A 144,179-nucleotide genomic window follows, 5' to 3' on the forward strand; every position below is an offset into this window, starting at 1 on the left:
CAGATCCTAAAGCAAAATGATTTCCAACCAAGACTGATATATCCTGCAAAACTATCATTCAAAATAGATGGTGCAATACGATACTTCCATGACAAAGAACAGCTGAAGAACTTCATGAACACCAAACCGACCCTGCAAAAAATATTGAAAGACAGTTTAGATACACAAAGGAAAAAACCACTAAGCAAAGCAAATAATTAAACAGAACAGAAAGATAAAGATGCAACAGCAGAGAGATAACATTCCTACAATTAACCAGCATTTAACAGTAATAACCATTAATGAAATGGTCTCAATGCACCAATCAAAAGAAACAGACTAGCAGAATGGATCAAGAAACAAAATCCAACCATATGCTGTTTACAGGAAACCCATCTAACCCAGAAGGATACTCACAGACTGAAAGTCAAAGGATGGAAAACAATTCTTCATGCAGCAGGAATCCAGAAAAAGGCAGGAGTAGCCATTCTGTTTGCAGACAACGTGAACTTTAAACCAACAATGACCATAAAGGACAAAGAAGGTCACTACATACTTGTAAGGGGAAAACTCCAAGAGGAAGAGATAACTATCTTAAATATATACGCACCAAACTCCAGAGCACCAAGTTATATAAAACAATTATTAACAGAAATGAAAACTCAAATTATCAGTAACACAATTGTAACAGGAGACCTTAATATGCCATTGACACCAAGGGACAGATCAACCAGACAGAAAATGAGCAAAGAAATAACAGAACTGAATCATACCTGTGAACAAATGGGTTTGATAGACATATACAGGATGTTCCACCCAACAACATCAGAATACACATTCTTCTCAGCAGTACATGGATCATTTTCTAAAATAGACCATATATTAGCTCACAGAACATATTTAAACAAGTGCAAAAGAGCTGAAATCATCCCTTGCATGTTATCGGATCATAGCGCTCTGAAATTAGAAATTAATGATAAAAGATACTGCAAAAATCCCACAAACACATGGAAACTGAATAACACACTCTTGAGTAATCAGTGGGTCACAGAGGAAATTAAAGAAGAAATCAAACAATACCTAAAAGAAAATGAAAATACAGATACAACTTACCGGAACCTGTGGGATGCAATGAAAGCCGTCCTGAGAGGAAAATTTATTGCACTGAGTTCCCACATCAGGAAAACAGAACGAATACAAATAAATAACTTGATGCTACACCTCAAACAGCTAGAAAAAGAAGAGCAAGTCAAGCCCAAAGCCAAAAGAAGAGAGGAAATTATAAAAATCAGAGCAGAAATCAATGCAATAGAGACTAAGAAAACAATCCAAAGAATCAACAAATCAAAGAGTTGGTTCTTTGAAAGAATAAATAAAATCGATAAGCCCCTAGCCAACCTTATTTAAAAAAGGGAACAAAAAGCTGAAATTCATGCAATAAGAAATGAAAAAGGAGAAATCACTACAGACCCAATAGAAATACAGAAGATCATCAACACCTACTTCGAAAACCTCTACTCTCAAAAGTTTGATAACACAGAAGAAATAGACAGATTCTTAGAAGCATATGAAGTGCCAAAGCTAGATCAAGAGGATGTAAAACTGTTGAATAACCCAATCTCTGTTACTGAAATTGAAAATGTAATTAAGTCCTTACCCACCAAGAAGAGCCCAGGCCCAGATGGATTCACTGCAGAATTCTACAAGAAATACAAAGAAGACCTAATGCCGACACTCCTCAAACTGTTCAATGAAATTGAAAGGGAAGCAATCCTTCCTAAGTCGTTCCTGGAAGCAAATATTACTCTAGTACCAAAACCTGAGAAAGACCCAACTAAAAAAGAGAACTATAGACCGATCTCCCTAATGAACACAGATGCAAAAATCCTCAATAAAATATTGGCAAATAGGATCCAGCAAATCATCAAGAAGATTATACACCATGACCAAGTGGGATTCATCCCAGGAATGCAAGGATGGTTCAACATACGCAAATCAATAAATGTAATCCACCATATCAATAAAGCCAAAAATAAGAATCACATGATCATTTCTATAGATGCAGAAAAAGCCTTCGATAAGGTCCAACATTTATTCATGATAAAAACTCTACAGAAAATTGGAATAGATGGTCTTTACCTCAATATAATAAAGGCCATTTATGACAAACCAACAGCCAGCATCATTCTAAATGGCCAAAAATTGAAAGCCTTTACTTTAAAATCAGGCACAAGACAAGGATGTCCTTTATCACCACTCCTATTTAATATAGTACTGGAAGTACTAGCCAGAGCAATTAGGCAAGAAAGAGAAATAAAAGGGGTAAAGATAGGAAAAGAAGAAGTTAAGATGTCGTTGTTTGCAGACGACATGATACTCTACATAGAAGACCCCCTAAGCTCCATTGAAAGACTCTTAGATACAATAAATAAATTCAGTAATGTGGCTGGATACAAAATCAATACTCAGAAATCAATAGCATTCCTATACTCAAACAACAAAATCACAGAGAGGGAAATAAGAGAAACTGGACTATTCACATTAGCAAGCAAAAAAATGAAATATTTAGGAATTACTCTTACGAAAGAAGTGAAAGACTTATACAGTGAAAACTATAATACACTGAAAAAGGAAATTGAAGATGATCTCAGAAAATGGAAAGACATCCCTTGCTCATGGATAGGAAGAACAAACATTGTGAAGATGGCCATTCTCCCAAAACTCTTATACAGATTCAATGCAATCCCAATAGAAATACCATCAACATACCTTATAGATCTAGAGAAATCACTCCTAAATTTCATCTGGAACCAGAAGAGACCTAGAATCGCAAAGGCAATTCTAAGCAGCAAAGGCAAAGCAGGAGGCATCACAATCCCTGACTTGAAATTATACTACAAAGCAACAGTAGTAAAATCAACATGGTATTGGAATCAAAACAGAGCTGAAGATCAATGGAATAGATTAGAAGATACAACCACAACTACAAACACACTCAACCACCTTATCTTTGATAAAGGAGCCAAGCAGGTTCACTGGAAGAACGACAGTCTCTTTAATAAATGGTGCTGGAAAAACTGGCTCTCCATTTGCCGAAAACTAAAGCTAGACCCATGTCTATCACCATGTACTAAATTAAAATCTAAATGGGTCAAAGATCTGAATATTAAAACAGAAACACTAAATATATTGGAAGACAAAGTGGGTAGAAACCTTGGAGACATAGGAGTAGGTAGAGAATTCATGAACAGGACTCAAACCGCACGGGAAACACTTCCCAGAATCAATAACTGGGACCACATCTTATTAAAAAGTTTCTGCATGTCAAAAGAAATCTCCAGCATAGTGAAAAGAAAACCCACAAACTGGGAAAAGATTTTAGTGAACTCTCTCTCAGACAAGGGACTCTTGTCTAAAACATATAAAGAATTAAAAAAACTCAGACCTCCAAAATTCAAAGATCCAATCCAAAAATGGGCATCTGAGATGAATACGCAATTCTCAGATGAAGAAATGCAAATGGCAAATAAATATATGAAAACATGCTCATCATCATTGGTCATCAGAGAAATGCAAATTAAAACCACACTGAGATTCCATCTCACTCCTGAAAGAATGGCCAGGATCAAGAAAACCAACAACAACAAATGCTGGAGAGGATGTGGGGAAAAAGGAACTCTCCTGCACTGTTGGTGGGAGTGTAGACTGGTACAGCCTTTGTGGAGGTCTGTCTGGAGGTTTCTCAAAAAGTTGGGATTGGAAATCCCATTTATTCCAGCTATTCCACTTCTAGGCATATTCCCAGAAGAACTGAAAGTATCATACCACAGTGATTTATGTGCACCTATGTTTATAGCAGCACAATTTGTAATCGCCAGATCTTGGAAACAACCCAAGTGTCCATCAACTGAGGAATGGATAAAAAAGTTGTGGTATTTCTATACAATGGAATATTATTCAGCTATAAAGAAGGATCACATTGAGATATTTATCAATAAATGGGCGCAGCTTGAGACCATACTCATAAGTGAAATAAATCAATCTCGCATGTATGAATACCGAATAGTTTCCCTAATGTAAGTAATGATTCAAATATATGAAAATATGTGGCAATCATGATTCCCCATTATGTGGCCTTGAAACCTTATAAAATTTTCACTTATTAATTAGAAAGGCTTTATTCCGGGCTTCTTGATATGGAAATATTTGAAGCTATAGTATATGAAGTTTTATCCAAATATCTCAAGGAAAAAGACAAACACTATGGTAACTATTATTCTTTAAAAAAATTATTTAGTTATTTCTTATGTTTATTTTAATTAAGGGAAAAATTTTAAAAATTAGGATATATAATAGTAACTCTTTGCGATTTCCTATTAACTTGTTTTGAAGTCCTGTAATGCTCCCACGATCTTGTTTTGACTGATTAGACTCTGTTCCATTCTGTGGGATAGTATCAGGTCTGAGGGTATAGGCAACTACTTTGAAGGCAGTAAGATTCACTGAGATGCCCATTCTGGTTTGACTATTGTCTCCTTTGGAAGTCCTGTAATGTTTACAATGTCTAAGTTTTATTGGTCTTGTTCTCTACTGTTTTGTCCAACTTTTTAATATCTAATGAGATAGACAAATCTTTTTAAGGAAACAGGAGACAACGTTGATAACTATTGTTAATAACCGTATACTCTGTTCTACATCATGTGCTAAGTCTATCCTTGGTTTTCACTGACAGCTTTGTTCTGCCATATTTGACTTTATTCTCCCCCCCCCCAAAAAGTAATAAGAACTAAGGAGTAATAAAATCTAAAATGTGTAAATTTTGTTGTAAAAAGAGAGGAACGGAAAAAAAAGAGCTCTAACGGATATAACAGCAAGTGTGTATAGGGATGTTGAATAGCTGACTATATTAATGTTTTTGGATCATTGAACACAGCTGTTTGTAGTCTCTCTGTTTGAATGTCTACTTTGTATTCTTTGATACTGTGATTTGAGCAACTATTTCCAAGATGATAATATGTAATCTATTAACAGGTGATTTCTTACTGTTATGCTTTTTTTTTGTAGTTCTGTATTATATGTAACCTTACACTGCTTTGTTTTGTTTTGTGTTTTTCTCTTTTTCCTCTTAAATAAAAAAAAAAAAAAGAGTTTTATGTCCTGTACCTGGTCAAATAGTGTTCAAAGTGTAACTTTTAGTTCTATTTAAAGTGGTTTTAAAGTAGTAGGAAATACTGCTTGAATTATAAGGACCAGTACAAATCATAAAACTTTACATTTAAAAATTTTATGTGGCATGGAAAGGAAAAGAGAACATAGTACCCATCTTCTCTTTAGCATTCCCTTTAGAAAACTTGATAGTGTAAATTATTTCTGTGTCTCACTAAGATCCACATAAATTCTTTCAAAAGCTAAATGAGCCTCTTGTTAGTTTCTCATGCCAGAAATGTGCAGCTGCCGGGCCTCAGCGTCACAGGAGCATCAGAGAGTTTGGAGCCCTGTCTCCCTCACTACGGTTTCATCCATTAGCTGGGCTCCAAGATGTCCTTCCTTCTTGTCATAAAGAATCCAGAAGCATGACTTTCACATTAGATACAACTGACCTGTGTGCAATGGATCTTGGCACCCTGAGCCAGGATTTCTATTTTGTGTCTGCAGTCTCTCTAGCATATTACCTGTGATGTCCACTGTAATCTGCTTTAGTAACTGTGTGATAGCAAAATGTTCTCTTTCTTCATGACACAGAAGATGTTCTAAGTTAGCAGAATTTTTAATGTATTTTTCTAAAAAATTCACATACATTTCTCTTTCAGTAATTTTCTTATAAACTTGGAGATAAAAAAGAAAAAGATAAGTCAAAACAAGACTGACTAAAACAAAATGAAATCTCAAACCAAGGCATTGAGAAGGTTTCACGTGTATTAAAAATGGAGTAGATTCCATGTATTTTTACTGGCCAGAACAAAACCACAGAACTACCGAACCACATAACCTGGATATTAGAGATCAGAAATTGGAGAGCTCAGGGGCTGGGGATTTAACTCAGCAGCATAAACACCTGGGGATCGTGAGTTCGATCCCCAGTACCGATTAAAAAAAGAAGAAGAAGAAATTGGAGAGCTCAGCTTCTACAGAGCTTTTTGGTTTGAGCCAAAGCAATCTGTGTAGGTTAATAGAAGGCAACTCAATCATTCTTACATCAAAGCAACCTATTTACTTCAATGATGATGAGACAGAAATTAAAATACATGTTAAAACATTCAACTGATGAAAATAGAAAAAAATTAGGCAAAGAAAATACTTTCATCGATGAATACATCAAAACCTCACTAAAAGAGTGATCTAAAAATTTCAGGACAAAAAAGCTCACAGAAATAAAGTGAACTCTATTATCTGTGTTGTCAAATGTAATTATCACTTGATTACATTTATTTTGCATCATTTAGTTTAACAGAAAAAGAAAATTCATTGAAGATCAAGATGTCACCCACATACTTCTCTAATACTATCACATAGCATGTATAATTACCAACTTCAGCTTTGTAAATAAAGAGTTCTAATGGGAAACACCAACCAACACTTCCCTACCATCCTCCTCAGTTTGCCTCCCCATTTAGACAGTCTTCTTCCTAACTAGAAACCCCGACCTTCCTTTTCTTAGAGAATTTTCTCTACACAACTTGTAATTGTGTTTTCTCTGTCCCCTTACGTTGTAAGTCTCACCCCTTCGGAGTGTGCTCATCATAGAAAACACTGCCTCATCTCCTGGTCCTAGTAAGGGAATAGGACAAAAACTTCTTCAATAAACATAAACATCCATTATCGGGGTCTTTGCCTAGCCCCAATTTCTTATACCAGCAAATGGTGAATGGCTTAAGTAAAAGACAGTAGTATGTTTTGGGGGCTCCAGGAAGGTTAGAACTCACTCTCTGGAGTAAAGACTCTCTGGTAGTAAAGACAAGGAACTTCTCCAAAGAGCCCATATTTGCTCCACAGATTTGGGGGGGTGTGCAGGAAGAGGAGGATAAAAGCCCAAAGCCTTTGAAATTAGAACAATGGCAGTGAATCTTGCCAATTAAGAGATCTGTTTGACAGCTAAAATTAGCAGCCTTACTGATAAGGAAAAAGGTGAGTGACCAGCTCCTGTCCTTGGCTGTGGTCTTTGTGTGTGTGTGTGTGCATGCGCGTGTGTGTGTGTGTGCATGTTGTGTTTGTGTGTGTGTGTGATTATCTTGACTTCAGAGCACTATGAAGATGAGCTTTTCCAACACAGCCTCAGTTCACTCTGTTCAGCAATTTGACTCCATATAGCCCAGTCTCCAACCATCTACTAGCAAACTCAGCCTAGTCCCAAGTAACTGTATTCCTGTACTCAAGAAATAACTCAGGACTTTTTTCCCTCATGGCTGGCTAGGGGAAATACTGCATGAGAGAGGCCTCAGAAATCATGGGAACAAGGAAACAGGGATGGCAAGGAAAGCCAGACATGGAAAGGCAAACTGAAAGAGAAAGCCACCAGATCTAACTCCAGAATCAGGGAGGTTTAGAAGGGAAATAGATCGTCCTTGGACCGTGGCATTCTTAGCAGGTCTGGTATTCACAGAGGGAGAAGATCTAAGGTCTGAGGAAGGGAATCTCACTTCAGCCGAGGCCAGCCACAAAAGACACTCAGAACTTTCTTACCCTCCCACCAAGTAAAGAACGTAAGAAACAAGAGAGTCACCGACCAGGGCACCAGAGAAACTGAAAGCCAGAGAGAAGAGCCAGCACCAGCAGGGCCTCGGGAAGGTTGAAAACAAGTTTGCAATCCTGGTTAAGGACCTAGATTAGCTGCAGAATTGAAGGTTAGAGTGACCAGCAACTACAAATGGTGGAAATCCTGGGGTAAAGAATCACAGACTGGTCCAGGACTGGGCACTTGCCTATCCTCCCCCAAAACACTGGAGAGATTTTTCCCAGGGCTATGCTGTTTATTCCCCACTGCCCACTATCAAGCACCCCCATGGAATGCTCTCCCACTGAGGGGTGCTGGGGGGCCACTTAAGTTTGCAGGCTGGAGAGTGACAATTTGCAGAAAGACAGAAAGAAACTACCATGGGCACAAAGCCTGAGAGTGACACCTTAGCCAGAGGGCAACCTGCACGTGTTGGTCAGAAGGAGGAAGACCACAGAAGCCCCTGCATGGTTTGGTGTAGAAGGAAAACAGCAGAGGTTCACAAAGCCCATGGGAAAATCAGCAGAAAACTGGGTGCTGTGTTTACCTCAGTGCACCTCTTCTCTGTGACTTACTTGAGGGGTCCAGTCGATCTCAGACAAAGACAAAGGCCTCCAGGTAGCCACACCGAGAGTATGGAGGGTCCTGGCAGAGTTGGCTCAGTGGTCCATTGGATCACCAGGCCTCCACACTCCCAGGCAGACAACCAAACAGATCAAAGCTTCTCCGCATTCACTGGAAAGCATTCCATGGTTGAAATCAGGCTGCAGTATAAACAGGACTGGGAGGATGCATTAATTTTGTGATTTTGCAACTACACGGGTCGGGGGAAGTTCCCAGTTTCTTTTTCTATTTCTTCTCCTTCCCCTTCCTTATCCTTCTGTCTTCCTTTATTCCTTTCTTTCATCTGCTGTACAGTGCATTCAGAAAGTCTCTGCATATGCGCATTAATTTAACTAGTACCTTACATGAATATGTTTACCTCGCAGAAGGTGCATATAAAAAATAAAACCCAAGCTGTCCACATATTATCAGGCTTCAGCCTAGTCACAGATTCCCAGAATCTCCTATTGCAATCGCCTTCTTCAAAATCGCTCCTCCTGCTCCCACAGATATTCAGGTCTCCTTTCCATTGCCCACCACTCAAGATAGTCTTTAAAATTTTTTGAGTTTCCTTCCTTCAATTACCATTTCTCTTTTCTCCTGCTCTTCTTTCTGAGCTACTCCCTTCCCTTTTCTCTTCCTTATTGCTTCTTGTACCAACCTTGTCTTAGCCCATCTGTGAGCAGTTGAAATTGTTAAAAAAAATTTTATTCTGGATGATTGATGTTGATAATGATGTATCATGTAGGTATTCTCTCTTTACATACAGTGATTGAGTCTGATCCTATTAAATTGAGTATTTTGAAGAGATATTATAAATGCCAGAAAGCAACTAAAGCCAAGTTTGCATCACTGGGAAGCAAGCACTAATCAGTGAGACCTGCATACTAACAACAGAGCTTCTATTCTAATAGAACTCCAACCCTCAAGATAAGACATACGAGAAAATGAGCCAATAAAATCCCTCCAAAAACTGCTCACTTCCCCAAAGTTGATCCAGTGGACACCGTGGGAGAAAACTGAGAACAAAATGACTGAAACATACCAGATGACAGAAGAAGAAATATAAAAGAATGATAAGGTGTTCAGAAAGCTCAAAAGTAATGGAACTAAACAGATAACAAACTTAACAAAATGATCAGTGAGCTTAAAAAAGACACGAAAAGCTAGCCAATCAAAATAATACAAAATTAATGACCAGTCTAGAAATGAAAGAGTCCTGAAAAGTACCAAGCAGAAATACAAGAAAAGAAAAATTACATTGAAAGTAAGAACACCCAAAAACACTGCTGTAAGAAGTGTCAAATCTAAAAAAAAAAAAAAAAAATAGGAATGATGCAAGTGACAGTATATTCAGAGATATCTTAAAAACAAACATCATGAAAAATTAATTCAACAAATGCCAGAGCATGGAAAGAAGACTGACCTAGGAATAAAAATATTAGGGAAAAAATAGAAAGGGTATAGAGCATTGAAAAAAAAAATAAGTCAGCCTACAAAAATCACAGCAGAGGGGCTGGGGATTTAGCTCAGCGTCATAAGCACCTGCCTTGCAAGCAGGCAGTCGTGAGTTTAATCCCCAGTACCGATAAAAAGGAAAACAGACCAAAATAAATAAATAAATAAAACAGTATTTTTAAAAAAATCACACCAGGAGGTTTTCCAAGTATGGGGACAGAACTCAGCATGCCAGATAAATGAGGCATTTACAACCCCAAGTACTCACAATCAGAAAAGAACTTCTCCATGACACATTAGAGTTAAAATCGCTAAGTTCCAGCACAAAGACAAAAGTTCAAAAGCTGTTAGAGAAAAACAAAAAATCACTTGTAAAATTAAACCTATTACAATTACTGCAGATTTCTTAGCAAAGACTGTAAGGCCAGGAGAGTTTGGAGGGAAATTCAAGCCTTAAAAGAAAACAACTTTCATTTGAGATTAATACACCCTGCAAAAGTATGCTTCAAGACTGATGGGCAAATTAGGACTTTCAGTCCCAAAGATCATCTTAATAAATACTTTACTGCCCAACCAGGACTACAAAAAATAGTCAAGGACAGAAAGAGAAAATGGAATTGAACAATTCCAAGAAGATTAATGAAATAAAAGCATCAAGCAAGGTGAGCAATTAAGCAAAAGAAAAAGTAAGGAATCAACAATCAAAAACCAATGCAATGATAGGAATTTGACAGTATCAACTCCCAATGTAAGTAGTTCCAGTTCTCCAATTGAGAGACGCAGATTAGCTGATTGGATCAAAAAACAAACTTGGTTATATACTACAAAAAGGAAACAGACTTAATCAAAGATGCCAATAGATTAAAACTCAAAAGATGAAAAATCAATTCTTAATGAAATAGGAACCTAGAAACAAGGAGTAGCTATCCTATTTAAAGTCAAAGTGGACATTGAGACAAAACTGATCAGAAGAAATAAAGAAGGTCAATACATACTGGAAAGATGGACCTTTCAGAAAGAGATAACAATTGTAAACATATATGCATTGAATAATATTGCACCCATCACCCACCAAAAATATTGGAGGAAACAAAATATTGCTTGAATATCAATGCAATCATAGTGAAGAAACTAAACACTCCACTTTCATAAATAGACTGATCAACTAGACAAAAGCAAACAGCAAAGAAATACTAGGGTTGAACCACACCTTCAAACAAATGGACTTAATAGATATCTATAGTTTCAAAACAACAGAATATATATTCTTTCAGCAGCAGATGCAACTTTCTCCAAAATAGAACCCATGCTGAGCCATACAGCTTGCTAAAATAGACACAAAATAATCACACGCATAAGGTAAGATCATAGTGCAGTGAAACTAGGAATCAGTGGCAAAAGAAACCACAAAATTATGTAAACACATGGAAACTAAACAATAAATTCTTGAATAATAATTAAATCTCAGAAGAAATTAAACAGTAACTATAGTCAAATAATACTAGTACAACTTATCAGAATCTCTGGGTCACAATGAAAGCCATCCTAAGAGGAAAGTTTACAGCTGTGAATTCTACATCCCCCCCCAAAAAAGAATCTACTCCAAGATATAACTTAATGATGCCCTTCAAAGTCCCAGAAAACAAAGGACAGTCCAAATCCAAAACTAGTACAACGAAGGCAATTAAAAAGGTCAAATCAAAATTAATGAAATTGAGGCTAAAAATATATCAGATTAATGAAGAGAAGTTCTGGTTCTTTGAAAGATTAAATAAAGTTTAAAAAAAAAAAAAACTTAGTCACGCTTACCCAAAGAGAAACAGAAAGACACATGTCAATGCAATTAGAAATGGGGTGGGGGGGGAAGCAAAATCTCAGTAGAAACTCATGAAATCCTAGGAACACAAGTAACTATTTTGAAAAACTTACATTCTAAAAACTTGGAGAACTTAGAAGAAATGGACAAATTTCCAAATACTTATGAATTACCAAAGCTTAGTCAAGACGATGAAAATAATGCTGTGCAGTTCGATAACAGGCAAAGAGACTGTGGCAGAAGTCTAAAAAATATACCAAATAAGAAAATCCCAGTGCCCGATATATTCACCTTTGAATTTTACAAGAACATCAGGTGCCCTAATGCCAATAATTCCCAAACTGTTCAATGACATTGAAAGGGAAAGAGTATTGCCAAACTCATTCAGGAAAGCTAGTATTACCCTTACACCAAAACCAGACAAGGACTTAGGGAAAACAAAAAGGAAGGAAGGAAGGAAGGAAGGAAGGAAGGAAGGAAGAAAGGAAGGAAGGAAGGGAGAGAGGGGGAGGGAGAAGGAGAGAGAGAGAAAAAGAGAGATAGAGAATACAGGCCAACCTGTTTAATGAACATAGATGCAAAACTTATCAGTAAGATGCTAATAAGTCAAGAACCAATGCTGTTCACAGTAACTTCAAAAAAATTGAACACCTAGCAATTGACCTAACCAAGAAGTGACAGACCTGTATAACAAAAACTAGAGTACCCTGAAAAGGAGATTGAAGAGGGCATAAGAAAATGGAAAGATGTTGTGAACCTGAATACACAGAACTGATTACCCACTACAACAATTAATGCAATCCCAAACAAAATATCAATAGCATTCTGCACAGCGCTAGAGAAAACAGTTCTAATCACAAGAGATCCAGAGTATCAAAATCAATCCTGGGCAACAGAAGCAAAGAAGCAGGCAGGAGGTTTGTTATAAATCTACAGTGATCGAAAAGGAAAACAAAAGCATGTTGTTGGCACAAAAATAGACAAATCCTTCAAGAGAACAGACTAGAGATGCCAGACATCTCCAGGCACATTTAGTTATCTGACCCTTGACAAAAGGGGCTAAAAGCATTACATAAGAGAAAACATAGTGTCTTTAACAAAAGGTGTTGGGAAAACCACTCTGGGTACTCTGGCTAAGTACACCCAGAAGATTGACTTTCTACCTAGATCTATAACTGGGCACCAAAATAAAACCAATCTGGATCAAAATCTTGATATGAAAACAGAAGCATACTGCTAGAAAACAATTTTGGAAACTCTCTTATAGGCACATGCAAAGACTTTTGGAACAGAACCTCTGTTATCCAAGAAACAATACCAATAATCAACAAATGGGATTCTATCAAATTAAAAGTCATCTGCATAGCAAAGCAACCAGCTAACAGAACAAAGAGCCTACAAAATAAGGGCAACAATTTCCAGCCACCCCTTTTACAAAAGACTAATATCTAGAATATATAGAGGACTCAAAGCTTGGGCCCCTCCACATAGAAGACCCAACCAAAATATATGGAGCTGAAATAAATAAATACTTCTGAGAAGAATAAAATGCAAATGGCCAATAAGCACATAAAATACATAAAACATTTCCAGCATCTATGCCCCCTAGAGAAACACAAATCAAAAAAATACTTAGATTTCATGCAGAAAGAGTGGCCATCGTAAAGAAATCAAATAATACTCAAGACTGGAAAGGCTGCAGGAAAAAGGAAACTCTTCTACATTGTTAGTGCTAAAACAAACTAGTATAGCCAGTGCAGAAATCAGCACAGAGATCCCTCAAAAAATGCAAACTACAAGTTCCTTTTCACCAGGGGATATTTCTTGTGAGTATGTTCTTGAAAGAGGTAAAGTCATCATACTACAGAGGTACATGCATACCCTTGCTGATAGCTGCAAATCCTAATGGCTACATCTTAGAAGTGGCCTATACGTACCCCAACAGATGAATGGACAAAGAAAGGTAGCATTTATACTGCTCTGCCATCTAAATGATAAAATTGAGTCAGTTGTAGGAAAATCCATGCACCTCGAGACTGTAATGCTAAGTAAAATAAATCAGACACGAAACATTAAACATAGCATGGTTTTTATTATATGAAAACTTCAAAGAATAAGTTGATTAAATAGAAAAAATTTAGATAACAGGAAATTAGAAGGTAGTCTTTTTGTGAATGGGAAAGGGATCTAGTGTTGGAGAGATGAGAAAGGACACAGAAAGGATTACAGTGGGCTGTGTACATGGACAGACTTCCCACTATGGATTATTCATGATTTATTGCAAATATGCATTAATAAACAAGAAACAAGTCAAAGATTATCGCATTCTCCTGGTCACTCTCCCTGATCTCCACACACCCGCCAGCGTAGACTCCCCAGATTCCTTCAGTAGCTCCTCCCAGCACTGCCCTTGCAGCAGTGGTCTTGAGTTCAAATTTAGTTCTTCTCTGTTCCCCATGGCAATTTTACTCAATGTATTTCTGCCTATGTGAAATCATCCAGTGCAATTTTTGCTTTGAGAAAAATCTATCCCAAAAATTATTCAAGTCTGTATCAAATAAGACTTGAAGAGAATGATAAATGTTCACTTTTTATTTTTAATAAATTTATTAATTCTACACAGATAGCATAGTCACATAGACTATAATACACATGTATGTGTGTATATGTAAATGCAGTATGTATCCATATACACACATTTGAGTATAATTGAAACATATTTCACAATTCTTCATAGCCAACATAGAATAAAAATACCTTGAAGATGATTTTTAAATAGCAGTTTATTTCATCTCTTCTGAAATAACATTTTTATGTTGAATTATTATTAACTCTACATAATAGACTTACTCTGTGATTTCTGTCATTACAATTAAGAAAACCTTACATAGGAAGACAATATGATGTTTATACAAGTAAGTGTGATTTATTTCACTTATTAATATGGCTTCTAGTTGCATCCATTTACCAATAAAAGTCTTGAGTTTTTCTTTCTTAATAGATGATTAGTACACCATTGTATAAAAATACTACAACTTTTTTAGCCACTCCTCAGTTGATGAGCACTTAGGTTGTTTCCAAGATCTGGCTATGACAAACTGTGCTGCTATAAACATGGAATCACATGTATTACTGTGGTATGACTTTTTATTTAAAAAAATTTTTTTAAAAAGATTAAGATAAAAGAAGACATAACAACATAATAACACAGGCCAAAACAGAACAATTTAAGCAATATAGTGTTTCACCACAAGATATCTGACATAAAAGTGTTACCATGGTGTCTCTTTCCTTGAAATATTTGAGTATAACTTCATATACTATAGCATCAAACATATTAAGACGGTGTAAAACCATTCAAGAGAATGAAAGTATTACAGTGTATTTAGAACCAACTAACAGAAAATGAACAATGGTTTCTATATTATCTCCTTGTCTATAAAAATTTTTGTTTATACTATCACATATAATAAAATCCAGTAAAATACAACATGATAAACGAATGGAGACAGGAGAACAAAAGCTTGGTGGGACTTCGAAACAAGATGATATTAAATCAGCACTAGGTATTATGATGTCTTGTTTTCTTAAAAAAAGAGCAATTCGTACTAACACAGACATTAAAATCAAACAACCCAGATTAAAACCATACCAATTAATAAGTGAAAACATTGTATGGCTTCAAACCAATATAATTGGGAATCATGATTACCACATACTTTTATGTATTCTTATCATTTCTTACATTAAGGAAACTATTCCATATTTATACATGTAAGTTTGCTTTATTTTGCTTACGAGTATGGTCTCAAACTGCACCCATTTATTTATAAATATCTCAATGTGATAATTTTTATACCTGAGTAGTACTCCATTGTATAAAAATACCACAACTTTTTTTATCGATTCCTCAGTTGATGAACACTTAGGTTGTTTCATAGATCTGGCTATTACAAATTGTGCTGCTATAAATGTGGGCACACATATATCACTGTGGTATGATGCTTTCATTTCTTCTGGGAATATGGCTAGAAGTGGAATAGCTGGGTCAAATGGGGCTTCCAATCCCAGCTTTCTGACAAATCTCCAGACTGACCTCCACAATGGTTGCACCAGTCTACACTCCCACCAACAGTACAAGAGAGTTCCTTTTTCTCCACAGCCTCTCCAGCATTTTTTGTTGGTAGTTTTCTTGATCCTGGACATTCTTTCAGGAGTGAGATGGAATCTCAGTGTGGTTTTGATTTGCATTTCTCTAATGAGTAAAGATGATAAACATTTTTTCATGTATTTATTTGCAATTTATATTTCTTCATCTGAGAATTGTGTATTCATCTTAGATGCCCATTTTTGGATTGAATGTTTGAATTTTGGGGGTCTAATTTTTTTTAATTCTTTATATGTTTTAGACAGAAGTCCTTTGTCTGAAGGACAGTTTACTAAGATTTTTTCCCAGTTTGTGGGTTTTCTTTTCACTGTGCTGCAGATTTCTTGTGATGTGCAGAAACTTTTTAATAAGACGTGGCCCCAGTTATTGATTCTGGGAAGTATTTCCCTTGCAGTTTGATTCCTGTACGTGAATTCTCTACCAACCCCTATGTCTTCAAGGTTTTTACCCAATTTGCTTCTAATAGATTTAGTGTTTCTGTTTTAATATTCAGATCCTTAGTCCATTTAGAGTTTAATTTAGTACATGGTGATAGGCATGGGTCTAGTTTTAGTTTTTGGCATATGGAGAGCCAGTTTTTCCAACACCATTTATTAAAGAGACTGTCATTCTTCCAGTGAACCTGCTTGGCTCCTTTATCAAAGATAAGGTGGTTGAGTGTGTTTGTAGTTGTGGTCATATCTTCTAATCTATTCCATTTGTCTTTGGTTCTGTTTTTATTCCAGTACCATGATGATTTTACTACATTTGCTTTGCAGTAGAACTTCAAGTCAGGGATTTGCCTTGCCTTTTCTGCTTAGAACTGTCTTTGCTATTCTAGGTCTCTTCTGGTTCCAGATGAATTTTAGGAGTGATTTCTCTAAATCTATGAAGTATGTTGATGGTATTTCTATTGGGATTGCATTGAATCTGTATAACAGTTTTGGGCAAATGGCCATTTTCACAATATTTATTCTTCCTATCCATGAGCAAGGGATGTCTTTCCATTTTCTGAGATCCACTTCAATTTTTTTCAGTGTATTATAATTTTACCTATATAGGTCTTCTTTCATGAGAATAATTCCTAAATATTTCATTTTTTTGGTTGCTAGTGTGAAGGGTGTAGCTTCTCTTATTTTTCTCTCTATGATTTTGTTATTAGTATACAGAAATGCTATTGATTTTTGAATATTGATTTTTTTTTATCCAACTACATTGCTGAATTTATTTATTATATCTAGGAGTCTTTCAATGGAGTTTTGGGGGTCTTCTATGTAGAGTATCACGTCATCCACAAATAATGATAATTTAAATTATGCTCTTCTTGTCTTTACCCATTTTATTTCTCTCTCTTGTCTAATTGCTCTGGCTAGTATTTCCAGTACTATATTAAATAGGAGCAGTGATAAGGGACATCCTTGTCTTGTGCCCGATTTTAAAATAAAGGCCTTCAATTTTTGGTCATTTAGTATGATACTGGCTGTTGGTTTGTCATAGATGGCCCTTATTATATTGAGGTAAAGACCATCTATTCCAATTCTCTGTAATGTTCCTATCATAAATGAATGTTGGACCATATCAAAAGCTTTTCTGCATCTATAGAGATGATCATGTGATTCTTACTTTTTATATGGTGGATTACATTTATTGATTTACATATGTTGAACCATCCCTGCATGCCTAGGATGAATCTCACTTGGTAATGGTGTATAATCTTCTTGATGATTTGCTGCATCCTATTTGCCAATATTTTGTTGAGGAGTTTTGTATCTGTGTTCATAAGGGAGATTGGCCTGTAGTTCCTTTTTTAGTTGGATCTTTCTCAGGTTTTGGTACTAGAGTAATATTTGCTTCCAGGAATGATTTAGGAAGGATTGATTGCCTTTCAAATTCATTGAAGAGTTTGAGGAGTGTTGGCAATAAGTCTTCTTTGTATTTCTTGTAGAATTCCACAGTGCATCCATCTGGGCCTGGGCTCTTCTTTGTAGGTAAGGACTTAATTACATTTTCAATTTCATTAATAGAAATTGGGTTATTCAACAGTTTTACATATTCTTGACCTAGCTTTGGTACTTCATATGTTTCTAGGAATCTGTCTATTTTTTCTGTGTTATTAAATCTATGAGAGTAGAGGATTTCAAAATAGGTGTTGATGCTCTTCTGTATTTCTACAGAGTCTGTAGTGATTTCACCTTCTTCATTTCTTATTGCATGAATTTGAGCTTTTTCTTCCCTTTTTATAATAAGGTTGGCTAGGGGCTTGTCATGGTTTATGTCTGTGGTCCCCAGGCCTCATGAGTTTGCATTGTGCATTTGTGATTGGTTCATTGTCTAGTGCTTGCACTGATGGTGTCAGTGCTACACCCACATAGGGGTGGAGCCAGAATGTAATGTAATGGCAGGAAGAAGGTGTGTCTTGCTTTTTTGCTGGTTCCTGCTTGCTGTTTGCAGCCACCGTGAACTGTGGCCCAGCCATGTCCACCTGCCTTGGAGCCAACTGAGTGTGGACTGAAACCTTCAAAAACTGTAAGAAATAAACCTATCCTTTCCCAACTTGGGCTTCAGGTGTTTTGTCTCACCAATGAGTAAAAAGTAACTAAGACAGAATTTGCTACCAGGAGTGGGGTCGTTTGCTGTGACTATACCTTACCATATTTTTTGAGAGGCTTTGGAAATGGCTTGTGGGCAGAGTTTGTAAGGGTTTGGATATGTCACATGGATGCATAGAGCTGGGGCAGCTGAGGCTGTTCTGTAGAGGAGATTCTGGTCAGAGCTCAGGAGACCAGAAGGCTGATAAAGAGCCTCATGGTAAAGACCAGACTTGGGAGGTTTCTGCTGGGAAGGACTGCACTGGTTGTTGGACTCCCCATGATGTGTGTTATGGCTTGGCAGAAAGTTTGTCTGCATTTTGCTCATGCCTAGAGACTTTGCCTGAGACTGAGACAAAGGGCAATGGACTGATTAATCTTGAAAAAGAAATTAAAATCGAACATTGAGGCTGTGGCATGGCTATTGTTGGGGGCTTTTAGCCAGCTTTATGTTGCAAATTGAGAGCAAAGAGCCCAGCAGGATAATTTGCAATACTGTGAGTTTGGCCAGAAGGAAAATTCCTGGAAGGCTGTGGATTGTAAATACAGAGTTTAAATTTTGATTGCTGAGGAGAAACAGAGAGATAAGAAAGATGGCCCCAGGGAATCCCACAAAGCAGGTCACCACTCTTTGCAACCTCACTGCAAAGGCAAAAGAATTTGCTCAGAAGAGAAAGCTGTAGAGCACCATGTTCCAGAAGGGTGACAGAGAACACATGAGGTACCAGAATGGCAACAACATAGACAAACTTTTCTTCACAATCAGGTAAACAGAGCCCTGCCATCCAAGCAACTAACCCCTAAGAGCCAAGAGAGAGAAAAGGCTGGCTAGTGCTTCCGCTAGCAGCAGACCTTGGCAGCATTCACAAGGTGCTGATTTTAGGTGCAAGGAAAATGCATGAATTCTGAGGGTAAGACAGCTTCCACCCCAATTGCAAAGGGCCTGGGAGGCCAAGCAGTGTGTCCCTGAGAGGGCAATTTGTGAAGATGTAAAGCTGAAGCCAAAGGTGCACTGGAGATCTCAGAAGTTTGGAAAAGCCAGGAACATGGATGATCCAAGGAAAGCTGCAAAAGCAAGCAGAGAGGATTTAAGAGAAAAGTTGTGGGAGCTGAAATCCCTGGAAGTGCCATGGGGTTGGAGTCACCCAAGCCTTTTGGAGCTTGCAACCAGATTGCTTCAGATGCCAAGCATGGAAATCTAGGACTTAATGTTTGTCCTGCTGGATGTTGGACTTGCTTTGTTTCCAATACTTTATATTCCCCTGTTTGTAACTTTTGGAATGGTAATGTTTATTTTGTGCATCTGCATTTGAGAAATGTTTAACCTTGTTTTATTTGTACAAGGGTTATAGTTAACAGTTTGCCATAGATGATGGAGCAGACATGGGACTTGGACTTTTTAGCAATGCTGAAACTATTAGGACTTTGGCAACTTTTGTAGTGGACTAAACGTCTTTTGTATAAAGGATGTACATAAGTCCTGGGGGCCAGGGGTGGAATGTCATGGTTTATGTGTGTGGCCCCCAGGCCTCATGAGTTTACATTGTGCATTTGTGATTGGTTCATTGTCTAGTGCTTGGATTGATGGTGTCTGTGCTACACAAACATAGGGGTGGAGCCAGGATGTGATGTAATGGCAGGAAGAAGGTGTGTCTTGCTTTTTTGCTGGTTCCTCCTTACTGTTTGCAGCCACCATGAACTGTGGCCCAGCCATGTCCACCTGCCTTGGAGTCAACTGAGTGTGGACTGAAACATCCAACCACTGTAAGAAATAAACCTTTCCTTTTCCAACTTGGGCTTCAAGTATTTTGTCTCAGCAATGAGTATAAAGTAACTAAGACAGGGCTTATAAATTTTATTTATTCTTTCAAAGAACCAACTCTTTGATTCATTGATTCTTTGGATTGTTTTCTTAGTCTCTATTGCATTAATTTCTTCGCTGATTTTTATAATTTCCTCCCTTCTTTTGGTTTCTTAGTCTCTATTGCATTAATTTCTTCACTGATTTTTATAATTTCCTCCCTTCTTTTGGTTTGGGCTTGACTTGCTCTTCTTTTTCTAGATGTTTGAGGTGTAACATCAGGCTATTGATTTGTATTCCTTCTGTTTTCCTGATGTGGGAACTCAGTGCAATAAATTTTCCTCTGAGGACAGCTTTCACTGAATCCCACAGATTCCAGTAAGTTGTATCTGTATTTTTGTTTGCTTGTAGATACTGTTTAATTTCTTCTTTAATTTGCCCTGTGACCCACTGATTACTCAAGAGTGTGTTATTCAGTTTCCATGTGTTTGTGGGATTTTTGCTGTCTCTTTTATCATTAATTTCTAGTTTCATGGTGCTATGATCCAATAACATACATGGGATAAATTTCACCTCTTTTGCATTTATTTAAATATATTCTGTGAGCTAATATATGGTCTATTTTAGAGAATGTCCCATGTACTGCTGAGAAGAATGTGTATTCTGATGTTCTTGGATGGAACACTCTGTATATATCTATCAAGTTCATTTGTTCACATGTGTGATTAAGTTCTGTTATTTCTTTGCTGATTTTTTGTCTGGTTGATCTGTCCATTGGTGTCAATGATATGTTAAGGTCTCCTGTTATAATTGTGTTAATGCTAGCTTGGTTCTTCATTTCTGTTAATACTTGCTTTATATAACTGGGTGCTCTGGAATTTGGTGCATATATATTTAAGATTGTTATCTCTTCCTCTTGAAGTTTTCCCCTAACCAGTATGTAATGACCTTCTTTATCTCTTCTGATCATTATTGGTTTGAATTTCACATTGTTTGCAAACAGAATGGCTGCCCCCACTCTTTTGGGGGCTCCTATTGCATCCTTTGACTTTCAGTCTGTGAGTATCCTTTTGAGTTACATGGGTTTCTTGTAGCCAGCATATGGTTGGATTTTGTTTCTTGACCCATTCTGCCAGTCTGTTTCTTTTAATTGGTGCATTAGGACCATTTACATTAATGGTTATAATTCTTATGTGTTGGTTTATTATTGACATGTTATCTTTCTGCTGTTGAATCTTTATCTTTCTGTTCTGTTAAATTGTCTGCTTTGCTTAGTGGTTTTTTTCTACGTCTATCTAAACTGTCTTTCAGTATACTTTGCAGGGTTGGCTTAGTGATCGTGAAGTTCTTCAGCTGTTCTTTGTCATAGAAGTATCTTATTTCTCCATTGAGTTTGAAGGATAGTTTTTCCGGGTACATCAGTTTAGGTTGGAAATCATTTTCCTTTAGGATCTGAAATACTTCACTATGTTCTTCTTGACTTTATTTTTTGTGCTGAGAAATCTTCTGTGATTCTGATAGGTTTTCCTTTATAGGTGATCTGTCTTTTCTCTCTGACAGTTTTCAATATTCTATTCTTATGTTCAATTTCTGGGTGATTATTATATGTCTGAGTGTAGTTTTGTTTTCTTTATGGCTATTTGGAGTTCTATATGCTTCACTGATCCTTATGTCAGTTTCCATTCTCATGTTTGGAAAATTTTCAGCTATTACTTTTCTAAATATCCTCTTGACATCTTTTATGTTGTCCTCTTCTTCTTCATTTATACCTATCAATCATATGTTGTTTTTCTTTGCATCGTCTTTCAGCTGTTGGATTTTTATTTCCTGATTCCTTGTTATTTTTAAAAGATCTTGCCTTTCCTGTTCTCTAGCTGCAATCTTGTCTTTGAGGTTTTTTGAAGGTTTTTCACTAAGGTGGTTTTTACAACTTTCAATGGAATTTTTGATATCCTGTATATCTCTTTGCATCTGCTTTATGTAATCTGTTTCTTATATTGTTCATCCAGGGATTCTACCTTTTTGTTTAGTTCCTCAAATTTTTTAACTGTGTCTTCTTTAGATGTGTTCAGCATATCTTTCATCTCTTTTATCATTTCTTTTTTTACCTGGGAGATTATTTCTAGTTTCAATTCCTTTAAAGCTTCCCAGAGTTGCTTCTTTATTTCAGTTGCTATTATTTCAGGTATTTCAGGGGTATGGCATATATTTTTTTCCATGTACATAGCTCCTAAGGTTTCTTGGGATGGGCTGGAGGTTTGAGACTGCATTTTGATCTTTTGTCATTTTCCTATATTTCTGTGCTTCAAGTGTTGTTCCAAGGCTTCCCCTGGATGTGTTGAAGATCATCTCCTGTGCCCTAGGCTCCTGGGACTGAATGGAGGTTGCTGAGCCTAGTCCAGTTAGGCCCTCAGGCCCTCCTGTGCCACCTTTAGTGTTCCAGGTAGCTGGGCAGGCACCTAACCACTGTGGATGATGGGTTAAAGCTCTCCTCAGGCAAAGACCCATGCCCTGGAACTCACTTCACCTGCTCTCAAATCCCATAATTGAATAAGGTCACTGAGCATAATATATTTGGTCCACAAAACCTCACAAGGCTAGTCTAGTGTGCCTGCCTTGGACAAATCCTTGAGCTCCAGAAGAGATTATCTTAAAGTCTCCTGGGGCTCAGGGTGGTGTGCACATTTACCCCAGCCACCAGCTGAGTTTCCTGGTTTGGGAGAAGGTCATTGGGCATGTCCTGGGCAGGCCTGAAACCTGCTAAGCGCAGCCCAGTATGGCTGGGCTCTGGATGGGTCCTTGAGCTCCAGACATATGATATTTTCAATTGTTCTAAAAAAATACCCAGAAATAGCTGGATTGAATGGCATATTTAATCCTAGGTTTTTGAAGACTCTCCACAGAAAATAAAACCTAAAAGAATTATACAGGAGCTAGTCTCAGAGAAGACTAGAGGCTCAGGGTTCCTGGTTAAAGAAAAAAAATAGCTTTAAAAATTTGTTGCTATTTCCAAAGCTAATATAATCTTCCAAAAGAAAAATCAAAGATTTTTTTCTTCCTACCAGACTTTCAAGTTGTCTTATAGAAAGCGAAGTATATTGCTCGATTTCTAAGAAAGGACACTGAAGGCTGCATTTTAAATATATTCAGTTTACCCAATTTTTTAAAACAATACAAATGTAGTCCCTTTTTTTAGAGTCACAGTAACCAGGAGGGCATTTACACCACTAGATAAATGTGCTATTGACACCGACCACAGATATGAATACTGCAGAGAATGGTGTGAAACATATCTCTGACTCCTCCTTCATTAAATACAGCTGCTGAGGATTTCACAGAGCTATCACACAGGTGTTCATTGCTGTTTTTGCATTTGAAACTTCTTGTTCTGTTTGCTGCTTTTCAGCTATCCCACAAGGATTCTTGTCCTATTTTGGGCAAGGGACAGATTCTAGGGACCTGGGGTCCAAACAGATAACTGATCAAATTTTTCTGATATAAATTAATAATATAAATTTAATATTGATATTATGCTCACTTTTTCATACTCTACTTTTTGATACTCTTACGATGACAAACTCTTGGTCTCTGGGCTTTGAATTGCTAAATATCTTCTCCTCATGAGGGAAATGGGGTAATGGATGGAAGTGAGTTGAAAACTAACTGTTCAAAATGCAGTTATTTTGAATATGTTTCTCTCTTTTATCACAATGCTTTCAGATGTGTTATTCCTCCTACCTGGGATGCTCTCATCTAATTATTTCCAACTGTATTAAACCTGTATATTGTTGAAATCTCACCTCATAAGTCATCTCTTCTGGGAAACTGCCCATGCATTCCAATTCTAAGCCAGGTTTCTTCATTGCTGAACTATCAAAAACTATAAACTTTGCCTTTATAACCCTTAATACATATAATAATCAATTAGTTGGTGAATAATTGATGAGTGTCAGTTGGTCCTAACTATGCTAAGCTTCTTGGGGCAGCAATTGTAGCAATTCTTCCTTGACATTATTTGCTCAGAAATTACTACCATGTTTAAGACAATGTATATGCTCAATAAGGGTTTGTGGAATTAATAAAATATGTAATAAGACACTAAATCATGGGCATAACAGCTCACTTCCTAGTGCCAACTACTTGGGAAGCTGAGACAGGAATATGGGAAGTTTGAGGCTGGCCTGGGCAACTTAGTAAGACCTTGTCTCAGAAAAACACTGGGATGTAACTCAGTGGTAAAGGAGTCCCTGGATTCAATCCATTGGGCCCCCTGCAAAAAAAAATCCTAAAGCTGATTTCAGTTCTTCTATTGTCTACAAGCTCTGGGATATGTTTATATAGTATCTATAGTATAGTATAGTATAGTATCTGGGATATGTTTATATAGTATCTATACAAAGTCTATATAAGCATCTGTAAGTAGGCATCATATTTACTTTACTATGAATTATATATTGCATCCTGGCCCAATGTTAATAAAAATAAAAAGTTACTACCAAAATAGAAAGAAAGAGAAAAAATTATGAAATCTTCATATTAATTAATTAATCCATTTAAACCTACATGTAGCTCTTCCATATTCTTCTAATTGAACACTCATCAATTTACTAAGAATTAAAATATCTGCTGTAAACTGCAGGACACAGTCTATTGGGCTTCAAGTGTTTTCTTCCTAATGTGTTTCCAATCTGCTGCCAGAGACAACTTAAACTCACTGAGTGAAGCTCCTGAAACATTACAAGAAACCTTGAAAAGCACCCATAAGATAAAATATGTCAGGGCACCAAGGTGCAGTCAGCTTTGTAGCATCTCTCAGGCCCGCAGCTGAGCAAGGAAAGTGACAGCCCTGCATTCACCTCTTCCTGTCTCCCAAGCTCTGGACATGGGGAGGCTTCCTGCCTCAGCCTCTCAGAATGCTTTCAAAATGCCTTGGAATCTCTGGTACAAGGAAGAGTCTAGCATCTCAGTGCCCACCTGAACTAGTAGAGAAGAAGATAGTACTAAAGATAAGACAGAAGGGAAATAGGGAACGAAGCTTAAATATCAGACACTTAATTTCCAGCATCATAGATACAATTTCCTCCTGAGGATACCAATCTAGTGCCCTGAACTGCCTGGTTTTTCTTACAGGTAGAATAATCCCTGATTTTCCATGATTACACGTTCCTCAATTCCAGTTACCCACAGGATCTGAAAATGTTACACATGAATATGGCAGAAATAAACAATTCATGAGTTTTACACTGTATATCATCCTGAGAGAAAACTTCACATGACTCTTGTCCACCCTGCCTGGAATGTAAATTGCCTCTTTTGACAGCACATTCTCCAAAACTCACTACCCACTGGTCACTTAATAGCCCTTTTGGTTACCAGATCCACTGTCCATGGTTCTCCAGTGCTTATTTTTAAGTATCTCTTACTTCACTTAATAATGACCACAAGATGAGCCAGTACATAGTTTGGCTAGCAATTAGAATATGCCAAAAAGAAACCATAAAGTTCTGTGAGAATCATCTGAGATCACTGAAGGAGAGAAAGTCTAGCACAGAAAATACTTTGAGAAATAGAGCACATTCTCATGACGTCTTTATAGTGTATTATCATAGTTGATCTATTGTATTATTCTGTTATTAATCTCTTACTGTGCCTACTCAATGGGTTAAACCTTAACAGACACACAGGAAAACACAGCAGGTGTGGTTTGGTACCATCTGGGGCTGTGGGCATTCCCTGGGGAGATGAAAGTGCCAGGCAAAAGATTTGACAGTAGCAGGCCTAGAGACACGAAATTGGGAGCTACTGAAAGGCAAAGCTTGTGTTTTCAAACTTTAGCCAGGAGAAAGTAACCTCTTCTGAGAGTGCTAATGAGGTTCAGGCCCTACAGAGTCCACGGGAGAGAAGTTGGCAAAATCTCAAAGATCTTAAAACAAACTAAGAGAAAATCATGCACTCTGGGAATGAACAGGGACCTGGGAGACCAGTACAGCCCATCTTCCTTATGAAACAATAATGACCTTGAGAAAGACAAGGATATTCCTTGAAAGGCCCAAGTAACTGTATAAATGCAAACCAACCAAGACCTCCTTCAGCACAACTGCCATCATGGTACTTGGCCACCTTCATGCTTATTCTCTCTCTCTCTCTCTCTCTCTCTCTCTCTCTCTCTCTCTCTCTCTGTCTCTCTCTGTCTGTCTGTCTCTCTCTCTCCCTCCTTCCCTCCTCCTTCCTTCCCTCTTTTTTCTGAAGGCCTATTGTTTTGTAATAAATTTTACCTGTGTTAGCCTACATGTCTTGTCTGGAATCTTTAATCGAAGACACAAAGAATCACGGTCCATCACTAAGTCTTCACTGTGTTAGGATCTCAAGATGTTAGAAACCAGGAAATGTATGTACTGCATATCTTCCCCCTTTTTACTTTTTAAAATGGAAAAATTCATAAGATAATTTTCCACTGAAAATATCTTTAACATACTTTGAAAGTCACAAGATAGTGAAATGCTTTGCATACCTTTAGTTACCCAAAAGAGGAAAACACAATGAAATACTGTTCAAAAGAAAAAAATGAGGTCTTAAAACTGAAAATGAGGTTTGAGAATTGAACAAAGGAAACTAATGAAATCTTCCAGTTGACAATAAAATCCTGTGGTAGAATTCCTAAGAGAATATTTTTTCTTTACATAGACTATTTCAGACAGCATAAATAAATTTAAGATACCTATTGCACAACATGGTAACTAAAATTAATAATAATACATCAAATATACATGTGAAAACTCTTAGGGAAGTTGATTTTAATTATTCTCACCACAAAAAAAAATAACTATATAAGATCATGGAAATGTTAACATGATTTGGCCATTCTACCATATGCATCTAAGAAGTATGCTTTTTAAAAGATGAGTCTGGGTGACTTCCGGGAGAACATGGCAGACAGATAACAGCAGCTACGGAGGCTCTCTGAGATTGCCAGCTTAGAATCCAGGAATGGTGTGGTGTGAGGAGTCCTAAGCAAGGGGAGATATACCCTGCCGACCCAAGAATGAACTAAGCTGAGAGAAACTAGCTGGAAACGCAATGCTAGTGCTCTAACAAGAAGAGATAAAATCTCAAATGTGGAAGCTGGAACCTGCACCACTGGAAGCCATGATTTGAATTTCCTGCCACTGCTGCCACATCTGAATCAGCACAGCAGGGAGAGAGAGGCGCAAAAGCTCTGAGAGTGGGAATTGGCCAACGGAACTGAGAGTGGGACTGGCAGTGAGCCCTGCATCGACTGCAGTGAGTGAGAGGGACGGGGACTCTTCCATAGAGTAGGAGGCTCCAACAGAGGACATTCTGGGAACAAGCAGACTAGCCGGAACAGGATGTTGCAGTGACTTTAGTCACATATTCCCCTCTCAAGCAGGATGGGTGGGGAGCACTTGGCATGGTTGAAGCCACAGACTAAGACCCAGTAGGCTATCCCAAACCAGGTCCCAATGCCTGGTGGTACACCCTAGCAGTGAAGCCTTGAGTAGGTTGACCTGGAAGGGTGGGCCCAGCAGAGGCTGCCCAGATCTGTGTCTCCCTAGTACACTGCAGTTGGCAGGAACACCTAGCCGGTGGATTCAAACAAACTGTAACAAACAAAGAGAAAAAAAAAAAAAACTGGGCCTCCTACGTACGCTTGTATGGAAGGAACAAAAAGTATGGGAAGAGGAAGCAACAAGAAAGGGTCCTCAGCCCTCAATCCTGAGAACACTGATACAGGAAAGGTAAATACAAAGGAGAATCAGGACAGAAAACATGCAATATCAGACACAGCACCAACAGACATAAAGCGATATATCCAGAGCCTCATAGACGAGTTCAAAAGTGAAGTATTTAATGAAATAAAGCAATAAATAAGTAGAATAGTTAGAGAAATGCTAAGCACTGCCCAAGAAAAAACAGATGGTGGCATGGAAGAACAGAAAAAAAGGGGAGAATTGATTGATGGAGAAAATAGACAAAACATAGGATACGTGAAGCAGGTTCAAAGAGATTACCAGGAAACTAAAAACTCTATTGAAAGCTGGCATAACAGCTTGAAAGAAACTAAGGATAGATTATCTGAACTGGAGTACAGATTTGTAAGTGGGAGCATGAAATGAAAAACTTCTTAAAAATAACAAAGAAACAAACAGCAATAATACAAAGGCTAGAAGATGATAAGAGGATCCATAACTTAAGAAATAAGAACATAAAAGAAGTAGGGATACAAATAAATGAACTACAAAAGCTATTCACAGAAATAATCCAGGAGAATTTCCCTAATTTAGCAGAAGGTAAAGATACTCAGATGTATGAGGCATACAGGACCCCAGCCACTTACAACCCAAACAGAGCTACACCCCAGGTATATAATAATCAAAATTCCAGAAATCCAATATAAGAACAGAATATTAAAAGCTGTCAGAGACAAGAAACAGATCACTTACAAGGTAACACCCATCAGAATTACAGCAGACTTCTCAGCACAAACCATCAAATCACGAACAGCGTGGGTGGAAATAATTCAAGCTTTGAAAAATAATAATCTCCAGCCAAGATTGATATATCCTGCACAACTGTCCCTAGAAATTGATGCAAAAACAAGGTGCTTCCAGGATAAAGAGGAACTAGGGGAATTTGCAACCACCAATTCAACTTTACAGAGAATACTGCAGGATATTGTAAAAAAAGAAAAATACCAAGATTGCAGAAACAGTGGCAGAGAGGCCACAATGAATGGAGCAGAAAGCGAAATGAAGAAGACAAACTGACAACTAATGACAGAAAAAGAGCTCAACAGAAATCAGGCAGAGAAGGTTAGATGGTAGGAACAGCTATTTTGGAGAAAACAAGATATCATAATAGCTAGTGCTGATTTAATATCATCTTGTTTTGAAGTCCCATCAAGCTTTTGTTCTTCTGTCTCCATCGGTCTTAACATGTTATATCTTACTGGATTTTATTATATGTGATAACAAAAACAAAAACTTTTATAGACAAGGAGATTATACAGAAATCATTGTTCATTATCTGTTAGTTGAATCTAAATACCCTGTAATACTGTCATTCCCTTTAAGAGTTTTACATTGTCTTGATATGTTTGATGCTACAGTATACGAAGTTATACTCAAAGATTTCAAGGAAAGAGACACTATGGTAACTACTTTTATGTCGAGATTATCTTGTGGTGAAACACAATATTGCTTAAATGGTTATGTTTTGACTTGCGCTGTTTTGTTGTTATGCCCTCTTTTATCTCAATCTCCTCTTTTTATTATTTACTTTTTTATTTTTATCCTTTTAATTAAGGGAAAAATAAATAAAAAATAGAATATATTATAGTAACCCACTTTGATTTCCTATTAACTATTTGAAACCCTGTATTGCTCTCACCATCTTGTTTTGACTGATTTTCCTCTATTCTGTTTTGCTTGATAGTACCAAATTCAAAAGTATAGGCAACAACTGTGAAGACAATAAGATTCATTATGATGCCCATTCTGGTTGACTATTATCTTCTTTTGAAGACCTGTAATGTCTCCAATGTTTTGGTTTTATTGGTTTTGTTCTTTACTGTTTGTTCAATTTTATTATAACTGATGATATAGGCAATTCTTTTTAAGATAGCAAGAGGAATTATGGTAACCATTGTTGATCACCTTGTATTTTGTTTTTACATTATCTATTATGTCCATCCTTTTGATTTGACTGACTCTGTTCTGTTATGTCACATTTGGTTTTACTCTCTTCAAAAAAAAGTAATAAGAACTGTGGGAGTAATAAAACCCAAAATGTGTAATTGTCATTGTACAAAAGAGAGGAAAAGAAAGTGCTCTAAAGGACATAACTGCATGTATATTTAAGTGTATAAGATAGATAACCATATTACTGAGTTTTGTTGGATCATTGGAAAGAACTGTTTGCAATCTCACTGTTTGAATGTCCACTTTATATGCTTTAATTTTGTAACTTGAACAACTTTTTCTAAGATGACAATATGTAATCTATTAACTAGTGATTTCCTACTGTTTATTTTTTCTGAAATTATGTATAACTTGTACCCTTTTTCTGCTTTTTTTATTTTTCTCCTTAAATAAAAGAAAAAAAATCTATTAAAAAAATGATGAGTCTGAGTTTTAAAACTTCATTATAGTGGGGGCTGGGGATTTGGCTCAGCGGCATAAGCACCTGCCTTGCAAGCAGGCAGTCGTGAGTTCGATCCCTGGTACCGATGAAAAGTTAAAAGTTAAAAAAAAGTTAAAAAAAAAGTAAAAAAAAAAACTACATTATAGTAAAAGACAAATTATTATAAATCTCTCTTGGAATAATCTCCAACTGTGTGGTGAACAATTAAAGTCTTGCTGTGGGCACTTTCTGAATCAGTTCTGCAAGTTCTTTTTCATGAGTATCTTTACTCACACTATTGTGGCTGCCTTTATGTCTGGAAAAGTTTTGCAACTTTTCCCTCTCGTGGTCATTTTGACTTTGGGGAAGAGCCAGCAGGCACCCAGTGCCAGATCTCATAAACAAAGCGGGTGAGGAGGCATCATATTATTTTTCATAAGCCTGACCTCCGGTGGGGTGGCACTCAGCAGCATGCACTGTAATTCTTATCACAACAGATAAAGACACGAAAGAAGACTTCAGAATGTATTCAGAACATGGCAGTAAAGATGGAATAATTATGTCAAACACGGAGAAGTGTTTTGAGGGGAATAATGACAAAGTGTCTTCTATGGCAATCAATTGCTTAAAACTTAAGCATTCACTGTATTTTTTATCACATCATGTATATAAAAACATACTATACTCACCTGGCAAGGGAGATACCATGATCATGAAGGTGGTTTTCCCAGAGCAAGGCTTATCTATTGCACTCAAGAGGTAATGACCTCGGTAATTTCCCCAAATGTGAGAAACTCGACTGCATAATTTGTGACTGTTCACACTCTCTCCTGAAAAAATGTGACTAAATAAATAAAAACATATTGTGCATCATCAATCTACACCACTTTTATTTGTCAATTAAAAATGAGTAGGGAAATGCGATTTACATATGATCCTTTTTCTCCACAAGCTTTATACACAGCAATATATCATAACAAATTGCAAACAATGATAAATACAGGGATGCCACTCTCAGCTTTCAAGCCAGACATTAGAAGAGTGTTCAACATAAAACAATGCCATTTCCTTACTAGGTATATTTTCTGGTTACATATGCATCTTTGTGGACTAATTTACTATATTATGGATTGTCTTGGGAATTTTATTAAACTTTTAAAAGTCAATTGAGACCATTTTTTTAAAGACTAAGGCAAGATCTGTGAATTTACACTCATTATGAGCAATTCTACCAAATCTGATATACAGAGTAAATGGAGCTATTGTATGATGCTCATTGCCATCTTAATGCCCTCCCCATCCCAAATGAATGGTTATCAATACAGTTAATGCTTCTTTTTCAGTAATTACATTCCTATAGCATTAAATGGATATTCTTCCTCAGAGAAAATGCAGTAAAAAGGCTCCACAAAATCATTTTCAATTGTTCTCTTAAGCGATTAATTTGCAAAAACTATAATATGAGTATCTATTTGGGAAAGCAAGCATTCAAAATATTGCATTATTTCAAAATCCAAAGTAAACAGCTAGCAAGTTAGAGAAAATTCAAGATACACTTACATGCCTAGAAAATAAAAGCAGACAAGACAAGGTCTTAGAAGGTGTTATTTTCAAGAAGGAAAAAAAACACAGAACTGAAGAGAAGGAGAGAAAGGAAAGAGGAAGAGGAAGGGATGAAGGGAGAACAGTAGAAATAAAATGTGCTTTAATATAGAACCTTAAATCTCTTGTAAAACAATTAGGAACACTACTTTCATTTTTCAAGTGAATACAAAAACAATTTAAGAACATTTTTATGTTGTTCAAATCATTTAGTTAATTAATGTTTAATAATTTTATTAAGAGCAAAGGGGTGCGAGCATATTTAGCCAGAGGGAATTTTGAGTTAGTGCTGTGATTTTATTATACTCACAGACAAAACTTGAAACAAGCAGATCATGCTACTAATGGAGCCATTCGGCTACGCTATTAACGTTCTCTAAGCAGAAACAAACCAACAAATTGATTTTAAAACCATTTAACCCAAGTCACAGAGAGGTGGGATTGCAGTTTCCTGTCCTCCAAAGGTTTCTGATGGGTAAACTTTGCTTGTTTTTCTGCTATTCACTAAGTACTACATAGGCACATTTGATAAGGAAAACTGAGAAATGCTGGAGTACATGACTTCATATTTTATGTAGATTTTAAAATTTAATCAAGCATTCACTGGAAACCCTTCTGGTCACCAACAATATTTGCATTTGTAATGACAGTTCTTACGCTCCTCAAGTCTGCTCTAAACAGTAGAACTGGTGACTCTTCAATGTATCTGAGATTCTTTACAGGCCCTGTTCTCCTATGGCCTTTGTACCTCAACTCTGAGCTATGTGGTCTCTGGCAAGAGACAGCATCTGCTCTTTTCTGAGAAAGATAGGAATGAGATTAGGAAATATTGTATCTATTTGGTCTTCCTGATGCACAGCTCATAAAATCCTGGGATTCTCCTGAGTGCTGTCTGTTTGGTGAGCTAATGACCAGTAGCCAGGGGGCTCCTCTGTAGCAGCAGAACAGGACTTGGTCACCCAAGGAACCTGTCTGGCCTGACCCAAGGAAGACATTCCCAGTGAAGTGCACTGCCCTGTGCAAACAACAAGAACCCACTGGAAGAGCCACGCCTCCCTCTGCACACAGAACAGATGGCTGAAAAGCAATGCAGGGTTGATCATACACTCTTCCAGAAGCCAGCGGGTTCAGCATTGTCTGCACATCTGTGCTGCTCGACCCTGGAAATGTGATCCCTTACATTCTGCCCAGAATCCTTGATATTACAAACCCTATCCCTAAGCCCTATATTAACTGATGCGCTGTCCCAAAACACCTCCTGTCATCACTCCAGTGTCAACCTGCCTGTACCTAAATGGAATTAAACCCAGCCTCTCCCCCACAGGAACCCATCTCAGGTACGGCCTTTAACAGAACCAACCCACATTTAAAGGTTAGGACTTCAGCCCCACCTCCAAACCTCTAGAAAGGAGAGAGGGGTCGAAGGTTAAACTGGTTACCCATGGCCGATAGTATCATCAATCATGCCTATAAAATGAAGCCTCTGTAAAACCCCAAAGGGTAGAATTTGGATGACTTTCCAGGGAGCTGAACACATGGGGGATCCTAGAAGGCAGCATGAGAAAGGGCATGGAAGTTTGACAGCCTTTGTATCCTTTGTGATATTCCATAACAGATGTGTTTTCCTCAATACTCTGATCCCCTCTGGAAAATTAATTGAGTTTGAGAAGGGGTTGGAAGAACCCTTGATGCATAGCCAATCACAAGGCTTGAGACAGACATCACATTGTGAGCAATCTTAGGGCCTAAGCCCCTAACCTGTGCTATCAGATGCAGTCTTTGGGTGAGCAGTGTCTGAACTGGGGAGAATTAGAAGGCATCTAACTTCTCGCTGCTGTGTAACAGGTAGTTTGGCTGCCGAAGGGGAAAGACTCCCACACATCTTGGTGATAAGATGTGACAAGCTCTGGATATTGAAGGCTGGAGCAGCAAACACTGGGGTATTTCCCATGTCACAGCAGGCATTGATCTACGAAACATTCCCACGACGTACTCTTCCGCACTTCCTATCATTTTTGTGTTTCATCATAATCTTGTCTTTCAGTTAAATTTTTAAAGTTTATTTTACACAGTATAAAACCAAACAAAGGATTTTGTGTGTCTCCAAAGTGAGACAGAATGAAGCCAATAAAAGAAAAAAAAAAAAAAAAAAAAAACAGTGAAAGTGTTACAGGACTCCAAAGCAGGATAATAAGAACAGTGGCTACCATAATGCAATCTTTTAGTTCTCATTTCTGTCACCCTGGCTGTTGTCCATTATTGTCTGCTGCAGAATTTCTTCAGCCTGTAGAATCTGACTTCTACAGAAGACGCATTCCAGTTTCCTATCCTATCACAAGGCTCCTGCACTGCTGTGTTAGACCTGTTCTTAAGGTGCTTCCTAAGACAGGCAGCTCCTGGAGTCTTTGCCTCCCTTTCCCTTTTCAGATGTTGTTTCTCCCAGGCTTTGGGTTTCCTGTCTACACTGATGATCCCCTATGCTTGAATATGCAGTAAATTTTCCTACATCTTTATTTCTTTATTACTGCATGCTTGTAACGCATGACATTGCTCATGTTTATGCTCCTTGTGTGGAGTAGGTACACACACATAGCTTCTTAGTTCCACTTTCTCAGCCCTTTTTCTTCCCATCTCTCCCCAGCTCTTGATGCCTTTCCCATCTGTGAAAGTTCTGTCTCCCTACCTTCTCTTACATATCTTTTATTTTGTTCTTCCTTTATAATCTGGGCTTCGCATACAAGGGAATCTATGCGATGTTTAAGCTTGGGTGTCTGACATATTTTTTACTAATATGGTCTTGAGGTACATCCATTTCTCTATAGACAGCTCATTTATCTTCCTTTATGATAGTAATATTCCACTGTGTATAAACACCACATTTTCTTTATCCATTCCTCTGTTGATTGACATATAGGCTGCTTCCAAGATTTAGCTATTCTGCATTATGCTGAAACATGAACATGCACCTGTCACTGTACTATCATATCTTTAACTCTTTTTGGAAGACATTTAGAAAGGGAATAATTGGGGCAAATGGGATTTCCAGTTTTAGTTGTTTTGAGGCATGTGTATTCTAATTTCCATAGGGTTTGTGTTAGTCTGCACTCCCACTGGCAGTGTGGAATACTTCATTTTACCCCACTGGCTCATCAGCAGTTATTAGTATTTGATTTCTTCATACTGGTCATTATTTCTGATGTAAAATGGAATCTAAATCCTGTATTTTGACCTGTTTTTTTTTAATCACCTACATATTGAAGCATCTCATTATTTTAATGAAGGATCTTTCCCCCCAAAGTGCTTTAATGAAAATATTACCTCCCATGATAAAGTTTTATTTGAAGTCTGTTATAGTTCCTGAGATCCACAAGCAAAGAATTTTTAAAATCGAGGCACCTTGGATATCCAGAAGTTAAGCCATACAAACTTTCATGCATTCATATCTTTTCAAGTCACCACAGCTACTCAAGCAGTGGATTACATCCCCAAACTCCAGTTTATCTCAAGCATCCAGTGTGAAAAGCAGAATAAATTAGATATGGTGCAATACAGAAATTAAAGAGACTGTTTCAAGTGTCCCAGCCACAGCTCTCTCCTTGATTCCAAGGACAAAGTAGAAAGACAACAGACAAAGGATATGTGGGATTTTGTGTGTCCCAAAACTTCCTGAGAAATGGTGAGCAGAGAAAAATTTGAAGCCAATATTCTGAAAGAGCATAAGAATAACAAGAGCACAATAATAACAAGAATAGCAATAATAATAAATAAAATGATATAAAAAGCAAGTGAATATAGGGGAAAATTCCATTACTACAAAAAGATCAGAGATGATAGGAAAGTAACCGAAAACAAGGCATCTGTAACAGAATTCTCCAAAACCTACAAATTCTACTAGCAAATGAAAATGGTTCCCTGAAAATATATAACATAGACTTCCAGGAGAACATGGCAGACAAATAACAGCAGCCACAGAGGTTCTCTGAGATTACCAGCTTAGAATCCAGGAGCGGTGCTGTGTGAGGAGTCCTAAGTGAGGGGAGATGTACCCTGCCGACCCAGGAATGAACTAAGCTGAGAGAAACCAACTGGAAATGCAATCCTGATGCTATAACAGGAACAGATAAAATCTCAGCACGGAAGCTGGAGCCCGCACCACTGGAAACCGCGATTTGAATTTCCTGCTGCCAATACTGCGTCCCAATCGGCATGGCAGGGAGAGAGATGCGCAAAAGCTCTGAGAATGGGAATTGGCGAACCAAACAGCATTGAGAGCAGGACTGGCAGGGAGCCCTGCATTGACCTGAAATGAGTGAGAGAAATGAGGACCCTTTCATAGACTAGGAGGGTACAACAGAGGACATTCTGGGAACGGGCTGACTAGCCGGAACAGGGCCCTGTAGTGACTTTAGTCACATATTCCCCTCTCAAGCGGGATTGGTGGGGAGCGCTTGACCTGGTGACGTCATGAACTAAGATCCAGTAGGCTAGCCCAAATCAGGTCCCTGCACCTGGTAGTGCACCCTAGCAGTGAAGCCTTCACTAGGTTGATCTGGAGGGACAGGCCCAGCAGAGGCTGCCCAGGTCTGTGTCTCACTAGTACACTGCAGTGGGCGGGAACACCTAGCTGCCAAATTCGAACAAACTGTAACAGACAAAGAGAAAAAAAACTGGGCCTCCTACATATGCTTGTATGGAAGGAACAAAAAGTATGGGAAAAGGGAGCAACAAGAAAGGGTCCTTAGTCCCCAATCCTAAGAACACTGATCCAGGAAATGTAAATGCAAAAGAGAATGAAGACAGAAAACATGCAATATCAGACACGGCACCTATAGACATAAAGCGATTATCACTGGAGCTTCACAGACGAGTTCAAAAATGAAGTATTTAATGAAATAAAGCAAGAAATAAGTAGAATAGTTAGAGAAATGCTAAACACTGCCCAAGAAAAAACAGATGGTGAAATGGAAGAACAGAAAAAAAGGGGAGAATTGTTTGATGGAGAAAATAGACAAAACATAGAATACATGAAGCAGGTTCAAAGAGATTACCAGGAAACTAAAAACTCTATTGAAAGCTGGCATAACAGCTTGAAAGAAACTAAGGATAGATTATTAGAACTGGAGTACAGATTTGTAAGGTGGGAACATGAAATAAAAAACTTCTTAAAAATAACAAGAAAACAAACAGCAATAATTCAAAGGCTAGAAGATGATAAGAGGATCTATAATGTAAGAATTAAGAACATAAAAGAAGTAGGGACACAAACAAATGAACTACAAAAGCTATTCACAGAAATAATCCAGGAGAATTTCCCTAATTTAGCAAAAGGTAAAGATACTCAGATGTATGAGGCATACAGGACCCCAGCCAACTACAGCCCAAACAGAGCTACACCCAGGCATATAATAATCAAAATTACAGAAATCCAATATAAGAACAGAGTATTAAAAGCCATCAGAGACAAGAAACAGATAACTTACAAGGGAACACCCATCAAAATTACAGCAGACTTCTCAGCACAAACCATCAAATCACGAAGAGTGTGGGGGGGGGGAATAATACAAGCTTTGAAAGATAATAACCTCCAGCCAAGATTGATATATCCTGCACAACTGTCCCTAGAAATTGATGGAAAAACAAGGTGCTTCCAGAATAAAGAGGAACTAGGGGAATTTGCAACCACCAATTCAACTCTACAGAGAATACTGCAGGATATTCTAAAAAAGAAAAATACCAAGATTGCAGAAACAGTGGCAGAGAGGCCACAATGAATGGAGCAGAAAGCGAAATGAAGAAGACAAACTGACAACTAATGACAGAAAAAGAGCTCAACAAAAATGAGGCAGAGAAGGTTGGATGGTAGGAACAGCCATTTTGGAGAAAACAAAACATCATAATAGGTAGTGCTGATTTAATATCATCTTGTTTTGAAGTCCCATCAAGCTTTTGTTCTTGTGTCTCCATTGGTTTTAACCTGTTGTATCTTATTGGATTTTATTATATGTGATAATATAAACAAAAACTTTTATAGACAAGGAGATTATACAGAAACCATTGTTCATTTTCTGTTAGTTGATTCTAAATACCCTGTAATACTGTCATTCTCTTGAATGGTTTTACATTGTCTTGATATGTTTGATGCTACAGTATATGAAGTTATACCCAAAAATTTTAAGGGAAGAGACACTATGGTAACTACTTTTATGTCGAGATTATCTTGTGGCGAAACACTATTTTGCTTAAATGGCTATATTTTGACCTGCACTGTTTTGTGGTTATGCCCTCTTTTTTATCTCAATCTCCTTTTTATTATCTACTTTTTCATTTTTATCCTTTTAATTAAGGGAAAAATAAATAAACAATAGCAGGATATATTATAGTAACCCACTTTGATTTCCTATTAACTTGATTTGAAACCCTGTACTGCTCTCACCATCTTGTTTTGACTGATTTTCCTCTATTCTGATATACTTGATAGTACCGAGTTCAAAAGTATAGGCAACAACTATGAAGACAATAAGATTCATTGTGACACCCATTCTGGTTGACTGTTAACTTCTTTTGAAGTCCTCTAATGTCTCCAATGTTTTGGTTTTATTGGTCTTATTCTTTACTGTTTTGTTTAATTTTATTATAACTTATGATATAGGCAATTCTTTTTAAGATAACAAGAGACATTATGGTAACCATTGTTGATCACCTTGTATTTTGTTTTTTATATTATGTATTATGTCCATCCTTTTGATTTGACTGACTCTGTCCTGTTATGTCACATTTGGTTTTACTTTCTTCAAAGAAAAAAAGTAATAAGAACTGTGGGAGTAATAAAACCCAAAATGTATAATTGTCATTGTACAAAAGAAAGGAAAAGAAAGTGCTCTAAAGGATATAACTGCATATACATTTAAGTGTATAAGATAGATAACCATATTACTGAGTTTTGTTGGATCATTGAACAAAACTGTTTCCAGTCTCACTGTTTGAAAGTCCCCTCTATATGCTTTAATTTTGTAACTTGAACAACTATTTCTAAGATGACAATATGTAATTAACTAGTGATTTCCTACTGTTTATTTTTTCTGAAATTTTATATAACTTGTACCCTTTTTGTTTTTTTTTCTTTTTTCTCCTTAAATAAAATTTTAAAAAAAGAAAATACATAACATAAACCTTGCAATCTCAATTTAAATTCATGAATCCATGCTGTATTTTTCTACTCTATAAATTTATTGCAAAATTGATCAAACTTATTTAATATTTAGACATTTTATTATTAAGACCAAATACATTTGTACATCATTGCCTAAAACTAAATCACTACAAAGTCTGTGCCCTAAGACTCTTATGCCTGTAAGAGATGGATTGATTACAAGTGATTAATGACTCTGTTAGCTGAGTATTATCATTTACCATAATTGAATTACTTTAACAATGTGGCCAAGTATTAACTATTTCTAAATATATAGAGAACAGTACAAATAAAACACGCCAAGGAAACAAGGTCTTTGACCTTTAAAAACTATACTTTAATTACTTACCAATCTAATTTATGATCAACAATGCAGAACAATCTTTCAGGGTAGGATTTAAGTATATGCCGTATATCCTGCATTTGGAAATCTTCCAAGACCATTTCTTCAGTTCATTGTATATCAAGACCTGGCAAACAACTTGCATTGCTATACATTTTAAATTTGGATACTTTTTATACTTATTACAGTTTTTCTGAAAATGACCAGCTTTCAGGATTTACAGATACTATATTGTAAGCATTGTTCCTTTGAAGAGAGGATGAGTTTTAATTTCATGTGGTTTCAAGTCTGAATAACTTTTTTAAATTAATAAATACATCCATACTACAAAAGCATAGTTATAATACAACTAAATTGAATTACAGTATTCTGTTAAATTATTTATGGAGTCATTTTGTGGTGTCTAATGGCACTACCTAGAGATGATTTTAAGAGTTTTTTTGCTTTCCTAACAAATCTGATAACTTTTATTACATGCTGAAACAAAGATTTCATCCTACATTCATTGTTTAAAAACTCTCTGGAGGTATGTGTTACATACAGTAAAATTCACCCATTTCAAATACAATTAAGTGATTTTTAGTAACTTTGCCAAGTGATTGCAGTGTCATCGTAAGTCGTTTTGAAACAATTTTTCTTCCACTAAGAACTCTTCTACCTTGGATTTCATCTCTCTTCCCATCCCGACCCCTATCAGTCCCTCACTCACTTTCTGTCTTACAAACTTACCTTCTCCAGACATTTAAAATGTTGGTGTAAACTAGATGTTAGACTTAAGCTACTAGGGAGGAAGACAGTAAAACTATTGAGTTGAAATTTATTTCCTTCTCCATTTGTTGGGAAATGGGGGTGACGTAGTCCAGGGCCTAACAAAAAAACACTGGTAATTGGATCTCACAGTAAATAAAATAATACTTGATAGAAAGATTGCCCTTATCTGTGGAATGCTTTTAGGGGGATGAGCAGGATTTAGGATTATTTATTGTAATCAAACTTAGGATCTATAAATGACTAAGGTAAAATGTCACACAAGTAAGTTCATATCATCTGGCTATAAAATGGATATATTTCATATCCTGAAGGTTACAATCTTCCCAGAACCCCATCACCAACAAAGACTGAGTGTGGCCGTGGTAACAGGGTCTGGCCGTTTCTTCCCCATGCAGAGTTCTAATATTGCTTCCCAGTGTTGCATAGACTTCACTAAGATCCACTCTATCTACCCATTTCTATGCCTCCCCTTCCCTTCATAGCTGTAGATTTGCATCAGAGGCTGCAAGTTTTCTTGATTAATTCATGCTTTCTTCCCTTTTTTATTCTACAAATGGTACTTTTCAATACATTTAGTTGGGGACTGAATTGTGTCTTCATATTTTCTGTGGGAAAGCTCTAGGGCCTTGTCTGAATGTATTTGAAACAGGACTTTTAAGCAAGTAATTAGCGTTGAATAAGGTCATTGGTTAGGGCTGCAGTCCAATATGACTGTGTTGATTATAAACAATAACATAGACCAAGAATGGGCACACGGTAAAAAGCCTATGCAAACCAAGCAAGATGTTGGCCATCTACACCCTAAGGAGAAACAGCTGAGGTGGAGCCATAATTCCTGGCACCCTGATTGGGGACATCTGGCCTCCAGACTCTGAAAAAATAAGTTTCTCTTATTTAAGTCACAAAATCTAGTACTTTGTTACGGCAGCCATAGCTGACTTGTATAAACCTCTCACAGTCCTATTACCAATGCTTCCCAGACAACCCAAAAGATACATTCTAAGAGTTGACCTTAGCAGAGTAATCTAATTAAGAATTTATCTCCCAGTTCATGAGATCAAGCCAAAGAAGATTTCTTTCCTGCACAATGGTTTAGCTTTTACAGAAATGCAAACACAGGTTCAGAGAGTGCCAGCAATACAAGTTAAATTTAATGCCTCCTTCCCCTTGAGAGCTTGTAGGGATAAAGTCCTGGCCAAAGAGAAGAGAACAGGCTACTATCCCTCAGTCCAACTCTATCAACAGGGAATAGTAAAGGAACTTCCATTCTGACTGCTAGAGGTCTTCAAGAGACCAGAGATTAAGTCACTTAGAATGCATTTCTGTGTTTCTGCCTCTGCAGGTGCCACAGAATCTCCTCGAAGTAATTTTCATATTTTTCCTGTTAACTCGGACTGTCCTCAAGAGGAATCGGTTGGGAATTCACTTTGGTATCAAAGCAAAGTCATGGCATTCAACAGCTGATTCATCTGGCTGCTAAAGCTGTCGATGAATGTGAGGACCAGGATGTTCGGGAACAAAAACATTCTTAAACTATAAAAATTCATTTCACAGATACACCATAATGGCAAAATTCACAAGACCTGTAACATAAAATTCTGACAGGCATATACAGCATCTAGGATACTCTTGAGCTGCTAGTAATATAAAGTGGTAAAAAATATCTAGTGGTTTCTTAAAAAACTAAACATATATCTATGCTATGATCTGGCAATTCTAGTGCACTGGAATCTATTCAGGGAAAATTAAGAGAAGTACTCACACCAGAGAACGTTCCATGTAGTATTATTAAGCTTAGCCAGACTGGAAATAGCCCAAGCATACACATAATGAAGAATGAATAGACAAAATTTCAGAGTGGTCACAGAATGGTAAACAGAAGTATACAGGAATAGCTCAGTGATAGCTGAGACAATATAGATGAAATTCAATGGAAGGAGCCTTATCCAAAAAGGGACAGAATAAGTGATTCCACTTACATGGAACTCTAGAAAAGGCCAAGTTAATTGATAATGAAACAATCAGTAGTGATTGCCTCCTGAATTGGCATGGAAGCTCAATTTTTATCATCATTCCAAAGATCATAGGGTTTGGTGTCACTTTGTTGGCATAGCCAACCCCATTATGCATCAGATTTTTCTTCTTTTATGGTTTCCTTATATTAAAGAGAAAACCTTGGAAAGTAAGCAGAGAATTCTTATACATTTCTGTTACTTATTTTATAGATTTCTCAACACCTAGTTGAACCAAAAACTGCCTGTGAAATGTACCTTTATAGAATCTTCTCAAAGCATTCATTTAAAAATTCACTTTTCTTTCTCATACTGTTTTATATGTACCATTTATTAAACTATATTTTTTTTTGGTCTTTTTCATTTTTTTATCGGTTCCAGGGATCAAACTCACAACTGCCTGCTTGCAAGGCAGGAGCTGAGCTAAATCCCCAGCCCCTATTAAACTATATTATAAGTTAATACTACTTACAATAGCAAATCAACTTGGTGTAGAGAAATTAGGTTACAAACACAATTACATTTATGTAAACAAAATTCCATTGTGGCACATAAAATTTCAACCTTACTTTAAAGTTTCTTTTTTGCTGTTTTGTTTTGTTTTGTTTTGTTTTGTATCGGGGATCAAACTCATGACCTTGTGCATGCCAGGCAGGAACTGTGTTGCTGAGTATTTCGCTAAAAGAAAAACCAAAATAATTCTTTCCTGTCAATCATTCAGTGCTGTTGTTTGCTTATGGTGTAGTTTGAAGTCTTCTATGACACAGCCTCATTTGATTCCTTTTTCAAAATTTTCTCATAAATTCTTTAAAATCATGATTGTCTATTCTCTTATTATCTCTTCATTTGTGTACCATTTTCTGATTCTCTTTCTCTCTCTTTCTCTCTTTCTTCCTATTCTCCCTCATTATCAGCGTGTTAGATGAACTATTTTGGCTCCTTTGACATCTACTCAAAATAAAGACATTTCAAGGCTACCTTGCCCCTAGGTGTGGCCACATGGCATGGCCCTGGATAGTGAGGTATAAAGCAGAAGTCCTAAGGGAGAGTTTCCCCACCAAAAAAAAAACAAACTAGGATCTTAAAGCACTTTGCATTTTCAATTAGGCAAAAATACTCAATTTCATACAACCAAAATCAAGAAAGCATTTCAAAAGAAATTTTAGCAAGTCTTTAAAAGGAATTTTCTGTTTAAGAAATAGTACAAACTATATTATCTGAGAGCTCTATTCCATAAATGGATTCGTTTACTTACACATAATGAACAAACAGAAAAGAAAGAAAATGGAAAGAAGAAACAAGAAAAGATGATCACAGATTTTTAAGTATTATATAAAATGGTTCCTAGTCTAGATATCAATGCTGCCCCAGAGTATATGAAACAATGAAATAAACACTACATTCAATTAACTGTTCATTTTCTTTGGGAGTAAATCCTTTGAGCAGAATATTAACAGACTTTTAAAAACTTGCTTTAATACAGATCTTAAAACAAGACAGATGTTATATTTTGAATAATATCATAAGGAATATTAAAAGTTAGCTTCCTGGTACTGTTGACCTTTGCTTTTTCTTCTAACTTTTTGCCAGTCACTGTGAATAATCAATTGTGTAGGTGATATTTATGCTGCCTCATCAGCATCACTGTGTAAAATGAAACTGCAGGAAGGAGAAACTCTTTAGGGCCCTATATAAGATCAAAGTAGTCTATGAAATCTGCTTGGAGAATTTTTCTCCATCTTCAATCTCCAGCCAGGAGTAGGGAACAGAGCAAAGAGTAACCACTGCCCCAAGAGTGACTGTTTTTCAGTCAGTGTCCTAGGTAATGGCAGGACGCAGCCCAAGACCACTTAGGTCCTTCAGGGTCATTCACACCTTCCTTGAGTCTCTAGACTCACCCTTTAGACTCCCAATAATTCTGGGACCCTGAAGAAAAAATCATGGGAGTTTCCTTTTGGGTTAAGTCAATCACAATTGATTTTTGTTTCTAAGCAACAAAGATAGGATTCCACTGACTCAAGCAGTAAGAGTGATTAATGTGGTGGATTAATGGTCACTGTAAGTGAAAATGCCCAGCTGAACTGAGTCAACATAGTTCTGGGCTTGGAAGACCCACCAGAGTATTGCTGTCAGAACCGGAATAGAGGGGAGGATGGCATGCTGATTTTCCTTGGAAGAGCCTTACTCCTGAATCTGGAGGACTGCAGAGCAATTCACCTGTGGGAACCTGCAAGAGATTCCAAATAATATCTCACCTCCTGCCCACTCCCTACCCTCAGAAAAGGACAGGATGCCTTTTCTTCAGAGGAGCTCCAGTCTTTGCCTTCACCTGGGTGTCATCTTCTCGCTTTTTCACAGACTCTAGTCTTCAGCACTGGCTCATGGGATTTCTCTTATAAGTCTTTACTGAAACAAAATTGGTCGCAGAAGTGGGGTCATTACTGTAATGTTGCCCGACCAACATTAATGTGCCTCAAAAGCCTTGAAAATTAATTTGGAAAGGTTTTGAGAGACCAATCAAAAAAGCAGCCCTGGAATATATAGGAGACTCAGGACAGAGCTTGGAAAACCAGAGAACTGATGGAAATGCCACCTGTTAGGATGAGGCTCAGGAGGTTTCTGTTTTGAAGGACTTCATTGGCTGCTGGATACCATGTAGCGTATGTTGTGCTTTGGCAGAAAGTTGGTCTGTCTTTTGCTGGTGTTTAGAGATACTACCTAAAAAACTTCAAAGCAATCTAGTGTTGGAATGTTGCTTTTTGTGGGCAGTTTTCTTCATGTGAACTTGACTATTCTTGTCCTCAGAGGAGCTCGGGTCCACACTGTCACCAGGATGGCTGCTGTTCTCATCAACAGAGCTCTTGTTTTCACTTTGAACATCACTTCCTGGCTCTGGGGAAGAACCTTCAGCCTGCTGGCACAAATCCTTCACCTTATCTTCCCAAAATTTTTAGCTTCCACCACTGACCTTCGAGCCTTCGAGGTGCATATCCTCAATACAGAGGATTGCAGGAGATGTTGCCATGGGCTTTAGGCCTCCAACTAGATGCCTTGGTGACACTGACATGGGTCTTATGCCTTCAGCTGAACTCGAGCAGGACACAGCTATGGAATCCAGGCCCTGGCTGGACTCATCAGGATTCCAGCACATGGACAGGTTGCTTTACACTCTTCTGCATCTGACTTTTTGGGTAAAAATTATAAGGTACTCCTATGAATATTTGTTCTGCAGTAAAGCTATTCCCTTGGAAACTTTGACTAAAACACTCACACAGTAAGAAATCAAAATCAGGCTAAGCAGCCAAAACACCAGAGCTTTAACAATAGAAGAGGTGGTATCAAGCCATAAATTAATTTTATTCTATTATAAAATACTTACATTTTTTAGGAGTAACTATTCCCTCAGTCTATTTTTAGATGTTTCAAAGTTCTGATCATCGTGCAAGGAAGAATGTGCCCACCTAAATACCCTCTATCTCTTCACACACCACCCACACTGAAAACTCAGGGGATGCCAATTAACAAGCAGCTTCTCAATCTTATCCAAGAAGACAAACAGATGTGTGCAGAAAGAGCCTGAGAATCTGAATTTCAAAGAGCTTTACATGGATTGATAGCCCAATTAGGCTTGAAAACTTAAAGATACATTAAAAAGAGACATCAAAGGGGTTTTATTCAGAGTAGTAAAAAGTTTTTTTCTTACTGATAGGTTAAAACATTATCCTTAGTATAGTCCTAGTATTTGGATACAAAGAGCTAATCCTTAAATATCTCCTTCTGGTCCTATGAATAAAAAATTGGAATCATTTCATAAATGTATGATATCAAATATGTTGTCAGATTTTTAAAGGGAGCATTTGGAGGGGGAATATTTTCATCACATGTCAGCTAGTGGAATTATAAAACATGAATTTATAAAAAAGATGTCAGGATGATTGGCCACAGGAAGAACCTTAATACAAAGCTTTCTCTCCTCATTTTTCTCTGCAATATATTCTTTTTATATTCTCTTCCCTACAAAATTATTCTGCTTAAAGCTAAAAAGAATAGTGAACACAAAGAGGACAATAATAGTCCATCATTCTCAGCCTCTTACCTGCTGTTGCATGTCTGATCTATGATGAACTGGATATGCATGTTACTAGTTTAACAATCTAGTTATTTAGAACTTTCAGTCAGCCTCCTTGATTTATTGCCCTGCGAGATAATAATACATTCTAACACCTGAGAGAAATCTCTGTATGTATCTAAAACAGAATAGAAATGTTATGCTAGAGTCTAGGCACAAGAGAAGACACTAGAGCTTAGTCATAGTGTTGGGTCTTCCCATTTTATAGTAAGATGCCAGCAAATAAATGTGTAAGATTCGAAGAAGGCATAAAGCATTAATCTGGTTTCAATTTTTCCCTTTCCTTCAGTGACTTATCTTTTGCAACAGTGTCTCTAAAACCTCATTTTGTTACATGAAAGCCACGGTGATATATGTGTGATATCAAATATGCCATCAGACTTTTTTTAAATTTTATTTAAAAGGAAAAAGAGAAAAAACAAAACAAAACAAAGCAATGTAAGGGTACAAGTAATACAGAACTACAAAAAAAAAAAAAAAACAGTAAGAAATCACCAGTTAATAGATTATACATTATCATCTTAGAGATAGTTGCTTCAAGTCACAGTATCAAAGCATACAAAGTGAACATTCAAACAGAGAGACTGCAAACAGTTGTGTTCAATGATCCAACCAAAAACATTAATATGGTCAGCTATTTAACACCCCTAAACACACTTGCAGTTGTATCCTTTAGAGCACTTTTTTTCCCCTCTCTTTTTTACAACAAAATTTACACATTTTGGGTTTTATTACTCCTTAGTTCTTATTACTTTTTTTTGGAAGAGAATAAAGTCAAATATGGCAAAACAAAGCTGTCAGTCAAAACCAAGGATAGACATAACACATGATGTAAGAACAGAGTACAAGGTTATCAACAATGGTTACCATAATGTCTCTTATTTCCTTAAAGAGAATTGTCTATCTCATTAGGTATTATAAAATTGAACAAAACAATAGAGAACAAGACCAATAAAACTTAAACATTGTAGACATTACAGGACTTTTAAAAGGAGCATGTGGAGGCAAAATTTCTTCATTCTGTGTCAGTTAATAAACTTGCAAAATAAAAACAATCCTTAAGAAAGATGTCAAAGGGTCACAGGCAGCAGGAAGGATTTCAAAACCTCCTCCTTCACTGTTCTCTTCATTAGGGTCAGCCCTGCTTACTAAGTGAGAGCTGGGGAGGAGAGCCTGTAATAATGACCAGATGCCCCTCCTCCTCCAATGGCTCCCTTTGAAAATCTAATGCTGTATTTGATATCATACAGTTATGAGAGGATTTTGATTTGCTGACACTTTTCAACTCGTGTATCTTGTCCCAGGAAAGGAAGATGAAGTATACAGGAGAATTGGGGAAAGTGACCTTCTAAAGGTAAAAACCAGGCTGTTATTCACAGTCACGAGCATGAAGCTGAAGATCTGGGGCTGTATGGGTTTTCTCTCCCACCTCCCTTCAGAGGTTCTAAGTCTCTGTCCCCAAGGTCGCCACAGAAGGAGAGTCCACCAGAGTCAGGAACTGTGCTGCTCTTAGAAGCTCCATGAAGTACTTGGAGGTGACACCTGGTGTCAGGTGGTTCTGGTCATCACACTAATCGTCACACTACTCTTATCTAGTTTAGATCAGGAATTATTTAAATACAAGCAAAACAGTGAAGATTTTCTTTTTTTATATTTTGAGAGAAAGTCTCACTCTGCAGTTCAGACTGGCCTTCAACACATGATATAGTTCTCAGGCCGGGCTCACACTTGTGGTGATCCTCCTGCCTCAGTCTCCCTGATGCTGGAATTATAGGCATGTGCCACCTCACCCGGTTTATTTTGATTCTAGGATTAGGGCTCTATTTTAGGAATAACACATCCTCTATATAGTCCTAAATGGTCCTATCTAGCTCAGTAAGTATCTAAATCAAGCCTTTGGTAGAAATTCTGTAATAATAATTAACTCTTCTGCTGCCCTTATTTCTCCTAAATTTAACTGAGTTGGAAGAGAAAATTGAGAGAAGTCACTTTTTAAGTACAAAAGCAAGGAATTCACAGTCTTAGCTCAAACTAAAATACTCGAGGTTTTATGCTTTTGGTTAGAATCAATGAAAATTTGAGTTTAAAAGTTTTACATATATAAATATGCAAGTCCTGGGTGTGCGTACACATACAATTATGTAGGTCAAGAAGTTAAATTATTTGAATGTCTGATCCAGCAGCAATTGAAAATTATCTTTGTCAGTCTCTACGCTATACACCACTATTTTGCAAAGGCAATACAGTTTACATTCTGTAATTCAGTGTAATAATACATGTATCAGTCAGTGTTCACTAGAGAAGCAGATCTAATATAAGACATATACATATATTTACAAGGTGAATCTATTTAGATTTTGATTTACAAGATTTAATAAAAGACATATTTATATATAAGATTTATAAGATATATATTTATAAGGTATATTTGCATTTAGATTTAAATTTATAAGACTTAATTAAAATATATATATTTATATATATTTATAAGATATATTTATATTTACAAGATATATTTAGATTTACAAGATTTAATAACAGATATATTTATATTTATATATAAGACTTATAAGGTATATATATTTATGTTTACAAGATAAACCTAGATTTAGATTTAGATTTGCAAGATTTAATAAAATATATATTTATATATAAGATTTATAAGATTATATATATTTATACTTACAAGGTAAAGTTATATTTAGATTTAGATTTACAAGATAGGCTTAAAATGGCTGCCTGCAGAGTCAGTGTAGAAAAGCATAAAAGAGCTCAAGCCAAAATTCACAGGCCTGGGGCACAGGGGCATGACTGTATCAGGAAGTCGAAGGGTCTGCTATGGGAGACTAAAGGGTATACACTGGTTGCCAGGAGACAATATGGAAGCCTATGGTGAAGACTGGAGCTCCGCTGAAGAGCAGGAAGTGAGCCCTCCTCCTTCTTTCCCCTTTTTATTCCCTCCAGGCTATGAGCCTGGTGGCTGGTGCCACTCACATCCAGGGGTGTCTCCCATCTTCAGCCAATCCATTCAGTCACACCCAGAATCATGCTAGGCCAACCAGCAGGGCGTTTCTTACAAACTGACCCAACAGGAAACTATCACAATGTAGAAATGGGTAATGACAGATTTTAAAGACCAAAAATCCTTTTACATTTTGTAATACATGGAGAGAAACTTACATGCTACACAAAATGTAATCATCCTTCTTAGCAAATAATTTATTTAAATTATTATGTTAACATGACAAGAGGAATTGTTCTGATAAACACCTCTTTTATTGGTATCTGTGATGCATAATTTTTACAGCATTTCTTGAGTGGAATTGGTGCAGGTACATAACACACCTTAATTCCTTCCCTTGGCCCCTTTTATTCAGCCCTCTTCTCCCTTCCGCCTCATCTCTTGATCCCTCTCGCGTGTGAGAAACATCTATCTCCTTACTTCCTGTTATCTTTCTTTTCTTTTTTCTCTTTAATTATAATTTGGGTTTCTCACATAAGAAAAATCATGTGATTTTTAAGCTTGTGCGTCTTATTTATTTCACTTAACATTATGGTCTTGAGGTGCATCCACTTTTCTACAAATGACTCATGTTCTGAAACAAATAATAATTGCATTTTTATTTTATAAACCTTAAGGTATTAATCTAAAAAAATCTAAGCAAAAATATATCCATTTGGTCACACCCAAAATTATGCTGGGCCAAGCAGCTGGACATTTCTTATAAGCTGATATATATTCCAAAGAAAATTATTTCCTTTAAATAACTATGAAATCACTAATCAGTCATGGAAAAGTTTCCCTTAACCCGAATTCATTTTCTAGAAAAACCACAGACATGCTTTAGTTATGACATTACAGCTGTTCTCAGATCTATACTACAAATACAGTATTACATATCATATATCCTTTGCAATTAGAAAAAAAAGACATAGAACATGTTAAACACCTCAGAGGACCTGCTATAGAATTTTAAGGAACCACTTTCAAAAGAACAACAAACAACTGGGTATTTCTCAGGTAAAGAAACACTGGCACTAATAGCAACCTGGTGGACAGTTAGGCTCAAAAAAAAAATCCATTTGTTAAAATTTATGCTGAATCCAGTGGAGTGAAAAAGCACCGCAGGCTGACCGTGAGTCATCTCCTGCACAGTCGAAGGCCTGAGTAGAGGTTTTATCAGCAATATCTCCTCAGAACATATTAGATAATAGATAAGAAGAGAGATTAGCTCTAATTACTGCACAGGAGTGCACCTACCAAGTTGCCTGTGTGCTCAAGAGTAATAGCTTTCTATACAGATCTCCACTGAATTTGATAAAAGCTAGTCCTATCTGATAGTTAATGAGTGTTTGGAAGTGCCAGGTTTGTGCTAGATCTTTTAAAAGGAGCAACTGATTTAATGCTCAGAACAAGTCGACAACATAATATGAGTCCCATTTTTGCCAATGAAATAAGACCTGTATTAAGGATCATCCTGTGTTAAGGAGCAGAAGCCCACGGACCTTAGAGCCTGGAGCCCAAATTCAAAACCAGGCTGGCTAAAGAGCCTCTTCTTGTAAAGGTTAGTCCTCTCTCAACAATGCTACATATATGACAAATTTTTTACAAAGCAGAAAATGAGTTCTAAAGTTTTAAAATAATTTTCTCCAAACTAATAGGTCTTCAGGACTTTAGGGCCAGCTCATATTTGCTTGTGCTCTTTGACTATACAATACACTACTTTGTCTAGTCAATAAAAATAGAAAAGGAAAAAGAAACAAAATAATTAAGCTTCTGGAACAAAAATTGGCTTTGAAAAAGTAATTGCTAAAATGAGATGCAGATTTCACCATTTTCACTAATCCTTTTCTTTTATTTACAACCCCAGTGCTCTTTGGAAATCATTCAACAACAGGAAGCAACATGCCTGAGCTTCTTCACTCGCCTGGCAGGGAAGATTTGGATTCCAGCATAAACATCACTTTGCAATCACTTTGTGGTTTGACTGCCAGAAGATACTGTCACAGCTTTGCAAGAAAGAAACAAACACATAACTCCTGGTGGGCATGATATGCAGCTTCATAATCAGCAGTGAATTAAAGGATTCTAATTCCATTCTGATATGTAAGATGCAAAGACAGTGGCTGCTTAACTCAGATTACTGGAAATTTTAAAGTGTATTTTTCTAAGGATTAATTAACTACAGGTAATTGTCAATCATTTTCAACGTTAACATCTAATTGCATCCATTTGCTAACTTCTCTGTTATAATTTTAGAGTGGTTGCCAGCATATAACATGCATACCCAACAATTTGGATAAACTCAAAATGGGTAACATTATCACTGAGAAAAACAGAAACAACTCATTTATGCTAAGCATATGTTAGTAGTTTGGAGTTAGAGGACCATAAGAAGCATCCAGTATGGTATTTTCCACCTACTAGATAAAATTTAGATGCATAGGTTCAATTTTCAGAGTAAGATAACATCTAAAACCTTTAGTTTATTCCACAGAAAAATCTAATGAGAAGAGGAATACCTAACATTCACACTGAAATATTTATGAAAATACAGACTGTATATGAAAAAAAAAAAAAAAAAAAAAAACACAGAAGGACTTCCAGAAGAACACGGCAGATAAATAGCAGCAGCTTCGAAGACTCTCTGAGAAACTGCACTTGAAATCTAGGAATGGTGCCGGGCAGGAAGTCCTAGGCAAGGGGGATATTCTTTGCCCACCCAGGAATGAACTAAATTAAGAGAAACCAACTGAAAAAGCAATCCCAGTGATACAGCAGGAACAGATAAGGTGTCAACTCAGAAGCTGGACCCCACGCCACTGGAAGCTGTGATTTGAATTTCCTGTAGCCGCTGCTGCATCCCAGTTGGCAAGGCAGAGAGAGAGGCATGAAGACTCTGAGATTGGGAAGTGTTGAATGGAGTTGGGAGCAGGACTGGCTGGGTGCCCTGCATCGACCTGCATTGAGTGAGCAAATCAGGGACCCTTCCATAGAGAAGGAAGCTTCAGCAGAGGACATAATTGGATGGGGCAGACTACCTGGAACAAGATGCTGCAGTGACTTCAGTCATATATCCCCCTCTCAAGCGGGACTGGTGGGGAGTGCCTGGCCTGCATGACATTGCTGGCTGAGACCCAGTAGGCTAGCCAACCCCAGGTCCCAGTGCCTAGAGGTGCACCCTAGTGGTGAAGTCTTTGGTAGGTTGACCTGGAGGGGTGGGTCCGGCATAGACTGCCCGGTCTGTATCTCCCTGGTGCACTGCGGTGGGCGGGAACAACTAGCCGGCGCAATTCAAACAGACTGTGGCTGACAGGGAAGGAAGCTGGGCCTCCTATATATGCTTATATATAAGGAACAAAGAATATGGGAAGAGGGAGCAACAAGAAAGGGTCCTCGGCCCCCAATCCTGAGAAACTTGCAATAGCAGATACGGCACCAACAGACATAAAGAGCTATCTCCAGAGGCTCATAGACGAGTTCAGGAATGAAAGTATTAATGACCTGAAGCAAGACATAAGGAGAATAGTTAGAGAAATGCTAAGCACCGCCCAAGAAAAAACAGATGGTGAAATGGAAGAACAGAATAAAAGGGGAGAATTGTTTGATGGAGAAAAGAGAGAAAACATAGAATACGTGAAGCAGGTTCAAAGAGATTACCAGGAAACTAAAAACTCTATTGAAAGCTGGCATAACAGCTTGAAAGAAACTAAGGAAAGATTATCTGAACTGGAGGGCAGATTTCTAATATGGGAGCATGAAATGAAAAACTTCTTAAAAATAACAAAAAAACAAACAGCAACAATACAAAGGCTAGAAGATGATAAGAGGATCTATAACTTAAGAATTAAGACCATAAAAGAAGAAGTGGGGACACAAAAAAATGGACTACAAAACCTATTCCAAGAGAATTTCCCTAATTTAGCAAATGGTAAAGATACTCAGATATATGAGGCATACAGGACTCCAGCCACCTACAACACAAACAGAGCTACACCCAGGCATACAATAATCAAAATTCCAGAAATCCAATATAAGAACAGAATATTAAAAGCCATCAGAGACAAGAAACAGATCACTTACAAGGGAACACCCATCAGAATTACAGCAGACTTCTCTGTACAAACCATCAAATCACGAACAGCATGGGGGGAAATAATTCAAGCTTTGAAAGATAATAACCTCCAGCCAAGATTGATATATCCTGCACAACTGTCCCTAGAAATTGATGCAAAAACAAGGTGCTTCCAGGATAAAGAGGAACTAGGGGAATTTGCAGCCACCAATTCAACTCTACAGAGAATACTGCAGGATAGTCTAAAAAAGGAAAATACCAAGATTCCAGAAATAGTGGCAGAGAGGCCATAATGAATGGAGCAGAAAACAAAATGAAGAAGACAAACTGACAACAAACGACAGAAAAAGAGCTCAACAGAAACGAGGCAGAGAAGATCAGATGGTAGGAACAGCTACTTTGGAGAAAACAAGGCATCATAAAAGCTAGTGCTGATTTAGTATCATCTTGTTTTGAAGTCCCATCAAACTTGGATTCTTCTGTGTCTATTGGTCTTAAAAGGCTGTATCTTATTGGATTTTATTATATATGATAATATAAGCAAAAACTTTTATAGACAAGGAGTTTATACAGAAACCATTGTTCATTTTCTGATAGTTGGTTCTAAATACCCTGTAATACTTTCATTGTCTTGAATGGTTTTACATTGTCTTGATATATTTGGTGCTACAGTATACGAAATTATACTCAAAGATTTCAAGGAAAGAGACACTATGGTAACTATTTTTATGTCAGGATATCTTCTGGTGAAACACTATTTTGCTTAAATGGTTACGTTTTGACCTGCGCTGTTCTGTTGTTATGCCCTCTTTTATCTCAATCCCCTTTTTCTTAATTACTTACTTTTTTCTTTTTATTTTTTAATTAAGGGAAAAATAAATAAAAAATAGCAGGACACATTATAGTAACCTACTTCAATTTCCTATTAACTTGATTTGAAATCCTGTATTGCCCTCACCATCTAGTTTTGACTGATTTTCCTCTATTCTGCTTTGCTTGATAATACCAAGTTCGAAAGTAGAGGCAAAACTGTGAAGACAATAAGAATCATTATGACGCCCATTCCGGTTGACTATTATTTTCTGATAGTTGACTATTATTTTCTTTTAAAGTCCTGTAATGTCTCCAATGCTTTGGTTTCATTCTTAGTGCTTAGTTCAATTTTATTATAACTGCCAATTCTTCTTAAAATAGCAAGAGGCAGTATGGTAACCATTGTTGATCACCTAATATTTTGTTTTTATATTATCTATTACGTCCATCCTTTTCATTTCACTGACTCTGTTCTGATATGTCGCATTTGGTTTTACTCTCTTCAAAAAAAAGTAAAAAGAACTGTAGGAGTAATAAAACCCAAAATGTGTAATTGTCATTGTACAAAAGAAAAGAAAAGAAAGTGCTCTAAAAGTTATAACTGCATATATGTTTAAGTGTATAAGATAAATAACCATATTACTGAGTTTTGTTGGATCACTGAACAAAACTGTTTGCACTCTCACTGTTTGAAAGTCCACTTTACATGCTTCAATTTTGTAACTTGAACAACTATTTCTAAGATGAGAATATGTAATCTATTAACTAGTGATTTCTTACTGTTTATATTTTAAATTTTGTATTACTTGTACCCTTTTTCTGTTTTTTTCTTTTTCTCCTTAAATTAAAAAAAAAACAGAAAAAAATCCTGTGTATATACCTACTGTCAGATCTATTTAAATTTTGTTAAACTATAAAATATTATATGTTAATAATCATAACCAAGCTGGGCGTGGTGACTCACGCCTGTAATCCCAGCACTCGGGAGGCTGAGGCAGGAGGATCATTGCAAGTTCAAGACCAGCCTGGGCTACAAAGTGAGCTCAAAGCCAGCCTAAACTGCATAGTGAGACCCTGTCTCAAAAAAGACCAAAAAAAAGTCATAACCAAAACATGATATAGGCTAACAGAGAAAACAACACTGTGAAGTAAAAGATGGTAAAAGATCCTTGGTTCCCCTAACTTTGTCCCACACTGAAAATCCCATCAGGTCACCCAGTCACTGTTTTACAAGATAAATGGATTCTCTTCTTCACTGTGATTAGTATTTCTCATTTTGTGAATAGTCAGAGATGGTCACCAATTACTGGAAACTGAGATTTTTTTAAAAGATAACAATCAATTCAGAAGAGTTGCCCTAAGTGAATTCCTCCTTGACACTATAAATTGAGTGGAGAACTGTCTATCCATCTTACCTGCCTCTATAAACTTAACTACATATATTCAAGTGATTTGTGACCACAGCCAAAAAGAAATCGCAAACATTGTGTTAAGAAATGTTGAACCTAGAGTTATCTATTCTATTGTGAAGCAAAGTAATTTTTAAGGCTTCTTACAGCCCAAAAATTCAGTAAGCTGACAAAAATAGAAAGTTATCTGAAGACTAAGGAAACAAGTACATTGGTTTTTAGCAAAGTCTGTCATTTTCAGAATATAGTCTTTAAATTTTGTTTGGTCTTTTTAGTAGACTTCAAAATCAACATGAACCTTATGAAGAAGATGCAGATTTCTGCTTAAATATCATGGGTTGAACACACATTTATTTTCACTCTTGAAATATTACCAGAGTACATTAAAGGCTTGTTAGATATAAATATAAAAAGATAAAGTGAGATAGAGAGATAATACAACATGGGAAACAGCAATAAAAATTAAGAGATATGAAAATTGATGGATGAATGACAATTTTCAGAATATTGAAAATTGAAATTTAAATCTCTACCAAAGAAAAGCTCACTTGAACCATATACAATGTACTAAAAGTTAAAATGGTATCCGGTTTTTGCAAAGCAATTGAAACTAAAAAAGAATGAAGAAATTCCAGACCAAAAAAATATTTCTTAAAACTTTAATTCTACGTATAGCCAAAGTATCAATCTCAGGATTGGAATAAATCACTTCTCAGACAGTCAAGGTCAGAAAATTATCTTATTGCTTTGTTCTCAGCAATGTCCATAGAACGTCTCCACTAGAATAAAAGAAACTAGGAAGATGGATGAAACCAAATAAATTAGAGGAAAAAGAGAAAAAATTTATCAGGCTAAATAAAATCAACAAGACAGCAGCACAGCACCAAGCTGAAAGTGCAACACATATTGTCTGGATTTGGGGAAGAAATTGGGGTGGAAATCTCATGAGAAAAAAATCCAGTGTTGATAGATCACCTAACTCAGTTCAGAGTCTGTAGCATTTTTAGACAAAAAGTAATTACTTTACCCAAGAAAAACAAAAATTCATAGAAGAAAATACATAGTATAAACATTGCTTAGTTGTGAGAAATAGTTACATAAAAAGAATGAAATAAATACCAAAACTCGGTTTAAGCAAATAAATTAAAATAAATATTGGTAAGATAGGACAAGAGGTCACTTTTCTATTCATCAGCAAAATATCTGACATACACACCTTAATGGACTAAGGCTTTATTTTGGCTCACAGTTTCAGCAGTTTCCATGCATGATTAGTTAGCTCTGGGACCAATGCAGCATGGTAGAAAAGAACCTGACAATATGTACCAAGAAAAATAATTAAACACGAGTTAGTTGTACTAATTTGTATTGATGAAATACAGAAAAGTTGATTTATATGGAATTTTTTATGATAGTATTAGAAACTACTGATAGTATTAGAAACTGCCCTACAGTTGAATCACTATGACAAGAGTACACTGGTACTGAGGCGGCATCAGTCAGCCGCCCCTGGTGTACAGAGGACTGGTGGGATCTTCTGGGGCTGAGTTACGCCTCTGGTTGGGACCCAGTAGCCAGGGATAAAACTGTCACAACTCTGTGACATCCAAAAAGTACAACCTAAGTTGCTGAAGGAACTTGTGGGTCAACTGGCTCAGAGGCTTTAGGCTAGCTGCACCCTGTGCAGGATGCTTTCCCAGCATCCCTGCATGTACCTCACATAACAGCAAATTGGGAGGGCAGCAAAACCTCAGTCAGCATGCTTTGGAAAGACCCTAAGCAATATGGAGAGGGCCAGAGACCCCCAGGACACATCTATCTGAAACAAACCAGAAACATGACAAGAGATAGCAATACAAAAAAAAAAAAAAAACTCCAGTCACTGACCCTGGGAAAATAAGCCTAGGAGAAGTAAATACAGAAGAGAACCAGTGCAGTAACTGTCCAATTCTAGACATAGCACCAGCGGAAATAAAGAAATACCTTCATGACCTCATAGATGAATTTAAAACTGTACTTCTGATCCAAGTGAGGTAAGACATAAAAAGATTAATTAAAGACATGATAAGCCCCTCCCAAAAGAACACAGATGGAAGAACAGTGGAACTCAGAAAAGGAAGAGAAACCTCTGATGAAGAATATAAACAAAACTTAGAATACATGAAACAGATCCAAAGAGATTACCAGGAAACTAAAAACACCATTGAAAGCTGGAAAAATGCCTTGACAGACATTAAAGTTAGCCTTTTGAAACTTGAAGAGAGATTTATGATGTGTGATTGTGAAAGCAAAGGTCTCTTAAAAATAACAAGGAACCAGGAAGAAACAATTCAAAAAATAGAAGACAAGAGGATTTATAACTTATGAATAAAGAATGTGAGTGAAGAAGCAGGAGTAACCACAAATGAACTACAAAGACTATTCAAAGGTATAATTAAGGAAAACTTCCCAAGCATAGGAAAAAGAAATGATATCCAGATAAATGAGTCATACAGAACTCCAGCCACCTACAACCAAAACAGATCTATACCCAGACATATAATAATCAAGATTCCAGAAATCCACCACAAGAACAGAATATTAAAAGCAGCCAGAGAAAAGAAACATATTACCTACAAGGAAAAATTATCCAAGGATAGACTTATCAACACAACTCTCAAATTGAGAAGACCCTGGGGGAAATAGTCCAAGCACTGAAAGAAAATAACCTCCAACCAAGACTGATGTACCCATAAAAACTCTCTCTCAAAATTAATGGAGAAACAAAATATTTCCAAAACAAGGAGAAACTGTGGGAGTTCATGGCCACCAACCCAACCCGATAAAAAATACTGAAGGACATTCCAGAGAGAGAAAGAACAAAATACCAGGATTCCAGCAACAGTGGCAGCGAGGCCCCAATGGACGGAATAAAGGAGTAAAGTGGACAAATAATAGCAGAAGAATAGAATAGCATAAAAGAGGTAGAGATCGTAAGCTATAAACTTTAATATAGACAGCCCTGATACACTAACAAAAAAGAAACACAGGAAGAGTAGATTAGGAGGCAGGATCCATTGAGAAGCTTTGAATAGTAAATACATTCAACCTGAAAATGGGTTAATAAAGTGAGAATCAAAGATGAGAAAACAATGCTATATGTGACAGGAAACCAGAGAGAAATAGGGACAACTCATCCAGCAGCTGCAGATAGGTTGAAAGCTAGGACACTTTGGGGCAATGTAGAACTACACAGCTGGAAGGAAGGACAATCTTGTGACTTTAGCAAGTAAAGGAGTACAGCTCAAGATCAAGCTCATGGGAAAAAGGTTCAGCAACATTCAGATAGATAACAGGTTGGCTCCCTAATCTAAAAACTAAAGGAGCTAGTGGGACCCAAAATATACAAAGCACCCTGAGAAAGGGAAAAGGGAGGTATTTTCTAAAAAAGGAAGGCAGAGGACATTGTTAATAATGTATCAGGATTTAAAAGCCACAGTAGTCTTATCACTCTGTTTAGTCTGATTATATTTTGTTCTGGTCTGTCTACTCATATTAGATTTGAGGGCACAGACAGCTAACCCAAAAATAGCAGGTTATACCACAGTAACTATCCTTAATTTCCTATTAACTTACACTGAAACCCTGTATTACTTATGTTGTCTTACTATGATTGATGTTATTTGAAGCTGGTTTGTTATACCACTGTTTTGCCTTGACTGATTTTATTCAAATTTGGTATGCTTGATAGTATCAAGCCTAAGAGTAGAGGCAACTACTCTGAAGATGATAAGATGTAAAAGATATCCATCCCGGTTTTGATTATTAACTGCTTTCAAGTCCTACAATGTCTTCAAAGTTGTGCTTTTGTAAAAATAGCTATGTAATGCTATGCTGAACTGTATAATGCCTGATGATGTGGACAATTCTATTGAAAACAACAAGAGAAAGCATAGTAACTACTGTAGATCACCTAATATTGTGGTCTTATATGTCTTTTTCATTTCATGTTTTTCTAGGAATTTGTTTTGTTGTCTTGTTTTGATCTGTTTCTTCCTATAGTACAGAAAGGATAGATATACATGTAGAGATTCACACACGGGAAGAATTTCTAAACTATTTACAGGAACAGATTATATAATGCATGAAGTAATAAACAGATACTCTGAAGAAGAAACACTAAGAAACGCAGTGCTAATTCTGTAGCATTATGATATAAAATCTAGCAATACTATCATTCACTGTTCAGAGTGATATTAGTGTAGTCTCTTATGTTGAATTTCAGCACACATAAAGATAAAGACAACTACTATGAAGAGAATGAGAGACATTACGGTAGTCATTATTGACTTCCCCAAAATCAGGTCTTGAAGACCTAAAAAGCCTTCATCATTCTGTAATGATTTGATTAGTTCTATAATGTTTAGTATATATTCAATGTGTGTGAAGATGTGGACAACTATTTGGAAGAAAACTAGAGACAATAAGATGGACAGTGAAGATCTCCAGTGGACTTGCTTTGAAATCTGTGTTTCTTTACATTGTTTCCTTATGAACTGTTTTGTTCTGTTTTGGTTTGTTTAATCTTACCTTTTTTAAGATAAAAAATAAGTGTGCAGGACTGATAACCATATTACTAAGTTTTTGTTGGATCACTGAGCAGAACTGTTTGCAGTGTCATTATTTGAATGGCACTTTGTATTAATTTTGTAACTTGAACAAATATTTCTAAGATGACAATATGTAACTTATCAACTAGTGATTTCTTACTGTTTATTTTTCTGAAATTCTATATTATTTCTACCCTTTTTTCTGTTTTGTTATTTTTCTCTTTAAATAAAAAGAAGAGTAAATTGAAATGCCACTCTTAAATATGAATTTTCAATGATTATTTAAGGATATAGTGGGAAAAAATGAGATCCAAAACTGTATGGTTTTTTTGAAGGTAGTAAACTACAACAAAACAAAACCAACTGAAACAATGCAGTGAAATTGGTACAGAATTTCAGGGCAGGATACTGGGATAACAATAATTGGTACCACAGTATATCTTGTTATCATCACAATAGTTGTTCATTCAATCAGGTGTAGCAAAATCAAACCAAAGCAGAACATTATAAAACCTACCAAAACAGAATATTGAAGAGAGCAAGACAATCGATAGGAACTAAGCAAAACAGTGAAAACAATATTGGCCTTTGAAGAGAAGACAGAAGGAAATGTCCCATATTTGCTATATTGCATATGATCATCCTCCCAAGAGATGCTCAGACCTCTGGCCTCTGATCAGCATAATCAACCCAACAATACAAGCATTTAGTTGCTTTCTATGCCTCAGTTGCTATCAACTCCAGCTGTCCTCCACATTTTCCAGTTGCTAAAGCAGGGCATGGATTACATTTGATTCTCAGCCCGCCGGCCTGTAGGCTCACTGGAGACACTGACTTGTTCTCCTCCTAGCGTGCCTGCTGCTCACTCGCAGCCGCTTACCAGGAGGGAGGACTTGCTGCTTTCGTGTTCAGCCTCCCCAATTCTCCAAAACTGTATGTTTTAATAGTCTTCAGTTTGGGTCTCAATTTTGAAATCTGTTACCTCACATATATTTCACTCACTTTCTCATAATGGATATCTCAAAGAAGATAAAAGTTATTCATTATTGTATGCAAATTTTCACAAATTTTGATTTTTAAAAGATTGTTTTTCAAACTTTTAAAACTTTTGAGTATCTCATAGAACAAATAGACACTATTATTTAGGGTTTGTGCTTAAAGAAAGTGTTAGAAAAAGACAAGTTAATCACAACTAACCCAATTTGTCATGGTCCATCTCTGAACACTTCCATATCTAAACTACAACAGTGTCTTGATTGGTGGGATAAACTTAAAGTACTTTAGGGCATCAGACATGCACTCTTGTGCTTATTAAAGAAACAGGATCGGTGATGACCCTCTGTGTTGAGGCCGGGAAAGAAACTAAATAAAAGCTAACGTAATTTGTTTCAAGAATGTTTTGAGATTATTTTACTGCAACTTGACATATGAACACACAACATAGCTCTCATTCTTACAGCATAACTCTGTTAGGAACAAATATTTTACATAGTAAAGGCACTTAACAGACCAACTTGTTCAGTTCTGTCCTTTTTCAAATGAAACTGAGGCCCACAAAGCTAAAGAATTGTCCAAGTTCAAATCAACTTATAATAAAGCTGCTGTGAATATAATTCCAACACTGTTGTAACACCCAAAGATGGTATATTCCTAAGATTAGGAATGATAAAGTGTGTGGTGTCTAACAGCAGTGGGGCAAAGATTGCATGATAAAAGAAATGGCCCAGAAGTGTAGCCTACTGGGTAGGTAATCCCCTCTACATTGGAGGAAAAATAATCATGTTTTTATTTTTCCTAAATGGTAAAAGAGATTGCATTTATTTGAAGTTTTTATGCAATCATCAAGTTTTCTACTAAAATTTCTTCTGCTAATGAGCTGATGTGCAACTATTGCCGCTGGTTAATTAATCTTAACAAGCAACCCCATGTTTCAATTTCCATTTTGATTAGTGAAAAATAAGACTCTCTTTTAGGACCTAATCCTGTGAGATCTTACTTAGCAACCAAGAACTGTAAAAATAGGAAGCCAGAAGTTACTCACCTCATGGCCTCACTAGATTAGACCACATAATTTCAGTATCAAAGCAAAATAAAACAAATTGTTGCTGCTGCTTAAAAAAATAGCTTAAAAGCACAATAATTTTAAAGAGATTTGCTAGGAAATAGATAAACACTTTTAAAAAGAGACTTCTGTGTTGCTATAAATTCTGCCTTCAATAATGAATGTATAATTTAGAAGTAACCTTTACATGTAGTATTATATACAGGAAAATTCCTGACAAATCATGATTCAGCCTAATCTACATTTTGAATTATAATAACACCTACTATTTTAATGCTACTATTTATGATATTCTGCTTTAGTCCTTTTGTAAATAACCATGGCTTCAAAAATGTAACAAGAAAACAAGCATTTACTGTTTTTTAAGAAAAATAGGGCAAAAGTGAAATTAGTTCAGGAAATTAGGAAAAATCTAGAACTAAATGAAGAATTGGGGAAAAGAAAAAAAGACGATGACACACTAAAGTCTTTATTATAACTGGAAAATTCATAACTTTTGTGTTGTTTAGAAATTTATGTAAATAAAGTGACATAAATCACTTAATTTGGGAGTTTGTTGTTTTAGAGAAATATTCCGAAGGCTAATATCACTTCTGATTTTTAAAAATTGGCCCAAAGTTTAAAACTTGAGTCTCAAGTTTCAGGTTTTTAATGAGCTCGATGTAAAGTGTTGCATTTTGATTAAAAGTTGCATGTATAGTATTAGATCAGCTATTCCACAACTATTTTTACCAAGCTATCTTTTTCCTCCTCTGTTTCCTTGTATGCTCACAGGAAATGCTCACATCTACCTTACACTGATTGGACAAAAACTTACAATGATTGTTGCTGCCATGTTGTTTGGCTCATTTTCTACTTCCTTCTCTGTAATTTTCAATATTTACCTTTTATATGCAATGAAACTGTGCTATTATTATGAAAAATAACATAGATACTTTAAAAGGCATATGCTTTAAGAACAAACTATAGGTTGTGATTTTTAAAAATATTTAATGAAGGTGTCGGGCATTTGAATGTGTTTGAGTCAGTGTAAGGACAAGTTTATCTGTTAGTCACCATATTCAGGGACAATCAGTAATCAAGGGCCAAAGGGTAATAACAGTCAGTGCTGATCGCAACCCCGAAAGACCCAATTCTAAATGGTATAAACCCGAACGCTAATAGTTGCCACCTTAGTCAGTCTCAACATTCTGCTCCTGCATGGCCCCAGGTTTGCCATCACACATGGGCCTTCATGAGACAATGAAAAGATCATGGCAGGAGCTCAGCGACCTGAATCACACAGGGTCGCAGGCACAGCAGATCCTGTTGTGCTGTGAAAACACTTCAAATGGTGAATTTTTCCTAATTATGGATTTGACTTTTGAAGAAGCTAGACTTTTTCCTTTACCTATAAATCTGTAATAGAAAAACGTTTCACTTTGGCTCAGCGATGGCCCTTCCCAAACTGCCTCCACTGTTTTTCACCAAATATATACGGTTCATGCCCCTGCTGGATATAAACATTCTAGAACGGACCTGATGGCAAGTGATGTTATAAACACTCACTTGAGGATTTGGAAAATCTCCAAACCATAGTGACAGGTTTGGAACTGGGTGAGATTACAACTGTTCAAAGTGAGTATCAAGGTACCCCCAGTAAAGGCTGCTTTTCTAACCTGCACAATCCATTTGATGGAAAATTCAGCTGAATAAATTAGCCACAAAATATTATAATAAAAACTTCAGTTTAAAAGTGCTGCATGCCTGGGATTTATCTGAGCAGCATAAGCATCTCTCTGGCAAGCTCGAGGTCATGAGTTCGATCCCTGGTACCAAAAACATAAAAATATGGAAAAAGAAAAGTGATGCATTTGCCTACATTGGCATTCTTTCCAGCCAATGATATTTCAGAAGTTTTTCATGCGTGAAGCTGCATTTTCCTGAAGAAACCAGCAAAGTTTCTGACTGGTTTGAAAGTTACCGTGTGCATGGTAAGATGAAGCAACTACACATGGTGCTGCTGTTCAAATGTTGTTTCTGCCAAAGATGTGGTCTTTACACAAGTGCGTGGAGAGAAGGTTTCCAGGGATTCAAAACAGCAGAGAAGCTTAGCCCAGAAGAACAGGAAATTTAACAGGGAATGCTCATGTCAATGTGTACTGAGTCACAGAATGTCAAAAAGAACAGAATCACGGAGACAGTGAATTTATGATTATATTTTCCAAGGAAAGCCACATGCTAGGAGGAAAAAAAAGCAGATATTTATGGGCATACAAGCCTTCAAAATATCATTGATGATTGTGAGAAACAACAGCTTATTATGGACCACATCCATGCAACTGTCTACGATCCATTTCTATACCTTTCATTTGTTAAACTTTTACTTTAGTTTCTTCTTGATGTTTGTTTCTTTTTTCAGTTTTTTCCAGTATTTTAGATTGTCAGCATTACTCTTACACAATTTCCTATGCAATGTATTTCATCTTTACTCATTTCCTGTACTGCAGGTATAAATGCGTAGACTTTTAGGAAATTCGATTTTGTTTTACATGCTTTATACAAATTTGATGACACAATATTACATTATTGCAATGTTAACACTGTATGTAAGTATTCTGTAAACACATAAAAGTGTTGGAACTTCCTCTGTAAATGAAAAGATGTTCTTTTATGCACATCTGTATTTGTTGAATTTTTCAAGATCTCAGCTCTTTGTGTAATGTATAAAACTTAATCACAATTTTTAACCAATCTTGTCTAAAAATTAAGGTTGTTGCAGGATTTCAGATGATGATGGTTATAAACCAGAATGCACAAAACTACCAACCATAGAGATAACCATTTATGCATTTCATTTTTGACCTATTTTTTCATGAATATGGTTCATCCATGCATAAAATTTATACCTACATGATTGTCTTTAGGATACCTGAGTGGTCATTACAAAAGTAGTATTAGTAACTTATCTTACCGTGTAAAGTATTCATAGTGTAAAGACACTATAAATACTCTGTTTTATTTTTATGTTTCTCAAATTAATGTGCTTTTTAAAATGTAAATAAATATCTTTTAAAGAGTATTTTAATTATTGTCTCCAGAAATATATTTAAAGATTTAGTATTTTGGAGATCCAACATTTGAGATTATGACATTCACATTTGTGTCTCAGGATTATAGCCCAAATCCAAATTCAAACTAGTAGCATAGGAAAAAACTCCAATCAGTATGTTGAGGATACTTCTGCACTCCCAATTTATTAAGCACTATTCAAAATATTCAAAAGTGCAAACCACCAATGTATCCATTAATGAATGGATTTTAAAAATGTAGTGTATGCACACTGGAATACCATACAGTGATAACAAACTAAGTCCTGTCATCTGTGACAATGTGGATGAAACTGAGATCATTATAGTAAGTGAAGTAAGTCAAGCACAGAAAGAAAAACACTGACTTCACTTCTCTGTGAAATATAGAAAGCTAATCTCACAGAAGTTGAGAACAGGGTTATTGTTACCCCAGGCTAGGGAGACAAGGGAGCAGAGAACCATGAAGACAGGTTGGTCACTGTGTACCGAGGCATCTTAGGTAAAGGTGGGAAGTCTTGTGTGCTACGGATCACAGCAAGGCTCCTCAGCCAGACAAAAAAATAAAAAAGACTTTGAAAGTTTTTATCACAAATGAAAACAATGATAAGTGAGGAAACAGACAATCTGATTTAAATGTCTCTCAGTGTATGCATGGATGAAAGCACCATATGGCACCTTATTAATATGTACAATTGTCATTTTTTATAAGTCTTTGTTTCATTTTTGAAACAAGCACATCTAAAAACTATAGCCCAATTTTGGACCACTACCATCACCCCCAACACGTGCACACACACACACATAGATTCACACACCCTACTTGGTCTCAGAACTAAAAGAAATGCTGTCATTACCTTGATGTGAGTTAAGAAATAATGATGGGAAAAATATAAAATGTTAAATATAAAATTGATATGAAATATGAGCCATTTGACACATAAAGATTAACAATATGATCAATAAATGTATCCACCATATGTATAACATTAGTGATTGAAGAATATAGCTCTTTAAAATTAAACTAATTCTACTGGGTTGAGAGTATTTTCTACTGCTAGAACTTAAGACAATCAGGAAGAATTTTTAGTTGTGATGTCCTGCTCTAAATGTAGCTTGCTTTGTCACTGGGGTTAGTACAATAGTTCCCCTTCATCTACACTTTGCTTCCTGGATACCTGTGATCACCCAAGGTCCCCAAATACTAAAAGAAACAATCTATAACTTTCAACTATCCTTTTTTTGTGTGTATGTGCTTGTAAGTACTCAATGTCACATCATCATTATTAATCTTACTTTGCTAAATTTATAAATAAATCTCTATCATGAATATGTATGTGTAGCCAAAACCGTTGTATAGGAATTGGTACCATCCATGAATTCCAACATCTGCAAATATGTTAGAATGCATCCTTAGAGATAAAAGGAGACAAATGTACATCAACATCTTTGTCCCTCAACTCTCATAAAAAAAGGAGTCAGGGCTTCACAATTCAAATAGTCCTTTCTGCCAGTGAGTTCAGTACAATAGCTCGTTGTTGCTTCTTATTTCTAAGAACAAGATAATGACAGTGTGTGACACAGCATTTCATTAAAAAATCATTGATCCATATGGCTCTTATTGGTAACTACTGGGCACAGAACAATGGTTTAGTGCCTCCTTTTTTTGTAATATCAACATGATAGCACAGAGCATCAGCTTCAATTACTCCCTGGAAACTGCATGCTGTCCTGCTCATTATCCACGCCCTAATGAAAAGCAATCTTATCTGTGAGTAAACAGCTCTTTGCTTTATTGTTAATTTCTTTCAAAATATAGGCGATAGATACAAAAGAGAGGAAGCACAGATAGCTATTTGATATTTGACCTTCTGTCAGAAATTATTCACACCAATTAACTAGAATGCTGAAGTGTTCCATTTATTTTAAAACACTCATTTTCTAGCCCAGTAGGTTTAGTATTTCAGGAAGAAGTGTTTTTATTCTACCGAGTTCCAGGAAAATTATACTTCTTCAAATCTCCATAAGAAATGTTCTTAACATTTTCTTTAAAGTAACCACTCATTCATTTGTTTGATGCTTCATTTATGACTGTATGAAGAGCTAATGACACCTAGATGAATAAGACTAATTCCATGGCCTCTCAGAGTGCAAGGTTCAATAAAGGAAGCAGATAAATATGCAGATTTAGACAATTCAATTTGATAATAGAAATGTAAGCACCTGGGTGCCAACGTTTTGCAAAGAATGGACTACCATTGTGCCAGGGACAGAAATGCAGCTGGCTAACAATCTACTGATTGTTAAGTGATTTGACTTTGGAGCTGACAGAGTAACAGACATGCAGAGATTTAAGACAAGATTCTCTAATGCTAACCAGAGAAAAGATTTTCTGCAAAAAAATGCTTTGCTGTGCATTAATAGTTTAGCAAGATAGATGAAATTTAGATGAAATCACAGAAGTAGGCAAAAGTTGACTTCTGCTACCCTTGTATGTCAAGTTAAGGCTTTTGAATTTTACCCTGGTACATACGGGGATCACATTTGCATTCCAGAAACAGAATGAATGTGGATTTATAGAAGGATATACTAATACATTCAAAGATAGATGGAATTACAGCCCTTTAAGAAAGAACAATTTAAGAGGTGAACTTTGTAGCAGAGTATAAGACAAATGGAAGTACTTAGAAATATCTCTGGGACACTGCTTTGGGAAAGTCAGGTAATTGTGAAACTCTTCACTGAGAATTTGAGGAAGCACACAGTAAAGACTGTGTCCCCTCTAAGTTCATATGTTGAAATAGAATCTCTAACATGACAGTGTTAGAAGCTGAGTCTCTCCAGGAGGTGACTAGGTCATGAAAGAGATTAGTCCCCTACAAAGGAAAAACATCTTGGCCCCTTCTGCCTGTGAGTTTACAGCAAGAAGAAAGCCTTCCATCCATGAAGCAAAAAGCAGGACCTACCAGGTAACAAATCTGCCAGTACCTTGATCTTCGAATCCCCAGCCTTACAAAAATGACACATAAAATTGTACTATTTATAACCTGCACCCCATTATGGTATTTTGTTACAGAGCCAAAAGGAATTAAAAAAAGAAATCAATAAAGGAAATACAGTTTTGAACATACTGAGTTTTAAATATCTGTGTGACATCTAGGAATTTACATGCAGATCTCTAGGAAAAAAATAGTTGTGGAAGAAGAAGACAGATTATACTAAATATAAAAACTTAGAACCATCATTTTTCATATAGGGTTTGAAATCTGGGGAATCAGACAGATGACTTAAACACAGAAGAGAATAGTAGCTGAGAAAGAGTTACAGAAAAGGGAGAGAAAAGCTAATGGAATGATAGAATATGAAGAGGTATGAGAAGGACCAAGAAGAGTAAGTGCTTGATGTGGCTTGTATCTTGTGTCCCCCCAACATCTCATGCACATGTGGGAGGTGGCTGGATCTCAGGTGCATGATGTGGGATGCTGGAATCAAGGATGTGATGCTGGGATTGATTCATGGTATGGTGTTAGGATTAAGTTTTCCCCATCCTAGGTGTGAGTACTACCCACCTATCTTAGCTACTTTTCTTATTGCTGAGACAAAGTACCCAACACCCAAAGTTAAAGGGAGAGATGTTTATTTAGCTCATAGTTCACAGAGGTTTCAGTTTATAGTTGGGTGATTCCAAGAGAAAATGGCACATGACAAAGGGGCATCACAGAGGAGAAAACAGTTCATTTCAGACAAAGATAGCAAAAGCAACAAGGAACCTTAACAGCATCTTTCTGTCCCTTTTATCTTATCCTCACTACTTAGAGTGAACCCTAGAGCCCTTGAGCCTAGCATTACACCATGAATCAGTCCCAGCATCACATACTTTAGATCCAGTCACCTTTAAAGAGTCTCACCAATGACCACATGAGATTTTGGGGTACATCCAGACACAAGCCATAACACCACCCTAAGGATACATAGCCTAATAGGATACAAGAGAAAGAACATCGCTGCTGGTCACCTGTAGCTTCCTGGTTGCTACCTTCTGCCTGCCATGAACTGTTTTTCTTCTGTGATGTCCCTCTGCTGTGCTATTCCCTTGGAGCCAGCCGCCAATAGACGAAAACCTCTACAAACTGTGAGCCAAATAAGCATTTCCTCCTTTAACTTTGGGTGTTGGAAATTTTGTCTCAGAAATGAAAGAAAAGTAACTAAGACATCTTTATAAAGGAACACAGTAAGAGGCAGGCTTAAAGAAAAGAACCATGGAACACTAATCTAAAATGCAAAATGAGGACATTAAAGAATTTCCTATCTTGAACAGTATAGGTCTAGAAATTAAGACTATGTTGATTTGTCACGTACAAGAAAAATTAAATGTGTGCAGCATTTTGTCTCTGAAGAGCACCACACTTCGAAGGTCCACACACAAAAAAGGTGAGATTCAGGACTGGGCAAAACACAGCTATTTCTAGCAGAAGGAGTGCAGCAAAAACCATAGGACTTGGGTGTCTCACTGGCAACATCACAAAGAAACCAGGTACCTACTGCCTCTGTCTCCAGCCATGGATGTATTTCATCCACCATTGCCAGATTACACTTTCTAAAGACTATGTCCTTCATTTTCCCACCACCTTTTACATGTTAGGATTGTCCACTCTCTCCAGAAATCAAAATTTCAAAACTGCATACTGATTGACTGCCCTTAATCCAAGAATCTAAAACACAAAATGCTCCAAAATCAAAAATGTCTTGAATACCAACAAATTTCACACCTGACCTCATGTGACAGGTCACTGCTATATAAAATTAGTTTCAGACTATGTGTGAAGGGTGTACATGAAAGCCAGATGAATTCTGTGTCTAAACTTGAGTTTCCTTACCAAGTTAACTGTAACACATATTCCAAAATCTGTGAAAAAATCCAAAATCCAAGGCTACTTTTAGTTCCATGCATTTTAGATAAGGAATACTCAACCTGTATTCAAGTCCACACCCAATATTTGCTCAATCTTATCTTCCTCTTTACCATATTCATAGATGTTTTGAAAAAATGAACTCATCTCAAATCTATGCAGACACCCAAATTTTCACTTTAATCCTGATTCCATTATATACCCCAATTTTCCACAGCTTCTTTAGAACTCTGAGTGGAACTTCAAGAGCCTCTTAAAAACCATTTGCTCCCTAAAAGTTGTTTGGTTAATTCAAAAGCATTGCCTACTAACAAAAATAACTTGGATGGTCATTATTCATAAAATGTTAAGCCAGCATTGAAGTAAGTATAATTCTCCCTTAATTGTCTTATACATGTGCATACATTATGGTGTCTTACAGTAAATTCCAGTGAAAATGTGGAATCCTAAGTGTCCACTATTCACATTCCAAACTATACTTCCACTCTGGTTTTAAATATATTGACCCTAATTACAAATCCTACTCCTAATATTCCATTGGATTACTAAGATCTAGTTCAACATTTGATGACACCAGAACATGCTTGCAACTAGTTCTCAGCATTTCACAATAGTTAACATTCCTAAGAATGATTGTTTTTTATTTAAACATGAAACCAGAAATTCCTATACCATTTACTTAGACCCTTTAGGATTTTACGACTCTCTGGAAAATGTTATCTATTTGACAAATCACTTTCTCCACTTAGGGGAAGTTTGGAAGAAAAGCAAGTCTGCAGCACGATTCTTACTGGCGGTCCAAGTAAAGATGCTGACATCAGGGTGAGAGATGTGGGTGCAGGGCTTTGGAGTAACAGTGGATCAAGAGTTAAAACAGGCAAATCTGTCCCCCTGGAGGCATAATTGATCTCATGGATGCCATAAATCAATGCTGCAATTACATGGAAGAAAGAATCAAGACTGAAAGCAAAAAAAGTATAACACAATTTTAGGAAGGAATTAAAAGAGGTAACCCATGGAAATAACCCATAGAAAGACAAGTGAGGAAGTAGACACAATTGGGGCGACGATAGCTGACAGGAAAGAGAAGGTTTTAAGAGACTATAAATTAGCCATTTTAAACACTTTCTATAAGTGGGGGGACTAAATGTAACTGTGGAACCATTGGTGGCAGTGGACAGAGTGCTTCCTGGGGTGGCACACCAGAATCAGCAGTGTCACAGAGCTGAGAAATGTGAGATATTGTTTGGCAAACATAACTGATAAAGTGAAAATTGAAGAGTAGAGATCACGGGTATATTTTGTGAAGGGAGATTTTGCAGTCTGTTATTTTGGGTTTTCTTTGCTAAAGTTCTCTTTTTTGTTGTCATTGTTGCTGCTGCTGTTGCATACCTGAGTTTTATTTTAACTTCTACATGTAGGGTTGGGGATATGGCTCAGTGGTAGGACCCTTGTCTAAGGTGTGCAGGTCCTGTGTTTGACCCCAGCGCTGGAAGAAAGAAAGGGAAAAAAGCAAGAGAGAGAGGGCAGGAGGAGGAAGGGAAGATGCTATGTTTGTATTAATGATTCTCTAATTTTTTCTTATTTCACAGTAGAAGCCCCACCGCCTCCATTCCTCCAGTACCTCTGAGATTATTCTTATCAATGTCACTATGATACCCATACTATTACATGTCAGAGATCTCTTCTCCTGTACTTGAAACTTCTACTGCATTTAAAGTTGTCAATGTTGAAATGTTACCTGGTTTGAGGTTCTGTGACCAACATGTTCCTATTTTCCTTCTGGCACATGTAAGAGGAGACTTCCTTGTTGTCTCTTCCTAGTCTGCCTTACCTTAAAATGTTGAGTCTTCTGGTATTAGCCATCTGCAGCCATCACATCTCTGTATTGTAAGATCTGTACAGTCCCTGATCTGTAAGAAATCTTGGCTTTCCATACCATCTCATATCAATAATTTTCACATTAAACCTGTGCTGGACTACTCCAAACTCATGTGTAAATCTGCCTATTTGACATCCCCACTGGCTAAGTAATCTGCATCGCAAACATCACATGCTCAAAGGAGAATTTCCAGTGTTCTAAATCTCCTACTGTTTTTTCTCCTCTCATTATTCAACCCCTTACCCCAACACTCATGACTCCTAGCTCAGTAAACTGCGCTATTAACCATTCACTTGATCAAGACAAAAACCTAGAGCCATCTTCGATTTCTCACCTCCAACCCACCACAGATTCTATTAACCCTGCTTTCCAAAATATCTACATAACCCATCCATGTTGGTCCATCTCCACTACTATGATGTCAGCCCAAGTCAACATCAATTCTCACTTGCACTACACGATAGACTACTGTTTCCATGTACTCACAGTCCATTTCAGTCCACTGTCCACTGACAGTGAAAGATCTTCTAAAACAAAGGTCATTTAACTGCCCTGCTCATTGTGTTTAAAATGAAAGTTTAAATTTCATAACATCATATACCCTGAACTCTAGGCTCTTTCAGGTTTCATTCAATGACATGATTTACCTCACCTAATAAATTTTAGTCTCTGCTTCATGTAACAGCCACAATCCAAAACAAAATTTGGAATTTACTCTCCTCTGAAATTTGATTTGTAGACATTTTTGTGCTGTTCAGCTGTATATACTTGTATTTAATAATAGATATTTTTTAAATAATTTGCCTGAACCATATATGAAGCACCATGGAAAAGTGAATTTAAATTCATAACACACCCACCAATAAATTCACTATTAGAGTAAGTTCTTTTCTTTTTTTATTTAAAGAGAAAAAAACCAAAATAAAACAGTGAAAGGATACAAGTAATACAGAATTTCAAGAAACAAAATATACAGTAAGAAATCACTAGTTAATAGATTACATATTGTCATCTTAGAAATAGTTGTTAAAATTACAAAATTAAAGCATAGAAAGGGGACATTCAGACAGTGAGATTGCAAACAGTTCTGTTCAATGATCCAACAAGAACTTAGTAATATAGTTTTCTATCTTACACTCTTAAATATACATGCAGTTATATCCTTTAGATCACTTTCTTTTCCTCTCTTTTTTACAATAACAATTATACATTTTGGGTTTTATTACTCCCACAGTTCTTATTATTTTTTTTTGAAGAGAAAAAACCAAATGTGACAAAGCAAAACAGTCAGTTAGAACAGAAGAATGCACATAGTACTTGATGTAAAAACAGAATACCAGGTGATCAACAATGGTTACCATTATGCCTCTTGCTATCTTAAAAAGAGTTGCCTATATCATCAGGTATAATAGAATTGAACAAAACCAATAAAACCTAAACATTGGAGACCTTACAGGACTTCAAAAGAAGATAATAGTCAAACATAATGGGCATCATAGTAAATCTTATTGCCTTCAAAGTGGTTGCCTATACCCTCAAACTTGATACTATCGAACAAAACAGAAGAGAGTAAAATCGGTCAAAATAAGATGGGGAGAGCAATACAGGGGTTCAAATAAAGTTAATAGGAAAACAAAAATTTACTTTAATATATCCCGCTATTTTTAAATTTATTTTTCCCTTGATTAAAAAAAATAAGAAAAAATAAATTTATTTTTTTTAAAAAGGGGGAGATTGAGATAAAAGGGGACATAGCAACAGAACAACACAGGTCAGAACAGAACAATTTAAGCATCATAGTGTTTCACCACCAGATAACCTGACATAATAGTAGTTACCATAGTGTCTCTTTCCTTGAAATATTTGAGTATAACTTCATATACTATAGCATCAAACATACCAACACAGTGTGAAACCATTCAAGAGAATGAAAGTATTTCAGGGTATCTAGAACCAGCTAACAGAAAATGAACAATGGTTTGTATATTATCTCTTTGCCTATAAAAGTTTTATTTATACTATCACATATATTAAAATATAATAAGATACAACATGTTAAAACCAATGGAAACAGATGAACAACAACTTGATGGGACTTCAAAACAAGATGATATTAAATCAGCACTAGCTATTATGATGTCTTGTTTTCTTCAAAAGAGCAATTCGTACTAACACAGACAATAAAATTGAACAACCCAGATTAAAACCATTCCAATTAATGAGTGAAAACATTGTATGGCTTCAAACCAATATAATTGGGAACCATGATTACCACATACTTTTATGTATTCTTATCATTTCTTACACTAAGGAAACTATTCAGTATTTATACATGTGAGTTTGATATATTTCACTTATGAGTATGGTCTCAAGCTGCATCCATTTATTTATAAATATCTCAATGTGATCATTCTTTGTAGCTGAATAGTACTTCACTGTATTAAAAAACCACAACTGTTTTATCCATTCCTCAGTTGATGAACACTTAAGTTGTTTCCAAGATCTGGTTACAAATTACAAATTGTGCTGCTATAAACATGGGTGCACATATATCACTGTGGTATGATGCTTTAAGTTCTTCTGGGAATATGCCTAGAAGTGGAATAGCTGGAACAAACGGGGATTCCAATCCCAGCTTTTTGAGGAATCTCCAGACTGACCTCCACAATGGTTGGAGCAGTCTACACTCCCACCAATAGTGCAAAACAGTTCCTTTTTCCCCACAGCCTCTCCAGCATTTGTTGTCGGTGGTTTTCTTGATCCTGGCCATTCTTTCAGGAGTAAAATGAAATCTCACTGTGGTTTTAATTTGCATTTCTCTAATGACTAAGGATGACGAACATTTTTTCATGTATTTATCTGCCATTTGTATTTCTTCATCTGAGAATTGTGTATTCATCTCAGATGCCCATTTTTGGATTGAGTCTTTGAATTTTGGGGACCCCATTTTTTTTTAATTCTTTATATGTTTTAGACAGAAGTCCTTTGTCTGAGGGGCAGTTAGCAAAGATTTTTTCCCAGTTTGTGGGTTTTCTTTTAACTTGCTCGAAATTTTTTTTTTGACGTGCAGAAACTTTTTAATAAGAGGTGATCCCAGTTATTGATTCTGGGAAATATTTCCCATCCGGTTTGAGTCCTATTCATGAATTCTCTACCTACTCCTATGTCTTCAAGGTTTTTACCCAATATGTCTTCCAATAGATTAGTGTTTCTGTTTTAATATTCAGATCCTTGGTCCATTTAGATTTTAATTTAGTACATGGTGATAGGCATGGGTCTAGTTTTAGTTTTCCACAAATGGAGAGCCAGTTTTTCCAACACCATTTATTAAAGAGACTGTTGTTCTTCCAGTGAACGTTTGGCCCCTTTATCAAAGATAAGGTGGTTGAGTGTGTTTGTAGTTGTGGTTGTATCTTCTAATCTATTCCACTGATTTTCGGCTCTGTTTTGGTTTCAGTACCATGTTGATTTTACTACAGTTGCTATGTAATATAACTTCAAGTCAGGGATTGTGATGCCTCCTGCCTTGCCTTTGATGCTTAGAACCGTCTTTGCTATTCTAGGTCTCTTCTGGTTCCAGATGAATTTTAGGAGTGATTTCTCGAGATCTATGAGGTATGTTGATGGTATTTTTATTGGGATTGCATTGAATCTGTATAACAGTTTTGGGCGAATGGCCATTTTCACAATATTTATTCTTCCTATCCATGAGCAAGGGATGTCTTTCCATTTTCTGAGATCATCTTCAATTTCATTTTTCAGTGTATTAAAATTTTCCCTGTATAGGTCTTTCACTACTTTTGTGAGAGTAATTCCTAAATTTTTTTTTTTTTTTTTTTGGTTGCTAGTGTTTTTCTCTCTCTGGGATTTTCTTGTTAGTGTAGACGAATGCTATTGATTTTGGAGTACTGATTTTGTATCCAGCCACAGTGCTGAATTTATTTATTATATCTAAGTATCTTTCAATGGAGTTTTGGGGGTCTTCTATGTAGAGTATCTTGTCATCTGCAAATAATGATAATTTAACTTCTTCTTTTCCTATCTTTGCCCCTTTTATTTCTCTCTCTTGTCTAATTGCTCTGGCTAGTATTTCCAGTACTATATTAAATAGGAGTGGCGATAAGGGACATTCTCATCTTGTGCCTGATTTTAAAGTAAAGGCCTTCAATTTTTGGCCATTTAGTATGATACTGGCTGTTGGTTTGTCATAGACAGCATTTATTATATTGAGGTAAAGGCCATCGATTCTAATATTCTGCAAGGTTCTTATCATAAATGAATGTTATCAAATGCTTTTTCTGCATCTATAGAAATGATCATATGATTCTTACTTTTGGTTTTATTGATATGGTGGATTACATTTATTGATTTACATATGTTGAACCATCCCTGCATGCTTGGGATAAACCCCACTTGGTCATGGTGTATAATCTTCTTGATGATTTGCTGCATCCTATTTGCCAATATGTTATTGAGGATTTTTGCATCTGTGTTTATTAGGGAGATTGGCCGGTAGTTCTTTTTCAGTTAGGTCCTCCTCAGGTTTTGGTACTGGAGTAATATTTGCTTCCAGGAACTACTTAGGAAGGATTGCTTCCCTTTCAATTTCATTGAAGATTTTGAGGAGTGTTGGCATTAAGTCTTCCTTGTATTTCTTGTAGAATTCTGCAGTGAATCGGTCTGGGCCTGGGCTCTTTTTTGTAGGTAAGGACTTAATTACATTTTCAATTTCATTAATAGAAATTCAGTAGTTTTACATCTTCTTGACCTAGCTTGGGTACTTCATATGTTTCTAGGAATCTGTCTATTTCTTCTATGTCATCAAACCTTTGAGAGTAGAGGTTTTTGAAATAGGTGTTAATGATCTTCTGTATTTCTATAGGGTCTGTAGTGATTTCACCTTTTTCATTCCTTATTGCATGAATTTGAGCTTTTTCTTCCCTTTTTTTAATAAGGGTAGGGGCTTATCGATTTTATTTATTCTTTCAAAGAACCAACTCTTTGATTCATTGATTTTTTTGGATTGTTTTCTTAGTCTCTATTGCATTGATTTCTGCTCTGATTTTCATAATTTCTTCTCTTCTTTTGGCTTTGGGCTTGACTTGCTCTTCTTTTTCTAGATGTTTGAGGTGTAACATCAGGTTATTTATTTGTATTCATTCTGATTTCCTGATGTGGGAACTCAGTGCAATAAATTTTCCTCTGAGGACAGCTTTCATTGCATCCCACAGATTCCAATAAGTTGTATTTCTGTTTTCATTTGTTTGTAGGCTTTGTTTAATTTCTTCTTTGATTTCCTCTGTGACCCACTGATTACTCAAGAGTGTGTTATTCAGTTTCCATGTGTTTGTTTGTGGGATTTTTGCTGTATCTTTTATCATTAATTTCTAATTTCATAGCACTATGATCCGATAACATGCAAGGGATAATTTCAACTCTTTTGCATTTATTGAAATATGTTCTGTGAGTTAATATATGGTCTATTTTAGATAATGACCCATGTACTGCTAAGAAGAATGTGTATTCTGTTGTCATTGGGTAGAATACTCTGTATATGTCTAACAAGTTCATTTGTTCACAGGTGTGATTCAGTTCTTTTATTTCTTTGCTGATTTTCTGTTTGGTTGATCTGTCCATTGGTGTCAATGGTGTGTTAATGTCTTTTAATTTTATTACTGCTAATTTGGTTTTTTATTTCTGTTAGTACTTGTTTTATATAACTAGGTGCTCTGGAATTTGGTGTATATATATTTAAGACAGTTATCTCTTCCTCCTGAAGTTTTCCCCTAACTAGTATGTAGTGACCTTCTTTATCCCTTCTGATCATTATTGGTTTGAAGTTCACATTGTCTGCAAACAAAATAGCTACTCCCACTTTTTTTGGGTTCCTGTTGCATGAGGTATTTTCTTCCACTTTCAGTCTGTGAGTATCCTTTTGGGTTACATAGGTTTTTTGTAGATAGCATATATTTGGATTTTGTTTCTTGATCCATTCTGCCAGTTTCTTTCTTTTAACTGGTGCATTGAGACCATTTACATTAATGGTTATAACTGCTATATGTTGGGTTATTGTTGACATGTTTTCTTTCTGCTGTTGCATCTTTATCTTTCTGTTCTGTTTGTCTGCTTTGTTTAGTGGTTTTTTCCTAAGTGTATCTAAACTGTCTTTCAGTATTCTTTGAAGGGTTGGCTTGGTGAGCATGAAGTTTTTCAACTGTTCTTTGTCATAGAAGTATCTTATTTCTCCATCAATTTTGAAGGACAGTTTTGCAGGGTACATTAGTCTAGGTTGGAAATCATTTTCCTTTAGGTTCTGAAATACTTCACTCCATGCTCTTCTTGACTTCATTGTTTGTGCTGAGAAGTCTTCTGTAATTCTGATAGGTTTTCCTTTATAGGTGGTCTGTCTTTTCTCTCTGACAGCTTTCAATATTCTATTCTTTTGTTCTATTTCTGGGATGGTGATTATTATATGTCTGGGTGTAGTTTTATTTTGGTTATGGCTATTTGAAGTTCTATATGCTTCATTGATCTTGGTATCAGTTTCCAATCTCATGTGTGGGAAATTTTCAGCTATTACTTCTCTAAATATCCTCTTGACATGGTTTATGTTGTCCCCTTCTTTTTCATTTATCCCTATCAACATTATGTTATTTTTCTTTGCATTATCTTGCATGTGTTGAATTGTTATTTCCTGATTTCTTGTTATTTTTAAAAGATCTTTCCTTTCCTGGCTGCAATCTTGTCTTCGAGGTCCGAAATTTTATCTTCACATTCATTGAGACACTTTTTACAACTTTCAGTGGAAACTTTGATTTCCTGTATATATCTTTGCATCTGCTTTATATATTCTGTTTGTTTCTTATATTGTTCATCCAGGTATTCCATCTTTTTGTTTAGGTCCTCCAATTTTTTAACTGTGTCTTCTTTAGATATGTTCAGCATCTCCTTCATTTCTTTTATCATTTCTTCTTTTAGCTGAGAGATTATTTCTACTTTGAATTCCTTTAAGGCTTCCCAGATTTGCTTCTTTATTTCAGTTACTATTATTTCAGGTATTTCAGGCATATGGCATGTATTTTCTTCTATGTACATGGCTCCTTGGCTTTCTTGGGATGGGCTGGATGTTTGAGATTGCATTTTGGTCTTTTGTTTTGTCATTTTCCTATATTTCTGTGTTTCAAGTGTTGTTCCAAAGCTTCCCCTGGACATGTTGGAAATTGTCTCCTATATCCTGGGCTCCTGGGACTCCTCGTAGTATAGCTCCCTCCTTGGGCAGCGAGGCCCCTGGATTGTAAGAAAGTTGCCGGCCTCCTCTCAGGTAGATCTAAGGCCTCCTCAAGCTCCACAGCTCCCTCCTCTGGCAGCAAAGCTCCCCTCAGGGAAAGAAGACCACCTGGTGTGGTCCAGGCAATCCAAAATCCTGCTAAACCCAATCTAGTGTGGCTGCAAGCCCAGCGGGTCCCCAACCCCCTAGAGCAAAGATCTCATACTCTCCCGGGGAATGGATGTTGTGTAACCATCCAGCTCCTTGGATGGCAAAGCTCCCCAGGCTGATAGAAGGCCCCCATATGGCCTAGGTAGGCCTCAAACCTCCTCAGCAGGGCTGCTCCCTCCAACAGGTGGTGGCACTTGTGCTGGTACTCTCCAGGTCAAAAGAAGGTCACAGCCAAGGCCGGAGAAGGTTCCCGCAACTTGGCCCAGTTCCCTCCTTCGGGCAGGGCAGCTGCCATGCCCTCCAGGCAAGAGAGGGTGATCAACAAGGCCAGAACTGGTCCCGCAGCTCAGCCCAACTCACTCCTCCCAGGGGGCAGCTGCGGTGTGCTCAAGAGTTAGTTCTTGATGTTTCTCTATCCTTCGCCAAACTTTGTTTCTGCATAAGACAAAGTTCAGCAGTAATAACAGTGTAATATGAGCCATTGCCCTTTTCTAAAATGTCCAAAGTCTCTCCTGAAAAGCTTTATCGTTTGTGCACCATTTCAGCAAGGAGAGGCAGTTTCAGCCCTTCCATGCGGTCCTTCTGTCACTCAGTAGGTCAGGGAATATATGTGAGAAGGATGCTCAGTGCCAGTCCTGTCCCTTCTAGCCTTTGCTCTAATCTCTATGAATCCAACAGCAGCTGAAGTTGGCATTCTAACTCTCTGGTATTTTTTCATCTTCATCTACTGCTATGAAAACAGAAAAATTCATCCACACATGATTGAACCTGCACTGCTGTGCCTAATTCCATTCACAACAGCCTCAGACCAAGGATTCCCTTATATATAGATGAATATAATGACTGATAGTCATGTTTCAGGCTAAGGCAAATTCATACACCACTCTTGAGAAACCAAACAGCCTTGGGTTATATGATGGGTTGTGATCAAGGCTTTGACTGATTACAGAACACCTAAACCAACCTAATCAATGATCACACAAATCACGTTTGTCAACAAATCTCACGCTGGAGTTCCTCTACCCTTCCAGTTTTACTTGTTTATGGAGAAAAATGGACAAAGAATGACTCCCAACTGGGGATGAAGACTGATTGGTTGTTTGTCTTTTCATCTTTTGCTTCTTTAATTATTGACAATAAAACCAAAGATCAGCATTTTATTCTAAACTCCTTTGAAAAGGACATAATGAATAATAGACTCACCCTTGATTACAGGTTGCTTGTCAGAAGTGAGACTTAGTGATCCCTCTAGTTCTAAGATGTAGTGGACTGAGTCTTTGACACTGAAGGGCAGAGTTGAGGTCGATACTGCAGGTTGGTCTCACCCTGCTGTTTGGAGTCTTGCTGGGAATAGTGCCAACTATATGCTATCAGAAACAAATTTAACTGATTTGGTCTCAGCCTCTGTCTATCCAATTAATCAAAGGGGCCAAAGCAGTGTAAACACATGTGACCACTTAAGTTTGACCAAGAACCCTTAGGTTCAAGGAAATTTATGGGAAAGGTAATTTTTCACAGACTCTGAGAAAAGTTGCATGTTCTTGCTAAGAAGTTCTTAAAGACGGTGCCATTTCTCAAAGATGTATTTTCCATGATCAAGCTTCAGGTGTGAAGCAATATTTCTATTGTTCAAAGAGTGGACTTGTAATAAAAATAGGAGAATTCACCAAGTTGATTGATTGGAACCCTCTAAACTATCTCTTGGATTTGGGGAACAAAGGAAAATGATACCAAAATGTTGATTATGCCAATTGCTAGGCCACCAGGAATGAACCCTCTTATCTCTGACCCAAAAAATAGGTCTTCCTGTATTCCATGAAACTGTAATGGGAATTCATACAACAGATTAATTTAGTAGTTTGTAAAATTAAAATCAAATCTCAGACCCTAACAATAGCCACTCTTGGGTTCAGAGTTTAGTAGAACTCCTGAGCAAACTTATAGAGATCCTTCCAAGTGCTCTAAACTGCACTAAGAATCCAGAATCTTTGGTTAAAGTGAAATATGACACAGAGGTAGATAAGTAGGTAGATAATTCCATACTGTTATCCAGTTTCTTCTAATATAAATTGACAAAAACCTTATCATTTCTGGCAAATCTAGAATGTCCTCCTGCATCTTACTTTATATGTGTCTTCCTGTGACCTCCTGAGCATTGGGCATAAAAATAGATCTGGAAGAAATCAGAGGAGATGCAATGGGTTGATCAGCATTCTCCATAAAAGTGTTGCTATTGACAAAGGAGCCCCAGCCAATTTTGGAAAACTACAACCTTGAACCATCTAAGAGAGAACATTGTTGAAAATGTAATTTTCAGCCTCTGAATGGACTGGTGATGGTGCTGAGTTGAGAATACACAACATAACATAAGTTGTACTAGCATTCACTTACTGCATAATTTTCAAGCACAACAGTCAGATTATGTTTCCCCCAAGTGTGTCCCTTGCTCCATCTGTCACCTAATTTGAATTTCATTTGTCTATGTTAAAGTTTAATAAGTGAAAGTTTAATAAAATGTTCATGTTAATTTGAATGAATCAATAAGACATTTTCTTGAGATCAAAGTTTAAATAAGACACAAAGAAATTGAGAATGCATAACAGTGAATTCCTGAGGTCCAAACAACAAAATAATAACAAAAGAAGAGACTAAGAAGGTACTAGGGAGATGAGCTATGGTTTTTGCCTAAGGGTAGTCAGCAAGAAATAAGCCTAGCTGTGTTCTGTTTCCACGGTAAAGAAAAACAATTTAAAATTTCCTATTAAACTGTCACAATAATATCATTGCTTTAAAAATAGGCCACCTTACAGAAAAATCAAGGTTTAATTTTAACAATTAACTTTTAATCACTAGAGCATAAAAATATTTACCATGACATTCATGCTAACAAAAAAAGATGATTATCTTTTTACAAAACATATTTGAATTCCACTTTGCTCCTTTTAACAGTAAGATTTTTTTTCTAGAAAAATTTCAAATAGTAGGATGGTCTTTATAAAATGGGAAAAAAGGTAAACACAAGGTTTTAAGAGCTGTTGACTGATAGAAGTCAGTATTTGGGGAGGTGACCTGCAATAGGGAAAGCTGAATTCTTGGTATATAATCAGAATATTAAAAACTCAATATAGTTGAAAGTTGGAGTCCCTAATTTCTTTCCTCTAGTTATTAGAATAAAACTCAGGAGGCATACATGAAACTGTAGTTCCCAAAGGAAATACCAGGGTGAAATTGCCTGAGTGATATGAAAAGATATTTTGGAAAGAAAAAAGAGAGGATTAAGCTGAAGACCAGAGTTTTCAGAACATAATCAGAAGAGCTGATCACCATGATCCTGCTGATAGATAGAGGCAATCACTGTGAACAGAACGTGGTGGAGAATGTTGTTCACCGATGCTCTGTCTGCGAATGTAGTTTGTAAAAAACAGTAACGGAAATCATGACTTTCCATCTTCCTCGCCATGCCCAGGGAGGATCCTGTGGGGCTGCACGGGCAGCTTCATCTTCAAGTTCTGCTTTTGATTGTTGTAAATTTTCACACACATAAAGAATGCTTTAGTGCTAGTATTTTTCAACTGATCCCTTGGTGATGTGGAAATTGAGTGAAATTTATTCAGTTCTTTTGTGTATTTCACCTGGTAAATATTTATTATTTTGTGATATTAATCTATAAACATGTCACTGTATGATTCTCTGTATTGATCAAAGTACACTCCTTGGGACCTCAGATTAGATATATTTTGTAAGCACAATAAATAGTAAATTAAGGTCTTAACACAACAGAAAGTAAAAAATTGAACATCAGGCAAAAAATGCATGTACAATAAAGTATATAATAGCACAAGTCACACTCTTAAATAATGCATATTTATAAATGCATTTTCACCCCAGTTTAATAAAGTCAAATCAAGAAGACCCTTAAGCCAACAATAGGAATAAATTTTCATGGTTGATTTCAAATATGTCCTACCACTTTCTCTTGCTGACACCTTTCCTGGTATCTAAAACTTCATAGCTGAAGGTTTCTTCTGTGGATTGATTCATTTAAAAAGGTGGTTGAAAATACACTGAGCCTTCTTATGTCTTTCTCTTTTACTGCAGAGCATTTTTCTGATTCTTCCCTGAGTAAGACCCTCAACAAGGCCAGAATGTGTCCTCAGAGCCTTGAAAGTTATCTTCTACCCCTCTACCCGAATTTCCCAGATCCTTCTCATCCAGAATTCTAGGAAAACGTCCTTATGGAAACTGTTACTAATTTGTGAGATCACCTCAAAAAAGAGGCAAGCTCAGCTTCTTCTGACTGGAGGATGAGGAATCACAGTGGTTCTCTGTGTTTATAGAACAGCTGAGGAGATGGTTTAATACAGAGATCAAGAAAGTCTGATCTATCGTTTCTTTCAGAGTCCCTTGAAATAAATATAGATCTCCCACCCAATTCACGTTTCTCAAGCCCTTAAATCATAGCCTTTAAAGGAGACCCAGATGTCAGTATTTTTAATGTTCCACAGGTGAGTCCAATAGAAAGTCAAATTTTCCAATTATTATCCAAAGAGTCAAAGAAAGTCCAGAAAATTTCTAAGTATCTACTTAGAGTACAGAAAATGTATAATTTAGTAATGAAAAAAAGGATCCGTGTCAAATATAACCCTGCCGGAAGTAGAAGTCACCACAGCAAGACTCAGAGATGGTTCTGGAACCAGTGGGGCGAAGTCTGCCTTCTCGCAGGTGTCTCACTAAGGTCACCGGCCTGGTGGTGAGGATGTGTCACAGCCCACACTGGCTCAAAGGTCAGATCTGTTTACCTAAGTGGCCTACAGGGCAAGATCACAAAAGAAATGGGGAAAGATATGCTAAACAGCACAAGCAAACACAAACAATATAATCTAAGTAGAATTTAAAGCAGAAAAGAAAACATTTATGAGAATAAAATCCCTAGGTACAAGCAAAAAGGAACAACTCCATAAAATGTAACAATAATGATTATTCATATATATATAATTATATGTAGTTATATATTATTGACAACATATTCATATATTATATATGAATGATAATTAAGCTATATCTTTGTATATATAAAGGAAGAATTTTAGAAGTCCTCTGTAAATTGGGGAAATTTTTAAGATATACAGACATATATATGTTATATGTATACACAAACAGACACTAATAGATAAGGACATATTTAATATATGAAGTTTTATGAAAATAGTTACCAGTGTCATCTAAGAGGTATAACATAAACTCTGAGCTTTGTTTCCCCCAACCTGTAACTGGAACATTTGTTACAGATGTAACTGATTGCATATAAGGTAAGCAAGGAAGAGCCAAAAGATAACAAAGAATTATATCATACACACTGTGCCCTTCTGATAACAGGATACAAAGAGCAAGGAGAAATCTTTGAAAACTTTAAAAATGCAACTTCAACATATGGGCTATATCAATCTCAGGAACAAGAGTTATTAGTAGAGTTTAATTTATAGACGAGTATTCATGCAGTGTAAAATGGAATGATAAGTGAATTGTATTTAATTCATTATACTAGAGTACAAATGAGGGCTAGGAATATAGCTCAGTAAAACCACACAGGAGGCCCTAAATTAGATCCCCAGGGCCACAAAAATGCATAGCTATGAAATGCAAATAAGAGGAAATTTTGAAAGACAACTGATGACAGAGAAAAACAAGACAAAAATTTAAATTAATTAAATCAACATCACCAACAAGACAAAGATAGAGAATGTGAAATGAAATAAAACATAGGGACATTAAAGGCTCTCAACAAATCTGAAATACAATTTTCTAAAAAGATAGAGGTTACAACGTTGGTTCAATGAGAATAGAATAAACTAATACACATTAATATGAATTAACCATGTATCAAAATCTTTTCTTTTAAATCATCTTGCCCAGTTTTTCAAGCCAATTTTCTTAACTTTAGTAAAAACCAGGAAACAATTTTAAGCCAGGGTGAAGAAAAACAAGAATACCTGTGCCACTAGTGGGTTTATAGTATTTCAGTCATCTCAGAATACAATCTTGCAACAACTAATGAAATTGAAAATGTGCTCAGATAGGACACAGTTCCATGTGCAGGTATTTACAATAAGGAATAGAACCCAAGGCCCTGCCCGTCATAGGCAGGCAGTCAACCACCGAGGTATATCCTCGACGCTACAATAAGAAAATTCTCAAACATCCTTTGAAGTAGTAATACATCTGACTATCACAGCATCCTTTGCAATAGCAAAATTTGGAAACATTTTAAATATTCTTTAACAAGAACATAGACACATATATGTTGTATTATATTCACAATAGAATAATAATTAGCATGTATGATAATACATGAAGTAGCAAATATATAACAAGAAGAATGTTTGTCAGAAACAAATGAGGAAAAGACATGACTTATAATGATATATAAGCAGGATATCATTTAAATAAAATTTTAAAAACAAAATAATTTTGCATGCTATTTATGGGCATATACATAGCCCATAGCATAAAAAGAATAAATGTGAATTTTTAAAAGTATTTTCTCTGGAAAGAAGAATCTCTACAATAAAGATATCTGACATCTTAATTGAGACAAATAAAGAATTTTGGAATTCATTTATTTTTAAACATGCCTTGCCTTAAAATACATTTTTAATCTCTGTGTTTTAAATAAACCACAAGCGTCAAAAATCACTTTTTGCTCTTAATGTCAAGATTTTAAGATTTGCTTAGCTCTTCTTATAAAAGTGTCAGAAATTATCCTATTTCAAACAAATATCCCTATTATATGCCATAGCACACTTGCTTTTATTTATTTTTCAATACTCAAAACTCCTTAACTTTGAAAGTAAGACAATAAAAGCCAGATACTTGTATGCATGTTAAGCACAGAAAGATGCACCATACTCCTCATTATTATCTCTAATATTATCTCTAATACCATATTCCTTGATATTCTCCTCTAATCTGTTGAGGGAATAGGTGACAATCTATGAGCAGTGACCGACACAAGGGAATTAGAACAGGACGAAGAGGTAACTATAACCCACAGGGTGCTTAAGGATCATCTGATGAGAATTTTGTACCAAAGTCACTAGTTGCTTATATTTTGTGCAAGCCAGAGATAATAAAACAAGCTGCTAACAAAAAAAAATTCAAAAATTTTAATCAGATTGTCAGATATATATATCTGACAATCTAATTAAAATTATATCTATACATTATATAAGTAGTATTGAAAATAGTTAACTATTTCAGTATAAAATATATGCCAATAGTACAAAGTTTACAAAATAGAAATATTGTGTTGCAAAATTTTATATTATATTTGCTGTATTGTAACATTATCTGAGGCTAGTCTTTAAAATGGTAAGAACACAACTACAAAGGCACTCAACAACCTTGTATTTGACAAAGGGGCTAAACGTGTTAACTGGGGAAGAGATAGCCTCTAATACATGGTGTTGGAAAAATTGCCTCTTCACATGCTGAAGACTGAAACTAGACCTATGCCTATCACCATGCACTAAACTAAAGTCAAAATGGATCCAGGACCTAAATATTAAAACAGAAACACTAAATCTCCTGGAAGACAAGGTAGGTAGAAATCTTGGAGACACAGAGGTAGGCAGAAAATTGATGAACAAAACGCAAATTGCACAAAAACACTTCAGAGTCAACATCTGGGATCTCATATTATTAAAAAGTTTCTGCACTTCAAAAAAATCACCAAAAAGTGAAAAGAAAACCCACAGAATGGGATAGAATTTTACACAATCCCTCAGACAAAGCACTTATATCCAGAACATGTAAAGAACTGAAAAACATCAAGCCCCCCAAATTCAAAGATCTTCTCCAAAAATGGGCATCAGAGATGAACACACATTTCTCAGATGGAGATATACAAATGGCAAATAAACATATGAAGAAAGGCTCACCATCACTGGTCATATGAGAAATGAAAATTAAAACAGCACTGAGATTTCATCTCACTCCAGAAAGAACAGCTGCCATCAAGAAATCAACTGATAACAAATGTTGGCAAGGCTACAGAGAAAAAGGAACACTTCTTCACTGTTGGTGGGAGTCTAGACTGGTGCAGCCACTGTGGAAATCAATATGGAGATTCATCAACAAACTAGAATTAGAAATTCCATTCAATCCAGCTAATTTGCTCTTGGGTATTTTCCCGGAAAAATTGAAAAGATCATGTCACAGGGATATATTGCACAATTTGTAATAGCTAAATCTTGGAAACAACCAAAATGATGAAAAAATTGTGGTATTTTTATACAATGGAATATTACTTAGCTATAAAAAGGATGATCTTGAGAACTTTATAGTAAATGGAGGCAACTTGAGACTATCCTCAAAAGGGAAATAAACAAAACTCACATTAGTAATATCACATTGTCTTTCTAGTGTAAAAAATAATTTAAAAAAAAGTCCAGTCTGTGCAACTTACAATTTTATGACACTCTATCTCAAAAATTAAAAAGGTAAAACCAAAGCAGGCCTGGGGTGGCAGCACAGTGTGAAGGCCCAGAGTTTAATCCCCAACACTGGCAGAGAAAGAAAACAAAAGAAAAGAAAAGGTCTCACAATAGGCCTATTAATCATAATTCTTATTCCCAGCATACCACATGTGGTTTTCAGCTTTTAAGATTCAAGGCTATGAAAAAACACAGTCTGAATTCTAAAAACAAAGGGAACGTGAGATCCTGACATGAGAAGCATCAGAGCCACACCTAACACCTATGCTGGAATTGGAGAATCTGAAGTGACAGTGGCTGGCATTGCGAGGGTTCCGATGGAAAAAAATAGGCAACCACAACAGGAAATGCAAGCAAAGACAGTGAAAATCACAGAAAGAACTGGAAGGAGATGGTGGAATCCAAACCACTGCAACAGAGACGAAGATGCCTTTCGTGGCTAATCAACAGAAACACAAACGTGTTCCAAGTCAGTTGGAATTTCCTGAATTAAAATGCAGAGACTATAAGAATTTATAGAAAACAGCAAGGAACCACCCAAAACTGCAGGACAGTTTTAAGGTGAGTATCACTCATCTATTCCCAAGGCATGTCAGAAAGGAGAAAGAGAACATGAGCAGAAAAAATACTTGATAATAATCATGATTGAGAAGATCTCCAAATAAAAGACACCAAACCACGTAGGAAAGTCAGAGAATACTATAAAGCATAAATACCAGGATATTACACTTAGGCACATCATTCTCATCCTTCAGAAATTCAATGACAGAGAAATATTTTAAAGAAGCCAGAGAAAAAAGAACCCACTTTGTTTTTAAAGGAATAAGGAGACAAATTGTATCAGAATTCACTTCAGAAGCTGTATAAGAAAAAAGAGAACCAAGTGAAATATTCAGTAAAAAACCCACCAAGCTAGAATACTGAGTGCAGGAAAACTACTCTTCAAAAGTGAGAAAAGAGAAATACTTTCTCGGACAAATAAAAATTGGACAAACATGAGCCTGGAAGACTTGCTTGGCCAGACATTTTATTAATAATACTTGAGAAGAAAAAAATACATTATAGGTTAGAAACTTAAACCTATGACAAAGGAAGAGCATAGGAGAAAAGATAAATAAAAGTAAAATGTAACTATTCACTTTTTCCTTAATACATCTAACCTGCAGCAATTTGTTCAATACAACACTAATAATGTATTGGTGGGTTATAGCTCACAGCCAGGTTACAGGAATGAGGGGGAAACTGGGAACGCTATCATCAGGTGCCAGGTCCACCTGTCAAGCCACATGTTACTGTGTACTAGTACAGTATTAGCACGTATGTGCTGCCTTGATGTTTGCAGTCGCCTTGGGGAGCGGGGATGTACAGAGAACATAGCATCTTCTTTTTCTAGCCTCCTTCCCCTTCCCACCGCCCTCCACCTCTAAATCTCCTTCACGTATTCATGCTTGTTGCTGCTATTCTTAGCTCACGTTTGTGACCTACAATCCTTACCCCCCGGTGAGGTCATTAGGGTCCTGTGTGTGGCCTATCCTGACCCCACTCCTTTCCCCTCCCCTCCACCTCTGCCCCTGTCTCAGCCTCCCAAACCACTTCCCATTTAGAGGCTATCTAGCTCTTTCTCCTCCTATCTATCCTTCATTGTTCTCTTTGTGGTTTGTCTTAAGTGAGAGATACCACAAGGTACCTAAGGCTTGTGTAAATGGTTTATTTCAGATTTGTATTTTCCAGATGCGCCTTTTTTCCTACAAATTTCTCAAATTTATCCTTTATAGCCAAGTAGTATTCCATTATGTATCGATACTACATTTTCTTTATTCATGTATCTATTTATAGGTGTAGCAGCTGCCTCCAGAATTTACCTATGATGAAAGATTGGTGTAATTATATATTCTAAACCCCTGAAAAAATACTAAAAAAAATTTGTTAAGAAACCTAAATGGTATAGTAAAATGATAAAGGAAAATAGAACCCTGTGAAACTGTTCTCTAAGGTTAGGGCACTGGGAAACCAAGCAACAAGCTCGCCTCCCGGGTAAGTGGCTGTGGTGTGGCAGTCTGCAGCCCCTTCAGGGGGACAACCATCAGCAGCTCCTGAGACCCATGCCATGTTGTAACTTAGGGCACTGGGAAACCAAGCAACCAGTTCACCTCCCTGCGAACTGTGAGTGAGTGATAGTGATAGTGAGCTTACTGGCACATGGGCTGAGAATCAAACATCCCACCACCACTACCACCCCCATTAGCAAATGGGAACTAGAGGTCTGAGCATCTCATGGGAGGTTGACCATATGGAATACAGCAAATAAGGGGGATTTCCTTCTATCATCTCTTTGAAGGAAAATATTTTTACCACTGTTTTGCTTTATTCTGATTAATGGTTTTGCTGTATTCAAGTTCTGATGAGTTTTACAATGTTCTGTATTTCATTTGTTTTTGCTATATCTGATTGAAAGAAAAACTATTTTGAAGATAATGAGATATACTGTGGTACCTATTACTGTTATCCCGGTAGTCTGCAGTGAAGTTCTGTACCAACTTCACTGCACTGTCTAAATTGGCTTTGTTCATCTTGTTCTGTTGTATTTTACTACCTTCAAAATAATAAAAAAAAAAAACTTTTAAATGTTCTTTTAGAATATCAATTATAGTTCTTTTTAATTGATATAAAATAATTGTACTTATTGTATGAGATAGCATGAAAAATTGGTATAATGGTTAAACAATCAAGTCAGTATAACTAGCTTTTCCACGTCCTTTAACATTTACCATTTCTTTGTGTTGGGCAGTTTTAAACTCCTCTCTTCTAGTTATTTATAAATATATAACACACTGTTATACACTATAGTTACTCTACAGTGCTGCAAAACCCTAAGACCCAATGCCTCCTGTGTAACCAAACATCGGTACCCTCTTTTTGCCTCTTTCTGTTCCCCTCTTCTGTACTTCTCCTAAGCTCAGGTGACCACAGTTCTCTCTACTTCTATAAAACCAACTATTTTAGCTGCCATGGATGAGGAAAACACAAGTATTGGTCTTGCTCTGCTTAGCTTATTCCGTTAAATATACAAAAAATAATGATTACCCTAAAGATTGCAGGACACGTTTCGAATTATCTATTCACTTACATTTAATACTAGACTTTCTCATACAGAGTACAAGCATTTGTAAGCATTCCCAATTCCTTTGCCCTGTCCTATATTAAACTGCTGTCATTTCACTTATGCTTATGATAGAAGCATCCAACTTGATATTATTGTCACTTGAAATTGTTCTCCTTAAGATCAATCAAGGATATTAAAATGAAATATACTCTTTTATTTTAAAATATTCCTATCTGGTTGGCCTGCCTGTGTATGGGTTTGAGATCCTGACCTATGTCATTTATTTCTCCTTGAAGAATTCCTTTTAATATTTCTTACAAACAGTTCCACAAACCATAAACTACTTGAGACTTGTTTTTCTGAGAAAATCCTTATTTCTTTTTCAATGTCACTGAATGCAGAATTCTAGGTTGATGGAGTTCTGCTTTTTCAACACTTAATTTTTCCACCACACCACTGTTGCTGGTGTGTTTTCTGATGGGAAGTCTACTGTAATATTTATTCTTGTACCGCTGTAAATTTTCCACCTCTGGATTCCCTGAAGATTTTTGCTAAGGACTCGAGACCAGTCAACTTTTTCACTATAGCTTGGTCGATACCCTCCACACTACATTCTTTTGAGGAACAGGCAGAGCACCTGGTTCATCACCAGCTTTGCATTCTTTCTTGGGGAGACAGCCCTCCTTCCCCCACGCTTTCTCTAAGCCTTCCAGCTTCAAGCTATTTGTCCTAAGGGGACAGATGACAAAGCACCAATTTAGTAACTGCTACATTATTGCTTTATTGAGGTATTTATTTCTTTTTTTAAATTTTATTTAAAGAAAGACTAAACAAAACAGCAAATGGGTAGAAATAATACATACATTCAAAGAAAAAATAAACAGTAAGAAATCACTAGTTGATGTTTTACATAATGTCTTCTTACAAATAGTTGTTCAAGATACTAAAGTGGAGCATATAAAGTAGGGATTCAAACAGTGAGAGTGCAACCAGTTCTGTTCAACTATCCAACAAAATCCTATACTTTTAAACAATTCTATATTTTTAAACATACATGCAGTTATCCATATCTTCAGTTATGTTGAGATTGAGCAAACCCAAGCAGGCTAATATCACTCTGAACAAAGAATTATACTATTGCTGAGTTTCACATTATGACACTCCAGGATCAGCACTGGGTACTTTAGTATCTCTTTTTCTTCAAAGTATCTGTTTATAGGTTCTACATATGCATGAGTATTACCATCTATTTCTATCCTTTCTATTTTAGAGGGAGAAACAAAACAAAGCATGACAAAACAAAACATATTCCTATAAACGCATGAAACAAAAAGACATATAAGATCACTGTACAAGGAGTTCTACCATAGTGCCTGTGTTGTCTCTTGTTATCTTCAATAGAATTGGCTATATCATCAGACATAGTATAATTGAATATATCAGTACATAACAGTATTAATAAAAATACAACTTTGTATATAGTATAAAACTTCAAAAGCAAGAAGTAATCAAACCAGAATGTGTATCATAGTGAGTCTTGTCATCTTCAGTGTAGTTGCCTATACTCTCAGACTTGATAGTATCAATCATATCAGTTTTGAATAAAATCTGTCAATAACAAACAACAATCAAACAAACCAGATTTAACTAAGACCAGTCATGACAAAACAGTATATATCATACAGGGCTCCAGATTAAGTTAATAACAAATTAAAGATGATTACTGTGCTATATCCTGATGCCCTCAAATCTAATGCAAGTAGACAAACTGGGACAGAATAAAATCTATCTAAGCAGAGTGGTGCTTAGATAGTAATGTGGGTTTTAAATCCTGATACACTATTAACACTATCTTCTGACATCTTCTTTAAGACTCTCCCTCCCCTTTCACTTCCCCAGGGTACGCTGTATTTTTGGGTCTCACCATGGCCCTTGATTTTAAATTGCGGTTGGGGGGGGGGGCAACCTGCTATTTACCTGAGTGGTTCCAAACCTTCTCTCTCCTGGACTTGATCTCTAATTGTGTTCCTTTACCTATTAAAGTCTGTCTTTCCAACCGATCCACAAATGCTGGTCTAGTTGCCCTATTATTCTCTGGTTCTCTGTCGCACAGAGCATTGTTTTCTCATATTTGATTTTCAGTCCATGTACTCATTTTCATGTTAATTATATTTCCTAAAAATAACATCTCGGTGGACCCTACCTCCTGATCTACTCTATAAGTGGTTCTTTTTTTAATTTAGTGTATCAAGGCCATCTATATTAGAGATTATAACCAACCTTCTCTGCCTCATTTCTGTTATACTCCTTTTTTTGCCATCAGTTCTCTGCTTATCTTCTTCATTCTGTTTTCTGCTCCATTCATTGAGGCCTCTCTGCCACTGTTCCTGGAATCCTAGTACTTTTCTCTCTCTCTCTCTCTCTCTCTCTCTCTCTCTCTCTCTCTCTCTCTCTCTCTCTCTCTTTCTCCCTCTCTCTCTCTCTCTCTCTCTGTCTTATGCCCTGCAGTATTCTCTGTAGAGTTGGATTGGTGGTTGCAAATTTTCCAAGTTCCTATTTGTCTTGGAAGCATCTTGTTTCTCCATTAATTTCTAGAGACAGTTTTTCAGGGTATATCAATCTGGATTGGAGGTTATTTTCTTTCAGGGCTTGGAATATTTCACTCCAGGCTCTTCTTGACTTGATGGTTTGTGTCGAGAAGTCTGCCATAATTCTGATGGGCCTTCCTTTATTGGTTATCTGTTTCTTGTCTCTAATAGCTTTTAATATTCTGTTCTAATACTGAATTTCTGGGATCTTGATTATTGTATGCCTGGTTGTAGCTCTGTTTGGGTTGTAGGTGGCAGGAGTTCTGTATGCCTCATACATCTGAATATCATTTCCTCTTCCGTATATTCTACATCACATGGTTCTCTCCTTTGTTTGAGTTCCTCCATTCTTCTGTCTGTGTCTTCTTGAGGGGTGGTTGGCATCTCTTTTATTAGTCTTTTTATATCTTGCTTCATTTGGCTAAATATTTCCCTTTTGAACTCATCTATGAGGTCCCAAGGATATCTCTTTATGTCACTGGTGCCTTGTTTGATATTGCATGTTTGCTGTCCTCATTCTCCTTTGTGTTTACCTGTCGTGTGTCTGTGTTCTCAGGGTTGGGACCTGGGGACTTTCTTGTTGCTTCCTCTTTCCATCTTTTTTGCTTCTTCCAGGAGACCCCAGTTTCTTTCTTTGTTGGTTACAATTCTTCTGAATCACACTGGCTAGGTGACCCTTTCCACTGCATTGTGCTAGTGAGTTGCAAACAGGGGCAGCATATGCTGGCCTCCCCTCTGGATCAGTCAGCCTGCTGAGGCCCTCACTGTGTTAGTGTGTGCCGCCACCATAGGGAATTGATTTTGGATAACCTATTGGGTCTCAACCAGGTCACATGATCCAGGCTCAGCTCACTCCACCAATCCCACTCGGGAAGGGAACAACTGACTGAAGTCACTGCTGTCCCTTGTTCCTGCCAGTCCTGCTCAGTCCCAGAATGTCGTCTGTTGGAGCTGCTTTTTCTGTGGAATAGTTTTATTCCCATCACTCACCACAGGTCCATGCAGGCTCCCCACTAGCTCAGTTCTCCATTCAGCTTGCCGATCCCCGACCTGGATTTCCAGTGAGTCAAACCGGTGGGATTTCAGACAACTAAGTAAGTCACGTCCACATGAGTCTGGGTGTTACAGCGGGAGTACTGAACCTTTAGCTGTTCCAAACATACCGGGACTGTATGTTTGATTGTTTCTTCTCACCTTAGTTTCTTCTTGGGACTAGAGAATTCATCTCCCTCTATTCGGGACTCCCTATGCTGTATTACGTTGAATTCTAAATTGATTATGTCAGGGAGCCTCTGTAGCTTGCTGTTATCTATCCGCCATCTTTGCTCCTTCTGAGGTATTTTTTCAAAACCAAATTATTGCCCATGCCCTTCAAAAACATCTTTCATATTATATTTTATATACAAAGTAAAATTCAATCTTTAGACTTTATCTCACTTGTAAGCAATATCACCCTGCCCTCTGGCCAAGGAATTTACAGAAGCAGAACCCAAATCTCAGACCCTTTCATTTTCACTCTTTGCTTCAATATGTTGTACAAAAATAAAACTATTATAAATAAAAATACTTTTTCTCTTTTGGGAGGACAAGAATTCTCCAAATTGAAGATTATATGCTGGTGTGCAGTATTTTAATTTTCATCCTGCTTGAGGGCCTCTGAGTTTTCTATGAATCTGAAACTATTTTAAAATTAAAACTTTGCTTAAAAATCAATGTTGCAACTCTCCTAACAGAATTAATATCATAAGAAGATGACCTTCCCAAAATCATGCTTCAAAGCAAACTTAAAAGTTGGCAAGAGTCAGGTCTGGTGGCACACACCTGTAACACTAGCACTCAGGAGGCTGAGGCAGGAAGATTGATGTGAATTTGAGGCCAGCCTGAACTGCATAGTGAAACCCTGCTCAAAAAAAGAAAAAAAATACTGACAAGATAGGACTTCTCACATGAAATTGGGAATCAGACTTCTAAGCTGAATGAAAAGAGGCAGATGAAAAGGATCAGATAAAAAGTGAGCAGGGAACGTGTCAGGAGCCAAGAGATGAATCATTAGAAAGCTTGATGGCCAACAGAGGACCAATGAAAACTTCTGCTCAGCTGTGTCTCCTCGGACTGTACTTTACTTTCATCAGTGCCCAAGGCTAGGACTAACTCTACTGGGAACTGCAGGAACCTGTGGGGCAGTGAACAAGGAAGCTTCCAGTTGTTCAAAATGGAGCCTTTTATATCTTCTGTCTCAGACTAATGATCAGTAAGCAGCATTTCATACACGAGTACAGAAAGTTCTTCCTTTCCACAGGAGTGCAAACCATGCAATAATGACTATCCATGATGAAATTAATCCTAAAATGATATAGAAAAGTTATGATTGTTCTTTCATCCTCATGTTTTGTCAAAGTTTCAAGCTCTCTTATATCAGTTTTAATACATAGAAAACTTTCGAAAGGTAAAACTGATACTTAACTCACTGTAACTTGAAACATCAGAAATATTGATAAAGTGCTTTAATTCTTTTTGGGAATATTTATCAATCATACAAATCAATGGGTTTCTGTTTTAATCCTATGCAAGAGACTCTTAGCGAGGCTGGTGTGATTTGTGTTTGCTTCTACTTCCGGAGATAGAATACAATGCAGTTCAGGCATTGTTTTGTGCTCTGTCATATTCTTTGTGATTGGATCAGCCTCCACCACTTCATCCTTGTACTTTCAAAGTCATGAAATGTTTCCAATTGTCCTTTTTACACCAAGTTTTATTTCAGTGTCACTTTGTCTGGGACACCTTTTTTCCGTGAAACCACTTTACTTATGCACATTAATAAGTCCTCCTTTTTAGCTCCTCACACAGGTCTACAGTCCTTCCAGTGGGGTGGCTGTCGGTACTCCAGCTGTCAGCTATTCCTTCTGTAAACACACGCACAAGCTTTGTTGCTCTTTCATTTGACTGGCTAATTCCAGCTTTCATAGATTAATCTTCATAAAATTTCACTGCAGGCTATGAAAGGCATTGTGACTTCACACTTTCCCTGACTTGAGTAGCACACACAGTGAGCAGTCGCCACCAGAGTTTGAAAGAAGTGGTAGGCTTGTTTACCGATCATAGTATCAATATGTCATTTATGTAGCGATTTGAGGGCTGCAGAGATGGCAGCAGTAAACTCCATACATAAACTCGGCACAATGAATATGAGAACTGAAACTTGAATATACTGTTTGAGGACTCAGTATCATTTAACTACACCATGGAGCATACATATTGGAGTTTTACAAAGAAAAACTTAAAAATAAACATTATATCCAAAATTTTTGACTGTTTCTGGGTGTCCAGTTTGACATTATCAAGGTTATCAACATTAAGAAGTGTTTTTACCCTCGAAATCTTTTCACATTTCTTAACCTACCATTTTATTTTTAAAAAACAACTTTTATTGTACTAATCCACTGAGTTCTCAAAATATTCTTTTATACAATTGAGCAATATCTTACCTATTTACAGAAATTGGTATATTTAGGCTTGATGTGGCTGTAACAAAAGCATAAAATATATGGTTGTATTTAACAGCCAAATAATGAATGATGAAGAAATGAATCAAAGGCTATAAAAATAAAGCTGCAGCTTTGCTGTGCAAATATTTAGTTAAAATATCACCTGTCATGACATGTACATTAGCTATCTACTGCTATGCTGTAAATCACCTTAAAACATAGCTTATATACAAATAAGCAAGTATTATGTCTCAAAGATTTGCAGTTGATGAATTCTGACACTGTGTGGGGTCTTCATGAGACTACAGTCAAGCATGATGGGAGCTACACTTCTTAGACCATCGATGGGGTGGTGATACCACCCACTCCAATGGCTCCTGACTAGCAAGTTAGTTCTGATAGCAACACTTGGGCCTTTCTCAGTGGGGCTCCTTCAGTCCTCATGACCTAGTGGCCAGTTTTCCCCCAGAGCAAGTGACCAGAGATCAAGGTATAACCTTCAGTGTCTTTTGTGACCTAGCCATGAGTGTGACATCGCCTAACTTCCACTGCATCCTACTGTTCTCTTTACCAAAGTGCCCGTTTTCTTCAAGAGAGGAACAGATTTGAGGCAAAGACACAAATGTTGGCTCTTTTTTCTTCAGTTTTTTCTGACTTCTCTCTTAAGAATTTTTGATAAAAGACATAATTTAAAACTAGAAGGAAAGTTACATGTTGTTTTAGTGAGCAACTCAGTGAGCAAAACTGATTGCTCTGCAAACAAATTTTCAGTAGTATAACACAATAAAATTGTTTCTTACTCAGACTACAGCCAAGGGCAGGTCAGAAAATGAAGCTTTCCTCCATATAGCTTTTCAGGTTCCCGGAATAATTCTACCTGATGACCTTGCCTTTGTAGGGCCTTATATCTTCTCTACTCAATAGACAGAGCAGGTAAACGACATTTACCTGTGGGAATTTTGATGGAGCCACTGGAAATGGTGTAAATCATTTATACCAGATTGGGTGGGAAATACTTCAATTCTGTCATATGAATAATTCTAAATACAAAAGAGGCTATGTGTTAAGTAGAAATAGGGACTCTATTTGCTAAACAACTACTTGGTGTGTACCCCCAAGAACCTTCTAATTGTATGTTTTAATTTACATAGAAGGCAATTAGAGTTAGGAGGTAGAAGTCACATGGAAAAGGAGCATCAGCGCGGGACCACATTTTACACGACCTGGTTTCGTTTTGATTGCTTCCTCTCTCAAATGGTGACTGCTTGCTTTCACTCCTATCCAACTTTCATTATTGCTCGTTTCTCTTTTAATTGAATTCATTTTAAATTCAAATAATACCTTAGTTCATTTGGGCTTCCATAACAAAATATCATAAACTAGTTTACAAACAGCAGAATTGTATTTCTCACAGCTCTGGAAGCTGGGAAATCTACCAAGACCCTGGCAGATGCTGCCCACTTCCCACTGACAGCTGTCTCTTCTCACGGATTTCACACAGCAGAAAGGATGACAAATGTCTCCCACGCCACTTGTATAAGGGCACTGGTGCTCTTTAGAAGGGCTGTGACCCCATAACCTCATCACCTCCTCATACCATCACCTTGAGAGTGAGGCTTTCAGCCTATGAATTTCGGAAGATAAAAATACTCAGACCATAGCACATACTACAGCAGATCCAAGCCTGAAAATGAAAAACTGTTCACAAATACAATGAAACAGTACCTCAAAATCCAGTTTATTAAGGGATCAGATGAACATCATATAAACTATAACATAAAAGTATTTCAACTATTTTCCTTAAAGAAGTGATAGATGCATTTAAATATATATGTGAACTTGTGATTCTTATATGCCACAGTTATATATTTCTTTTCTCCATGAACATCAGACTTTCCTAATGAAGCAAGCATCTGTACCTTGTGACTAAAATTCAACAATCACAATATGGGAATTGGAAGCATATTTGTTTTAGAGTAGGCAGAGGTGTTCATCTTTTCAAATAACTAGTGCAAAAATGCTCCTCACATCTTATATGCTGCTTATGAAGGAAAGATTGTATAATCCGCCCTTGGATAAAACACAACAGATCAGTTCAAAGGAAGCAGTGACATTTTAACTTTTGAGCATGATGAAGCATGTGTAACAGCACGACATTCTGCTTGATGTGATATCTTGGTATAAGAACCTCTCTTTCTCATTTTAGGAGCCTGTTAAGTTTACTATTAATAATTTTTATATTATCTCTAAGCCAGTCTTATCTTCCCACGCCACCTCTATAAGTAAATCTATTTTAGATATCCTCTACTTTTTTTTATGTCTTCCCTTCATAGTTTACCATTATTTTCTTTCAATTTTCCTTTTGTAATTTATTTTCCCACTCTCAGCCCACATAACCTATACCAGATTTGGTCTATGCACCAGGCTTTTTGTGTCACGGAAAGCTCTAAAAGGCTCACTATCACTGTGCTCTGATTAAGGACATCTGTGCTCTTTTGTCACAGTTGCAACTTTGTCTTATGAAATAAGTCAATTTTTTACTCTGAATCAAGATATGCTCATAATTTAAAGAAATGATCTCTCCTGGGCTCCAAATAGACCACTGACCAAATGTACAGTGTAGATCATCCAGATTTGTAACTGAAGATGAATTAACCTTCATTTCCAAAAACTTAAAATTTGGTAGAAAATTCAACGCTAAACCCAAACTCTTGAAAAGATTAATAAAATGTTTCACATAAAATCTAACATTCTTCATTATTTTGTGTGACGTGGTTTCCACCTGAGTATAATATGTGGATTTGTTTCACCAAAACCACACATATCGGGAAAGTCTCTAAACAGTAGAAAATATTTTGAATTTTACAAAAATCCAGAAACACGAATAACAGGATAAAGACTATTTTAAAAGCTAGGAAACAATATGATAGAAGGCACATACACACACACACACACACACACACACACACACACACACATTCAAATTCAAATATTTTAGAGGTAAACATGATCTGAGCAAAACTAGCCACATCAAAAATAAAATATTGACACCAGAAAAAATAGCCCAATTTATGTTACTTGAGATCTGAAAAATAAACTTAGCTTCCAGATTTTTTGTTGCTGTTAACCAATTTACTTCACATAATTAACATTATAAAAGCAAATTACTATTTCCACACATTTAGAAAGAAACTAACAAGAATTAAAATTGTTATTGGGAAAGGATCGCCTAGTTAGCAAACAAGATATCTGAGAACACCAAATTTCTTTTCTGTATTATGCTATCAAGATAATTTAAAAAGCAGCTAACATCCATGCTTGATAATGGTACAAAATAGCATCACTTTGAGTATTATCCAGGAAACCTCATGTTGCTGCTGGACCAGAAGTGGTGGAATGGAGAGTCCAAAGGGAAAACCAAGCAAAGAGAAGCAATCAACGTTTGTAAACAGATGTAAATCCAGGTGTGTGCCAGCTGTGACGTCACAGGCTAGTACAGTGTTGAGTGCTGCATTTTCTTTCTCTCTCCATGTTACTTCCTGTTTGTTTTCTTGGCAAGATGCCCAGAATCACACTGATCAACCTCTAGCAGTCACTGAAGACTGACTTCCTGGTCCTACCATAACCCATGAATCATTCCTGAATCTACTCTGAATCCCAGATTTTTGGAAATGACAAAGGGCCACAACTGTAACACATTAGAAGCTACAGAATACAGAAAAGTAATCTTTTCTCAGAGATTAAAAGAGGAAAACCAATATATCTTGGATAGCAATCTAAAGATTCTATAGGCATTCCTATATAAAATAATTTTTAAGTGATTGCCCTTTTTCACACACACACACACACACACACACACTAGAACTTTTGCCTACTATATATTCTCTAGCACATCCGAGTACAATCTTTCCTCCAGAATCTTTTCAATCTAAACAAAAATAAAAATATTGCATAAAGAGGATGAAAAAACCCTACAAAGGCGACTAATGCAATCCTCCAGCAACCTCTTGTAGGTTTCTTAGAAATAAATCCATTTGAATACATTCAATAATTCTAGAAAACAACATTCATTTCCACCTGCAATTTTCCAAACTTTTAAGAAAAAAGCTAACAGAGGTGTTTAAACTGTAATTTAGAATCAGAAGACAGACAATGAAACAGCAGTCCACAAGAGCAATTTGCTATCCCACAGCTATCTTTTACAGCAATCTTTTCCATTCCCGTGGAAATATGTAAGAAGCATCGCCATTCAACGTGAAAAATGAGCATGAAGACAAAATATGACTTCCATTGGCAGTTACTCAGAGTAACTTGTTAAGCAGATAGTTATGGGTGTTGTTATAATCGTATAGAATTGCTCAGGCCAACCTCTATTAAAGCAAAGCATGATTAAGTGTTAATGTCTAGAACATCTCGTATGAAAAATAAACAGATGATTGCAAGCCATATTGCTGTATTCTTTTCTTTTGGAAAATTTCAGGGAATCAGGCATTCTCTCTGGTGTACTGTGAGTGATGCATTTCCTGTTTCTTCCATGAAGCAGTTTTCCTCGATCCTAAACCTTATCACTCGGCTCTGATTGAGCCTCACACTCTTCCATATGTACACACACACACACACACACACACACACACCATGATGGATTCATTACCATCCAGTTGAGTGGGAACGGTGATTTCAATGAGTCAACGTGGGACTGAGTGTGGAAGGTCCACCCGAGGTTTATTCTCAGAACAGGCATAAAAGGATAGCAGCGCAGGTGGGTTATCCACTGCTGATCTTCCCTGGAGCACGCTTTCCGTTAAGAGCTTTATTGTGGCTGCTTTTCTTTGGGAGAGCTTCTGCGGTTTTCCCTCAAAGGAGCTTTGGCTGCTTCCTTTTCTAAGGAAGAGCTTTAGTCCTCCTCAGTCCTCACCTTCACTTTGTCTCCTGACGTCCAGCGCAGATCCCTCAGCCTGCTGGCATAGATACCAGCTTGCAAGGACCCTGCCCGGGCGATGAGCTCTGGCCTGGATTCCTCAGTTCCCCAGCCCGCAGGCTGACATCTTGCACCTCTCTATACTGACTTCACTAAGCACTGACTAACACATACACACACAAAGCCAAATAAAATTTCAGAACAAACATTTACTTGAATGTACTTGGAGTTGTTACACTTAGGAACTTATTTCTACACAAAATCTGAATTTTATATGCATTTTGTATGTCTAAGGGAACTGGATGCTACACAAAAATGAGGAATAAACATGGCCTTCCAATAAATTTGACACTTATTCAGCATAACGGGAACCCACGTGGACATCTGAAAGTAATGAGAGAATGAGCTCTCACCACACCAGTTCACGCAGAGAAAGAAAATTCCTGTGTCTGAACATAATGCAGGGGGAAAAAGCTGCCTGGCTGGGAATGTGTATTAATCATTCCTGATAATAAGATAAGCTTCTCGAAGGCTTATTACTAAGCATTTTTATATCCTGGATTATTTAATTTACACTTACTAGTTTTCCCATGAAACATTTTTATGATATGTATGTGTTCATACATGTGTGTGTTGACCTGCATATCCCATGTTTAATAAATATGTTTGATTTAGTGAAGCTGGTTTGAGTGAAGGTACCACAGTGCCCTTTCCCCTGACCAGATTCTACACTTTGATTACAACAAGTGCATTTTGGGAGACACAGGCCGGCAGGCCTTCCCTGACAGTTTACAACGGACAGAAGCAAAGAAGACGCACCCTTCCCAAACTGTCCCGTTATTACAAATGTAGCAGCACATGTACAAAGTGCGTTACCTGCTGTCAGTGATCAGGGTTTTCCTCAGCCAAGCATCCTGGGTTTAACTGCATTTTAAAAACCCCCACAGTCATCCAGAATTGTCTCAGTGCTCAAGAAAAACAAAATTTTGAAGAATGGAAGAAGAAGAGCCTAACTTATCCTCTTATTTTTTCTCAGGTCAAAAAACAAGATAATATGTAAGTGCTTAGGACAGTCACACACACACACACACACACACGCACACGCACACGCACACACACACACACACGCACATGCACACACGGAGGCATGTTTCAAGAACGTTATTTGCCGCATCCCTGATTACTTTTGTTCAAGACGTGGGTAAAACTTTTCTTAACACATGGAATAACAAGCTATATCATGAAGCTGTCCAGAAGTTCCAAAGAGACAATGGATATTAAAGTTCTTATCTCAGTGTCCAGCGCATGTGCACTGTACAAGGATATTATAACTGTCATTCCCATTATAGTCTGAAGCACAGGAATATATACAAAAGTCACATAAGTGATTTGATCAGGGTTGCTAGAAAATGAAAAATTCTATTACTTAGAATTCTAAGATTTAACCCAGATATTTATTAACGTCCATATCCAGACCTTTACCATTTTCAGAGTTACTTTACACGACTTTAAAATCACATATATTTTAAATTCAAAAGATAACAAAATAATTTATTTATTTATTTTTGTTGAGCATCAAACCTTCATTTCCAATATTCCCAGGCTGTCCTCAAACTTTTGATCCTCCTGCCTTGGCCTATGGAGCAGGTAGGATTACAGGCAAATGCCACCATGCCCAACAATTCAAGCATCTTGGAACTGTAGGATGACATGGATTTAACCCTTGAGAGAAAACCTCTTAGAAGCAATTGAAAGTGCATGCCAGTCCCACTTTATGGATACCATGAAAAGAAATTCACAAAATTCGCTATGCTTAATCTTTTCTAATTCCACAAGTAGGCAGGGGAGTTTTAAGTTTTCAATAAACTGTTACGCAATTCATTTGCTGGCATCTCTTTTTTGTATCTCAAACAATATTGAGGGAAGATTAGAAGTTTGCATAGATATAAACACTAGTAATCACTGTTATATTTAAACTGTCTCTAAGGCTAGTAACTCCACGTAACCTAACTACACAGAAAAAATAAACCAAATTCCAGAAAAATACTTCACTTACATTGTTGTGTATATGTTTAACTCTCCTTAAACTTGGTAAAGATAGCACTTGTCCTAATTTCCTGTTGATTTTCTGAGCTTCTTGGAGTAGTTTAAGAAATTCCCTGGAGTAGTTAGTTGGTGGCTTCATTGGGGAGGATCAAAAGGTAGGAATGTTATTAAGAGAACACACATCCAAAGCAGAAGCTGAGGGCCTACAGATAATGTTCCTGTCCCTGCAGGAGCTATTTAGAATGGCTGCTCCGCCCCAAATTTTTAAGAACTTTTAAATTAAAGAAGTTAGCACAACAATTATATATCTACATTATAATAAAAATAAATAAACCATGTAGCCCAAACTAAAAATAACTTTTTGACAAGACTTAGCATATATGAGACAAAATAGACATAGAAGAGTCTGCAAAAGATCTTCCTTAATGAATTCAGGACTGTACAGATAAAGAAAATAATACTTTGGGAAAACGGAAAAGAATCAGGTCAATTATATTGGGAAGGAGAGTTAGTCTTTTATTGGATGTTTTCTTAACAATGAAAAGCACCAAAAAATTATGGTGCTATTTTATGAGATAAATTTTATATCTGTCTAAATTACTCAACAACTACAAAAACTGGAGACGAATAATTTTAATCATGCCAGCATTCAGGTATATTGTTTCTATTAAGTTTCTTGAGGAAAATACTGGAGATTAACTCTTACCAATTCAGAGATGACAAGACATTCTAGCAAAAATGTAGGCAATAGAAGCTAAGTATATTGTATAGGAAAATTAAATCAACATTGAAACTACAATAAAATTTCAATGTAATATATTCTGAAAATAGAAGAAACGGTCTAAACATCAGAAAGGTAAGAAGAGGAAAGTGCTAGAAGATAAACATATAAATTGTCTGGTCTTAGATCATATATAAAGTAAAGTATCACCTAAAGCTTAGAGGATCACATAAGGTAATTATATTTAATATAATTATGAAGACACTGTTTATTTTTTTAATTTAAAAAAAAGAAAAAAACAAAACAGTTTAAGGGTACAAGTGATACAGAACTACAAAAAAAACAGTAAGATATCACCAATTAATAGATTACACACTATCATTTTTGAAATGGTTATTCAGGTCACAGGATCAAAGCATACAAAGTGAACATTCAAACAGTGAGACTGCAAATAGTTGTGTCCAATGATCCAAACAAAAATATTAATATGGTCATCTATTTAACACACCTAAACACACTTGCTGTTGTATCCTTTAGGGAACTTTTTTTCCTCTCTTTTTTTACAACAAAATTTACACATTTTGGGTTTTATTGCTCCCTTAGATCTTATTACTTTTTTGTAAGAGAATAAAATCAAACATGATAAAACAAAGCTGTCAGTCAAAACCAAGGATAGACATAGCACATGATGTAAAAACAGAGTACAAAGTTATCAACAATGGTTACCATAATGTCTCTTGCTTCCTTAAGAAGAATTGTCTATCTCATTAGGTATTATAAAGTTGAACTAAACAGTAGAGAATAAGACCAATAAAACCTAAACATTGTAAACCTTACAAAACTTCAAAAGAGGATAATAGTCAAACCAGAATGGGCATCAATGTGAATCTTATTGCCTTTAAAGTAGTTGCCTATACTCTGATACATAATACTATCATACAAAGCAGAACAGATTCTAATCAGTCAAAACAAGATAGGGGGAGTATTACAGGACTTCAAAACAAGTTAATAGGAAATCAAAAAAGTTACTATAATATATCCTGCTAGGTTTTTTTTATTTTTTCTCCTTAGTTTAAAAAAGAAAAATAAAAAACAAATTAAAATTTTTTAATGAATAAGGGAGAGGTTGAGATAAAAGAGGGCATAACAACATAACAATACAGGTCAAAGCATGACAGTTTCAGCAACCTAGTGCTTCACCACCAAATAACCCAACTTAATAGTAGTTACCATAGTGTCTTTTTCCTTGAAATATTTGAATATAACTTCATATGCTATAGCATCAAACATATCAAGACTGTGTAATACCATTGAAGTGGATGAAAGCATTTTAGAGTATTTAGAACCAGCTAACAGAAAAATGAACAATGGTTTCTATATTGTATCTTTGCCTATAACAATTTTTGTTTATACTACCACATATGATAAAATCCAGCAAGATACAACATGATAAAACCAATGGAGAGAAGAGCCATAGTTTGGTGGGGCTTTAAAACAAGATGGTATTAAATCAGCACTAGCTATTATGATGTCTTGTTTTTTTCTTTTTTTTATTTTATTTAAGGAGAATAGAAAAAAAAGCAGAGAAAGGGTACAAGTTATATAGATTTACAGAAAAAAAAATAAACAGTAGGAAATCACTAGTTAATGGATTACATATTGTCATCTTAGAAATAATTGTTCAAGTCACAAAATTAAAGCTTGTAAAGTGGACATTCCAACAATGATACTGCAAACAGTTCTGTTCATTGATCCAATAAAACTCTGTGATATCATTTCCTATCTTATACACTTAAATATACATGCAGTTACATAGTTTAGAGCACTTTCTTTTCCTCTCTTTTGTACAATGACTATTACACATTTTGGGTTTCATTGCTCCCACGGTTCTTATTACTTTTTTGGAAGAGAGTAGAGCCAAATGTGACATAACAGAACAGAATTGTTCAAGTCAAAAGGGTGGACATAATAGATAATGTAAAAACATAATACAAGGTGATCAACAATGGTTACCATAATGCCTCCCGCTAACTCTAATAGAATTGCCTATATCATTAGTTATAATACGATTGAACAAAACAGTAAAGAATAAAACCGACAAAACCAAAGCATTGGAGACATTGTAGGTCTTCAAAAGTAGATAAAAGTCAACGAGAATGGGCATTATAATGAATCTCATTATCTTCACAGCTGATGCCTAAACTTTCGAACCTGATACTATCCAGCAAAACAGAATAGGGGAACATCAGTCAAAAACAAGATGGTGAGAGTAATACAGGGCTTTAAATTGAGATAATGGAAGGTCAAAGTGGGTTACTATAATATATCCTGCTATTTTTTTTCCATTAATTAAAAGGATAAAAATAAAAAAGTAAATAATGGAGTGGAGATTGAGATAAAAGAGGGCATAACAGCGAAACAGTGCAGATCAAAACATAACCATTTAAGCAGAATAGTGTTTCACCACCAGATAATCCTGACCTAAAAATAGTTACCATATTGTCTCTTTCCTTGAAATCCTTGAGTACAACTTCGTATACTGTAGCATTAAGTATATCAAAACAATGTAAAACCATTTAAGAGAATGACAGCATTACAGAGTATTTAGAATCGACTAACAGAAAATGAACAATGGTTTCTGTATAATCTCCTTGTCTTTAAAGGGTTTTTGCTTATACTATCGTCCATAATAAAATCCAATAAGATACAACCTATTTAGACCATTGGAGACAGAAGAACAAAAGCTAGATGAGACTTCAAAACAAGATGATACTAAATCAGTATTACCTATTAAGATGTCATTTTCTCCAAATTAGCTGTTCCTATCATCCAATCTTCTCTGCCTCATTTCTGTTGAGCTCTTTTACTGTCAGTAGCTATCAGTTTGTCTTCTTTGTTTTGTTTTCTGCTCCATTCATTGTGGCCTCCCCGCCACTATTTCTGGATTCTTTGTATTTTTCTTTTTTTAGAATATCCTGCAAAACTCTCTGTAGAGTTGAATTGGTGGTTGCAAATTCCCCCAGTTCCTCTTTATCCTGGAAGCACCTTGTTTTTCCATCAATTTCCAGGGACAGTTGTACAGGATATCTCAATCTTGGCTGGAGATTATTATCTTTCAAAGCTTGAATTATTCCCCCCCACGCTTTTCGTGATTTGGTGGTTTGTGCAGAGAAATCTGCTGTAATTCTGATGGGTGTTCCCTTGTAAGTGGTCTGTTTCTTGTCTCTGACAGCTTTCAATATTCTGTTCTTGTATTGAATTTCTGGAATTTTTATTATTATATGCCTGGGTGTTTCTCTGTTTGGGTTGTAGGTAGCTGGGGTCCTGTATGCCTCACACATCTGAGTGTCTTGACCTTTTGCTAAATTAGGAAAATTCTGGATTATTTCTGTGAGTAGCTTTTGTAGTTCACTTGTTTGTGTCCCTACTTCTTCTTTTATGTTCTTAATCCTTAAGTTATGGATCCTCTTATCATCTTCTTGTCTTTGTATTATTGCTGTTTGTTTGTTATTTTTAAGAAGTTTTTCATTTCATTCTCCCATATTACAAGTCTGCCCTCCAGTTCAGATAGTCTGTCCTTAGTTTCTTTCAAGCTGTTATGCCAGTCTTCGATAGACTTCTTAGTATCTTGGTAGTCCCTTTGAACCTGCTTCACGTATTCTATGCTTTCTCTGTTTTCTCCATCAAACAATTCTCCCCTCTTTTTCTGTTCTTCCATTCCACCATCTGTTTTTTCTTGGGTGGTGCTTAGCATTTCTCTAACTATTCTGCATACTTCTAGCTTCAGGTCATTGATAACTTCATTCCTAAATTGGTCTATGAGGCTCTCTATATGGCGCTTTATGTCTATTGGTGCGGTGTCCGCTATTGCCTGTTTCTCAGAATTGGGGGCCGAGGAGCCTTTCTTGTTGCTGCCTCTTCCCATATTCTCTGTTCCTTATATATGCAAGCTTACATAGGAGGCCCAGCTTCCCTCCCTGTCAGCCACAGCCTGATCGAATTGCGCTGGCTAGGTGTTCCCCCCACCGCAGAGCACCAGGGAGTTACGGATTAGGCAGCCTACGCGGGGGTCGCCCCTCCGGGCCACCGTCAGGCTCTGGGATCTGGGTTGGGCCAGCCTACCAAGTCCGCCAGCAGCGTCACGCAAGCCAGGCACTTTTCACCAATCCCGCCCGAGAGGGGGATGTGTGGCTGGAGTCGCCACTGCGCCCTGCCCCCGCAGGACTGCCCAGGCCCAGAAAGTCCTCCGCTGGAGTCAAACTGTGGTAGAATGTCAGTTTCTCTCACTCACCTCACCACAAGTCAGTGCACACCTCCCTGCCCATCCTGTTTTCGACTCCGTTCGCAGATTGCCGTTCTCAGAGCTTCCGCGCGTCTCTCTCCTTGCCGAGCCGATGTAGAGGCAGCAAGCCGCCGTGCGGCGGGAAATCCAGATGACGGCTTCCAATGGCGCGGGGTCCAGCCTCCACACTGAGGCTTTTCTGTTCCTGCTTTAGCACCAGGACTGCATTCCAAGTTGGTTTCTCTCAGCCCAGTTCGTTCCTGAGTCAGCAGAGCATATCTCTACCTGCTTATGTCCCCTTACTCCGCACCCTTCCTGACTTCTGAACCAAGCCTTTCAGAGAGCCTCCGTAGCATCTGTTATCTGTCCGCCATGTTCTCCTGGAAGTCTTGCCTTGTTTTCTTCAAAATACCTGTTCATTGCATCAAGGCCATAATAGCGAACATCCCACAATAAAGCTATTCCAATTAATGAGTGAAAACTTTATAAGGCTTCAAGGCCACATAATGGGGAATCATGGTTACCACATACTTTTATACATTTGAATCATTTCCTACACTAGGGAAACTATTCGGTGTTCACACATGCAAGTTTGATTTATTTCACTTATGATTATGGTTTCAAGCTGCGCCCACTTATTGATAAATATCTTAATGTGATCCTTCTTTATACCTGAGTAGTACCCCATTGTATAGAAATGCCACAACTTTTTTAATCCATTCCTCAGTTGATGGACACAGGGTTGTTTCCAAGATCTGGCGATTACAAATTGTGCTGCTATAAACATAGGTGTGCATATATCACTGTGGTATGAGGCTTTCAGTTCTTCTGGGAATATGCCTAGAAGTGGAATAGCTGGAACAAATGGGACTTCCAATCCCAGCTTTTTGAGAAATCTCCAGACTGACGTCCACAAAGTTTGTACCAGTCTACACTCCCACCAAAAGTGTAGGAAAGTTCCTTTTTCTCCACAGCCTCTCCAGCACTTGTTGTTGTTGGTTTTCTTGATTCTAGGCATTATTTCAGGAGTTAGATGGAATCTCAGTGTGGTTTTAATTTGCATTTCCCTAATGACCAATGATGATAAACATTTTTTCATGTATTTATTTGCCATTTGTATTTCTTCATCTGAGAAGTGTGTATTCATCTCAGATGCCCATTTTTGGATAGGGTCTTTGAATTTTGGGGGTATGAGTTGTTTTAATTCTTTATATGTTTTAGACAAAAGTCCCTTGGCTGAGGGGGAGTTCACTAAGATCTTTTCCCAGTTTGTGGGTTTTCTTTTCACTATGCTCAAGATTTCTTTTGACTTGCAGAAACTTTTTGATAAGAGGTGGTCCCAATTATTGATTCTGGGAAGTATTTCCCGTGCAGTTTGAGTCCTGTTCATGAATTCTCTACCTACCCTTATGTCTTCAAGATTTCTACCTAATTTGGCTTCCAATAGATTTAGTGTTTCTGTTTTAATATTCATATCTTTGATCCATTTAGATTTTAATTTAATACATGGTCATAGGCTTGGGGCTAGTTTTAGTTTTCGGCAAATGGAGAGCCAGTTTTTCCAACACCATTTATTAAAGAGACTGTCATTCTTCCAGTGAACCTGCTTGGCTCCTTTAGCAAAGATAAGGTGGTTGAGCGTGTTTGTAGTTGTGGTTGGATCATCTACTCTATTCCATTGATCTTTGGCTCTGTTTTGATTCCAGTACCATGTTGATTTTACTACTGTTGCTTTGTAGTATAACTTCAAGTCAGGGATTGTGATGCCTCCTGCCTTGCCTTTGCTGCTTAGAATTGCCTTTGGTATTCTAGGTCTCTTCTGGTTCCAGATGAATTTTAGGAGTGATTTCTCTAGATCTATAAGGTATGTTGATGGTATTTTTATTGGGATTTCATTGGGATTTCAGTAAAATCAACAGTTTTGGAAGAATGGCCATTTTCACAATGTTTGTTCTTCCTATCCATGAGCATGGGATGTCTTTCGATTTTCTGAGATCATCTTCAATTACTTCTTTCAGTGCATTATAATTTTCCTTGTATAGGTCTTTCACTTCTTTCATCAGATTAATTCCTAAATATTTCATTATTTTGCTTCCTAGTGTGAAGAGTGTGGTTTCTCTTATTTCTCTCTCTCTGTGATTTTGTTGTTAGTGTATAGGAATGCTATTGATTTCTGAGTATTGATTTTGTATCCAGCTACATTACTGAATTTATTTATTATACCTAAGTCTTTCAATGGAGTTTAGGGGATCTTCTATGTAGAGTATCATATCATCTGCAAACAATGACAATTTAAATTCTTCTTTTCCTATCTTTACCCCTTTTATTTTTCTCTCTTGTCTAATTGCTCTGGCTACTACTTCCAGTACTATATTAAATAGGAGTGGTGATAAAGGACATCCTTGTCTTGTGCCTGATTTTAAAGTAAAGGCTTTCAATTTTTGGCCATTTAGTATGATACTGGCGGTTGGTTTGTCATAGATGGCCTTTATTATATTGAGGTAAAGACCATCTATTCCAATTTTCTGTAAAGTTCTTATCGTGAATGAATGTTGGACCTTATTGAAGGCTTTTTCTGTATCTATAGAAATGATAATGTGATTCTTTTTTTGGCTTTATTGATATGGTGGATTACATTTATTGATTTACCTATGTTGAACCATCCCTGCATTCCTGGGATCCCACTTGGTCATGATGTATAATCTTCTTGATGATTTGCTGCATCCTATTTGCCAATATTTTATTGAGGATTTTTGCATCTGCGTTCATTAGGGAGATTGGTCTGTAGTTCTCTTTTTCAGTTGGGCCTTTCTCAGATTTTGGTACTAGAGTAATATTTGCTTCAAGGAATGACTTGGGAAGGATTGCTTCCCTTTCAATTTCATTGAAGAGTTTGAGGAGTATCGGCATTAGATCTTCTTTGTATGTCTTGTAGAATTCTGCTATGAATCATCTGGGCCTGGGCTCTTCTTTGTACGTAAGGAATTAATTACTTGTTCAATTTCATTGATAGAGATTGGGTTATTCAGCAGTTTTACATCCTCTTGATCTAGCTTTGGTACTTCATATGTTTCTGAGAATCTGTCTATTTCTTCTGTTATCAAATCTTTGATAGTAGAGGTTTTTGAAATAGGTGTTGATGATCTTTTGTATTTCTATAGAATCTGTAAGTGATTTCACTTTTTCATTTCTTATTGCATGAATTTGAGCTTTTTCTTCCCTTTTTTAAATAAGGTTGGCTAGGGGCTTATCGATTTTATTTACTCTTTCAAAGAACCAACTTTTTCATTTGTTGATTCTTTGGATTGTTTTATTAGTCTCTGTTGTGTTGATTTCTGCTCTGATTTTTATAATTTCCTCTCTTCTTTTGGCTTTGGGCTTGACTTGATCTTCTTTTTCCAGCTGTTGAGGTGTAGCATCAGGTTGTTTATTTGTATTTGTTCTGTTTTCCTGATGTGGGAACTCAGTGCAATAAATTTTCCTCTAAGTATGGCTTTCATTGCATCCCACAGATTCCGGTAAGTTGTACCTATATTTTCATTTTCTTGCAGGTATTGCTTAATTTCTTCTTTAATTTCCTCTGTAACCCATTGATTACTCAAGAGTGTGTTATTCAGTTTCCATGTGCTTGTGGGATTTTTGCAGTATCTTTTATCATTAATTTCTAATTTCATAGCGCTATGGGCCGATAGCATGCAAGGGATAATTTCAACTATTTTGCATTTATTTAAATATGTTCTGTAAGTTAATATATGGTCTATTTTAGAGAATGTCCCATGTACTGCTGAGAAGAATGTGTATGTTGTTGTTGTTTCGTGGAATACTCTGTATATGTCTATTAAGTCCATTTCTTCAGTTCTTTTATTTCTTTGTTGATTTTCTGTCTGGGTGATCTGTCCATTGGTGTCAATGGTGTGTTAAGATCTCCTGTTATGATTGTGTTACTGCTGATTTGGTTTTTCACTTCTGTTAGTACTTGTTTTATATAACAGGGTGCTCTGGAGTTTGGTGCATATATATTTAAGACAGTTATCACTTCCTCTTGGAGGTTTCCCCTAACCAGTATGTAGTGACCTTCTTTATCCCTTCTGATCATTATTGGCTTGAAGTTCCCTTTGTCTGCAAACAGAATAGCTACCCCCGCTTTTGGGGGGGTTCCTGTTGCATGAAGTATTGTTTTCCATCCTTTGACTTTCAGTCTGTGAGTATCCTTTTGGGTTAGATGGGTTTCGTGTAGACAGCATATGGTTGGATTTTGTTTCTTGATCCATTCTGCCAGTCTGTTTCTTTTAATTGGTGTATTGAGACCATTTACATCAATAGTTAAAACTGTTATATATTGGTTTATTGTTGACATGTTATCTTTCTGCTATAGCATGTTTATCTTTCTACTCTGTTTATTTGTCCTACTTTGTTTAGTGGCTTTCTCCGAAATGTATCTAGGCTGTCTTTCAGTATTCTTTGCAGGTTGGCTTGGTGATCATGAAGTTTTTCAGCTGATCTTTTTCATGGAAGTATCTTATTTCTCCATCGATTTTGAAGGACAGTTTTGCAGGGTACATCAGCCTAGGTTGGAAATCATTTTCCATTAGGATCTGAAATACTTCACTCCATGCTATTCTTGACTTTATTGTTTGTGCTGAGAAGTCTGCTGTGATTCTGATAGGTTTTCCTTTAATAGGTCATCTGTCTTTCCTCTCTGACAGCCTTTAATATTCTATTCTTTTGTTCGATTTCTGAGATGGTCATTACTATATGGCTGGGTGTAGATTTATTTTGGTTATGGCTATTTGGAGTTCTTTTTTGTTTTGTTTTGTTTTGTTTTGTTTTAATTTTACTTAAGGAGAAAGAGAAAAAAGCAGAGAAAGGGTACAAGTTATACAGATTTACAGAAAAAAATAAACAGTTGGAAATCACTAGTTAACGGATTACATATTGTCATCTTAGAAATAATTGTTCAAGTTACAAAATTAAAGCTTATAAAGTGGACATTCCAACAGTGAGACTGCAAACAGTTCTGTTCAATGATCCAACAAAACTCAGTAATATCATTATCTATCTTGTACACTTAAATATACATTCAGTTATATCTTTTAGAGCACTTTCTTTTCCTTTCTTTTGTACAAGGACAATTACACATTTTGGGTTTTGTTGCACTCACAGTTCTTATTAATTTTTTGGAAGAGAGTAGAACCAAATATGACATAACAGAACAGAGTCAGTCAAATCAAAAGTGTGGGCATAATAATGTAAAAGCATAATACAAGGTGATCAACAATGGTTACCATAATGCCTCCTGCTATCTCTAATAGAATTGCCTATATCATCAGTTATAATAAAATTGAACAAAACAGTAAAGAACAAAACCAACAAAACCAAAACATTGGAGACATTATAGGTCTTCAAAAGTAGATAATAGTCAACCAGAATAGGTGTCATAATGAATCCCACTATCTTCACAGCTGTTGCCTAAACTTTCAAACCTGGTACTATCAAGCAAAACAGAATGGTGGAACATCAGTCAAAACAAGATGGTGAGAGCAATACAGGGCTTTGAATCAAGATAATGGAAAGTCAAAGTGGGTTACTATATTATATCCTGCTATTTTTTTATTTATTTTTCCCTTAATTAAAAGGATAAAGTAAAAAAGTAAATACTAAAACAGAGATTGAGATAGAAGAGGGCATAACAGCAAAACAGCACAGATCAAAACATAACCATTTAAGCAAAATAGTGTTTCACCACAATATAATCCCAACATAAAAGTAGTTACCACAGGGCTGGGATTTAGCTTAGCGGCAAAGGTGCCTGCCTTGCAAGCAGGCAGTCATGAGTTCGATCCCCGGTATTGATAAAAAGGAAAAAGACCAAAAAAAAAAAAAAAAGTAGTTACCATATTGTCTCTTTCCTTGAAATCTTTGAGTATAACTGCGTATACTGTAGCATCAAATATATCAAAACAATGTATAACCATTTAAGAGAATGACAGTATTACAGGGTATTTAGAATCAACTAGCAGAAAATGAACAATGGTTCCTGTATAATCTCCTTGTCTATAAAAGTTTTTGCTTATACTATCATATATAATAAAATCCAATAAGATACAACCTGTTTAGACTAATAGAGACAGAACAAAAGCTTGATGAGACTTCAAAACAAGATGATACTAAATCAGTATTACCTATTAAGATGTCATTTTGTCCAAAATAGCTGTTCCTATCATCCAGTCTTCTCTGCCTGATTTCTGTTGAGCTCTTTTTCTGTCATTAGTTGTCAGTTTGTCTTCTTCATTTTGTTTTCTGCTCAATTCATTGTGGCCTCTCTGCCATTATTTCTGGATTCTTCGTATGTTTTCTTTTTTAGAATACCCTGCAGTATTCTCTGTAGAGTTAAATTGGTGGTTGCATATTCCCCTAGTTCCTCTTTATCTTGGAAGCACCTTGTTTTTCCATCAATTTCCAGAGATAGTTGTGCAGGATATATCAATCTTGGATTATTATCTCTCAAAGCTTCAATTATTTCCCCCATGCTCTTCGTGATTTGATGATTTGTGCCAACAAGTCTGCTGTAATTCTGATGGGTGTTCCCTTGTAAGTGATCTGTTTCTTGTCTCTGACGGCTTTTAGTACTCTGTTCTTATATTGGATTTCTGGAATTTTAATTATTACATGTCTGGGTGTTGCTCTGTTTGGGTTGTAGGTGTCTGGGGTCCTGTATACTTCATACAACTGAGTATCTTTACCTTTTGCTAAATTAGGAAAATTCTCCTGGATTATTTCTGTGAGTAGCTTTTGTAGTTCATTTGTTTGTGTCCCTACTTCTTTTATGTTCTTAAGTTATAGATCCTCTTATCATCTTCTAGTCTTTGTTTTATTGCTGTTTGTTTCTTTATTTTTAAGAAGTTTTTCATTTCATGCTCCCATATTACAAATCTGCCCTCCAGTTCAGATAATCTGTCCTTAGTTTCTTTCAAGCTCTTATGCCAGTTCAGTTTTCAATAGAGTTTTTAGTTTCCTGGTAATCTCTTTAAACCTGCTTCATGTATTCTATGCTTTCTCTATTTTCTTCATTAAACAATTCTCTCCCCTTTTTCTGTTCTTCCATTCCACCATCTGTTTTTTCTTGGGTGGTGCTTAGCATTTCTCTAACTATTCTGCTTATGTCTAGCTTCAGGTCATTAATAACTTCATTCCTGAACTTGTCTATGAGGCTCTGGAGATAGCATTTTATATCTATTAGTGCTGTGTCTGCTATTGCCTCTTTCTCAGGACTGGGGGCCGAGGAGCCTTTCTTGTTGCTGCCTCTTCCTATATTCTTTGTTCCTTATATACGCAAGCGTATATAGGAGGCCCAGCTTCCTTCCCTCTCAGCCACAGTCTGATTGAATTGCGCTGGCTAGGGTGTTCCCACCCACCGCAGCACACCAGGAAGTTGCAGACTAGGCAGCCTATGCAGGCCTCGCCCCTCCAGGTCAATCTACCTTCAGGTGCTGGGACCTGGGTTGTGCTAGCCTACTGGGTCTCAGCCAGCAGTGTCATGTAGGCTAGGCACTGCTCACCAATCCCGCTTGAGAGGCGATACGTGACCAAAGTCACTGCAGTGCCCTGTTCCCGCAAGTCTGCCCGGTCCCAGAATGTCCTCTGTTGGAGTCTCCTAGACCGTGGAAGAGTCCCAGTTTCTCTCACTCACTGCAGGTCAATGCACAGCTCCCCACCCGTCTTGCTTTCAACTCGGTTCACCAATTCTGGTTCTCAGAGCTTTTGTGCGTCTCTCTCCCTGCCGAGCCAATGTAAACACAGCAGCGGCAGTGGGAAACCCAAATTGCGGCTTCCAATGGTGCAGGCTCCAGCTTCCACACTGAGGCTTTTCTGTTCCTGTTATAGCACCAGGATTGCATTCCCAGTTGGTTTCTCTCAGCCCAGTTCATTCTTGGGTTGGCAGGGCATATCTCCTCTTGCTTATGATTCCTTATTCCGCACAATTCCTGAATCCTAAGCTGGGTCTTTCAGAGAGCCTCTGTAGCTGCTGCTATCTGTCCACTATGTTCCCAGAGTCCTATTTGGAGTTCTATATGATTCACTGATCTTGATATGAGTTTCCAATCTCGTGTTTGGCAAATTTTCAGCTATTACTTCTCTAAATATCCTCTTGACATCCTTTATGTTGTCTCCTTCTTTTTCATTTATCCCTATCAACCTTATGTCATTCCTCTTTGCATCATCTTGCAGGTGTTGAACTATTTCCTGATTGCTTGTTATTTTTAAAAGATCTTTTCTTTCCTGTTCATTGGCTGCAATCTTGTCTTCACGGTCTGAGATTCTATCTTCACATTCATTGAGGCGGTTTTTACAACTTTAGAGTTTTTGATTTCCTGTATATCTCTTTACATCTGTTTTATGTATTCTGTTTTTTCTTATATTGTTCATCCAGGGATTCTATCTTTTTTTTTTTAGTTCCTCCAATTTTTAACTGTGTCTTCGTTAGCTATGTTTAGCATCTACTTCATTTCTTTTATCATTTCTTCTTTTACCTGAGAGATTATTTCTAGTTTGAATTCCTTTAAGGCTTCCCAGAGTTGCTTCTTTATTTTGGTTACTATTATTTCAGGTATGTGGCATGTGTTTTCTTCTATGTACATGGCTCCTAGGCTTTCTTGGAATGGGCTGGATGTTTGAGATGGCATTTTGGCCTTTTGTTTTGTCATCTTCCTGTATTTTGGAGCTTCAAGTATTGTTCCAGGTGTGGTAGAGAGTTCTGCCAGCCTGGGGTGAGGTTCCCTGCAGTGGCCTCACACACTGGAACTGGCAGGGAATCTCAGGCTGGTCCCCAGGTCAGGAAGAGGGTTCCCTCAGGCTGGGCAAGATTCCCAGCCACCGCTGCTCCACTCACTGGTCCGGCAGGGAGCCCACCTGGTCCCAAAGACACTATTTATTAAAATCAGGTAATGGAGGAAACAAAAGAAAAATTTTTTATTTTTAATTTTCTTTATAATAATAAGTTGTAAATATATTGTATTCATATCCAAAACCACACACTAGAAAGAAAAATGATGATTGCAAAGTTAGTTTAAAATTCTAAAACCACAAAAGAAATGATCAGTAAGTATACCTTAGTAAAAAAAAAAAGGGGTACTCGTCAAAAACAGTCAAAACATAAAGAAAAGAAAAAATGATGATCAGCAAAAGATTGGCAGCTATTGCTACAGAAATTTTCGATTTACTGGAGGCAAAGAAATAAGCAACACTGAGAGAGGTTTGGGAACCAAGCCTTATTACATGCAGACTCAGAGGAACTGCGTACTCCAGAATCAAAGCCCCAAGGGTTTGTTGGGGCTGTTTAATACACAGGTTTTAGATGGGAGCTTGCAGGCTTAGTTACAGAGCAGAACAGGGTATGGGTAAGCACAGGGGTTTGAGGAGGGCCTTACAAGGAAGATTCCAGAACCAGGCAGTACAAGCAAGATAACAGAAGTGGAGTGACGGTTGTTTTGTGCAAGCTATCCATTTCAATCTTACGTTTTTATCTCCTAAAGTTTTGTTTCCCTCATCACCATCAGACAAAGCATGTCTCTTTCCTAGAAACTAAAGATCTTCTATCAGTTGATTGGTTAGAGACTAGTTCAGTACAAAAATGATCAGAATGAGAAATGAGAGTCTAGAAAACAAACTACATACAGTAGCTCTTAAATATATGGTATCCTCTGTCTCATTCAAACCAACTGAAATATAAACTGAAACACTGAGACACCATTGGTGTCATTTCTCACATATGATACTGAAAATTTTGATAATCTATAATCAAACCTAAGATTTCTATAACCAAAAAAAGAAGGGGGCAACTGTATGCTTGAATATTGCTAAGAGAATTGATCTTAAATGTTCTCACCATACACACACAAAAAGAATGAGAGTTATGTGAGGAGAGGGATACATTAATTAGCTTGATTGTGGTAATCATTTCACAATATATGCAGTCACCAAAGTATCATACTCTCCATTGTAACAGATACAGTTTTGTCAATTATTCCTCCAAAAACAATCTCAAAAAATATTTTTTAAAAAAGCATGTATTTACTTTGGAGTGTATATACATATAAATTATCTAGAAAAATAAACCAAAATATAAAATTGGCTATTGACCATGAAAATTGAGAACCAAAGAGATGGGATGTTTATTTACTGAATATCTTTTCATGTTGATATTTGAAGCATATGGCTTTTTTTATCAACAACCAGCTCACTTGGAGGGCCCAGGGGATATTTTCTTTGGTGAGGTTCTCAGGTTAAAAAACACATGTGTGCAAGACATCAGCAACATCAGGCAACTTGGAGCAGGGCAGAGCACAAGAACACAAGAGCTTCCTACGTCTTTATTGTATAATTTGTTTTTGTACCAAGAATTGAACTTAGGGCCTAGCACTTGCCAGGAAGGCACTGTGTTCCTGAGCTACATCACTGGACCATGTACAATTCTTATACAAGTTGTCATCACCTATTTTCATTCTTACATGCTAGCTTCACTGGTGCACATGGAAATGTCCACTGCTAAATCATGGTTATATAATTATGCCCCATTGTGCACCCATGCTGACAATGGGGTCATGACCTCAGAGCTGTCCAAAATATTCTTATATGCCCTGAGCTATGATTCAGTCTAAAAGGTTTCCCTTGAGTACATTAAGATATCTTAAATAAAATAGCCCCAAAAAGGTAACTCTATAACTCAATTTAAATGAGGCACACATAATACAGTTAATACAGTTGAGATTATGGGGCACTTTCTTCCACTTGCTGCCAGACCACTGCTCTCTACTCACCTGAACCTGAGCAATGACCCCGGCCAACCTGCCACTCGCACACACCTTTGTCCTAAGGCTAAATACCAATACGCAGAAATAAGAAAAACAAAAACCCTGGAGCTTGCACTGAAATACTTTCATGATGCATGTGTACCAGATCTTTGCACGACCTATGGTAACTTTCTTCACCTGGAACTCATTGAAGGCACATGCAAATGAAAATCTGCATCTCATACAACCAATTATAAATTATGGGAAAAGGCGTGTGTAACAGAAATAGCTTACATGACTCAGAACTCTGTGAATTACAATGTCAGTCTTGCTTGGGAAGACCCTGTGGAAGGTGACCTAGACCCACATTTTAAACCCTTAAAGTTCTCTCTGTGCGTGTGCCATCTTTTATTTCACTGGCAGGAGCCCACTCATTCAGTACCATTGCCTGATTTAAACTTTGCTGCTATTTCCTGTCCATCACGTGTACAGTCAACTCTTTGTTCATCACACACAGGAAACTAGGAACCCATCTGGGGCCCCACCATCCATGATACTATCTAGAGCAGGCAAATCCATATTCCAGAGGTAGCACAGTGGCTGCTGGTGATTAAACAGAGGGGAAAAATGGGTTGTAGAGTTTTAGTTTTCTAAATGAGAAAATTCAGGAGACCTGTTGCATATAATATGAATATATTAACACTAATATTAAGTAGAATTAAAATTTACACTTAAAATATCAATTTCACTATAAATATCAATGTAAATTTTATGTGTAGTGTTAATTAAAACGTTTTGAATGCATTCTTAATAATGGTAATTTAAGATGACAAAGTTTATATGTTCTCACAATTTTTAAAAGACTACAGAAAGCTATGTCAAACTGCTTAATATCTATAAAGCTAAATATGTAACTACAAATGAATATGTAGCATCAGCCCTAAGTGTATATACAGTGAGCATACGTACATATGTGCAACTCCTACAAAAACACCATCATAAAAATGCTTCTAACAGCATCACTAGGAGTAGCCCCAAACTAAAACTGATTTGTTAATCAGTACTTGTATGAATACATAAAGTGTGGTAAGTTCATACAAGAGAACTTTATACAATGAGAATAAACCATCAATTTGTCTACATAGGCAAATAGCCATAAACAAAATTTTGAATGAAAATAGTCATATATAAGATATATATCTTCTATGACTCATTTGCATGAAGTTCAAAAATAAGAAGGAAAAATAAATGCATCATGATGAAAGTCATGATCTTAATTATATTTATAGGTGGAAATTTCCAGGAAGAATCATGAAGAAGTCTCTGGGGTACTGACGATGTTGTGTTTCCTGATATGAATGAGTGCATTTTCCTTGAAAAATCGCATCAAGTTGGGCACTTGTAATCTATGCGCTTTTATTTACATAATCTGTGTTAGCCCTCAAAATGTGCTATCTTTACCCAATGAAGTGCTACTCTTCCACAAAAAAATATTAAGTCATGTGTAGGAAAACAGATGCACCTTGAGGTCATAAAGCGAAGTGAAATCATTCATTCAGCTTAAATATCACATGAGAAACAGCAATAAATTAAACAATAGAATAAAAGACAAATGAAAGGAAACAGGGAGACAAATATTTTAGAAATGGAAGAAGGACTAAAAGATGAAATGTGGTGGGAAGAGGGGAAGGGGTGTAAATAGAATTAAGGTATGTTCTCTCCATGTACCAACTTCCCACAATGAATGCAATCGTTTTACACTACAAACATGTACTAATAAAAATGAACAAATAAAATATTCTAATTCCATCAATAAAAATGACTCCTTTTTAAAATTCAATAGATGGATTAAAGGAGAAATTATTCATTGTAGAGACACAAATTTGTGATCTATTATATAAAGCAGAAGACAATTTCCAAACACATATTTTAATAAACATAAGTTTTAAAATCAGGGCCAGGGTACAGTTCAGTTAGTAGAGTCCTTTCCTCCAATGTGTAAGGTCCTGGGCTCAATCCACAGCATGCAAATAAACTAGCACACAAAGTTTCAATTCAGAATCCCGCTCTGTCACCAAACCTTCAAATCATTAACTCTTATTTTTTTCTATGGCTTACAAATTATTCTATGCATATTTTTCATTTCCAAGATTTCTAAGAGATTTTTTTTCATGTTCACTCTTTGTTTCATAATTTCTTCTTTTAAACTGATAATTTCTTTCACTTATCAATTAAAGATTCCAAATGTAAACGATGAAAACAAAACTTAACTTGATCTGTCTGATTCTCTAACTGTAGTTTCAGTTTTCTTGGCTCTCTCGGTGTAAACTTTTCTTCTGTGTCTAGCATTTGTGCTTTGAGACTCATTCGGGTAGGGGACTTTTACTTTTGTTTGTAGCTCACGTTTCCTTTCTGGCCCCTACCTGTCTGTGCCTTCTTCCTATCTAGTGATTTTGTAGCTGCACCTTTCTAACTATGAACCCCAGAGAACAAGATCACATAACCCTAGTTCAGGATCCTGCCTCCATGATAGTGAGGATGTGGCAAACCCAAACATAAGCAAAATGGAACTGAATCCAATCATGACTGTGGTCAAAACTCTTTGTCTTCCTCTCTCCCTAGACCCACCACACCCTCTAAATACTTGTCTGGGGTATTTTCATTTTCCTTTCTCTGTCCTCTACCCCAAGTAGTGAGACTAAGGTCTGTTATCAGTAAGTTCCAGGAAAATTTTAGAACCTGTTATTCCACAGGAACTAAATTTCCAGCCTCTATTATTGACTGCATAGCCTCAAATCCAGCAGCTTCTTAAAGTTAATGCCCATCAGTGCTTTATATCTCTGTCCATTTCTAGTCTACAAAGTGTTGTTCAAGAGACAAGCAACGTCTTTGGGGTTTTCTCCTTTAATACTCTGTCTTAATGGATTAAATTGGTTTAAGTAGTTGTTACATCAAAATAAACTCAGTGAATGACCTTTGCCAGAACTCCACAAAAACATTAGGAAATTTAAAGAAATTCAAGAAATAGATTACATAGTAAGATAAAGTGAATTTTAAAAAAAAGATATGGAGGATTTGTGGATATAATAAATAAGAGCACAATGTAAATAATATGCAACTGTGTAGATGATAAAATCATGAAGTGTTTTCAAATTGGGGCTGCAATTTTGTTACTCATTTTCTTGTTGTCAAAGCAACAAAAGTAGTAGAATCTGTCTCAAATTTTAGATCATTAAGAAAAGAAAGAATACATCTACTCTTCAATGGAAATAGCTTTTACTGATTCTTGCATTGAAATAAATGTCATATTTCCTTATACAGATGCTATTGAATGCAGGCAAAGTTAATAACCTCAACCTTCCTAAGAAAATGAAATGACTACATAGGAAAGCATTACTGTTATGGTTTGTGTTCAAATACTCCCCACCAAGCCTCATGTTATCATGGATGTGAGTCCGGCATTCCTGAGTGGTTCGTTGTCTGGCGCTGGGATTCAGGATGTGAGTGCCCCACCTGCCCAGGGTTGGAGCCAGCACACAGTGTGAGGGCAGAAAGACTTGTCTTTTCTCCTTTTTGGTCTGTTCACCCTTGTTGTTTGTGGTGGCAATAAATGGCTTCCCCACTGCACTGTCTTGCCAATTGGAGCCAGCTGAGTATGGGCTGAAACCTTCAAAACTGTAAGAAATAAACCTTCCCTTGCTCCACTTTGGGTATTTAGGTATTTTGTCTCAACAAGAAAAAAGTAAGTAAGACAATTACTGTGATTTTTCAATACAATTTGAAAGCATATTGTCAATGTATAACTTAGTAAAAACAATTCTGTTGGTGATAAAAAGTAACGTTTCTCACAATCTTGCACTATCCAGGGCTAAGACCTAGAATACGTGGGTAAATAACAAGAAATCAAGTCTGAATAGTTACAACTATCTATACGTTTTAATATTCTTTCATCATGCTTTTGGAAGAAAACAAGGCTAACAACCAATGCATTTAATTTCACAGTTTCTATCCAGAAGGTAAATAGCCTGTGTCTAAATGTTTTAAAAAATCTACACTAAAACATGATGTGACTTTCATCTAAAGTTGTCATAATCTAAAACAGAAACCTTTTATACCCCTAAAAATGCAGAATCTCAGAGTTACATAAATGGTATCATTCAATTTTCAGTGTTGAAAATAAAAATATTTAAAATGTACTTTTGAAGCAATAGTAAACCTATTAAGTGATAATAAAGAAATGGTTTAAGAAAAATGAGCAAAAATGAAAAATAAAGAAATGAGTTTTTCATTTTCTCCAATTTCTTTCAAGTTTGGTATAGTAGAAAACAAATTCAATCTCCTATTTGTTATTTTAGCTGTATTATGAGACAAAAATCCACTTTTGTACAAGTATTTTATTGGCAACAGGTAGAACAGATTAATAGGGTCCTTTTGGTTTTATACAGCTTTACATAAATCCAAAGATTCATCTTACATTTCCAAAGGATTTTAACCTATGTGCTAGTTTATGTCATATGCAGGTCATGTAAAAACACTAAATGAATTATGAAAAACTCCAAACATTGACACATTTCACTTTAACATATCAAAAATAATCACATGTAGTTTTCTTGTTTGTTTTGATTTTTTCTTCTTTTTTTGGTACCAGGTATCAAACTCACAACCTCACACTTGCCAGGCAGGCACTTATGCCACTAAGCTAAATTCCCAGCAACACTCACACTCTTTACTGTTAATGGACTTCTCATTGATAGAGGCTCTAAGTATTAGGAAACTATCAAGATCACAGTCATGAATAGATACTTTTGAATTTCTAATTTTCACTTAAAATGTCTTATTTTGTCACTAAAAACAGCAAACACTGTCATGGCGGTGTTTCAAACACTGAAATGGCAGTTTCACTTTATTAGTTTTTTCTTCTCAGAAAATACGTGTGAATATGTAAATCTAAGAAGCCAGTCTGTCTGACAGTCATTTCTGGGGATTGTTGTTATTTTTATTTATGTTTGTTTTGTTTATCACAAGTCTGCAGTTCATGCGGTGCACAGTCCTCTTGGGGAGTGGTTGCACATACACAGCACAGCTTGTTTGTTCTCTAGTCCCTTTCCCCTTCCCTCGCTCTCCCTCACTCTTCCTCCAATTCCCCCATCCCGTCTTTCATTCTTACTGATATTATTAATCTCAGCTCATGTCATGGCCTATGATGTGTACATTCACGGAGGTCATTAGGTTCCTGCACACAGATCATCTTTATTCTCCTCATTTGCACTCCCCTGGGTCCTCTTCCCTTGCACCATTTCCCTTGGACCACTTCCTTGTTGCATGGGATCTTTTCCCTCATCCCTTCTATTCACGCTTTATTATTGTCTCTGTGCTTCTCTGTGTGCTCAAAGGAGAGACACTATGTGGTATTTAAGCTTCTGTGTCTGTTTTACTTCACTCAGCATTTCATTTTCCAGGTGCATCCATTTTCATAAAATTGTCTCAAATTTGTCACTCTTTATGACAGAGTAAGAGTTAGGCGTGGTGGCACACACCTTAATCCCAACACTTGAGAGACTGGGACAACAGGATCGCTATGGGTTTGATGCCAGCCTGGGCTACAGAGTGAGTCCAAGGCTAGCCTGAACTTCTTAGTGTGACCAATCATGTTTTCCAATCCTGTTGATGGGCACACAAGCTGTTTGCAGGATTTAGTTACTGTGAGTTGTGCTGCTATAAGCACTGTTATCATGCATCATCACTGCAGTATGATGACTTAAGCTCTTTGAAGAAGACACCTAGTGGAGGAATTTCAGGGTCCTATAAAATTTCTAATTTCAGCTCACTGCAGAATCTTATATTTCCAGATACTTGGATTTCCACAGTGGTTTTACTAGTTTACACCAACAATGGAGGAGGGTTCCTTTTTCACCACGCCTCATATTTTTTATTGTTAATCTCCAAGTAATTGCCTTTCCTGAGTAAGACAGAATCTTAGTGCTATTTTAATTTGCATTTATCTAATGGCCAGGGATGCTGAGCAGTCATTTCTTGGATTAAAAATGGTGTTCCAGGTGAATCACATTTCTTTTCCTCGAGGTACTGTCATCTTTTTCTATGTGGCAGAAATACTACGGTGATAACTTTCCATTTCATCACACAGAATAAATGAAATGTGCTCATATCACAGGTTTTAATAATATTACAACTTCCCCCAAGACATTTTTAAGTGAATTGGCAGCTTTTCAATGGGAATTTATGGGCTGAGGAATTTAATGACGATGAGGACAGCTCGGTTCCACTGCTTTGATCTGTGAGAAGATGTCAGTGATTTTTATCCACCACCATTTTATCAGCACAAAGAAAAGGACAAAGAACATCTTAGTATTATTAGGAAAATAGGGCTGGCCTCTTGCACCCCATGAAAGTGTCTCAAGGATGCTGCATGATTCAGGATTATGCTGAGGTATTGCAGTCAAAAGCTTTTTCATAATTTCACAGTTCCATGGAAGCATAACTGGCATTTTTGTTCAAAGTAATTTTAAGAAAAGGGTCTTAGATGCAGTTGCTTAAATAGATTTATTTCCCTTTCACAATTACTTTGGAACAAGTCCTACTAAGGTACTGTAATGTGATTGAAGCTAAATTCACTTAACATCAAATTTGCCACTACCTTAGTCACTTTCCCATCACTGAGATGCAATAACTGACACTCACAACTTAGAGGAGAAAGGGTTGATTCTGACTGATGGTTATAAACCATGTCCACTGGCTCCAAAGCAGAAAGGGCAGGGTTGCAGGGCTAGCAGGGAGAGGACACTGCTCATAAGAGCCAGGAAGCAGAGAGGGTACAGAGGATCCCTGCAGGAAAATACAGCCTGCCAGGTTACGTCCTCCATAGACGCCCTTCCTGACACAATTAGCTGTAGATTCATCAGAGGACTCACCCACTGAGGGGCAAAATGCTCTCATCTTCCAAAAGCCTCCCTCTGAATCCATGGGGTAGGGATATAATTCTTGATATAAACCACTTTAAGTAATTCAAGTGTGTACAGTTCAGTGGCTTATAGCATGTTTCATGACCATTGCTACCATCTAACTCCCACCTTTTTATGACCTCAAAAGGAAACCCCACACCCATTAGCCAGTTGCCTCTGTTCCTTCTGCCTATGGCCATATGTGATTGCTCATATCCTTCCACGTACTTGTCTGCTCAGGAACCACGAAATGCATACACATTTTCATCTGATCTCATTTAACGTAGTGTTTTCAAGATTTATGCATATTGTAGCATAAAATCAGTTTTGTTCTTTGTTGTAGTTATTCAATACTCCATGTATGGGCATACTATATTTGGGTTATCTGTTCACTCTGATGGGCATTTGGGTTGTTTTTGCTTTTTCATTACAATGAATAACGTTGTGTGTACAACCTTTTATCTGAATACTTGTGGTTTTTTGTTTTTTGGTTTTTTGGTTTGGTTGTTTGTTGTGGTACCTAGAATCAAACTCAAGACTTCATGCTTGCCAGGCAGGAACTGTATCACTGAGTTGTATCTAAGCCCACATATCTGTGTTTTAAATTTTACATTGACACATTGTAACTATATACAATTATAGAGTACAAAGCAATGCTGTGATATTTGGATAGCATTTGTAGAAAAAACAACCAACTCATCCATCACTTCAAACATTTAGAGTCTTCTGTGATGAGCACATCAGACAACAGCTATCTCTCCATAGCAACGCCCACAAGTGGAAAATTCCCATCTGAGTTTTGTCTACATCACTCACCATAAACTTTCTTTCAATATTAGGTAATTGGAAGCTGACACTTGACTGTTACTGTGTTTTAAACTATTTGTTCATTTGGATGAATAATCACATAACAAAGACATTTCTACTATTTGAGAAATTCTACTCAATTGCAAATCATATTTTTGCTAGGGAAAAAAAGCTAATTGAGTTTATTTTATTTTAAGCCGCCAGCTTAATTCTAAGACAAGATTTTAGTGTAACTCCATCAATGGAATTTTTTTTTTCAAAAAATGCAACCCAAGCACCTTAGTTTCCACCAAAGACCACTTGTGGCAATGCATAGTTGTTCTTCACTACCTCTTCTAGTAATAAATCTGAGTTTTAAATGGACTGACAAATACACAGAAGAAAGAGGAGTTTCATAGACTCTCTTGCAGGTAAGTTGTGAATACAAAGTGGCCAAAAAATGTGATGGACTAAGGGGCTGGGGATTTAGCTCAGCGGCATAAGCGCCTGCCTTGCAAGCAGGCAGTTGTGAGTTCGATCCCCGGTACTGATAAAAAGGAAAAAGACAAAAAAAAAAAAATGTGATGGATTCACTCAGGCAAATCATTCTTAATAGAAAGAAGGAATTTTTCTTACTGGAAAGCCACCCATATACTTCATCCCTTCCCTTTCACTTCACTCCTTCCTCTTGTGTAGACTGCAGGCAAGACACTTGAAGCCAGGGTCACCATATTCAATAAGGAAGAGATACTGCATAGGTAGAAAGCACCCAATACTGAAGAAACTTCCATCCGTGGTACTTAAAAAGGACCATACCAACCCCAGACCACCTAATTCCAGGAATTTATGTAAGGCAGAAATACATTGTATGTTGTGTAAGACACTATTGTGAGTCTGATCTATTACTTTTATGAGTATGGCCTCGAGTTGCATTCATTTACTTATAAAAGTCTAGTTTATCTTTGTTTTGGCTCAGTAATTCTTTGTTGTATTAAAAAAATCTTTTTTAAGCATTCCTCAGTTGATGGGCATTTGAGTTGCTTCCAAGATTTAGCTATTACAAATTGTGCTGCTATAAACATGAGTGAATGTATATTACTACGATATAATGTTTTTTAGTTCTTCTTGGACGATCCCCAGAAAGGAAATAGCTGGATAAAATGGGACCTCTAACCCTAGCTTTTAAAGAAATCTCCACACTGATTGCCACAATGGTTGCACCAGGCTACATTCCCACCAGTGGTAGAGAAGGATCCCTGTTTTCCCCAAAGCCCCAGCAGTATTTGTTATCTGTTGGTTTTAGATGATAGTCACTCTTTCTGGGGTAAGATGGAATCTCAGTATTGTTTTAATTTGCATTTCTCAAATGAAAGATGATGTTGAACATTTTTTTCATATGTTTATTTGCTATTTGTATTTTTTCTTGTGAGAAATGTGTGTTCATCCCAGATGCCCATTTTTGGATTGGGGGAATCTTTGAATTGGGGGAATCTGACTTTTTTTCAATTCTTTATATGTTCTAGATATGTTTTTGTCTGTGGGACAATTGACTAGAAACATTTCTCCTATGCAGTAGATTCTCTTTTCACTCTGTTGGTGTTTTCTTTTGTTATGACAAAGGTTTTTAATAAGACAGGATCCCCTTTATTGATTTTTTATAATATTTCCTTTGCAGCCTGGATTTTACTCATGAAGTCTCTGCCTGTGTCTTCAAAATTCCTATTTTCTCTTCCAATAAATTTTTATTTTAATATTTAGCTGTTTGATTCATTTTGACTTTAGTTTAGTGCATGGTGATAGACACGGATCTAGGTTTAGTCTTTGGCATGTGGAAAGCCAGTTTTTCCAGCACCATTTATTAAAGAGGCTACCCTTCTGCCAGTGAAAATGTTTGGCTCTTTTTGTCAAAGATGAGACGGCCACATGTGTTTCAGGTTATATTTGCATCTTCTAAGTTGTTTCACTGATTCTCAAGCCTGTTTTTGGTTTATTTGGTTGGTTGGTTGTGTTTTGTTTGTCGTGTGGTGTGTGGGTGTGCATGTGCATGCGTGCGTGCGTGCGTGCGTGCGTGCGTGCGTGTGTGTGTGTGTGTGTGTGTGTGTGTGTGTATGAATACCATGATGATTTTATCACAGTAGCTTTGGAGGTCTGGGGTTGTGATGCCCTCTAACTTGTCTTTGTTGTCCAGAATTTTTTTTTTTTTTTTTTTTTTTTGCTATTCTAGGTCTTTTCTGGTTCAAAATGAATTTTAAGGATGTTTTCTCAGGGGCCAGGAAGGTATTTTAGTGGCATAAGCGCCTGCCTGGCAAGTGCAAGGTCCTGAATTTGATTCCTGGTTTTAAAAAAAAGTTTTCTCTAGATCTCTGAGGTGTGATAAAGATGTTTTGATTGGGATTACATTAAATTTGTGTAGCAGTTTTGGAAGTATGGCCATAATCACTATGTTGGTTCTTCCTATCCAAGAGCAAGGAATATCTTCCCATTTTCTGATATCCTTTTCAATCTCCTTTTTCAGAAAGGTTACTTTAATTTTCACTGTACAGATCTTTTATATCCCTTGTTAAATTGATTTCTAAGTATTTCATTTTTTTAGATTTTATTTTGAAAGGTGTGATTTCCCTAATTTATCTATCTGTGACTTTGTTGCTTGTTTATGGGAATGCTATTGATTTTTGAATGTCCACTTTATATCAATACACTACTGAATTTGGATATTAAATGTATGAGGTTTTGGTGGAGTTTTGGGGGTCTTCTATATAGAGTATCATGTCATCTGCAAATAGTAATTTAACTTCTTCCTTTCCTATCTTTATTCTTTTTTTCTCTCTTGTATAATTGTGCTGGCCAATGTTTCCAGAATTATATTGAATAGAAGTGGTGATAGTGTACATCTTTTTCTTAATCCTGATTTTAGAGTAAAATCTTTCATATGATATTAGCTTTTGGCTTGTCATAGATAACTTTTATAAGATGGAGGTAAACATCTTCTATTCCAATTTTCTATAGAGTTTTTAACATGAGTGGGTGTTGGACTTTGTCAAATGCGTTTTCTGCACCTTTTGAGACAATCGTGTGATTTTGGTCTTTGGTTCTGTGAATATAGTATATTACACTTATTGATTTGCATATGTTGAACCATCACTGCATCCATGGGATGAGCCTTACTTGGTCATGACGTGTAATCTTCTTGATGATTCGCTGCATTCTGTTTTCCAGTATCTTTTTTGATGATTTTTGCACAATGTTCATTGGGGTGGTTGGCCTGTAGTTTTCTTTTTTAGAGTGGTTTTGGAATCAGGGTAATATTTGTTTCAATGAATGATTTTGGAAGTAATTTTCCCTTTCAATTGTTTTAAAGATTTTTCAGCATTAGTAGTAGTTCTCTAAATTTCTTATGGAATTCAACCATGAATCCATCGAGGCCTGGGCTTTTTCTTTGTGGGTAAATTTTTAATTACATTTTCAATTTCATTGGCTGACATAGGGTTATTTAGAACTTTCATATGTTCTTGATTTAGTTTTGACAATTTAATTGTGTCTAGAAGTCTGTCCATTTATTCCATATTTTGCAACTTATTAGAATATAGTCTCACAGCAGGTACTGATCATTTCCTGGATTTCTGTGGAATCTATTTTGATTTCTCCCTTTTCATTCGTAATTGTTTGAATTTGTGGGATTTTTTCTCTCTTTTTTCTGTCTTATAGAATCATTTTTTCACTTAATGAGGTTGGCTAATTATTTATAAATTTTATTTATTATTTCAAAGAAACTTTTTAGTTCATTGAATCTTTGTATTATTTTCTTAATCTATATTACAATAAGTTCTGCTCTTTTCTTTATAATTTCCTCCCTCCTATGAGCTTTGGATTTGATTTTTTCTTTTTCTGGAATTTTGAAGTTCAAAACTAGGTTGTTTGTTTGAGCTCATTCTGTTTTCCTGATGTGTGAGCTCATTGCTATAAACTTTCGTTATATGATTGCTTTCATTGCATCCCTTAAGTTTCTACATCAGCATTGTTTTTTAATAGTATATACCATTTAATTTTATCTTTAATTTCCTCTGTGACCTACTGGTTGTTCAGTATGGTTTTGTTTAATTTCCACATCCATAAATACATGTTAATGCATTTTTTGTGATTTCCTTTGTCATTGGTTACTACTTTCATTGCATTTTGGTCAGTTAGTATTCATGAGATGATTGGAATTCCTCTTTTGTCTGTTTTGGAGAATGTCCAATATGTAGCTGAGAAGAGTGTTTATTCTGATGTTTTGGGATGGAGCACACATCTACTAAGTCCATTTGTTCATAGGCTTGATTTAATTCTGTGCTTCTTCACTGGTATTTTGTCTAGTTGATCTATTTGTGAGTTAGGTATTAAACCCCCACTACAATTTTGTTAGTGCTTATTTAGTTTTCCATATCTGTTAATATTTGTTTTATGTACTTGGGTGAACCTGTGTTTCGGTGCACAAATATTTATAATTGTTCTCTCTTCTTCTTGGCGTTTTCCTTTAGCAAGTACGTGGTGACTCTCTTTGTCTCTTCACCTGTTTTGGCTTCAAGTTTGCCTTGTCTGCAAACATAATAGTTACCTTGCTTTTTTCATGAGTTTCTGTGGTGTAGAGAATTGTTTTCCATTCTTTAACTTTTAGTCCGTGCATTTCTTTTGGGGTTAAATGTGCTTCTTAAATGCAGCACATTGTTGGATCTTGCTTCTTGATCCATTCTGCCAGTCTGTTTCTTCTAACTGATGAGTTGAGACCATTTACATTGGTGGTTATAACTGATATGTATTGGATTTTCTTTTTCATGATGTTTCCTTGTTTTTGTTCCCTTCTTTTTGCTCTGTTTAATTGCTTGTCCTACCTGACAACTACTCTCTTTTGGTGTTTGTGTGCTTGTGGTCTTCAATAGCTCTTCCTTATTATGTCTTCATTATCTCTGTCCTTCATAGCATCCTGTTAGAGCTGCTTTGGTGGTCATAAATTTCTTCAGCTGCTCTTTTCCATGGAAATGTCTTATTTCTCAATCAATTTTGAAAGATAGTTTTGTGGGAAACATCAGTCTGGGTTGAAGATGGTTTTCCTTTGTGGCTTGAAATACCTCACTCTAGTCTTTCCTGGATCTGAGAGTTTGTGTTGAGAAATCTACTGTGATTCTGATGGAGTTTCCTTTGAGGTGATCTGTTTCTTTCTCAAACTGCTTTTAATATTTTGTTCTTTTAATAAATTTCTGAAATCTTGATTATTATATGCTTTGTGTAGATTTATTTTGGAGTTCTAGGTGCTTCATTTAGTTGCATGTCAAATTCTTTATCCACGTTTGGGAAGTTTTCTGCCATTATTTCTGTAAAGAGATTTTGAATGGCTTTTGTGCTGTCTCAAGCTTTGTCATTGACTTCAGTCACTCTTATGTTGTTCTTTGCTCCATCCTGAAGCTGTTCATTTTTCATAGTGTCTTGTGATTTTTAAGATATCTTTCTTTTCCTGGTCGCTAGTCATGTTACTGTCTTGCAGATCTGATATACTCTATCCCTGCCTTCATTCACCATGTAGCACATACTTCCAATGGAGTTTCTAATCTCCCGCATTTCTGTTTGGATCTGTTTTATTGATTCCATTTCTTTCTTTTTTTTTTTTTTTTGACAGTAAGAAATCCCCATTTAATAGATTACACATTATCATCTTAGAGATAGTTGTTCAAGTCACAGGATTAAAGCACACAAAGTAGACATTCAAACAGTGAGACTGCAAACAGTTGTGTTCAATGATCCAATCAAAAACATTAATATAGTCATCTATTTAACACACCTAAACACACTTGCAATTGTATCCTTTAGAACACTTTCTTTCCCTCACTTTTTTTTATTTAAAGAGAGACGAAAAAAAGAAAAAAAAGAAAGGACATTAAAAAAACAATGCAGTAAAAGGGTACAAATAATACAGTATTTCTAGAAAAAAAAATATATACAGTACGAAATCACCAGTTAACAGGCTACACATTATCTTCCCAGAAACAGTTGTCCATATCACTAAATTAAAGCATATAAAGTGAACATTCATACAGTGGAATTGGAGACAGTTCCATTCAATGATCCAACAAGAGCTCAGTTATATGGTTTTCCGTCCTACACTCTCGAACATATCTGTGGTTATATTCCTTAGTCCACCTTACTTTCCTCTCTTTTTTACAGTAACAATTAGACTTTTAGGGTTTTATTACTCTCACGGTTCTTATTACTTTTTTGAAGAGAATAAGAACAAATGTGACTAAGCAAAACAGAGTCAGTTAGAACAGAAGAGTGGGCATAGCACATGATGCAAAAATAGAATAGCAGGTGATCAAAAGTGGTTACCATTGTGCCTCTTGCTATTTTCAAATTGAGTTGTCTATATCATCAGATATAATAGAATTGATCAAAACAGTATGGACCAAAACAAATAAAATCTACACTGAGGACCTTACAGGACTTCAAAAAAAAAAAAAAAAAAGGATGATAGTCAATCCATATTGGGCATCATAGTATATCTTATCACTTCAAAGTGATTGCCTATACCCTCAAACTTGATACTATCAAACAAAATAGAATATATAATAATCAGACAGAACAAGATGGGGAGAGCAATACTGGGGTTCAAGTCAGGTTAATAGGACAACAAAAAAGTTACTATAATATGCCCCGTTATTCTTTAATTTAGTTTTCCCTTAATTAAAAAAATGAGAGAAAATAGATTAATTTAAAAATAGGGGGAAGATTGAGATAAGAGAGGATATTGTAATAGAACAATGCAGGGCAGAACCGAGCAGTTCAAGCATCATTGTGTTTCACACCAGATAATCTAACATAATAGTAGTCATCACAGTGCTTCTTTCCTTAAATTATTTGAGTGTAACTTCGCATGCTATAATATCAAGCATATTTAGCCTTTCAAGAGAATGCAATAATTACAGGGTATTTAGAACCTGTTAATAGAAAACAAACAATGGTTTCTATATTATCTGTTTGCCTATAAAGAGTTTTGTTTATACTATAGCTTATAGTGAAATATAGTAAGATACAACATGTTAAAACCAGTGGAAACAGATGTACTACAGCTTGATGGGACTTTAAAACAAGACGATATTAAATCAGCACTAGCTTTTATGTTGTGTTGCTTTCTTCAAAATAGCTATTCGTGCTATCATAGATACTAAAATCGAACAACCCAGATTAAAACCATTGTGGTTAATGAGTGAAAACATTATATGGCTTGAAACCAATACAATTGGGAATCATGATTACCACATACTTCTATGTATTCTTATCATTTCTTACATTAGGGAAATTATTCGGTATTTATACATGTGAGTTTGTTTTATTTCACTTATGAGTATGGTCTCAAGCTGCGTCCATTTATTTATAAATGTCTCAATGTGATCATTCTTTATAGCTGAGTAGTGCTCCATTGTATAAAAATACCACAACTTTGCAGAAGCCCCTTCCTTTGTCTGGAGGAGGAGGGATCCCAGGTTCCTGAGGCACCTCGGCCTGTGCACAGCCGCGCCTAGCCATCGGTGTGCAGAGGAGGAGCTGCGCAGATCCGGAGCACCTGCAGAAGCCCCTTCCTTTGTCTGGAAGAGGAGGGATCCCAGGTTCCTGAGGCACCTCGGCCTGTGCCCAGCCGCGCATAGCCATCGGTGTGCAGAGGAGGAGCTGCGCGGATCCGGAGTGCCTACAGAAGCCCCTTCCTTTGTCTGGAGGAGGAGGGATCCCAGGTTCCTGGGGCACCTCGGCCTGTGCCCAGCCGCGCATAGCCATCGGCGTGCAGAGGAGGAGTTGGGCAGATCCGGAGTGCCTGCAGAGGCCCCTTCCTTTGTCTGGAGGAGTGAGTGTTTCTGCGGGCAGGGAGGGATCCCGGGTTCCTGAGGCACCTCGGCCTGTGCCCAGCCGCGCCTGGCCATCTGTGTGCAGGGGAGAAGCTGGGTGGATCCGGGGTGCCCGCAGGAGGCCCTTCCTTTGTCTGGAGGACTGTGGATGTCTCTGCGGGCAGGGAGGTATCGCGGGCTCCTGGGGCACTGCGGCCTGTGGTGAGTGCCCTGGCCCGGCTGCGATCCAGGAGCTGTGGATCTACCAGGGTGCAGGTGGGCACGCAGTGTCCCTGGGGCCCAGCTTGTCTGGAACCGTGGAGGTCTGGGCAGGCGGAGGGGGGCCATTGGTTCTGCGGGCCCGATGGCCTGGGGTGGAGTGGTGCCAGAGTCTCAGTAGCTGCAAACATAGAAGGGGATTTTCAACAGATCCTGAGGAGGCTTTCAAATAACACTTGAAACACCGAAATATAGGAAAATGACAAAACGAAAGACCAAATTACAACCTCAAACCTCCAGCCCATCTCAGGAAACTCTAGGAGGAATGTATTTAGAAGAAAATATATCCCATCCTCCTCATATATCAGACACAATAGCTAATGAAGTTGACAAGCAACTCCAGGAAGCTTTAAAGAAATTCAAACTCGAAATAATATCCCAGATAAAAGAAGAAATGATAAAAGAAATGAAAGAGATTCTAAATATATCTAAAGAAAACACAGATAAAAAATTGGAGGAACTAAACAAAAAGATAGAATCCCTAGATGAGCAATATAAGAAACAAACAGAATACATAATGCAGATGCACAGAGATATACAGGAAATAAAAAACTCCACTAAAGTTGTAAAAACCACCTTAATGAAAGTGAAGATAGAATTTCAGACCTTGAAGACAGGATTGCAGCTAGTGAACAAGAAAGGAAAGATCTTTTAAAAATAACAAGGAATCAGGAAACAACAATTCAACAACTGCAAGATGATGCAAAGAAGAATAACATAAGAATGATAGGGATTAATGAAAAAGAAGGAGACAACATAAAGGATATCAAGAGGATATTTAGAGAAGCAATAGCTGAAAACTTCCCAAGCATGAGATCGGAAACTGACATCAGGATCAGTGAAGCATATAGAACTCCAAATATTCATAACCAAAATAAAACTACACCCAGACATATAATAATCACCATCCCAGAAATCCAACACAAGAATAGATTATTAAAAGCTGTCAGAAAGAAAAGGCAGATCACTTATAAAGGAAAACCTATCAGAATCACAGCAGACTTCTCATCACAAACAATAAAGTCAAGAAGAGCATGGAGTGAAGTATTCCAGATCCTAAAGCAAAATGATTTCCAACCTAGACTGATATATCCTGCAAAACTATCATTTAAAATAGATGGTGAAATACGATACTTCCATGACAAAGAACAGCTGAAGAACTTCATGAACACCAAACCAACCCTGCAAAAAATATTGAAAGACAGTTTAGATACACAAAGGAAAAAACCACTAAGCAAAGCAAATAATTAAACAGAACAGAAAGATAAAGATGCAACAGCAGAGAGATAAGATTCCTACAATTAACCAACATTTAACAGTAATAACCATTAATGTAAATGGTCTCAATGCACCAATCAAAAGAAACAGACTAGCAGAATGGATCAAGAAACAAAATCCAACCATATGCTGTTTACAGGAAACCCATCTAACCCAGAAGGATACTCACAGACTGAAAGTCAAAGGATGGAAAACAATTCTTCATGCAGCAGGAATCCAAAAAAAGGCAGGAGTAGCCATTCTGTTTGCAGACAACGTGAACTTTAAACCAACAATGACCATAAAGGATAAAGAAGGTCACTACATACTCATAAGGGGAAAACTCCAAGAGGAAGAGATAACTATCTTAAATATATACGCACCAAACTCCAGAGCGCCCAGTTATATAAAACAATTATTAACAGAAATGAAAACTCAAATTATCAGTAACACAATTGTAACAGGAGACCTTAATATGCCATTGACACCAAGGGACAGATCGACCAGAAAGAAAATGAGTAAAGAAATAACAGAACTGAATCATACCTGTGAACAAATGGGTTTGATAGACATATACAGAATGTTCCACCCAACAACATTAGAATACACATTCTTCTCAGCAGTACATGGATCATTTTCTAAAATAGACCATATATTAGCTCATAGAACATATTTAAACAAGTGCAAAAGAGCTGAAATCATCCCTTGCATGTTATCGGATCACAGCGCTCTGAAATTAGAAATTAACGATAAAAGATACTGCAAAAATCCCACAAACACATGGAAACTGAATAACACACTCTTGAGTAATCAGTGGGTCACAGAAGAAATTAAAGAAGAAATCAAACAATACCTAAAAGAAAATGAAAATGCAGATACAAATTACCGGAATCTGTGGGATGCAATGAAAGCCGTCCTGAGAGGAAAATTTATTGCACTGAGTTCCCACATCAGGAAAACAGAACGAATACAAATAAATAACTTGATGCTACATCTCAAACAGCTAGAAAAAGAAGAGCAAGTCAAGCCCAAAGCCAAAAGAAGAGAGGAAATTATAAAAATCAGAGCAGAAATCAATGCAATAGAGACTAAGAAAACAATCCAAAGGATCAACAAATCAAAGAGTTGGTTCTTTGAAAGAATAAATAAAATCGATAAGCCCCTAGCCAACCTTATTAAAAAAAGGGAAGAAAAAGCTCAAATTCATGCAATAAGAAATGAAAAAGGAGAAGTCACTACAGACCCAATAGAAATACAGAAGATCATCAACACCTATTTCGAAAACCTCTACTCTCAAAAGTTTGATAACACAGAAGAAATAGACAGATTCTTAGAAGCATATGAAGTGCCAAAGCTAGATCAAGAGGATGTAAAATTGTTGAATAACCCAATCTCGGTTACTGAAATTGAAAATGTAAGTAAGTCCTTACCCACCAAGAAGGGCCCAGGCCCAGATGGATTCACTGCAGAATTCTACAAGAAATACAAAGAAGACCTAATGCCGACACTCCTCACACTATTCAATGAAATTGAAAGGGAAGCAATCCTTCCTAAGTCATTCCTGGAAGCAAATATTACTCTAGTACCAAAACCTGAGAAAGACCCAACTAAAAAAGAGAACTATAGACCGATCTCCCTAATGAACACAGATGCAAAAATCTTCAATAAAATATTGGCAAATAGGATCCAGCAAATCATCAAGAAGATTATACACCATGACCAAGTGGGATTCATCCCAGGAATGCAAGGATGGTTCAACATACACAAATCAATAAATGTAATCCACAATATCAATAAAGCCAAAAATAAGAATCACATGATCATTTCTATAGATGCAGAAAAAGCCTTCGATAAGGTCCAACATTTATTCATGATAAAAACTCTACAGAAAATTGGAATAGATGGTCTTTACCTCGATATAATAAAGGCCATTTATGACAAACCAACAGCCAGCATCATACTAAATGGCCAAAAATTGAAAGCCTTTACTTTAAAATCAGGCACAAGACAAGGATGTCCTTTATCACCACTCCTATTTAATATAGTACTGGAAGTACTAGCCAGAGCAATTAGGCAAGAAAGAGAAATAAAAGGGGTAAAGATAGGAAAAGAAGAAGTTAAGTTGTCATTGTTTGCAGATGACATGATACTCTACATAGAAGACCCCCTAAACTCCATTGAAAGACTCTTAGATACAATAAATAAATTCAGTAATGTGGCTGGATACAAAATCAATACTCAGAAATCCATAGCATTCCTATACACAAACAACAAAACCACAGAGAGGGAAATAAGGGAAACTGGACTATTCACATTAGCAAGCAAAAAAATGAAATATTTAGGAATTACTCTTACGAAAGAAGTGAAAGACTTATACAGTGAAAACTATAATACACTGAAAAAGGAATTTGAAGATGATCTCAGAAAATGGAAAGACATCCCTTGCTCATGGATAGGAAGAACAAACATTGTGAAGATGGCCATTCTCCCAAAACTCTTATACAGATTCAATGCAATCCCAATAGAAATACCATCAACATACCTTATAGATCTAGAGAAATCACTCCTAAATTTCATCTGGAACCAGAAGAGACGTAGAATCGCAAAAGCAATTCTAAGCAGCAAAGACAAAGCAGGAGGCATCACAATCCCTGACTTGAAATTATACTACAAAGCAACAGTAGTAAAATCAACATGGTATTGGAATCAAAACAGAGCTGAAGATCAATGGAATAGATTAGAAGATACAACCACAACTACAAACACACTCAACCACCTTATCTTTGATAAAGGAGCCAAGGCAGGTTCACTGGAAGAACGACAGTCTCTTTAATAAATGGTGCTGGAAAAACTGGCTCTCCATTTGCCGAAAACTAAAGCTAGATCCAAGTCTATCACCATGTACTAAATTAAAATCTAAATGGGTCAAAGATCTGAATATTAAAACAGAAACACTAAATCTACTGGAAGACAAAGTGGGTAGAAACCGTGGAGACATAGGAGTAGGTAGAGAATTCATGAACAGGACTCAAACCACACGGGAAATACTTCCCAGAATCAATAACTGGGACCACTTCTTATTAAAAAGTTTCTGCATGTCAAAAGAAATCTCCAGCATAGTGAAAAGAAAACCCACAAACTGGGAAAAGATTTTAGTGAACTCTCTCTCAGACAAGGGACTCTTGTCTAAAACATATAAAGAATTAAAAAAACTCAGACCTCCAAAATTCAAAGATCCAATCCAAAAATGGGCATCTGAGATGAATACGCAATTCTCAGATGAAGAAATGCAAATGGCAAATAAATACATGAAAAAATGCTCATCATCATTGGTCATTAGAGAAATGCAAATTAAAACCACACTGAGATACCATCTCACTCCTGAAAGAATGGCCAGGATCAAGAAAACCAACAACAACAAATGCTGGAGAGGCTGTGGGGAAAAAGGAACTCTCCTGCACTGTTGGTGGGAGTGTAGACTGGTACAGCCTTTGTGGAGGTCTGTCTGGAGGTTTCTCAAAAAGTTGGGATTGGAAATCCCACTTATTCCAGCTATTCCACTTCTAGGCATATTCCCAGAAGAACTGAAAGCCTCATACCACAGTGATATATGTGCACCTATGTTTATAGCAGCACAATTTGTAATCGCCAGATCTTGGAAACAACCCTGTGTCCATCAACTGAGGAATGGATTTAAAAAGTTGTGGTATTTCTATAAAATGGAGTATTATTCAGCTATAAAGAAGGATCGCATTGAGATATTTATCAATAAATGGGCGCAGCTTGAGACCATACTCATAAGTGAAATAAATCAATCTCGCATGTATGAATACCGAATAGTTTCCCTAATGTAAGTAATGATTCAAATATATAAAAATATGTGATAATCATGATTCCCCATTATGTGGCCTTGAAGCCTTATAAAATTTTCACTTATTAATTAGAAAGGCTTTATTCTGGGCTTTTTGATATGGAAATATTTGAAGCTATAGTATATGAAGTTTTATCCAAATATTTTAAGGAAAAAGACAGACACTATGGTAACTACTATTCTTTAAAAAAATTATTTAGCTATTTCTTTTATTTCTGTTTATTTTAATTAAGGGAAAAATTTTAAAAATTAGGATATATAATAGTAACTCTTTTCGATCTCCTATTAACTTGTTTTGAAGTCCTGTAATACTCCCACGATCTTGCTTTGACTGATTAGACTCTGTTCCATTCTGTGCGATAGTAGCAAGTCTGAGGGTATAGGCAACTAATTTGAAGGCAATAAGATTCACAAAGATGCCCATTCTGGTTTGACTATTGTCTCCTTTGGAAGTCCTGTAATGTTCACAATGCCTAAGTTTTATTGGTCTTGTTCTCCACTGTTTTGTCCAACTTTATAATATCTAATGAGATAGACAATTCCTTTTAAGGAAACAAGAGACAATGTTGATAACCATTGTTAATAACCTTGTACTCTGTTCTACATCATGTGCTATGTCTATCCTTGGTTTTGACTTACAGCTTTGTTTTGCCATATTTGACTTTATTCTCTCCCCCCCCAAAAAAAAGAAATAAGAACTAAGGAGTAATAAAATCCAAAATGTGTAAATTTTGTTGTAAAAAAGAGAGGGAGGAAAAAAAAAGAGCTCTAACGGATATAACAGCAAGTGTGTTTAGGGGTGTTAAATAGCTGACTATATTAATGTTTTTGGATCATTGAACACAGCTGTTTGCAGTCTCTCTGTTTGAATGTCTACTTTGTATTCTTTGATACTGTGATTTGAGCAACTATTTCCAAGATGATAATATGTAATCTATTAACAGGTGATTTCTTACTGTTATGATTTTTTTTTTGTAGTTCTGTATTATGTGTAACCTTACACTGCTTTGTTTTGTTTTGTGTTTTTCTCTTTTTCCTCTTAAATAAAAAAAAATACCACAACTTTTTTTAACCCATTCTTCAGTTGATGGACATTTAGGTTGTTTCCAACATCTGGCTATTACAAACTGTGCTGCTATAAACATGGGTGCACATATATCACTGTGGTATGATGTTTTCAGTTCTTCTGGGAATATGCCTAGAAGTGGTATAGCTGGGTCATATGGGGCTTCCAGTCCTAGTTTTCTGAGAAATCTCCAAACTGACCTCCACAATGGTTGCACTAGTCTACACTCGCACCAACACTGCAGGAGAATTCCTTTTTCCCCACAGCGTCTCTAGCATTTGTTGTTGTCGGTTTTCTTGATCCTGGCCATTCTTTCAGGAGTGAGATGAAATCTCAGTGTTGTTTTGATTTGCATTTCTCTAATGACCAATGATGATGAACATTTTTTCATACATTTATTTGCCACTTGTATTTCTTCATCTGAGAATTGTTTATTCATCTCAGATGCCCATTTTTGGATTGGGTCTTTGAATTTTGGGGGTCTGATGTTTTTTAATTCTTTGTATGTTTTAGATAGAAGTCCTTTGTCTGAGGGGCAGTTCATTAAGATCTTTTCCCAGTTTGTGGGGTTCCTTCTCACCATGCTGGAGACTTCTTTTGACATGCAGAAACTTTTTAATAAGATGTGATCCCAGTTATTGATTCTGGCAAGTATTTCCTGTGCGGTTTGAGTCCTGTTCATGAATTCTCTACCCAATCCTATATCTTCAAGGTTTTTACCCAATATGTCTTCCAATAGATTTAGTGTTTCTGTTTTAATATTTAGATCTTTGATCCATTTAGATTTTATTTTAGTACATGGTGATAGGCCTGGGTCTAGTTTTAATTTTCAACATATGGAGAGCCAGTTTTTCCAGCACCATTTATTAAAGAGACTGTCATTCTCCCAGTGAACATGTTTGGCCCCTTTATCGAAGACAAGGTAGTTGAGTGTGTTTGCAGTTGTGGTTGTATCTTCTAATCTATTCAACTGATCTTCAGCTCTGTTTTGGTTCCAGTACCATGCTGATTTTACTACGGTTGCTTTGTAGTATAATTTCAAGTCAGGGATTGTGATACCTCCTGCCTTGCCTTTGTTGATTAGAACTGTCCTTGCTATTCTAGGTCTCTTCTCACTCCAGATGAATTTTAGGAGTGATTTCTCGAGTTCTATGAAGTATGTTGATCATATTTTTATCAGGATTGCGTTGGATCTGTATAACAGTTTTGGGAGAATGGCCATTTTCACAATGTTTATTCTTCCTATCCATGAGCAAGAGATGTTTTTCCATTTTCTGAGATCATTTTCATTTTCATTTTTTAGTGTAATATAATTTTCCCTGTACAGGTCTTTCACTTCTTTCGTGAGAGTAATTCCTAGATATTTCATTTTTGGGTTGCTAGTGTGAAGGGTGTGGTTTCTCTTATTTCTCTTTCTATGACTTTGTTGTTAGTGTATAGGAATGTTACTGATTTTTGAGTATTGATTTTATAGCCAGCTACAATACTAAATTTATTTATTATATCTAGCAGTCTTTCAATGGAGTTTTGGGGATCTTCTATATAGAGTATCATGTCATCTGCAAAAAATGATAGCTTAACTTCTTCTTTTTATATCTTTACGCCTTTTATTTCTCTCTCTTGTCTAATTGCTCTGGCTACTAGTTCCAGTACTATATTAAATAGGAGTGGCGATAAGGGACATTCTCATCTTGTGCCTGATTTTAAAGTAAAGGCCTTCAATTTTTGGCCATATACAATGATACTGGCTGTTGGTTTGTCATAGATGGCCTTTATTATATTGAGGTAAAGACCATCTATTCCAATTTTCTGCAGGGTTCTTATCATCAATGAATGTTGGACCTTATCAAAAGCTTTTTCTGCATCTATAGAAATGATCATGTGGTTCTTACTTATGGCTCTATTGATATGGTATATTACATTTGTTGATTTACGTATATTGAATCATCCCTGCATGCCTGGGATGAATCCCACTTGGTCATGGTGTATGATCTTCTTGATGATGTGCTGCACCCTATTTGCCAATATTTTATTGAAGATTTTTGCATCTGTGTTCATTAGGGATACTGGTCTGTAGTTCTCTTTTTTAGTTGGGTCTGTCTCAGACTTTGGTACTAGAGTAATATTTGCTTCCAGGAATGACTTAGAAAGGA

General features: G+C 36.6%; 1 pseudogene; it reads left to right on the plus strand.

Moving 5' to 3' along the window:
• Positions 1 to 30,924: 30,924 nt before the first annotated feature.
• Positions 30,925 to 31,078, plus strand: LOC111754194 (U1 spliceosomal RNA; annotated as a pseudogene).
• Positions 31,079 to 144,179: the final 113,101 nt, after the last annotated feature.

The sequence above is a fragment of the Cavia porcellus genome, unplaced genomic scaffold (assembly GCF_034190915.1).
Source record: "Cavia porcellus strain 051 isolate PalLab524CR breed Dunkin Hartley unplaced genomic scaffold, mCavPor4.1 scaffold_12, whole genome shotgun sequence".
Lineage (NCBI taxonomy): Eukaryota > Metazoa > Chordata > Mammalia > Rodentia > Caviidae > Cavia > Cavia porcellus.